This window comes from Hippocampus bargibanti, linkage group LG20 (assembly GCF_051943395.1).
Source record: "Hippocampus bargibanti isolate YZ-2025 linkage group LG20, ASM5194339v1, whole genome shotgun sequence".
NCBI classification, from domain to species: domain Eukaryota; kingdom Metazoa; phylum Chordata; class Actinopteri; order Syngnathiformes; family Syngnathidae; genus Hippocampus; species Hippocampus bargibanti.
This window is the reverse complement of record NC_142753.1, coordinates 12,457,334-12,579,229: the sequence shown is the minus strand read 5'-3', so window position 1 is coordinate 12,579,229 and position 121,896 is coordinate 12,457,334. Positions and strand designations below refer to the sequence as shown.

Below are 121,896 nucleotides of genomic sequence, written 5' to 3'. Positions count from 1 at the left end.
CTCTGTATTTATCCATAGCTAGACATGTATCTATGTATATCTAGATACAGTATCTATACATTTGTATACATATATATATCTAGCTGTCTTAAAGCAATTGTTATTCTTTGGCTTTTGACTCAGCATGAGACTTGATTTATTAGAGTTCCTGTTTTGTGATTTCTTCATTATTTCTACTTTTTGAATACATTATTTTTGCTCCATGTACAGTGTACAGCACTTTGGATGGATGGATGGATGGATAGATAGCAGTTTAAACGTGTTCCATAAATAGTTGAGTAAACATATGGATAGATAGAGATATATATATAGAGAAATATAGATATACAAAGACTATCTAATTTTAAAATTAAAAAATATTGAGCGAATGGATAGGTTTTAATGGCGTATGCCTCACTTATTGGCTGTTAGTTTGGTCACGTGATCTCGTAGGGGGCGTTTTTTTTCCGGGGGCGGTTTACTGTCGTTGGGCAGGAAAAAAAAGCGCACTTCTTGCTCTTCGTGAACTGGTCATAAACGTGTAGTAATTTTTATTAGCCTTTTAAGTATGGTAAGTTTTCTAGTAACATGTTGTATGGATTGTACGGACATCAATACGTTCATGCAATTGCGAAGTTGACTTTCCCTTCACTCGAACCGTAGCCCGGCGAATGACTTGCTAATTGCTATCAATTTAACTCGTCGGCCAAGTCTGGAAGGAAAGGAAAAAAACTCAATTGATCCATTTTTTAACATACTTGTATTGATATTTGCTTGCGCTTGCAATGATGCGTCGAACTTTCGGGAAGTTTTGAGCGCACTTTTCATCTTGGTTTCCGCCGCCATTTTGTCTTCTGTTGGACACAAAATTTACAGTCGTCACGTCATGGAAACTGATAATCTCCGTTATCCTGCCTTTGCATTTTCATATTAATAATAAGAATACATTTAATTTATCAGCGCCTTTAAAAACTCTCAAGGTCACTTTACAGTCACATGAGCTGAGCGTTATAAAACTTGTCATTGCATTTAATAGCACCCATGTGCACATATTTGCAACGACAAAAACGACTTTGTCATTAAATTCATCATGATCTAAGATCGAAAGCAGATATTGCTGATAACCACGATCAAAGTCGAGAAATTTCAAGAACCAAAGCTGACCACAATTAAGATCTGGGTTTTGACCAAATATAGAGGGCATCATTCTGCCCAGATGGCAGCCACTTTTTACATTGCTACTGGAATCAGTAGCTTAAAATGTCATTTAATATACAATTAAGAGTAAAAGAAACCTAATTTAGTTTTAGGAAGAGAACAGAAATGCAAACAAGGAATATGTCTTCTGATATCATTTTGTCGGTAACTGTTGTAAATGTTTTTTGTTCGAACCCCCAGTCTCGGTGGGGCAACGGGCCCCATTCACTTTTCTCCCAGTTGTCCAATGGCTACATCCTGCCAGAGGGACAAGTGACACCCAACGCCATCTTTGTCGGCGGGATCGTTTCGGGGGTAAGGATCTGTGACCTTGCTTTAAAAATACAAGTAACTATCAAAAAGTGACACCCGGGATTGTACGGTACAGCATCTATGAAAAGAGGTTCTCCTAATTTTCTTCTTGGAATGACCTCCTAACCTTTAGATCAGTCTGTCTCAAATGAAGGACTTCTTTTCCACATTCGGTTCAGTCAGGGATGTGAAAATTATCACACATCGCGGAGGATTGAGCAAAGGGTATGTCTTTGACTGTTTACTTTTGATTTCTAATGTCTCCTAGCCATGTATTAGCGAAACCTAATCTCCTAAAAGTAAAGATTCGGACACGAATGTGACTATGTTGTGCGTCTTCTCAAGTCATTGACATTTTAATTAGGATTAATAGAGCTCAATTGCTACTTTTCCTCTCCTTGTCTCTTTGTGTGAACTCCATGACCGCACGGCACCACACTGCCCTCCACAGGCCAATGCACACACAGCACCATCAGCCGATATTTGTGTATTATTTTGTACCATATTTTCCGGTGTATAAGGCGCAGCCAAAAGTCTTCATTTTCTTTAAAAGATGACCCTGCGCTTTGTACTCCGGTGCGCCTTATATGTGAAGTCATATTGAGGCATGACAGGTCAGCAGCTACCGACTCCATTTCATCTCAGATTAGCCCAGCCAATCCCGATATTTAAAATCTAAACCAAAAAAAACATTATTTGAATGTGTGCAAAGAAAAACACCCACAAAGGTGCGGATGCCCGTCTTGAATTTGTCCGCTTTTTCTTCCAGCTATGGCTTTGTGTACTTTAATGAAGATGTCAACATTAAGACAATTGTTGACGTAAGTACACATTTTTTTGGGGGGGGGTCAATAAGACAAAACTCATTGCCGTGTTGTTAGCGATAACACATTTTGTTTGTTTGTTTCTTAGCAAAATATCACATGGAGAGGGAAAACACTGAAGCTGGGCCCCGCAATCGTCAAGCAGAGGAATTTTCGTATGTATTGTGAGCCTGGCTGCCTGGATGCCATTCTCGATGTTTGTAATAAAGACCCCGTGTGGCCCACCCCTAGGGACGAGGAGACATTCACAAATGGAAAACGTTGTTCCTTGGATGAGCCCGCCGCATTTTTTCATCTGTTCTCAATGCTTAACCCTTGGAGGAGGGGGCATGGTCCAAGCGTCATCCGTTGTTGGTGGTGACACCAACTATTTTTCAGTAAGACTAGCGCACACACACCGAAACAAATGTTAACACAGCAAAAAACAAATGAGAAATTTCATTGAGGCTTCTTTTGCTCCTTGTAACTTTCATTTCTTGTTGCATTTTTTTCCAACGGATATTGACATCATCCATCCATCCATCCACTTGTTTGCAGTCATATAACCATCTCCATTTGGCAAATCTTGGCCAGCCACAAATGCCAGTGAGTAACGGGTACACCTACGAGGTACAGTTCACGTTTGTTTTTTTCTCTCATATCATCGAATGAGCAAAATCTGTGTTTGGATTGACACATTGTTTTCTTTTCTTGTATTGTGCTGTGTGACATCTGCTCTCTTCCCTTGCACACACAGTACTCTCACCCCCACTGGACAGACGACCAAACAACACAGCCTGGCACTCAAGTGAGTCAAAACGAGATCGCTAAGGATCATATCTGAATCGGTATTATATTACCGTACTAGGCTTTTCTAGTTTCAGAAGTTGGCAAGTATGTAAATCATTTAAAAAAAATATCTCATTGATGTTTTCCTTTGCATGACCCTCAGAGCTAAACATTACACGCTCAAACAATTCGTCATATGTAATGCTGGACAAATGGTTTCTTCCAGTTGAATTTTTGAAAAGATACCACTAGATGGTAGTCAATACTTGCTTCTCGGCGCCGTGTTCAAATGTTAGAGAAGGACCCTCCTGATTTAGGATATGACCAGGATGGAATTGTCTTGTGTTTTACAGAACTTTGTGGATTACGGCGTTCAAACCACACTGTGCTGTAGTTCTAGCAGCTTCTGACACCATAGCAGGTAGCGCAGCACTTGAGATTTTCACAGAGTGCTTGTATCGGTGAGAATAAGCTACGTGTTTTTCTGCCGTCTCTCCAAAGGAATATAACGGATATGATGATGGTACTTATACTCCCATATATAATATCATTTTCACTTCTCTAACCCCATTTATACATTTTCTTTCATTCATTTGCTCTTACCGTACTAGCTTTTTGGGTCATTGCCCAACCAAAGAAGAAAAAAAAATATTTTAAGATCACCTTTTGTGCCTTTTTATACAATTTAGTTTTTATGCCCACGTTCTGGAATTTGTAAAAAGGCAACCGAATCAGATGACGCACCCTAACCAAATGACTGTGCCCATCATATGGGGGATTGTCCATCACTTGCCAACTAGTTTCACATTTTAAAAGGCACCCGAAAATCCTTTAACAATGCCATTTCAAGTGTTGTTGTTGTTTTGGGGGGGGGGAGTCAAGTGATTCGTGACCAGATTACTTGTTATTCAGATGCAAGTCCATTTCTTTCTTTTCGTGTATGTTATTTGCACTAGCTAAAGGTTGAAGACCAGTACACGTATGCCTTATTTGTGTTACACGTTTGGCAGATTTTCAATTTGTACTGCGTTTGGATTGTTGTGTCATATTCTTTGGATGTTTAAGGCTATGCCTATAAGGTATTATTCTGCCATCCAATGTTCATACTTATGGCGTTCTATATGTTTGAATCTACAAAACCAAATACACGCAAGTTCTATTGTAAGAGTTTTCCCTTCAGGCTTTTCTTCCCTAGCAACAGCTTCCATCATCTTTCGCTACTTTCTACATCAGCTGTCTACTGGTGTGACTGGGACGAACGACCACCTCGCGGCCCTCACTCAGACACCTTTCAATTATGAATAAATCTAGACTGCGGCTTATTAAATATGAATTTGTGTAGTTTACAGTGGGGTGTGGGGGATTGGGAGGGGAGTGTTGAGCACCTCAAACGTGGGGCGCAGCAGTCTAAGTGTGACCTGATGGGGGCGTTGACGTCAAGAAAACTCGGGGCGTTTAATCGGATCGTAAACGTCTTCCGAGTGAGCTGGGCGAAGAGCATCGTGGCCGGCAAAGGAAACAGCTCCCTCCACGCTCCATCTCGGAAGCCTTCGACTCCATCGCATTTTCACCCGCGTGTCGAAGGTGCGAAGGAGGGTCTCACGCCGAACAGTTTGTCGCTCCCGCTGACGACCGCCAAACTCGGTGAGTTTTTACTCTTTAACCGGCACTTAAAACGTTTTTTTTTTCTTTTGTTAAACTAACGAATGATAGTTGCGTGACATTTTAAGGGATGTGTACATATTTATTTTAAGTTTCCGAAGGGAAGTCGCGTGAAAGTGTTGGGAAGGTAGCTTCATTGTGTTTACCTAAATCAAATGGACTCGCCAGGTGTGTGTCTCGTTCCAACAAAATGGTGTCATTTCCAACATTTTGACTTTTTTTGTTGTTGCTCTTTTCATATTGGGCGCTAATGGGGAGTCGTGGTGCTTTGTTTATGATGAATTGTTCTGTTAACTCATTCACTGCCAGACGATATGCAAAAATGTGTCCACTCATTCAATACAGCGTTAGAAACCTTAGACTCTTATCGAAAAAAAAAGTTAATTCCTAAATTATGTGGGGGTGGAATTATCTGACCTTGAAATGGTGGTGGCTATACAAAATACAAGACATGCATATTGATTTATATAGCGCTTGAACAACAGCTGAAACTGCAACAAAGGGCAAATGCTACCCCCTCGTGGGTTGCCAGAGGTCTGACCAGCGCTTTATTGGCACCCCCCCCCCCCCCCCCCCCCCCCCCCCAAAAAAAGCCCGGACAAATTTAGGAATGGCAGCTAATGAGTTAAGATGCTCTCCCTACTAAACTGGAACAATGCAAACAGCTGTCACTAACATCTTGTTTCATATGGAACTCTTTAGAAAAAACAGACATTAGAAACTCTTGTACAACGCTTGTGGATGTAGACAGCCCCGGGGAGCAACAACGTGGGATTAAATAAAAGAAAGGTAAGGTCATTTGGAGTCTCGGGTCCTTGCTGTAACTCTCACAATTCACGCGTTTCTCCAAAATGAGTTTGATTTCTGAGATCGACCAGGTGTCAAAACTGTTGTCTCAAAAGATAGTTCAAATACAAAGTGCAACGTTTCCCCTCGAAAAACGATCCCTCTTGCCTCATATTCTTTCAGCCTCCTTTGCCATGCATGTGTGTCATGATTGAAGCGTTATTTGGGGATCCTTTGCAACTGGGCAATATTGATGTGGACCTGGTCTTCAAACGCCGCCCGTTGAATGAGCCTTTTAAAAGGCAGCTTAGCAAAGGCCTTCTTGTATTTTACTGCCTTTTTCAACAGCGTCCCTCAAAACTTAAGCGGTAAGTCATTGTCGATACAGCACACACTGTTTCACGCGACTGACAGAATTTGGACATGGAAGTGGAAAACAGACTCTTTATCTCCAAAAGTACAAGGTAACAACGAAGAGCATGCAAAATGAAGTGCCGCTAACCACCACACCCCCATCTTTCAAAAATCCTTCAGAATTCTTTGTCAAAAGCATAAAGGTCTGTAAAGTGCCACCTCAAAATAATGTTAGCCGCTTGGCAATTGAAATCAAAAATGTCCATAAATGAGCATTTGCACAAGTTGACTGGAGCCTCACCGGTGGCTCAAGCTGGTTCCTACTTTGAATGTTCTCAACTTGGGTCAAACACGGACGGGCTCCCTGGTTGATGTCGATTGCACCACTTCAAACAAGACCCACCTCCAGGCCCTGAATGCATTTATGCGTCTATGTGCTCAAAAAAAAATATATATATAGAGAGAGAGAGAGAGAGCAGAGCAGACGGATTATGCTCTCACGCAAATCCCGTCATTTCCAAGATTCTTTTTACAAATGAAAAGCCCTCCGCTGTACTCCCGTCTGCCTTCCTTCCTCTTTCTTCACGTTCTCCCCTTTCGCTTGGCTTTTTATCTGCCTGCGTCTCTTCATGTTTAATGGCTGCTTTTTTTTTCTTTTTGCTGTCAAGGCCCTTTTTTGCTGCTTGTGACATTCTGTTTGAAGTCTACATGTGGAGAAAGAAAAAGCTCCTGTGATGGGGGGCTTGTTTGAGTCTCTCCACAAGTACAACTTCTTCATTTGCTGTTGAGTCCAATTTTTGGTCTGTCATCCTTCAACCAGGTTGGAGGTTGACCCGACTCGATCCCTATAGAGTATTCCTCGGCCAAATGTTTGGCGCACGTCGAAAACGGAAGTCATCATTTAGCATTTCACAACGCCTGGCTGGAAACATACTTGTCAATTACGCCTCGAAATGGGCTTAGTGGGGGAGGATGGCGTCTGTGACGGGAACTCTGATGAGTTATCAGACAGATGGATCAAGTGGACAGGAGGGTGCTACAGATGGAGAGTGAGTGAGAAAGAAGAGGCGCAAAGTGTGTCGAATGTGACATAGTAGCAAGGGTGACCACAAGTATTGCGAGAGAGAGATCAAGAAAGTTGATTAAAAAGTGTTGCTAACTTCAAACACAAAAGAGACCGTGAACTAGTAGCTTCTCGGTTCCTCTAGCTTTCATGATAACACCACTGCGGCAGCATCAGATCCACACTTCATCTGGCTGTTTGTGTGCTAGTGGCCATTCTTTCTCAAGAAGTATCATCATTTCCAGACTAAAGAGCACACCTGATTATACATCCATACGCAGTACCAGGGCTGGTTAAAAAAAAAAACATGCCGGTAAAAGTCACTGAGACACGGCGGCAACACGTTAGCACTCTCTAACAGGTCCGGGTACTAAAACATAGCAAGACACTGAGACTCGCAAGAAACATGTTAGCACTCACTGACGGGGCTGGTTAGCCTTTCATCCAATGTTACTTATTTCTCGAGAAAAGCATCTCAATCCTGTTTTTCGCTGCTTTCTATCACCGGTGCTTTTGGTATTGCCCGCTGTAAAACCGAGCCAAGTAGAGAAGGGATTTTTGAGCACTGTAAATTGTCATTTTAATTGCCTGTTGCGCTGGCGCACTCTTGACAAAATCTCTTTGTGATGGAATGCTGACCTTGTGGATCAACATATAAATTGGACACGTTTGCCATCTTAGCTCTCTCGCTCGCTCTCGCTCCTCTCTCGCCTCTTTCTGCTATGGTTTTCGCCGCGCTTGACAGGGCAGGAAATCACTCTCATTTCTGCTTTAATTCGTTCTGATCAAACATGTCGCTCCCAATCAGCCACGTTTGATTAGGAGACTGCCGTATCGCAGCCTGGCAAGCAGGTAATGGCTGACAGATTCATCTTTCGCCATTATTGTATTACACCCCGCGTGCGTAGGCTGCGAGAGAGGAATGTGTTGTTTCCCCCCCAGCTGGAGCTTGCACACCGAAATGCAAAAGTGGGAATGTATTTTTCAATTGACAACCGCCATGTAGGTATTTCGAAACGCTAATCAATGCGGCAGCTGCTCTCCTCATCTCCACGTCTCTCTTTCTTTTGCACAGATATGGGCTGCAGGCTCCCTAAGTTGCGCAAAGGCGAAGAGACGCAAAGCCCCGGCAACATCTACTCCACACTGCGAAGGCCTCAAGTGGAGACCAAAGTGGGAGTGTCCTACACGTACCACTTCCTGGATTTTCTTTTGGGGAAAGAAGGTACGGATATGGTCTGCATTCTCCACTTTTATCCGGTGTATAGGGCGCACCCAAAAGCCTTGATTTTCTTCAAAGGATGGGAATAAATAGATTCTGAAATTGGGGACGGGGGTGGGGGGTATATTTTGATGATCTTAGACAACAGAACAAAACTTGCCTTGCGAATTAGTCCAAAGATTGGATGCGTCAACCCCAAACCGGCTTAAAATGCTCATGGTTTTATCCCGATACAACATGAAACCATTTTTTTTTTCGAGTCACTTTTATCTTCCGGCAGACGGCCGGAGTCGCTCATTTATATGCTAAAAAACTCCCCGATGCCATCTGAGCAGCCTTAAAATGGCTCTCCTCGCATGGCTATTATGAATTGATTGTGTGAGTGTGTACAAGCAAGCTTAGTGTGTGTGTAGCTTTCTTTCTACCCTCTCCCTCCCCTTCCATTTGCCAGACTGAGAGCAGGAGGAGTGAAGGATTCCCGGAGGATTATTTGATTTTGCGTGCAGATCGAGAGACCTCATTCCCCAGGAAAGGGATTTATTTGTATTTGTGTACGTAAGGGGTCCATCTAGGCATCCTCGTGTCTCCCCGTGACATTGGGAGAAAGAAAAAAAACCCGCCCACGCTCTTAATTCAATTTTGTAGCCATTAATAATATTTGCCTGCCAATGTTACTTAATGACTCTGACACAGTCATGAAAAACCAATATCGCCATCGTGTCACCCTTTGACATCTGTGAGTGATTATTCAACTAAAGTGGCGCTCTCATAGAGACACTTTGGGTCTGAGAGCATTCCGACTGTCTTGTTTTGGTTTTTTTTTTGTGTGTGTTCAAGTCGGAAATGACGGCAAATCGACAAGCCTATATTATGATCTGCACATATCACATTTTGCTTATTTTTAAAACAAGCAGCGGAGCCCCCAACCCCAAAATAAATAAATCGTAGGATGAGCGGTGCTACGTGTCTCTCTCCTGGCCTGGTCACATGTGCATACACGCTGATGTGCATCTGGCCAAGTGTGAGCACACCAAATTGAAAATGAGATGGTGCTCGCATCTTTTTTTCCCTTCCTTCTGCCTTTTTAATTTATTCTGGTGATTGTCTTTTTTTTTTGTTTTTCCAGACCAATGCAAATGAGAGTGAACGGGGAGATATGACAAGCGTTCGGGCGTAAACATGCCTCCTTCCCTGGCGCCTTCTATTCTCCGTAGCGCACAGCAGGCGTCGCTCGGCAACCCGCCATTGGCAGCCTTCCCCCTAAAAAAAAGGCGTATTTCACGTGAAGCGAGTGAGCCCGAGAGGGGGCACTTTTCAGAAACATGCCCCTGGCGTGTTGTCTTTCAGTCTTGATAGAAGCAATGTGGAATATAAGCAACGCTTTTAAGGTGTGACGCTATTTGTTGTCTGAAAGCTGGTGCAAGCTTTCCGTTTGTCATTTATCTCTTGCAGAGGTGCCGGCGTCGTCTGTTCTGTGCCTGTCTTCAGTCCGAGAACTTCCCGTGCTGGTCAGAGAACTCTACACGCAAGGTTTCGTCCTGGTTTCCGTCCACCCGTTCATGCACCCTTGCGGACCTCACCGCGCCCACGTCCAGCGCCAGCTCCACCGGGCCGTGCTGATACGAGAAACCCCGAGGTATTATGTGCTGGACAATGACAATTTCACTCATTCGCTGCCAGACCTGCAAAAATGGCTCCACCTCAGTGCCAGGGTTTTTGTCATTTTCACTCATGTTGCGGGAATATTGACTTTTAGGACGACATAAACATTCAATGCAGCGGAAGAAACTCTCTCCTTTTAACAGAAAAAAATAGTTAATTCCCAAGTCATATGAGCCTGAAGTTATCTGAGCTTGAAATGGGGGCGGCTGTCCAAACTACAATGCTAAACACACATATTGGTTTATACACTACTTCTTTGTTATTTTATCTATCTATTGAGAACAAAGCAATATTTATACCGTTTGAAATGACCAGTTTCGTGTTTATCTCGAACAGTGTTTAAGATGGCTAAATAATTGTAATTATTTCCTTCAATTCAAAAGGAGAGTGTTTTAAAATGCACACCTCGTTTCACTGGAGTAGGCACGCAGGTGTCGGGCCTCACCTCGCCCGTCCAGCGACTGCTTGGCGACCGCTTGTAATAAATCTGTTGTGATTGCGGGGGGGATGGAAAAATGAACCGCTTGCTACCAAAACGGACACGATGGTTCTGTCATCATTCCGCTTGAGCGAGCACAAACCAACATGAGCAAAATGTCTGCCGCGGGGGGTGTGTGCACTCCAAGTGTAATAGAAGTGTGTAATGGCGCCGCTGGCTGATAATGAAAAGGGAAAATATCCCAGAGCAAGGCCCTTCAGGCTAATGTTAAAACAGCGTGAGCACATTTTCTGCTTCGCCAGAAGAAAACGGAAGTGACTTTCCTTCTGTTTTGAGGCATGTTTATTTAGGAAAGCTTTTCGTGACGCCATTTTTTCAGTTGGGAGAAAAGCCCCCAAAAGAAATGGTGGAGGCCTCGCCTGGAGACCGACGTGTGCGCCGCCGGTCATCAGGCGGCTGACCCGGAGGTGATTCAGAACTACGTCAAGAAGGTGACTCCAACCTTCTTATTCACTTTTCCACAGAAATGATCGCCGCGCCACAAACTCGGGAAGAAGACTCCGCCTTATTCTTCTACTTGGCCTTCTGCACCAGAAAATCCGGTCGAAAACAAATCTGCGTCACGGCGCGACAACAAACCTGGAGCCCAGTTTTCTGTCATCCATTTTTATTCCCAAGCCGCATTCCCGCTTGTTGCGCTCGCCACCATTTCACGAATACAACGTGTTTGACTTAACCCTTCGGACGCCTGACAAATGGCGCTTTTTGCTCTCTCCCCTCCTTAAAAATTCACCCCCCCCCCAAGCCAACAACGGCAATTGAAAATGTGCTCTATTGAGAAAATTAGCATGTGAACGCTCACAAAAGAAAAGCTGATTGGATGGCAAATGGCCAATGACGCATGCAGGGCTCCAGCCGCCGTGATGCGAATAGCCAATCGGATGCGAGAAGCAGGAAGGCTTGAAAGATAAGCGTGTTCAACTCTGTCACCTTGTCTTCCGCCAGCGCTCCTCAGACCTCCCACTCTCAAGCTGTCGCCACTCGCCGACGGACGGACGGACGGACGGCTTTTATGCGCTAACGTGTAGCTTTGTATATTTTCTAACATGCGGACAGGTATGAACGAATGAGGCGTGACAAAGGTGCGCTAAGTGGGGAAGATGCATCACATTATTGATATCGCTCCTGTCAAGCCTGTCAGCTCAAATATCAACTGATGACCTCCCGCTACACGCGCGCTCGCAGATGAGGTCCCTTTGTCAATTGAATATTTGATCTCTGCGCATGATTAGCACGCTTCTAATCCAGCTGAATAGCAAAGTCTGCCTTTGTGCGGGTGTCATGCCAACCAAATTGAATATTTGACACGATGGCCGCCGCCTGACATCTCGTGTGGCGTATTCACGCGATATAAATGACGTTCTATTCTAATGTTTGAAAGAACACGATAGAGGATGGTAAAATGAAAGCTCTTACGAGATGCGCTGTGATGAGTTTTATCCATGATTTGGTGAGAAGGGTTTTAACTCATTCACTGCCAGACAATGTGCCAAAATGAGGCCACTCCGGTGCCAGGGTTTTTGTCATTGTCACTCGAATTGCAGCACCCACAGAATATTGACTTTTAGGACGACATAAACATTTAATAGGGCGTTAGAAACCTTCGACTCTGTTCTTTCATCAGGAAAAAGGAGTTAGTTTCTAAGTTATATGGAACTGAAGTTATATGAGCTTGAAATGGGGGCGTTTTTTCAAAATACAATGCAATAGATGCATTTTGGTTGGGTAGTTTAACAATAGCTGAAGCTGCAACAAAGCGCTAACATGGGAAAAAGAGGAAATGCTACCCCCTTGTAAAAAAAAACATGGTCAGAGGTCTGACCAGTGCTTTATCGGCCCCCAAGCATGACAACAAAACTTGAACAAATTGGGGAATGGCGCTCTAAGTCATATTTTCAATTCCCGAATAAATTGGTGAATGAGTTAATGTTATTTCCACGCATGCATGTGATCAAACAGTATTACTGATGGTGACAATGGAAAAAAATGTGAATTGAATAAAATCAAAGTATGGAGGTTTTCGAGGGCGTTTTGATTTTTCCTCACTTTGCAAAATCCCACTGGAAGCTATTATGGCTTGTTCCAAGACTTTTGTTTTTCTGTGTTAATTTTGCGTCACCCTGCAGATCCAAGATGTCTCGGAGCAAGGGCTGCTGTTTTTGGGCTTCCTCCATCAGCCCGGAGGGGCTCCCTGCTTCACGCCTAAGTGGGACCCCGACGACCTGTCCTCCTTGCACTCCAGCCCTTCTCCCACTCGCCGACCAAGGGATCCTTCAGACTGGGGGCCGGTGTGCCTCCCCTTAGAACCTCCGCAGCTGCCTGGTGAAAATGCGCAAGATCCGACGCGGGATCGCAAGCCCTCAGAAGCGCCTTCGCGAGTCAAGCCAAAGGGATCCGAGGAATGCCCCCTCAGAGAGTCAAGCCCACCTCCGCATCACGCACGCTCCCAGAGTGAAGGAAGGCCAGAGGAGTGTCGTCGTCCAGCCGACCCTGAAAAATCCCCCGAGAGGAACTCCAGGCCTCCAAGCAAACAAAGCGCCTCCGACCTGACTTGGAACAACGACCGGATCGCTGTCAGCAAGGATGGCCCGGCGCAGGCCCGTGAGTAACTCCACATCGCTTCCTGGACTATTAAACGCTTTCTGATTCTGGTTTTCTTGCGTGGCGGTGCCCATAAAGCGCTGATCAGACCTCTGGCAATGTTTTTCCCCTCCCACCAGGGGGCAGCATTTGCCTTTTGTCCACCTGAAGTGCTTTGTTACGGCTTCAGCTGTGGTGAACGCGCTATATTAATAGTCTTGTGTTGGATTTTGTACGGCCGCCCCCATTTCAGGCTCGGATAACTCCGGACCCATATCATTTAGGACTTAACCATTTCTTTCTGATGAAAGAAGAGAGTCTAAGAGTTCTTCCGCTGCATTGAATGCTTATGTAGTCCTAAAAGTGAATATTCTGTGGCTCGCGGAATAGGAGTGACAAGGACATACGTATCTGCTTGTTCCCGTGTAGGCCTCCAAGTGTTTGCCTTATACAACTCCACGGGGGACCTCGACACATCCTTGAGGTTCTACTCGCTTCGGGTTCCCTTGCGGGTCCGAAGGGAGGCGGGCCTCGTGACGGAAGTCCGTGGCGATTGGCTGGATCACATGACTCGGCACTTTAGCAATGGGGCGCAGCTCGTCGATGGATTTTTCCACCTTCGAGATGAAAACGGTTTGGATGAGCTATCTTTTAGCTGATTAGCTGGCTAGTTACCTAGCTACCTGTCCATCTATTAGCTAGCTTTCTATCTTTTTGAGTTACGTCCGGGTTGAGTGAACGCCGGCGTGTGTGGCTGCCGCCGCTCACCCACAGAAAAACTTCTCCCATGACTGAAAAGTGACCTTGAGAGTTTTGAAAGGCGCTTATCAATGAAATGTATTATTATTATTAGCGATATAGCTATCTAACTGGCTAGCTAGCTATGTTCTTGAGAGTTTTGAAAGGCGCTTATAAATACAATGTATTGTTTTTATTTTTCTTCTTCTCATTGGTCTCAATCTTTGTGTGTTTCTCTCTCCAGAGAACGGGCTTTCATGTGTCGACAGTGTGTTTATTTTCCACAACTCTACAGAAGAGACGGCGAGTGCGTCCTACGATGCCATCGTGGTGGAGCAGTGGACTGTCATCAATGTGAGTGAAACATGAAGATGTTTTCATCTTTTCTGTCATCGTTTCCTTTTCTTCCAGTATGAGCAACACTCGCATGATGCAATGACACCCGTCATTAACTCATTCACTGCTCATTCACTCATTTATTCGGGAATTGAAAGTATGATGTCGAGCGCCATTTTTTTTTTCATGCTTGGGTGCCGATAAAGCACTGGCCATGGCCTTTGGCAATATTTTTTCCCTTCCACAAGGGGAGTGCATTTCCCTTTGTGTCCATGTTAGCGCTTTGTTCCAGCTTCAGCTGTTGTTAAAGCGCTATATCAACCAATATTGTATTGCCGCCCTCATTTCAAGCTCAGATAACTCCAGAGCCATATCATTTAGGAATGAACTCTTTTATTTTTTTTCTGATGAAAGAAGAGAGCGTAAGGTTTCTCTCGCCCTCCTGGTCAGGGTGTGGTGGTGAAGGCGGACTACGTTCCGCTTCTGCAGTCCCTTGCGCCGTACGGATGGAGACTCATGTGCGTCTTAGCCACACCCATCGTCAAGACCAACAGGTACACATGCTGCCACACCAATGCACTGTACAAGCTAGTCAAGTGAAATAACGAGGTCATTATTAAGCAAAAAAAAGAATAGTCCTTCGGGGGGGAGAGAGTTTAAAATTTGTCTTTGCGTTCCCATGTTGAAAGACTGCACGTGAGTGGTCCATGATTGGATCGGCTTAGCCTTTATTAGTCTGCCAGTGGAGGAATGTACATTTCACAGCAGCAAAGTGAGGAAAGGAAAGAAAGAAAGAAAGAAGTAGAAAAGGCTGCTTTAAAGGCAGCCGCTCTCACGGCACCATCTTGAAATAAAAATAAATAATAATTAATGTGACAACACAAAAGACAGTCATTCAATCTTAAGCACTTTCTGCACCCTCCTTTGTTGTACGAAGCAGTTCTAGATGAAAAAGGAGAGGATCTAAATGTCCTTTTCGCCAGTGGGTCAGTGACGTCAATGTGGAATGTGCACATCTGCCAGAAGCTAAATGTTGAAAACAAAACACGAAGCTGTCGCATCCATTGACACAAAGAAATAGTGTCACGTGGCCCACGTGAATCCGCTTCAATTCCAAGATGCGACATTTCCACATTCTCATCCATCCAGCCGCAGACGTTTAAGAATCGTCAGCCATTTTGGGGGGGGGGGGGGTTGACATGTTGGAAGCAGCCGTCCATATGTAGTATGTAGAATGACCGTGCCAAACTTTTTAGTCCTATTTGTTCAAAAATGATACAGCAGTGAATTGAAACGCTTCCCTCTTGCCTTCCTAATGAGGACTACAATATTTCACCGTGCAGTGTTTAGCCTCCGTCTTTCTCAGGATTACGACTGACAGAGCGACGCAATACGAGATCTAACAAAGGCGGATCATGCGCCTGCCGACTGTCTTGACACGAAAGCCCTTTTTCAATCTGTCAGCCCCAAAGCGGCTGATCCTCATCGCCTCGTAGCCCGTCGCGTTGAACAAAAGAGAGAATTTGGAAGGCTTTGGCATATTCTATCTTGAAGGAATAAAAGAGCCCTCGGCCCCAATCTGTGTCTGCAGGGATGGCAGTTTGTCGACGAAGCAAATCCTCTTCCTTCAGAGACCCGTTTTGCAACGCAAGAGAAAAGACTTGAAGGTTGGCGGCGTGCTCCATCACGATCACCGATCTGTCACGCCACGTTTCCACCTTGATCCAATCTTGTTACTAAATATGGAAGATGCAATTAAACAGAGTCTAATAATGGATAAATGGCCCGGCAGTTGCTCAGAAGGAATCATCAGCGAGGGCCTTTGTAGCATTTTGTCAGGTGTCTTCAGGGACGAAGAAGAAAAAAGATGAGACGCAGCTGCAATCTGTCAAAACTTCCCGCATTTGATTTCAGATGCTCAACCTCCGAGGTCGCCGCAAGACCAAAAAACACTCGTGTGGAAAAATGCTTGAGGAGGGCGAGGATCGGTCGCTGGTCTCGGAGGCGGAGATGAGCGGGTTGAGATGCGTCCAACTGGGGACGAGTTGGCGCCGAGAGGACGGATCGGGCAGCCCGGCGTCTGTCCAAGGTGAGGAAGTGGAGACGGAGATTGACGCCACGTTGGCGTCCGGCCGGGAAAAGTCGCTGAGGTGGACCGACGGGTGCCACAGGGACGGCGGAGGAGCGAAAGTGGAGGTAAAGCGAGAGCAGCTGATCAAACGGCAACTCTTTTCCGGTGTCTGTTGATGCATTTGCCACAAACGGCCAGCTATCAAAAACGGCCACAATAAATGTCATATCAATGACCATCGATATTTTTCAAGACTCTAGCTTAAGGAGGCCGCTCGGACATTTATTAGAGCAGCTGCTTTCAGTAGAATTGAACTCATTCGCTGCCATTCCCAAATTTATTCAGGAATTGAAAAGTGTGACGTGGAGCGCCATTCCCGATCTTTTTGGATTATGGTTTTTCTCGCCGGATGGCCGATAAAGTACTGGTCGGACCTCTGGCAATACTTTCGCCTTGCACAAGGGGGCAGCATTTGCATGTTGTCCATGTTAGTGCTTTGTTACAGGTTCAGATGCTCTTAAAGTGCTATATAAAGCAATATTATGTATTGTATTTTGTACAGCCGCCCCCCTTTCAAGCTCAGATAGCTTAGGAATTAACTCTTTTTTTTTTTTCTCTGATGAAAGAAGAGAGTCTAGGTCTAAGGTTTCTAACGCCCTATCGAATGTTTCTGTAGTCCTAAAACTCAATATTATTCTATGGGTCCTGCAATGTGAGTGAAAAATGACAAAAACCCTGGCACCGGAGCGGACACATTTTTTTGCATATTGTCTGGCAGCGAATGAGTTAATAAGAGCCGCAATGTCTCTCACTCAAATGTGCAAGTGTACCTGTTGTTATCGTGGCAGCGGAGTGTATTCGGGTAAATGGGACTCTTTAGAATAGACATTTTCTTCACCGCCTGTGTTGTGTCCAATTTACATATTGAAAGGCGCTTATGAATGAAATGTATGATTCTTATAAAAGCCAAAGTGAATGGAGAGTTTCACGCAGTGACGACGTCATTTATTTCATTCAATCATCGCATGACATTTCCCTGATGGAACAACTCAATTGAAGAGACAACAGCAGCCCCCTGGTGAGAAGGTCCGAGCGTCTGCGCGGGGAGGGGCTTGAGGATACGGACCAATCGGGGGCCACCTGGAATTTCCATCACGATGACGTTTCTCAGCTGAGCCGCGTCACGTTGCTCGCGTGTAACCTGACGTCAAATCAAAAACGGACAATTGGCCAACATGTGGCAATGTGTCAATTCTAGATGAGCACTCAACCCCAAAACACTGTTTAGATGTCAGACTACACATAAAATGTTACTGCAAAATAGAGTCGAATGAAAAAAAAAATAAACATGGGACTAAAATGTCACTGGTTGCGTAATGTGTTCACATTGGGAATGACTGAAGTGCAAATGAGATTGCACCTGTTTGAAGTCAATAAATATGTTGAATCTTCACAGATGAAATGAAATCAAAGTACGCTTTCCACATCAACTTTCACGTCACCACGCGGCTATCGAGAGAGGAAACTTGGCACGTGGTGGCATTCGGGGAGAAAGAAGGTAGGCGGAGCTACCACCACTTTTCAAAGAGAATTCTGTCTTGCGCTAAGCCGACGTTGACCAAGCTTTGGGAAATGGCCTCAATCATGGGCGGAGGGCCGCAAAGGTAACACAAAGTCCTCCGGGGGTCCACGCGCGTCCGCAGTTCTTCTTCTGCGATTCTCTGACCTGGGAAGAAAATTGTCTGATTCAAAAGCATAGACGCTCACTCCATTTGTATTTGGGATGTGCCAATCATTTCTTTTTTCATCATCGTTGTATGCATATTACTTACGATTGACAAAAGGTTGAAGATGCGCTTCAATATCTGTGCTCTGCTGGGTGACATGGAATTGACACGTTAACTTGTCCGGAAACTCCCCGCACGCCCGCAGAATCGGATTCTTGGCAAACACAAAGTAAGAAACAAGTTGACGACGCATCAGCCCTCGCACGACAAAAATCTAAAGTTTGTTTGTTTGTTTGTTTGATTGTTTGTTTGTACGAGACGGACCTTAAAGAGCAGCTCCTCCGTCGTCTTGGCGCTGTAGCAGAGGTGGACTGAGCCCACGTCGTATCCTCGCCCGCCGGAGGCTCGCTTGAGCTGCAGCAAATGGACCGCGTGCGACAAAATGGAGTACAAGGGGTTGATGCCGACGCCCCCGGCGATCAGCAGCAGATCCACGGCGGCGTCTGAAGGTGACGGGTCAAAATAGAAATCGCCGCCGACGCGCACTGCCACTTGAGAGCCTAATGTGCACTGTGGGGGGGAGACGCGCGTTACAAGAAGAAAAATCAATCCTTCATTTCTAAGCAAGCGCCTTTCAAAACTCTCAACGGTCACGAGATACGTTTTTCTGCGGTTGAGCGGCGGCAGCCGCACGCGCCAGCACTCACTCCACCAAATAGATGGAAACCTAGCTCATCATAACAGTACATGGTATTCATAAGCGCCTTTTGAAAACTATCAAGGACATAGCTATTAAATTGCTAGCTAGCCAATAGATATCTAGGTAGATAGTGAGCTAATAATAATCTTCTTCTTTTCCCTTCCCTTCCACCACAGCAAATCGGTGTCCTCCATCTTTAGAGGTTTGATCCGCATGTAATACATTGAATTTATAAGCGCCTTTTGAAAACTCAAGGATATATCTGATAGCTAGATAGCTATACAAACAGTATAGCCAATAGATAGCTAATCGATAACAAATAGAGCTAAATAGGTCCTGATTTCAAAACCACCTCATTTTGGGTAATCGCCTTCTGCTGTCTCCGATGACTGTTCTTTCTGTATTTGCGGTTTGTAATCGGCCCCCGTGGGGACAACCGCAACTGAATTGGCCTGTCGTGAAAACACATCCGACGGCGCAAAAGCAAAAGACAGACGAGTGCTTAACTCCTGTCTGCACTATTTTCCTCATTTGTATTCATGTGAAATGTCGTTTGCGTTAGTTTTGTTGACTTTGTGCGAAAGCCGCGACGCTCTCGTCAGCCGACTCACCGCCGTGTGAACCCAAAGCGCCGGAGGATGATTGGCAAACTTGACGGCGAGCTCCACGACGCCCTCCCTCTGCAGCAGACCCGGGCTGGAGCACATGGAGAAACCTCCCACTTTGTCCACTCCCGGGATGAAGAGATCCACCCTGCACAACAAACGATTTTTGGTTTTGTTTTCGGATTGTGACTTTTTGGATTTTGCTTTCCAGCTTGCTCTGCCTGCCGACCGGCCGCCGGTCTTTCCCTGGCCGCTAGGGCCACAATAGGAGAACAAGAGAAAGCCTGACTGTTCCATTGGCTACACAAAGCTAAACTGGAGGCTTGAAACATGCTGAGCTGAGGGTCAAAGTGGGATTGTGTGTGGAGATTGTGACCTTTGACCTCGGCAAGGATGACAGTTCGAGAAAGGAGCTGCGGCCAAACAAAAAAATGCAACACGCCAGGTCTTAAACAAACAATGACCGTCCGTTTAACTCCCAACTCGTGTGTCATGAATATGGCTCTAGCGTGAAAAAAACAAACGTGTACGTTGCGCCCACTACCTCTTCTTCTACCGCCTGGAGACGAACAACTTAACAGCTCCTTTCTTTTCTCTCCTCAAACTCGAGGCTTTCCATGTATTTACATTCGTTATCAGGCGCTGCGGGGGAAGTGGCTGGCGAGTTTTTCGCCGCCGCCCACCTGCAGTATGCGCTCGCTGGCATATGCGTTGTGCTCATTAACGTTGGCAGAGCCGACTGATGTGAAGCTACAACTTCATTTGCTCTTCTTAATCTTACGTGAAGGCGTTTGTGGATAGGGATGTCGCACGGCCTGCACACCTCCTCGCCGATAAAATATGACCTGCACGAATAGCTCTCGTAGTATTAAATAATGTGCATCCGTCCCCTTTTTAAGTTATGCTTTGTACATGGGGCTAAAGGACTCCTCTAAAATGTAATATTTCTAGCTTCAAAAACATCCGTCCGTGTTCCATAAGCAGTAACCTTGTGCGCCTTTGGAATGAAACGCTGCCCCCACCTGTTGTATAAAAGCACCGCAGACCTTTGTAAAGCGCATCAGGTGGCCGGCCTCCAAGGTCACTTCCAATTTGAACAACGCTCCAGTAAATCCCAATAAAACAAGTACGTAGTGTATTTGTTGTTTTTCTTTTTTTCCGGGCGACTGACTGTCTACTCACCACTGTCCCGCCTTGAAGTTGAAATCCGGATGGGCTGTTAACCTGAGACGTTTTACGCACTGCGACTCCTTCATGATGCCGCATACTTGAGCAGGATAAACAACCTGCGAGGAGAGTTCAGGGATCAAGCATTTCATCTGTGGCTTCGATTTGAGGCGTAAGCCAATTATATCATCTTACGCTTTGTCTTTGATTGGTTGCCGTCCTCTCGAGATGGTCCATTTGTCTTTTGGAGGACATGTTACTTTGAGAAAATACAATACATATTGATTTATGTAGCGCTTTAACAATAGCCTAAGCTGCAACAAAGTGCTTAAGATGGACAAGTCATAATAATAAATGCAGTCGTAGTTAGTCTTCAATTTGAAACCAAAAATGGACTTTACTCCAAGCTGTGACAACATGACTTTCACAAAAATACTTTTTCTACCAAAGGCTTTTGTTTGTGCGAGTAAGCTTAATTTGACATTATTGCAGTGTAAATTGAGGCAGTATTTCAGTATATACCCAAAATACTATTTTATGTGATAATGTACCGTGATACTTTCCCAATGTGATTATTTTTTTTTTGTCTTCTCGATACAGGTTGGTAAACATTGACATTTACCAATTTGGAAGGTCTCGGAAAAAAAAACAGGAAAAGGGAGAATACAGACGAAAAGTCATCAAGTGGACTCACCGTGTGGCGGAGGAGCAGGCGCCAGGAAGAAGACGACGAAATAGGGCAGCGGCGGGATACGATGAGGAGAAGCTCCGGCCAGCGGACGTCACCACGCATTGCACGCTCATCTCGCCCTGTCAACAGATCAATGCGCAGTCAAGTGGAACATCTCGCGTGAGTTGCCGATAAAGACGGATGGTGGCTTTTGAACCTCCCCTGCCCCCAAATAATATACTGTCGTCATAAAACGAACAGTTGAGCCAACATGGCGTCAGGTGATCTATTTGTTACTTTTTTTAATCGGTTCTCATTCAACCCGTCTTAGCTCGTTCGCTAACGAAAGCTTCTCAGTTAGGTCTCACAAACGATCGCGATGATCAAGAAGAGTCGGCCACTTGGTCTTACCGCAACGATACGCTTGTTTTTGTCACCAGATGTGAATATTTGCCCCCTACAAGATGTTGACAACCTTCGCCATGTCAACGTGACATGACGGCAGTCATTTCTTCTTCGTGCTCATTTTCGACTACATTGCGTCACCGTGGCGTTTGTCGCCCCCTGCTGTACGTAAATCGAAGCTCATTCATTTCAAAGGACTTTGCTCTTAAGAACATCGAGTCACAACAATTCATGTCAACCACACTCCAAAAATGGACAACAGGGCAGTGTATGAAATGTAATCCCCCTCTAGAGGGATACTAATCGATCACTCCAGTCATGTAATTCAAATATGGCCTCGCCAACTGTATCAAAGATGACCACAACTTGATGAAGTCAAATAATTCCCTTTATATAGCTCTTTAACAACGGCCGAAGCTGGAACAAAGCGCTAACGTGGAAATAAGGGAAATGGTGCCCCTCTGCGGAAGGGAAAAACATTACCAGAGGTCTGGCCAGCGCTGTATCGGCACCCCGGCAAGAAAAACCATCCCCCGAAGAAATGCGGGGAATGGCGCTCGGCGTCATATTATTAATTGCAATACACTGACCAATGGTGCTTTCTGTAACTATCAAGATGTTTGTTTGCAAAGTTAAGGAAGTAAATTGCGGTGACGGATAAATATAAGCATTGATCCAAGTCAATGACGGTGCAGATTCGAAGTGAAAATCGAAAAAAGGTGGATGAAAGTCGAACGTCATCCTGCGGTGTCGGGTGTGGACGCTCGCTAATTGATGGTTTACTTGCCGACCGACACAAATGTACTTGGTTGGGTGTGGAGATTATTTGTCTGAACGAGGCGTACCCAAGAAAGGTCGTGCTTCATGCCAAAAGCAAGTTTCGTCATCAAATGACAGCAGAGATTCAAACAAAAGATTCTCACTGGTGTCGCCACACTTTCAAAACTCCACAAATGCACAATGACAACCGCCTGAGCAAACAAGAGCGCACGTTCGCACCGAGACGCCATTCTACTGCTCCCAAATATATATGCAGGATGTATTTATTGATGTGTTTTTTTTTCGTCTTCTACAATTCGTTAGTCCACAACAGTGGTTAAAATGGCCTTTAATGGCGCGATTAAGTAACAAAAGCAGCAGCAGCGCACTTGTTGGCCAGAGTCACTGCTTCCCTCCTTTGGAGTGTTTTGCAAGCTGACCCTACCAGTCCGACTGGCTGCCTTGTGCTCTCGTTCCCATGGCTCGCTCGCACACCTCCGTTCGTTCAACCTGTTGTTCAATTCTGCCACAATGGCAAAAAGACATTTTCATCCGGATGTGTTTTGTTTTGACAGCTCGTACGCACGTGCGGCAGGCACACAAATGAAGAGCGGCCCATGAGTGTCCCCGCCCTGAAGGCACGACGAGCAGACCAAAGCGTTGCGTTCTGATTCATTCCAACGGTCTACACGCATGCAGACAATCGGCCCCAATACAACATGTCGGTTCATAAAATTGACAGACATTGCGGCGCAAAGCAGTCATTAAAATCACAGGTGACGATTCCTGTCAATCGCGATTTGGATCGGAAGGTTGCATGAGGACAAAGGCGGGAGAAAATAAGCCCGTGGAAGAGAGACTTTAGTTGAGTCACCAAAAACATGCATGGTTTCATTTGGCCACAGCTGACAATGAATCGACCATTAAAGTAAACAACATTTTCAGACCAGTCGTGTTACTTTTGTTAGTTGTCGTTACTTTTGACTGTAAAGTGTCCTTGAGAGTTAGGAAAGTGGCTTATAAATGAAATGTATTATTATCATGACTGCACTACCGACATTTCTTTATTACTCGGTATTTTCCACTAAATGTGCTCTGATAACGATTTTCTTGGCATACTCATACGCATGTAAATTTACCAATACACGTCAGGTTCACTACATCACTGATTTTCATCTATGGCGGTTGGTCCCGGTCCGCATTAAGCGTGATAAACGAGGGATGACTGCGCACGGCACTTTCTTAGCATCCAACCAGATGTTTCTGATGTCATCATGCTGCAAACAGTCAAATTGGTTTCATTTTCATCCTTTTAGTCAATGTTGGTCGCATTTGACAGATAACATGCGGAATAATGAGATGTTTCATTATTATTATTATTTTTTTTTTTGTAGAAGCAGTACACAAGGAATAGTCTGGAATAGCCAACTTCTCCTAACGGCGCTGTTGACAAAAAAAGAGACTTTTGAATCTGTACTTTATCTAATTCTATATTTGCATTTGCCACTTAATAACCCTTAAATGTCGCCGTGCCAATTAATTTTTGTCAACCGCATGACAGGGACAATCTGGTCCAAAAAACTCTGTCCACGATGTCCACGATGGGTTGGGTCACGCAAGTACGATACAAAAGATTCCTTTTTTTTTGTGTGTGTGTCAGCTGAGAGCTTTCCTCCCATGGCTCGAGTTTCCCGTCAACGGCAAACGCCGCCCCCGACGGCATCGCAGGCCCTTTAAAGTGGCCGCAGGTCACGTGAGCACTTTTTGTCGGCGCGGGCCAATCGGGAGTGAGCGCAGGTGCAACAACGTTGGAGTTTCGGGGACGGGAACCTGCCGGTTCAGTCAGCAGAAAGCCACGGCGCTTGCTTCTGTGGCATTTCACCTTTGGGAAGGCTCCGCACTGAGATGGACTCCAAGTGAGGTGGGCTTGGGACCACATCTCCACATCTCGGCCCGTGTGATCAAAGGCGTGACTTCCGTCCAATTCCATTCGGAGAATTATTAGGATTCATATTTTTCAAATCAAGGCAAGCCAGTCCCTTCCTTCGATCCTTGTCAAGAGTGTTTCGATCTGATTTGGATCATCCCCGTTGTGGCCAATTGCCGTTTTCCCCCTCGGGTAAGCGAACCGAACCTCTTTGTTTTGCACAAATTCCGCCTTTCAATCTCAGTTTGTCGAGTCATGGCGCAAAGCCATGAAACCAGTTTTACCAAAGCAGGCTTTCGGAAGATGAGCCAGTTGGGAAGTCCCGCCACGGCACCCAAATTGTCAAAGAAATCACAGCCGAGGGCTTCTTTCCCACTTTTTCCAACCCGAAATTGGATTCTGGTTTGCTTTGGATGTGTTGCGTCGCTAAATCTTTGTCATCCATGGCGGATCGTTAAAGAAGAAAAAACAAATGTCACTGCGCGCCACCAAAGAAATATTACACAATAAGTGGATCCGCAGGTTAACTGGTGGAAGAGCCTTTAAATTGCCACCTCTCTCCTTTTCGGACACAACAAAGATGTCTTATTTTTGGGAGTAAAATCTCGATAAGAGCGCCACGTCTCTTCCTCCCCGCAGGCAAAGATGACGGAGAAGGCAAAATGGTGGCGGGCCTTCCTACCAAAGAAGAAAGCGGGTTCCAAGGACCCGAGTTCGCCTTTCTCGTACGGACCAGACTTTGACCCTTTTGCCCAAGAGAAGTCCAAAGAGGCCAAGACCGGCGCCGGCGTCGGCGCCGACGCCGCCGAGCAATCCGTGGCCCAACCAGAGCCCAGCAACGGCTCGAGCCTCTTCAGCGACGACACCTACGACGACTCCCGCATGGAATCCCTGTTCAACGAGCAGACTTGCCGGCGGAACATGAACGTGTCCCGCTCGGGTCGCTTTAAAGTGAAGCGGCGGGTGCGCACGGGCCTGGCCGTCGAGGACAAAGACGCGGAAAACGCGGCGCCGCCGGCAGAAGACGTTCGGTGATGGAGCGGCGGGGACGCGGCGACGGACTCCACAAAGACGGCGAGGAAAAGGCCTTCCTTCCCTCGCGGCTGCGCGGGACATTCTGTGGCTTGATTGTGAGGATGAGGAAGAAGGGGTGACCGGGATCAGAGAGGATGGCGCTCGATTCCTTTTTGATACCCGTCCAGTCAGACGATGCGACGTCTTTTCCTTTCCTTGATGTAACATATTGCCTTTTCCGTACCTGCGTGATCGTACATTTAAGAGATGTCAATGAAGCCCGCGGGTACTTTCCGTCAACGTGCTTTTACTGAAGGCCTTAGAAGGCCTTGAGGAATGTTTGTGAAATTGTCAATGATTGAGTAGGAGTGTGAGGAAATGGATGTCTTTTTGTTTCTCATGAAGTTTTCCGATTTTTGAAGCGAAAGAGTGATCTTATCTTGGTGATCTTATTAACGATGGGATGGGCAACGACGCCAAGCGACGCCAAGCGACGCCACGCGACCCTGACGTTGGATTTCTTTTGATGCTGCGCTGTCTTTCAATCACCTGTCAATATTGAAATGAAGGTAACACCTGCAATAAATCAAAAGCCCTGCTACCCTTCCTCGTGTGTGTGCTTTGTCAATCCTCAGCCGTTTGACGACCCGTTGAGCCGATGCGTACGCTTGGAATTGAAGCGGATTTACCTCGGACAGGAGATGTGAGACAATCTCTTTTTGTCAACGGATGCTACGGCTTCGCGTTCGCTTTCAACATTTAGCTTGAAGCGGACGCGCGCAGTCCACCGTGACGCCCGTGATCCACTGGTGAAAAGGACATTTCTCCAGTGTGGGACTAAAAAAGGCTAATCTCATCAAATGGAATCCAAATGACTGACCTTGAAATGACGGTAAAAGATGGCCGACGACGTTAGTGTGTGTGTGTGTGTGTCAAACGGAGGCCTAAAATGTTGTTTTCCAGCGGCGGGGAGGAGCGCGCTTGCCCGCGTCACTGCATTCCTATGTCACTTTCCGCCACCTTCAAGCAAACCACCCATTGGCCCGTTTTGATTCTGTCCAATAATAACTTTGTGCAAATGTAATCTCGCTGCCGTTTTCTGTTTGTATTGGAACATGATCAAAGATGGCCATTGATTTGAGTCGATAGGTGTCATGTCGCGGTTTGACCTGCAGGGTGCGCTGATTCTTGCCATTGTGGCGCTGTCCTTCCTTCCTTCGCCCTTCTGCACTTGCATTCTTGGCGGTGGACAGTGTGGGAGAACTGCAGCAGGAATCAATAGTCTACTCTTCGTGCGCACTGGGCAAACAAAACAAATGTGAAAACCCTTCGCAAGCTTTTTTCTTTTGCACTTTTGATGAGCGACAGGCGGCCGGGCAGCTGGCCGATCTGGTTAAAAATAAAGCCATGAGGTCAGTTTGCGGCGCGGCTATAAGCGGACGACTCTGAAAGCTAACAGGTGGACTTCTGACTCTGTGAAGGTAGGCCCAAAGTTTGTTTTTTACACACTTTTTCACTGCTCTTTATCACCATACCTTGTGATCTTTAACTCATTGACTGCCAGACAACGTGCAAAAAACACTCCAGTGCCAGGGTTTTTGTCATTCTCACTCTAATTCCAGGACCCATAGAAAAAATTGAGTTTTAGCACAATATAAACATTCAATACGGCGTTAAAAACCTTTGACTCTCTTGTTTCACGAGGGGAAAAAAGAATTAATTCTTAAGTTATATGGATCTGGGGTTATCTGTGCTTGAAAAGGGGGTGGCTGTCCAAAATACAATGCAATACATACATATTGGTTGATGTAGGGCTGAAGCTGTAAGAAAGGGCTAACATGGAAAGGGGAAATGCTGCCCCCTTGTGGAAAAGAACTAAACATTGCCAGAAGCCACGGCCGGCGCTTTATCGGCACCCAAACGTGAAACAACAAAACTCAAACAAATTTGGGAATGTCGCTATCCGTCATATTTTCAATTCTTGAATCAATTTGTGAATGGCAGTGAATGAGTTAAAGGGAGAAAAAAAAATACCAATTTCATAAGCCCCGGTAGGTTTTTTTTTTTTTTTTTTTTTTTTAATCGAAGAAACTACTGAAAATCTTTTCTCAAGCTGAAAACAACAACTGTGGCATGTGCTATCTATCTTGCACCTCTTTCACAACATGGCAATCCAGCCAGTCAGCTGCTAGCGTCGTGGAGATAGCTGGCACACTTTTCACCGTCGAAAGAATGACGGGGCAACAACAAGCTAACAGTCGCCTCGTGAGTACTTGGCTCCGAATTTCCCGACGGGAGGTTGTCTGACTTCAGACAACATTGTCAAAATGTCTCCAGAAGCTAAAATCCGGAGATTCAACATACAATAGGCTGTCCCGTTATTTCTGTAGCATCGCAAGACAACAAGGACGGCATGCAAGTCATTGTCCTCAATGGATTTCTTCTCCACGACAGCACAAAATGTCAACGAATGCCATTCAGGCGTTGAAGGCGGGGGGAGTCTATTACCTCTCTCACATAACATCCACTGTTGTTGGCTTATTACCTCTCTCACATAACATCCACTGTTGTTGGCTTATTACCTCTCTCACATAACATCCACTGTTGTTGGCTTATTACCTCTCTCACACAACATCCACTGTTGTTGGCTTATTACCTCTCTCACATAACATCCACTGTTGTTGGCTTATTACCTCTCTCACATAACATCCACTGTTGTTGGCTTATTACCTCTCTCACACAACATCCACTGTTGTTGGCTTATTACCTCTCTCACATAACATCCACTGTTGTTGGCTTATTACCTCTCTCACACAACATCCACTGTTGTTGGCTTATTACCTCTCTCACATAACATCCACTGTTGTTGGCTTATTACCTCTCTCACATAACATCCACTGTTGTTGGCTTATTACCTCTCTCACACAACATCCACTGTTGTTGGCTTATTACCTCTCTCACATAACATCCACTGTTGTTGGCTTATTACCTCTCTCACACAACATCCACTGTTGTTGGCTTCCCAACTCAAGCCACGGGACATTGCGGACAGGGAAGACGTGGAGGGCGGGGGGGGGGTGTCCAGAGAGGATGGAAAGCTTTCTGTTTCCTGTTTTGCCAAGCGCTCGGACCGAAAGAGCTTCCTTTGCACAAAATGGGGCGAGAGGTCACCCGAGTGTTTTGTTTGCACAGTAGCAGGTTCTGGCGGGCTTTTTTCTCAAACTGTGTTCTCTTTTGCAGGTGTAGCTGGACCCTGCGAAGATGCCGCCGCCGCCGCCGCCGCCACCACCGCCACCACCACCGCCACCACCTCCCCCAACCACTGCATCTCCACCGGTAAGGAAATATCGCTTGACTCATTCACTGCCAGACAATGTGCAAAAATGGGTCTACTCCAGTGCCGGGGTTTTTGTCATTTTCACTGCAATTCCAGGACCCGCACAATATATTACGTTTTAGGACGACATAAGCATTGGATTCCGCGTAAGAAACGTTGGACCGCGGGTGTCAAAGTCAACCACACGCGCCAACGTTCACTCAACCCGGAAGTAACTCCAATAGATATAAGGCTAGCTAATAATAACAACAATAATACATTTCAAAACTTTCAAGGTCACTTTATAGTCACATGATAAGTTAGATAGATAGTTAGCTAGCTAGATAGGTAGCATCATGGAATTTCATAAAATTCCTTTTCTTTTGCGGGCCAAATAAAATGATGTGGCGGGCCACATTTGGCCCCCGGGCCTTGACTTTGACACGTACTCTTTTCTTTCATCACAATTCTTAAGTTATGTAGTCGTTGTACTAAGTTCATCCCGTCTACTTGATATCTAATGGAAAGCAGATTCTTTACTTACAGCCAGTGTAGCTGACGTGTTTCGTTTTCGGACGAAGGCGGAAGTATACGCCGAAATATGTCAGCTATTTGAACACCTCCGCTGTCTGTAAGTAAAGAATGTGCTTTCCATTAAGTTCTGGAGGTTTGGAGTTATCTAAGCTTAAATAGGGGCGGCTGTATAAAACACAATACATACATATTGATTTATCTAGCGCTAGCCAAGCGCTAGCTATCATGGACAAAATGCAAATGCCGCCCCCTCGTGGAAGGGAACAAACATTGCCGGAGGTCTGACCGGCGCTTTATTGGCACTCCGTCCGCAAGAAAAACCAAAAGACATTTGAGAATGGCGCTTTCAATTCCCATTTGGCAGTGAATGAGTTCAGACTTGCGGAGTTGAGCGCTTTGTCCCTTTGGTGGACGGATGAATGGATGAATGGATGAATGGATGGATGTCCTCTGCATTATTGACGGGGGCATCAGTTTCCCAAGCAGGTGCATAGCGGCCACACGCTAAGTCGTAGGTGGACGCCCATTCTCGGGCGATATTCTAAGAGCAAAGCGCATCGGCCTTGACTCCAAAATGTGTGGTAGTATTTCTATTTCTTTGTCCGTGCGGCAGTTTCCGGGCGAGCGCGGCGGAGGAGGCGGCGGGAGGGCACTGCTGGCCGACATCCAGAAAGGAGCCCGACTCAAGAAAGTCGCGCGGGTCAATGACCGCAGCGCCCCCCTTGTGGACAGTAAGCCAAGCCATCTTCGTGCACTTGCAAAGAAAGAAGTCACGCCACGCTCCTTTCACTCATTTGCTGCCATTCGCGATAAAGCGCCGGTCAGACCTCTGGCAACGTTTTTCCCTTCCGCGAGAGGGCAGCGCTTTGTTACAACTTTAGCTGTTGTTAAAGCGCTATGTAAGTCAATATGTATGGATTGCATTTCGGACAGCCGCCCCCATTTCAAGCGCAGATAACTCCAGAGCCGTTAAACTAAAGAAGAGAGTCTACGCTTTGAATGTTGATGTCGTCCCAAAAGTCAATATTGCGCGGGTCCTGCAATTGGAGTGAAAATGACGAAAACCCTGGCACTGTGGAGGGAACGCATTGTTTGCTTATCGTCTGGCAGCCAATGAGTGAAGATGCATTTTGCCAAATGGGAGGGGCTTCACTTTGGTTCTTCGGGCTTTTAGTCGGAAAGGAATGTCACGACGTTGGAGTCTGAAATGAAGGAATGAAGTCCATCAATCACGCGTTCCATTGTTGTCATCCTAAAACGCGTATTTGTATTTGTATTCTGACTACAAATACGTCATCATCATGGCGTGTTCCTCCTTCGTAGAGGCAAAGGCTCCGAGCGGAGATGTCGGTGGCGCTCCGGGTCCGGTGGCGCCGTCGGGTGCTCCGTTTGCAGGAGGATTTCCCACCCTGAGGCCGATTGGGCAACGGGAGTCGGCGGGCAAGACGGCAGGCGGCTCGACTGACAAAGGTCGGCCCCCAATACCCGCCGCGTATTTTGCGGCGCGCCCCCAACGAACGGTGCCTTTTCAGTGTCGTCCCCGAAGCCGCTGTGGAACACGCCCACTTTGGCGGAGCGGACGGGCCCCCGCCCGCTCGGCAAGGGTCTTGCTCCTCCGGCCGCGCCCGCGAGGCCCGCCCCGCCCTGCGCGCCTCCGCCGCAGGCCTTCCGGGACCGTCCGGCCAACGAGCCCCCCCCCGGCGCCCCGTCTCAGGTCAGCAAGCCCGCTTGGCTTCCCGTGCGGCGCCCCCTGCCGCCTCCCCCTCCCGCTTGCCGGCCTCCTTCTCTGGCCGGGGATGGTTCCTCTTGGTCCTTCTCCCCTCCGCCGCCCCCCGCGGTCCACTTTGAAGCTGCGAGGTTCCCCGTCCTGCGTGACGGGAACCCCGTGGGACCCCCTCCCCCTCTGCCGAGCTGCCCATCCGCTCTCCCGCCTGGAATTCCTTCGCCGGCCTTGCCTTTTTTACCGCCGTCGTACCCTTGCAACGCTCCGACCAGGCGCCCGCCCGCCGCGCCAAGAAGTGCAGGTTGGTCCCTTTCTGCAGAAGGAATGAATTCCTGCCTCGTATGCGTCAATGCGGCTCTGGTCCAACAGAAATAAGAGTGAGAAAGGCCAAATTTGCCAACGAGCTTAGCATTTAGAAAATGGATGGATGACACCCAGGACTTTTGACTATCTCTCTCCGTAGCTATCAAGATAGATGTCGATTAGCTATCTGGCTGGCTAGCTAGCTAGGTATCTACTGATATCTACTGAGTAGCACCAGATCCAATGGAGATGCATTTTTCCTGTTTCCGATGCCGTTTCCCATTTGACTCCTCCTCCCATCTGTGAGCAGGCGTTTGTCGTCTGGCTCCTCCTCCGGCTCTTCCGGCTCCTCCTCCGGCTCCTCCGGCTCTTCCGGCTCCTCCGGCACGTTCCTCCTCCACCGAGCTGTCCAGCCGCATTCCTCCCCCTCCGCCTCCCTCCATTGTCAGGAATGGACACCTGCACGGTCAGGGTGAGTGACTGACCAGTCAACACATTCAATCAACAGGGGATGAAATGTTCCGGAAGGTCAAGCTAATGAAAAGTGATGATTTTACATTTTTTGCACCTCATTTACGGCGTTGATATTGAATTTTTACATCCACTTTATATTGTACATATTTAACTCATTCGCTGCCATTCACAAATTTATTCGGGAATTGAAAATATGACATAAAGCGCCATTCCCAAATTTCTTCAGCTTTTGTGTTTCTTGTTTGGGTGCCGATCAAGTGCTGGACATGGCCTCTGGCAATGTTTTTATCTTTCTCAAGGGGGCAGCGTTTCCTTTTTTCCATATAAACCAATATGGATGCATTGCATTGTATTTTGGACATCTGCCCTCATTTCAAGCTCATATAACTCCAGACCCATGTCATTTAGCAATTAACTCTTTTTTTTCTCCTCATGAAAGAAGATAATGTAAGGTTACTTTTGCTGAATTGAATGTTGATGTAGTCCTAAAAGTCAATATTCATTGGGTTCCGCCATTTGAGTGAAAATGACAAAAAGCCTGGCACTTGGAGCGGACACATTTTTGCACATCGTCAGGCAGCGAACGAGTTAAATGGCTGCACGCTAATGCTGCACCAAATGTCATCTTTCATATGTTGAAAATGCGAGATGAAGCAGCATTTTTCTTGTTGTCCAGACGCCTTTGAATCCAAATTCCAGTTCCACCCAATGGAAGATTTCCCCCCTCCAGATGAATTCAAGCCTTTCGCTCGCATCTACCCCAGTCAAGAAAAGCCAGGTAGGAGTGCGAAAATAACGCTGCCCCCACCCCCTTTTTTTTTCTTCTTCTCGATATGTGATGTTTTCTTTTGACTGTGTGTTTGTTGGCAGTAAATCCAGCTCCCCGGGGGATCAGGTCACACCTCAGATGAGATTCAGCCCACACCATTCCTGGATACAAAGGTTAAGAAATGCGCGACAATAACATGAGAGAGAGAGAGAGAGAGAGAGAGCCGGCGACGGGATATGGTTTGTGTCTTTGTCGCGCCTCCTACGACATAACGGTGACCTCTGACCTTTTCCCAACCGGAATGTTTTGAATGTGAGTGAGAGGAGACCTCTTGTGACTTTATTCCACGGGCGTGTTTTTTCATGTGGTTTCTTTGAAGCAATTTGGGCATTTTGTTCTTGTTGAGATTACAAATGAAAATGACCAATCCCAATTAGCATACATTGGCTTTGTGGTACATTTCAAAAATTGCATTTCACGTCCAATATGATGGCGGACATATTTTTCATCTACTCTGACTCAGAAATTGACCTTGAATAAATTTCCTTGAGATCAGATTGCTGCTCCCTTCCGTACTACGGAAGAGGATTAGGACCACTGAAGAAAAAAAAAAAAAAAAAAATATATATATATATATATATATATATATATATATATATATATATATATATATATATATATATATATATATATATATATATATATATATATATATATATATACAGTAAAGTCTCGTTATATCGATATTCAAGGGAGTCCGAAAAAATATCGATATAACCGGGACTATCGATATATCCGACCCTGTTTGCATGTAATTTTCTCTGTGCGTGCAAAGAAATAGTATCGATATATCCGATATCGATATAACGAGACTTTACTGTATATATATATATATATATATATATATATATATATATATATAAATTGGCAAGATTTACATTTTAATGTCAGAATTCTGTCTTTAAAGGGAGAAATCTGACTTTAATCTCAATATCCTGATTTTAATCTTAAAATTTAAAGTCACAATTCTGAGCATAAAGTCAGTAAATTTGCCAACTTTATTTTTTATTTTATTCATTTTTGGCCCTAATCCTCTTCCGTAGCTCCCCCGAGGGAGTAGTAATCGCACTTGTAACAACAGTGCCATCTGGTGGCCAAATCGCGTTAAAAAGTGATGGAATCACACATTTCCAAAGTCGTTTTATTGATGACGTTGAAGAAAAGGCGCAAGCGCAACCCTTTCTTTGCTTGATAAACATTTTAAAAACGCAAACACCGTTTTTTTTAAATAAATCGCCTTTCATTCAGGCGACGGTAACGTAGCCCACTGAGAGTCTTTACAGTTCATCGTGTTTGTACTTGTAAGTAAACTCTTTGGAGGAGATGAAGCCATCTTTGTTTCCATCCTCCTTTGCAAAAATGTCTTGGACCATGTTGTCGCGCAGGGTGTCATTGGAAGGGTAGCCGTTGCGCTCAAACTCCTTTTGGAAATATTGTTTTACCTGCAAAATGGACATGTACGGAGTTATCTGCTGTACTGTGCTCCATTGAAAACCTGCACGGGGGTGACGGGGAACAACGGCAAGGTTTGTTTGAAAAGGCTTGAAGCCCTTCACCTCGGACTTGGAAAGCTTCCAGTCGTCATTGAGGTCCATCTCCTGGAAGGACTCGTGCGACCTTGGGCCGTTTCTGATGTCCATCAACTCAATGATGAAGGTCAAGGTACTTTCGGGCGGGATTTTACCTAAAGCAAGGACGTGATCGAAGTAACAGCCAAAGCTTGATAGCCATTGGCAGCTAGCTAAGGGTTAGTTAGTTAGTTCGTTGAAAGAAAGAAAATGAGAAAGTCTTCATGGTTGAATTTTGCGGCTGTCAATCATCACTTATTTCTGGCTGAACTTACCGGGCCTCTTACGGCCTCTTCACAGGCCGTAAGAGAAGGGGGAGGAAATGAGTTTGGAAGTCCTAAAGAGTCATTTCAAACAGCAAAGTTTGACACGCAAGATAAAAGAGGACAAGAAAGAAGGTGCAAGATGCTCCGATGTACCTTTGCCTTCTTTGCCAAAGGCCAAAGCTGGAGGTACGATCAACTTTCTTGTTTCTCCTGCACACATGTCGTGGAGACCTTGGTCCCAGCCTTTGATCACCTCCCCGATGCCCAAGATGAACCACATTGCATGTTTGTCACCTTCAGTGGGATCCCCGCGACTGGAGACGCACGCAAGTGGACAACAAACAACAACAAGTTCCAGAGGCAGCAACATTCCCGCGACACGCGTTGTCCTCCTGTAGACTACCAACCTGTCGTGAAACACGGTCCCGTTCTCCAAGTAGCCTTGATGGTGCACCAGCATCATGTCCCCGTACTTGGTTTTGCGATGACACAGGAAAGGTTTGTGCAGGACTTGGACCTGGACCTTGACCTCGGCTTCGGCTTCGGCTTCGGGCAGAGCTCCGCCGCAGACCGAGGCCACCAGGAAGGAGCACAAGCAGCTCAGCAGCGGCAGCGGCATTGAGACCAAACGCCAAACGGAACGTCTCTACGCACAGGTTAGACTTGGAGAGACCAGAAGATCTGAGGGGCGACTTCAACGTGGCAGTGACGTCGCAAGGCGAGCCCCGTTACGGAATGCGCGCCGCCCGATTGGCCGGTTTGGCTTCGTAAACCCCGCCCGCACGGGCGACGCCAACGTGATTTTCAACATGTTTTCAGCATTAAAAATTGTACTTTAGTCTTTGACCCGAATTCTACGCAAAAAAACACAGAAAAAAGTAGTATATTTATATGTACAGTACAGTATATGTTTAAATTGATTTTCAGTTGCATTTTGTTCCGGTACGGGCGGAGCTTAGTTCTAAAAAACGGGCGCTTGTGATTGGTCGGTTTCGCTTCTCACACGGACTGTCTCAAACTTCGTTTTAAACATCGGTTTTCCTGTTTGTCAACAATAAAAATGCTCGTTTATTTTTTCCCCCAAATTAAATACAAAACCCCCTGACTTAATTTCCATGTAGAGTATATCTTGGCGACGTTTGTTCCGGTATGGGCGGAGCTGAGTTCGAAAAAACACCACTGAAATGTTTCATTTTCTTTGCAGGTTGCTGACAGTCTTCAATAATGAGTCTGGCAGTCTCCTGTGTTGGATATTTTGCTGCTCTTGTAAGTCGCGTCTTGATTGCAGTGGCGTCTCAAACCCGCCGATAGAAAATCATCATTTGAATGATCAATCATATCTTGACGATCACAAGTCATGCATGGACTCAAGTGGGACATTGGCACAGGTGCAAGATTTGCAATTGACCTTTCATCTCAAACATTGAGGAGGGATTATTAGTCCATGTATTTATTTATTGTCACACAAGCTATTAATCATGAAACGTTTTTAAAAAAGCTCCGCATTCGTTGATTTTTGTCATTGATCCGATAAATACGTGGATGGACAATGAAGTGTGTCTGAAGCTTGACGTGTCGCGTGTATATCTATATACGCAAACTTTGACTATGGACAGCTGGGGTTAAACGCATAATTGTCACGCAATAGCACAGCCTTTGACCTTCGAGGCTTTCTCATTACACGTTCAAAGCATTCTGCATTGTGTGCTCATATTCCAATTTTCTCTGGATCTAAAAGTGACTGCGTGATAACAGTGAGCGGCTCATTCCACCATCGAATCGTTTGAAGAGTTGAGCGAGAAGAAGATCCCGAAGGCCAAGCAAATGATCCAAAAGCGGAATCCCGTTGGCACGAATGGCAATCTGGGACGCGGCCGCTGTCCTCGGAGGGGAAAACGATGCCACCTGCTGGACATTTCAATGCAATGCAAGACTTCACGATATTCAGGTTATTTCATAAATATTACAATAAAGGGCATTATTAAGATATTATTCTATAGGTTTTAACGTGATAAAATATTCCACTTTATGCCCTGAATCGATATCAGAAATGTTTTCCTCAATGTTTTATTTTACTGATAGACACCTTTTTTGTATTGTTCCACTCTTAACACTAACTATAGGATGTCGTCCCATTCTACACTACCGCAAACACATTTTTGGGCAAATCAGACATCAACGGAACACTTTATTGCATTGCAAATGATTTGACATCTTTCAATGCATGGAAAATTAAATTATGTATCATCTGTGTACAGAATCGGGATTCGACCTCAGTTGTTTTATAAAGCCAAACATGCATAAAATAAAAGGGTTACATCTTTGTGACAAACTCTTTCACACAATTGCTTTTTGCTCATTCAACACAACGATACAGAAAATATGTTCAAGTAGCAATCTATGCAAGAAGATACAAAAAGTCTTTTGTGCCTATTTAGGCAAAGTGGCGTCTTTTAAATATGCAATGATGTCCTGCCTTTCTTTTTTCTTCTTCAGACCGCTGAAAATCATCTTGGTTCCAGGAATATATTTCTTTGGATTTTCAAGGTAGACCATCAGAGTCTCTTCATTCCATATAATCCCTAGAAGAAAAACAACAACAACAATCACACGCGTTCCTTTACATGGCGCTCATGAAAAGTACGCGTCATCAAGTTTCGCAACAGGAGCCTGTTCAGACCCGCAATGCTAAAGACATGTTAAACAAAAAACCCAAATCACTTCTTCCCACCGCTCAAATGATTGTTGTACATTGAAAAATGAGTCGAGATCATACCTTTGTCAATATTTGCCTGTGTATAAGAGAAGCCGGGCGCTTGTCCTGTCTTCCTGCCAAACAAACCCCACAGGTTGGGCCCCACTTTGTGTTTTCCTCCTTCGTCCACAGTGTGACACTGGGCACATTTCAATGCAAACACCTTTTTCCCTTTCGCCACATCCCCCATGGCCACACTGGGATCAGAGCAAGTTACATTCAGAACCATTTGTGTGTGTATGTGTGTGTTGTTGTTAGACAATGTTGATATAATGTTGTGAATTATTCTTCATCACCTTTACTACCTTTTCACACATGGATCAATACTTTGTAGATGACACTGGATATGTATGTTATGCATACAAACGTTAAGAAGAGTAAACATCCTTACCTTTCTCTCCGCAGCCAGAAGTTCTTAACTAAAGTGGCACCACCCGTTTCAAATCGCAAGTGTTTTTTTTTCTTCTTCTTTTCTTCTTGTCATGTTATCCAACCCTCCAAAACGATCCGTCTCATATTTCACGAGTGTGTCTGTCAGGTTGACTCAGTCACGTCAAAGCTAATTTCACAATTAATTTAAATGAATATTACAATTATTACTACTAGTAATAATCATTATTATTGATAATAAAACATTATTGACAAAGTCATTAATTACTGTTTACAATCGTAACACTTCCGCATTGTTATGACGTCATACTCGGGGATTGACACCTGTCTATTGCCGGCGGCGTTCAAGCTAGCTTGAGGCGTTAATGGAGGACACGCGGTTACGTTTGAAGTAAGTTTCCGTGCCAATTGCGTTGATGTTTAAGTGAAAATAACCTGGGCAACGTGTACAAGTGTTAACCGGCTCAGAAAAAGTTGTCTGTCGCACCGTATGACCCCAAAAAGCGGTGTTGGCGTGATACAAACACAAATGCTACAAAGCTAGCGATAACATTTAGCAAAAAAAGGAACGCAAATACGCTTGGCGGTCTCTTCTGTACATGTCGTAAGAATGAAGTACATCCAGTTCTGTATCGAACGACCGAGGCGCTGTTTTCATATTTTGCGGGATTGTTTTAATTTACCAGCAGAGGGAAGCAAAAGCAATTATTTGCGACTGCATCAACGTTTGCTTCATACGAATGAAAAAAAAAAAAAAAATATATATATATATATATATATATATATATATATATATATATATATATATATATATATATAATACAGCCCGCAAAATGAGGTATTTCAGACCTTTATTAATAATGTACTTTAGCCAGAGCATCTTGCAATGTTACACTCGCACTAAAACTCTGCATAGATTCAAATGATGTCTTGGTTTCTTTTGATCTCCATTTCTTCTGAGCTCAAGTTAAAGTCTTCAACCCTTGAGGGAAAAGTCATTGGTTAATTTGAATATAGGTTTATATAAATGCGAACATGAACACAGATTCTAAATAATATTCAAACCGACCTTTGAGTTCACGCCAAATGTTTTCAACCACGAATTGAGTTGTCTGGCTCAGATCAGAAATGATTGCTTTTAAAAATCGAGTCAATCTTACAAATTCTTCCAGGGTTTGTAAGCTAATGAGCAGACGGTAAGAAAAAAACCTTTTCCGCAAGTCAGAAATGGGAGGACTGTTGTATCCAAAGGTTCTTTTTTTTCAACAGAAATAATATGATGAATAGCTGTGAGCTGTTCCTACCGTTGCAAGCCCGTTTCCCACAACTTGACTCTGGCTAACGTTCGAAGAAGTCGCCAACACATCCTATTTGTCGTCCATCTTTGTCGTCCATCGGATTTCGGATTCCGAATGTCTCCGACGCGTTTTAGTCTGGCCTCCCAAGATCTTCCAAACCTTTGGGGCTTGTTGGCAGGTGATTTTGCCTCATCGGGAACACTTTGCCTACCAAAGCGTTGCGGCGTGTTTTGAAGCAGGTGGACGGGGTGGGGGGGTGGAGCCCGACGGCGACAGGCAGCCTTCTTTTACTTGCGCTCGGGGCTACCTCTATTTTCAAGTGCTCCAAACTCTTTAGCGCTTCACTTTGTTTCTGTGGACATTAAAAAAAAAACAAAACCACATCAATTCAGAAAGAACATCCCTCACAGAAATGATGTGTTGTATTAATAAACAAGCGGTGTATCCTAAAGGCGCTGTGTGACATTCTTACCTGGTGGTGTGTCTTCATCTTTCCAGTGTGCCATCGCCGATCGCACCTCTCAGGGTCTTTCTTCCCAGCGGCGACCTTTGGCTTGGAAGCGCTTTGGCCGTCGAGACCTCCCAGCGTCAAGAGAAGCGACAGTAAGATTCCCGTCACCGTTTTCATCCTCGCCGACGTCATTTCTGAGTGAGCGCGCTGACCTCTTTTAATAGAGGCCGCTGACAAAAAAAATGACGCCTCTTTTTTGAACTCAACGCATTCTTGAATGACCACTCATACCGTCGTCAACGCCATTTCAATGTCCTAATTGGGCTAATGAATGAACTCGGCGGCTTTTGTTCATCTAGCGCCGCAAAGACGGAGGTCATAACTAGCTGAGACACCTGCTTGACAAGCGTTTGGGGGGGGGGGGCTTCATATTCAGAACGTTGGGATTTGTTCCAAAAATCTTTCCCAATCATCATTTGCCGACTTGACTGTCGGGCGGAGCGACAACGAGAGTTTTCCGTCTTTCATCTTTGAGTCGCGGTGGCGGTTGAGGGGCCATTCGGGATCCCAAATAACATGTAACAAAAGACAGATGTGCGCCATTCCTGCATGGCTTCCTTTTCGGGGGCGCCGCATCCAACGCGGGACGGAATGTGAGCAACGCCAGCTCCATTAGGATTTTTTTTTTTTGCATTTGGTTGTTTCTGTTTGCTGCGTTACCATAGCGAGGCCTCCTTTATTCCTTCTCCTTCCTCATTTAGCTTTGCTCCAGTCTGTTTTCGAGCCTTCTTTGGGCTTCCAGATTTATGGCGTTTCAGGGAGAGCTTCCCACTACCTCCAGCTCTCTTTGTTCTCAAACTGACCCCTCTAACCCCCCGTAGACCTTCTGCACCGCCATTGTTACCTCCTCCTCCTCCTCCCGCTAATGCTTTTAATGTACATGCTGCGCCTTCTTCCCCTGTGGCCTTTTCATCTTGTCATTGACTTGCTCACGTCCCCCATTTCCCTCTGCACCACTCCCACCTGTCTGTTTGCTAAAAAAAAGGAAAGATAAACAACACGCCATCTTTTTCAGGACTCTCAATATTTTCCTGTCACCTGCGCACAAAACCCGCCGCATTTTAAATCTGCTTCCAAATATGATGCAGATGGACAGTCCAGGTCATCAAATGTCTGCAACCTGACTGTACGATGTGACGATTGGTCGCCCTCAACTATTAACCTGTCATGGATCTGGAAGCGTTCCCGGAATTCCTTTCCAGAAGCAGGGAGGGGGCATCCTCGGATGTGTCAGGTGATTTGTGGGAATGTGCGGTTATCTCCCCTTTGCGGAGATTTATGCCAGGGGGTTAATACTCCCCCTTCACTTTGGACATCCGTCGGGTCATCGCCAAAGCACTTTACATGCCCGCGTGTACAGCTCGGAGGTGTAGTCAATCAAATGCTTTTGGCAGCTTCTCGTTTTATCAATGATCGCATGCCTTTCTGCGGGAGCCTCGCCACATGATAGATGGAACCATGGCCCCGTGCTGTCCGCGGCGGTCTCACTTTGACATATTTAACCCTCACCAAAAGCATCCAAACCAGAGAGTTCCAAAATAAGAGTTCATTTCATGTCATGAAACAAAAATCTGAAGTGTGTCATGGAATGTCTTCAAACTGTCAACTATTTTCTCTTGACAAAAATAATTGGACACTCACATTTTAATGCATTCAAAACAAAAACAAAAACGCAGGTGGCCAAGCACTTCATCTTGCCAACCGAGACATTTTGGACATTTTTGCCCCCCCCCCCCCCCAAAAAAAAAGGCTCTATAATGACACGCTTGAGTGAGTGAGTTTGGTGTGGATAGAAGGTGTGGTGTGGTGTGCCATAGAAGGCATTGGCAGAGACAGCAAAAGTTTTGCTGATCAATGTCTGCCGCACACTGACACCTACTACGTATTTTCAATTCCCGAATAAATTCATGAATGGCACTGAATGACTTCATTGTTTAAACACAATCTTCTAGACGTAATACGAAGAACACTTCCATCACATTTTCAGCCAGTTGATTTATGGTGAATATTTGTATATATATTCTATTATATACAGTAAAGTCTCGTTATATCGATATTCAAGGGAGTCCGAAAAATATCGATATAACCGGGACTATCGATATATCCGACCCTGTTTGCATGTAATTTTCTCCGTGCGTGCATAGAAATAGTATCGATATAACCGGGACTATCGATATATCCCATATCGATATAACGAGACTTTACTGTATATTATTTGAAAGGCGCTTATAAATGAAATGTATTATTATTATTATTATTTCTTTCATATGACATCACATCACATGTTATAGATGTACTCAATCATTATTTCCAACAGAAAACAAATGTCATGCGGCTACCGTCCAGCAGATGGCGCAGTTTAGCCATGCGATTAATTGAGCGCCTTGAAATGGGGGCGGAGAGTAAACAAAGTGCCCGCCCAGAATGAGGGCTCGCTTCGGGAAAAAGAGGAGGTCCTCCGAGGAGGCGGTGCGAAGAATTTAAACCAATCAAAATGTGCTCGAGAGTCAACCAATCAGGAAGGGCGATTCCAGATGCGGCAGGCAGGAAGCTGAGCAAATGACCCTTGATTAGAGAGAGGAGGTGGAGGATGGGGTGAATGATTGAAGGGAAAAAAGGGGGGCCCTGGTGGCCTGTCAGACTTTAAAAAAAAAAAAAGAAGAAGAAAAACGGCACACAACCGCAGGATTAGACTTTGGGAGTGCTAAATAGGATTACATCTCAAATTTGGTCAGCACATACAGTCTCCCAATACAATCTACGATCAGGATTTGTCTCTCACAAATCATATATCAAAAAATCAAGCAGAAATTGTAGATTACGGAGATCCAAAGATGTCTTGCCTGGGAAGAACATCAACGTGAAAACGTCTCTATTCAGATGCTAATTGCCCAAAGGAGTCTCATGGAAACCTTTCACGTCTCTGTTTTGCTATACGTATATATTCCGTGTCAATTAGAATTAAAGCCTCTTTTTTATGGCGAAAAGAATTATGCGTTGAGGAACAATGACGGGAGGGTAGCTAGAGAATAAACAAAAAAGAAGCAGAAATTGGCACGGCGAGTCAGCGAACACGTTGAGAAAATGCTCTTTCCCTGGGTGACTCCGACCCCCCCTGCCCCCCTCGTGACCTTTGGGCCCTCTCTCTGGCTGCTGTTCAGTAGGTTCTGGGGAAGGGGTCAAAGGGCGCCTCAACACCCACGCAGAGCGCCACGCTATGACCTTCAACCCCCTCCCCGCCGCGCCCGAAGCAAAGTAGCCAGAGAGGCCCCAAACAAATTCTGGCCAAAACGCAGCAAATTTCTTTTCCCTTATTTTCCAATCGGAACATTATCACTAATGAGCCACCAAATTCCATTTTGGAAGTATGCACATTTCCTAATCAACTGCACTTCAAAGGATTAGCGAATGAAATGAGTCTCTGAAATGTACATTTAATAAGCGTCCAGTTTTTGAAAGAAAATGTAAAAAACTCTTTGTCGTAAGCGCCTAACCTTGCAAAGCCAATGCAATTTGCGCCGTTCAATAAATCAATGGAAGGTTCCTCTTTCACTCATTCAAAATGGCTTCCTCCTCACTTTGAAATATTTGGCGTCATCTCACGCTCTTCAATATCACCGATGCCGTTGCCGTGTAACACCGTGAATTAAATTTGCCGCTTGGAATATTCCAGTGGGAGCAAATACGAAAAACGGAAGTAGTACAAATGCATTTAAGACCAAAAAATTCCAACTGTGATATTTTATTTTGATGATGCAGGTGACAATTTGCCAGCGGGCAACTTTGCCTCAACCGCTACCAAAAAGGAGGACGTACTCCAGATGACATTTGCTTAGTCTTCAAGTCTGGATGCCTGGCACCCGCGGTCCCCGTAAGTACCCCATACGTCAAAATGTCGCTCTCGGGACTTTATCCAATCCTCCAATTTCTTGTTTCAACTGGAATTGTATATCCATGCGGCAAAATCCAAATGGAAATCAGCCACTGCTATGAAACCATGGCCGATGTTGCGAGCTGTTAAAAAGAGAATGGAAAAGCGCGCGCAAGCACCCTCTGCTGGAAGGGAAAAATATTGCTAGAGGTCTAACCAGCGCTTTATCGGCAAAACCAGAACACATTTTGTACATTTTGCGATAAATAAATTCGGCAATGGCAGTGAATGAGTTAAAAGGCGTGCCTGAGCATGTTTTATTTGGAATGTATTCTCAAAATATTGTGACGAGACTAATTTTCTTGCAGATAAATTTGAATTCATCATTTTTTGGGGGTATCTTACGCTTGCTCTGTAGTACTCATCCACACATATTTGCATTTGAATATTTGTCCACTTTTATGTGCTTCCAAGGTTTTTTTTTGTCTGATGTTGTGTGTGTGTGTGTGTGTGTGTGTGTGTGGGTGTCATAGGTTGACTTTTCCCAGCCTCTCCGCATGTCGTTCCCGGCAATTCCCTTTGGCAGGCTGTGCTTTTTTTGCTTGTTTGTAGCTCGTATGAGGCAACTTGATCCGCATCCGAGCTTTTAGCGTGGCCTGTTGGCTCCCCAGAGTTTTGAAGGGAAAAGTCAGGCAGAGTCCAATGTGATGTGAGCAGCGCCGATGTGCAAACATGCTCTGCGGCCCATTGAGCGGTCAGGACAGCTGCGAGCGAGTCAGCGAGCGTGCGAGCCAGCGAGCGAGCTGCGGAATGGTGAGCTCATCTTTCCACGCCGGGCCGTCGCATTCGATCCGAGCCCAGGCGGCCAACCCAGATTGCACTCTGGAGTCGCAAGACTATCCTTGTACGCTTTTGTGTACGCGTCCTTGCCATGCACGCCAATAAGAGGTCTGTGTGAAGGTTTACAGGGCGTCATAAAAGCAGCACAATTTGGAAGCGCCCGCGTGATTGATGCCTCGTATACATCCCGTGCCGTCATCGGATCTTCCGGAGGTTGTTGAAGTACCAGCCTGCCGGCCAGGCAGACAGGCTGACTGTCTCTGGCGGGGAGGGGGGGGGGATGTAGCCATGCTCTGTCGCCTGCCGCTACACCGCCAAGGCCCCCCATACAACCCCCCCCCCCCACTACACCCAGCTAGCATGACGAGATCGAGCAGTTGATAACATTCCGGTGTGCTACGGGCAGGTCGTCCAAGGTCTTCTGCGTTAGCACGCGAGTGCCGATTTATTCGGCATCTGACGAGATTGGAGGAGTAAAATGAGATATTAGTGTCAGGGCAGGCGACACCTAAGAAGGAAAGAGCGCCGATGCGTATGTGGAACCGTCGCGGCTTGGAAATGAAGCGAATTTACAATGTGAGACAATCTCTTTTCGTCAGCGGATGCTACGGATTTGTGTTTGGGTTTAACATTTAGCTTGTAGCAGATGTGCACATCCCACCATGACGTCCCTGATCCACTGGTGAAAATGATGCTTGATCCTCTCCTTTGTAATCTAGAACTGCTTCATGCAACAAAGAGGGTACAAAAAGTGCTTAAGATTGAATGAGTGTGTCTTTGAGTTGTCATATATATTTTTTTTGTTTTGACTTTACGATGGTGCAACGAGAGTGGCTGCCTTTACAGCAGCTCCTGTATTTTGTTTTTCTACTTCTTTATTTCCTTTACCGCTGTGAAATGTAAATTTCTCCAATGCGAGACTAATAAAGGCTAATCCAATCCAAAGTATAAAAATACAGCTGTGCTATTTACAATTCGAGGACGTTTTATTTTCTTTATAGATAAAATCTATATATTTTTGCATAATAAACAGTGAGTGTTTGTGGCCACACCCCACTGATAAAGTCGTTACATGAGCTGATAAGCTTGATGACTGCTTTGAAGCCATGTTTTTTGACAACCCCGCCCATTGCTTGATCACGCGCACTGATAACTTCTGAATTATCAACGACATGTTTTTCATCCATTGCTGACGACAATCCTGTCATAGTCGGCATGAAACTCACCACAGATTTGTGCACGCCGTTGATCTCCGTCGACGTCGCGCACGTTCCTAATGTAATCATCAAGTGTGAACATTTCCCGAATAATGACGCCCTGGAAGCTGTCTGTCTTGACTTCCTGCCTTTTTGAAGTCACGCTTCTCTTCACGTTACGCCGCCAGTGACACAAAATGTCGGCAAGCGAGACAAATGAGCGGCGAGCTAACCGCAGCAGACAGCGGCCGTTGCGTCGCCGTGCGCTAACAAAAGGTACAAAAGCCATCTGCGCTAAGCGCCGACGCCGCGTCCGCAGACAATGGCTTCGCATTCACCCTCGCCCGGCCCAGCCGGGGCCATCTGCTTGAGTGGGAGGCGGACGGGGACCCCCCTTTACCTCCGGGATGCCCGGAGGTCCCAAAGTGAAACGGGAATCGTGCCTGTTTGACATTGGCGTGGTGTTATCCGCGGGACTAATTAGGCGGCTGAAATATGACGTGAAAGTCATGCAGAAAGCCAAGATGGCAGAATCTCACGTGTGAACTTTTCGCCGCGAGAACAGATGTGATGGAATCTCGCGCCAACTTATTGATCGATTCCATCGTATCCAGTCTGTTGATTGTGCAAGTTTTTCTTTCCGTCTGCGTTGCCATTGCGCGGAGCATGTGCGAAAATGACTGTTAGCGCTATGCAGTAGTCGATTTGGACTGGCCGTTAAGCGAAAAAGGGCGACCGCCTACCGCAACTTTGCCTCAAACCAAACCGAGACGCCCGTCGGCGCTCCATCGAAATTCCATTTGACACTTGAGCCATTCATTTCAATCCACGACAAACGAAAAGCGTGGACTCGGGCCTCAGATGGAGACTTTGAAACGTTTGTCTTGGAACAATTCATTTGTTCCCTAAAGGAATGTCAAAGAGGAAAAACAAAAGCCAAGTAGGGGATGGTGCGCAAATGTGAGCGCTGAGATGATTCTCTCTCAACACCCAAACGAGGGGTGGAATGCACGTCTCGCCAACACGTCCGAACATGAACACAATGCGTGCGGGGAATGTAACATGCGTTGGATCACCTTCAACATAGCCTATTTTCCGGTGTATAAGGCGCACCCAAAAGCTTCGATTTTCTTCCAAAGATGAGCCTGCGCCTTATATGTCAAGTCATATTGAGGCACAACAGGTTTCGCTTCTACTGCCAGCAGCCACTGTAGAAGTGGCGTGTAACCCCAAAAGCGCCTTATAATGTGGGTGTGCCTTATGTTTGGAAAACTTTTAGATTGTTTGACGTTGTTTTATTCATTGAAAGTGCGCCTTATAGAAATACACCATTCATTGGGGGTGCGCCTTCTACTTTGGCGTCTCTTATACACCGGAAAAGACAGTAAATGCAAAGAACGCGCGTGTGGCGCTGAGGAAGGAAAGGGAGGGATAGTTAAGTGAGTGTGTTTGTGTATTTCCCCGGTGAGAGTTTAGCAAGCGCCGTGTCAAGGCCTTGTCACCTTGACAACCAGGCCTGTATTTCACTCGCTCGCTAAACAAATCGACAGAGAGAGAGAGAGAGAGAGAGAGAGACCCCCCACACCCCCCGGGCTTCTAAGCCCCCCGTCAAAGCCATCTATGGGCTGTACACACACATAAACACTCGGCGCTGGCGCCGCCGCACAGCAAATGGGATCCACTCCATTCATTTGACTCAGTTGACAGACGTTCCGCAACTTGTTGACGTCCCGACGAAACCTTCCTTTGTGGGTTTGGCGAGCCTCGTTGACGAAGACGTGGCCAGTTGAAAACAACAGGCAGGGAAGGTCATGGGAATGAGAGGCGGGAGGAAAGTCCACATCTCCATCGCTGAGAATGTTACGGCTAGCGGTCGCTAATATGTTGGGTAGGACCAAGCTTGCGATCCCACCGCATGAATTTCCTTCATTAGTCGCTGCCTTCCTCAACCTTATTGATTCGCCCTTTCGTGCAACCCCTAACCTGATCACAAGATGACCCAATTTTCCGGTGTATAAGGCGCAGCCAAAAGCCTTGATTTTCTTCCTGCGCCTTATTTGCAGGTGCACCTTGTACGTCAAGTCATATTGAGCCACAACAGGTCTGGCGACGACTGTCAGCAGCCACCGACTCCATTTCCCCCCGTAGAAGTCATGTGTACCGACAGCCTCTACCGTAGCGCCTTATAATGTGGTGTGCCTTATATTTGGAAAATATGTATAGATTTATATATTATATTTAGAAAACCTTTTTTCCTTCTTTGAAGATGCGCCATATAGTTCGGTGTGTCTTAAATATGGAAAAAGTTTGTAAATGCACCATTGATTGGGGGTTCGCCTTATACTCTGGTGTGTCTTATTCATTGGGAAAAAAATGAAAAATACACCCTTTATTGGGGGTGTATACACCGGAAAGTAAGATATTTATACATTATATTTGGAAAACATTTTTCCTTACAGTCCGGTACGTCTGTGTAAGCTCTCAGTCGTACAGGAGTGGTCCATCGATGAGAAGGTTTCTTCAGCCGTCATCTGTACAAATGTGAAGGTTTCGGACGTCCGAAACCTTCACATTTGTACAGATGACGGCTGAAGAAAGCTTCTCTTACAGTCCGGTGCGCCTTATATGTTTGAAAAGACTGTGCCTTCATACTCGGGTGTGCCTTCTACACCAGAAAGTTATCGATTCGAGCCTAACCCTATGATTGAATTGATTTATAATGGGTTGTCAATATGATGCAGTTGCTATGAAGGTCTATTTTTTGGAGGAGGGGCTTGTGGCATATCTGTGGGAATGCGCAAAGCGGGCCATTTTCCTCTTTGCATCTCTCGCGGAGAGACGCTGCGAAAACATCCGTCATCGACAGATGAATGGGAATGCGTCCGAGCGCGCTCCTCCGAAAAGACGGATCGTCTCATGGACGGATGATGAATGTGACAAGGCGAGTGACAGATGCCGGCAGATTAAACAGGTGATTGGACAGATCGACCGAGGAGCAGATGAATAGAGACGCATCGTGTCAAAAAGAGGAAGGGATGCTATTAGGAAGAAAAATGAAAGCCCCCCCCACCCCCACCCCACTCTTCGCCGAGACCGCCAAGCCTGTAAAGTGGCTCAACCTGAAAGGTGTTGACAGTGTCTCAGAGGTGATGAGAAAAAACATGGAAAGCCTCTCCTCTCCATCAGCGAGGAGCTCGGGGGACTTCCCATTTTCTCCGCTTGACTGCATGCGTAGAAAAGAGCGACGGCTTGGACAAGGGTGGGCTGGAAATCCCCCCTCTGTCCCCCCGTGGGCTCTCTGAATAGAGAAAAGAGTGGAAAAGCGTCCCTCTGTCCCCGTCACATCTATCAATGGCGCGAGTGAAAAGGGGCCGACGACAGAGCAATCGTCTCACGGCGCTGTGGAATACGGCCGTACTTCATAATTGCCTTGTATGGCTTGGGCCCTCATAACGCTTTTGTTTGGCTCTTGCTGGGAGTGTTGACATCTCGCTATTTACATCCCCGCTGTTGCCCCTTTTTTTCCCCTCCGCCCTAATTTGGCGTCTTTTGTAAATGATGCCAACAACAATGACTTGCGGGCGCTATTTGAAGCAAGCTGCAAGTCATTTGGTGACCCGCAAAAATGAGCAAGGCCGCAAAGGAAATGACCGCTCGGAGCCAATAAAGAACAATTAGATGGAGATTTGGAAATAAAACATCATTGAAGCGGCCATTTCATTGAAGGGTTTTTTTTACGATTGAGATGACAAAGTGACATCATTGTAAACATGACCGTCATTTGTAAGGAGAAAATCCTTGTCGGTGGCTGCCGGACCCGATGCATATTGGATTGGATCAGCCTTTACTAGTCCCACACTGGAGAAATGTACATTCCATAGCAGCAAAGTGATGAAAGGAAGAGGGAAGGAAAAGAAGAAGTAGAAAAACAACATGCAGGAGCTGTTGTAAAGGCAGGCACTCTCGCGGCGCCATCTTGAAGTCAAAACAACAAAAAAACTAAAATCTGAAGCACTTTTCTACACCATCTTTGTTGCATGAAGCAGTTGTAGCTGAAAGAGGAGAGAATCCAAGCGTCCTTTTCACCAGTGGATCGGGGACATCATGGTGAAATATGCATGTCTATACCGCTAGCTAAAAGTTGAATGCAAACATGAAGCTGTAGCATCCATTGCCGATAAGAGATTGTCTCACATCTCCTATCCCACGTAAATCCGCTTCAATTCCAAACCGCGGCAGCTCCTTTCTTCTTATGGCGGGCTCCTCAGGCCACGCCTCCATCCAACAGCAAATTATATGATTGATATCTGATCTGATGTTCGATTTGGGCGTTGGTCCTTGGAGATATTTCACCAGGGCTTTTACTCGCCGTCTTTAATCCTGTCTTGGGAAATCATCAAAAATAACAAAAACTAGATGCTCATGTTCTGCAATTTGATTGTAAAAAAAAAAGATACACATATCGTCAAGTCTTCACTCGAAAAATTAATGTTGAGAACTTTTCACTTCTTTGTCTGATTGACGGCGGAAAAACTCCATTGAGAATGTTGACATCCGTTTCAGCCCCTCTCGAATAGACGCGATAAAAAGCGAGCTTGGGTGACACTCAACAAGGGAGAATTTATGACGCTGCTGTTTTTATTTCAGCTAACGAAGTGTGAAAATGAGTGCATATCATTGCATGATAAAGCCCCCTCACCCCCTCCCGATATTTTACGAGTTGATTGAGGCATTAAAGCTGTCAAAATGGACATTGGACAAGCCCTCGTTGTCCATCGCCGTTAGATACAAAGACAAATGCCAATGGCGGAGGTGAGCTTCAAACCAAACCCTCAAGGAAACATCTGCTGAAAGTAACAACATAAAGACAGCAAGATGGCCGCTCATGACACGGTTAAGCGACGTCTCTTATTCTCTTGTGATCTATGAAGCCATACAAAACGGCAACAAATAAAGTTTTACAACGTGCTGTGCGCTTTATGCCCCGTCCGTGTCTTTCCACCCCCCAAAAAAACCTTTGTTTCCCGTCAGAACTCTTCCCCTCGTTTACCTTTGACGTCAGCTTAGAAACAAACCAGAGATGGCGCATCATTTTGTATCCATTAATCATTGTGTTCATTGAATTTCTTTCTTCTTTACGTCTGATTCGAGAGCTAGCGTGTAGCCTTTAGCTTACATTGGAGCGTGCGCGGCCTCGTGCTAACAGTGAATCTTTGTGATCTTCTGGTGCGTCACTCAACAACTGGCAGCTGTGACGAAAAGCTCAAAAGATAGCGTGGACACTCTTGAAACAACAAGCGCAAATAGTGATGGGCCGAGTTTGGCCGCTCTTTGACACACTCTGTCTGCTGACCCTTAAGTCTCACACACCCATATACACACACACACACACACACACACCCATATACACATACACGCACCGGGCTAAAGTGTCTTGTTCATTAATCTTCATTTCGCCACACTCTGGCGGCCGTCGGCACATATGCTCCCGACAATCACTCGGCACTGTGCACCCCCACAGCAGCCACAGCCTCTCAGAGGGCGAGATCTGATTGCCGACACCGATATCGGGGTCCCCTCCCGCTGTTTTAGCCGTCCATCTGGCTGCCTGATCTGAAGATAGAGTGAGGTCCTCGCGCTGGGAAATCTGTCTTTGTGCATTTTCTCAAAGACGGAGGGTAGATCCAAAAGTGACGCTTATTTTGTACACCATCGCGAGAAGTATTTCAAGCCGCGTCGAGGCCTTTTTGCACATTCACATTGAAGAAATCTGTCAGCGGTATATTTTTTACATGCTTATCTATCCTTTTCTCTTACTTCTTAGCTCACTTAACACAAGCCGATGTTTGGACAAGCAAATCGGCGGCGTTGAGCGATTCGATCCCATGCTTTATTGTGGCATTCGGCTTTGAAAGCTCCAACGTGAACAAGCGCGTCGGGGAGAAGAGAAAAATAACACAAACAAACAGCCAGCCACTTGTTCAAGTGAGAAAAAAACCATTGGCTTTTTTTTTTTTAACCTGGAGAAAAGTCCCAACGTAACGACTGAACGTTCATTGAAAAGTTGTCTGGAACAGACAGACGGGGCTGTGTGAGCTGCCCAAGACCCCAGCTGCGACTTGGCTGTCAGTGAAACATTTGTACTGCTGGCTGAAAAAGGCGGGAGGGGCGCGCCGGAGAGGGGAGGTCGACAGGAAGGTTTAGGCGTTGTCATCAAACTCCCGCCCGTTCGCCCCCCGCAGGCTCGTTACGGCACTCAAATTCAGCCCTAATTGGCTTGACACATGGCGGCCAGGAACCTTGTCTGCCTGCTGAACCACAGGAGAGAAGGATGCTTTGACTCTTTCATTTGGACCAATATAAGACGAAATGTTGTTGTTGTTTTTTTTTCTTGGGAGGGGGGGGGGGGGGCTACCTCAAATTCAGCAAGCATGGCCTCCCCGTCGTCAAAGGGAAACATTGGGAGTCGCCGCTCATTCCGGCGTGTTTGAATGGAAAAGCGAGCCAAAAGTCCAACTTGCACTTTGCCGCAAATTTCCATGTGTTTTTCTCTCCGATATTCCGTTGACCCCTTTTCCAGCCATGCGTGGGACACATCAAGCGCTTTTCTCTTGATGCCTTTCAACAGCATTGATCGTCTCGTTGTTTTGATTTTTCAGCCGAGTACGCTTCTCTCAAATCTTTGTTGCCAAACGGACTTGTTTTGCAGAAAGAGCATTATCGCTCTTCTCCACTGCAGGTCGCGTTTTTTGTACTTGGACCAGAAAAAGAATTGCAAGTGCAGACATCGCTATTCAGTCTGAAACTATGACTTACCTTCCATCTTGTGGCTTTGAGGGAACAAAAAGGAGGTCAATATTTCATATTAGATCTCTCTCTCTCTTTCTCTCTCAGCCGTCCCACAATAGAAAGCGACTGTGGACCTGGGCCGCCTCAGTGCCCTCAGCGGCTCGCTTTTAATCACAGCAGCTAATGACATTTTCAGCTGTCATTTCTGCTAGCCTGACAAATAGCGAGAACGTGTTCATCCATATTAACTTTGGAATTAGCCCGAGTCCTCACCGTTGATTAGCGTGCGTTTAGATGTCTCGCTGCGACTCTCGCCGGGGTAGCGAGCGCCTCACGGAAGTGAGGGCTTGGGGGGGGGGGTCAATATGTCTCCATCGCTCAGTGTCTTCTTCCGATGAAAATGTCCCAGCCATCAGCTTTTGTATGACATCGGTTTTGTGACAAAAAACAAGATGGCTCAGTGGTCTCACTGGAGCAGTCAAATGAAAGCATGTTTGTGTATGTGTACACAACCCTGTACCCACAATGCAGTGTGAATATCAGCTTACTTCTCACTTTATGTGAAGGAAACGTTCGTGGTGGCTCAGCATTGGGTAGTGTGTATACGAGGGGGGTCGCGGGGGGGTCCCGTGCGTGCTTCCACCGGTGGGAATAAAAAAGCGGCGGTAACACAAAAGGAATCAATCACACTTGTTGCCGATTGAGGCACAAAACCTTCCTTTGCTCTCCACCAACAGCCTTCCGTCCTCAGCTGGGAGTGATTAAGCGGAGCCGAAGGGGTGAGACGAGGGGGGACTCACTCACTCCCTCACGCGCTGAGTAATGGCTTCCAGAGACACCCTGCTTGCTCGTTCTGCGTAGCGCCAGGGCTAATCAGGAGTGACGGCTCACCCCGTTTGGACAGTGTAAAGGTAGGACCGCTCCTGTCAGGCAAAGACATGGACAGCCCCGGTCGACCCCCCCCCCCCCTCCCAAAAAAAAACCCGTCAACAGACCCGTCACAACCATCTGACATAGATGGAAGAAAAATAAGAGTCAGAGGAAAGAGAATCAGTCAAGCAGATTTGAGTCTGGGAAAGACAAAAAGAGACGACGGGCGGCCATGTTGCCATGGTCGTGTCCATCATTTCAGGTCTTCTCTCAGCCATTACTAGCACGTTTATTGCATTCATGTCGGCGCTCTCTCGCGTTTTTTCATGTGACGTGACAGGGCCAAAGTCACTCTGATCAATTGGATTGATCAGAGGCAAATATTTGGACCTGACCGTAAATCTGTACGGCAACTGACCTCTGCTTCTGGGAAAGAAAAAAAGCACACATTTTCTTCCAGACCTTTCTTCTTTTTGGGAAGTTAGCATGAGCACTAGGATCTATTATAATAATACTAATACTTTTTATTTTAAGCGCCTTTCAGAGCTCTCAAGGACACTTTACAGTCACAGACATGCATAGGTACTATAATCAATCAAATACAATGACAAAATAGAATACAATAAATAAAATACAATAATAAATAGAAACAAGAGAAAGAGCTACCCAGAAAATGCCATTTTTAATCGGTGGCTTTTGAGATGGGATTTGAAGGTGGGAAGAGAATCCACGTTACCAATGTTGGGAGGAAGAGTTTGGGGGCAGAGCAGCTGAAAGCTCTGTCCCCCATCGTGCTCAGACGGGCAGGGGGCACACAGAGGTGGAGGGAGGAAGGGGATCTGAGGGAATAGAAAATTGAAGAAGGTCAAATAGGTATGGGGTGGGGGGGCAAGATTATGGATATGACTTCACATATAATGCGCACCTGCATATAAGGTGCAGGGTCATCCTTGGAAGAAAATGAAGCGCTGGTCAGACCTCTGGCAATGTTTTTCCCAGCATTTGACTTTTGTACAGCCGCCTTCATTTCAAGCTCAGATAACTCCAGACCCAAAGAGGAATTACCTTTCTTTTGATGAAGGAAGAGAGTCTCAGGTTTCTTCCGCCGCATCGTTTGTTGTTGTTTACGTAGTCCTAAAAGTCAATGTTCTGTGGCTCCTGGAATTTGAGTGAAAATGACAATAACCCTGGCAGTGGAGTGAAGAGATTTTTGTCTGGCAATAAATGGGTTAAATGGCTTCACATTGAGGCACCGTTGGCACCGCCAGTTGCTTTGCCAGGCACCTGTCCGTCATGCGGTATGATCGGAAACGGAACGACGCTGAAATAATTGCTTTTGAAAATCCAAACAGGTCTGATGTTGGCTTGGGCTGACGCTGTTCCTGAATGCATCGTCAGCGCAGCCGGGGGGAACCGATCGTGTTCGTTTTACGGTACACCTCTCAAGCCATACGCTGCCTTGAGTTGACGTGTCACATGACTCCCCGTACGTTTGTGGCGCTCGCAATGCAGTCTGCTGATTTGTGCTGTTTCCGCGGCGATTGGTTTCCATCACCATCGACGGCGCTCCCTCCCTTCCTACTTTTCATTTTTCAATTTCACTTTCATCAACCGCCGCAGCCTGTTTTTCTTCTCTCTCTCTCTCTCTCTCTCTCTCTTTTCATTTTTGTGTTTCCAGACGGAAAGTGTGTGGAGTGTGAAATTAGAAAGAGTGTGCGTGTGTGTAAACGATGGCCTGGAACGCACATCCACGCGATTGAACGCACGACATGGACGCTCACGTAAGCCATCAGACAAAACTCATTACTTTCCAAGTGAGTAAAATTAAATAGAAAGCTTTGTGGTGACTGCAAATGACATCATTAAAATATCCCAATGCCATGCAGGGGAAAAGCCATTCGTTCATTTTTGATGTGATTTCTGCACAAAGGTAGTCGCGCTTATGCAAAAAATCATGCAAACGCCACCCGCCCACCCGCTCCACTCCATTTGGTGCTTTTTGGGGTTGATCCTCAAAGGTGCGCCTGTTCTATGTCACCCTTTGGCGTAACAAAAAACAAAGATTGCCCCCCCCCCCACGCCCACCCCCCACCTGGGTTTCTTTGACAGACTGAGATGTTGGCACAGTGGAAGCCTGGAGAAGGAGGTCAGGGGCGCAAGGGCAGTCAGGTCCCGAAGACGTCCATCAAAATGACAAGTACCCCGGCCTTAAAAATCCCAGGCCCACCCCAAAACCTTGTTCCCCCTCACTCTCTTTCTATAGTTTGAAACACACACACACACACACACACACACACACACACACACACAGAACAAACACACACATGTATTGAAACACCAGGCCTGAAAAAGTAGCCCCGCAGCGTAGGAGAACAGCTCTCTGCAATTAGGACATTCTGCGGCCATGAAATCACTCTGAAAATTAGCTCCAGGAAGAGGGGCGAAGGAAGGGGGGCCGCCTCCAAAAGACGGACACAAAGACAAAAAAAAGGGGGGGGGGGGGGGGGGGGAGTGCAAGAACTGTTGAACTTTTAGGCAGGAAGAAAATGTTCTGGATCTCCTCAGCAGTCAAAGAGAGCGTCGGCGTATGCCAGCGAGGCGAGAAGGAAAGAATTTAGCAAGGGTCTCACATAATGACGGCTGTTAAGATTAACAATTAATCCTGTGGCCTCATGACACGTTAGATTTGGATCTGGGAAAATGGCGCTAAGAGGTGACGAACCCCTCCGACAAGGACTCGGTTAGTTCAAATCAATTGGTCTTGTGTGCACGGACGGCCGCACGTGTAGCATCTCGGCTGGCTGACGGTGTCCAGGCCTCCGGGTTGCTGACAGCAGAAGGAACCGGGGTTGGATTCTCATCTCCAAACCAAGGAGACCTGCTCTATGTTCTCCTTTTGAGTCGAAGGGGGGTGCGTTGTCTGTGACTCTGCAGTCTCCTTCGGTTTACCCCGCCGTGAACTTCTGGCAGTGCAGAAATATCACAATCTTGTGAGAAAAAAAAACCCTAAGACCTTGGATGAACGTGAGTCAATGCCACCCTATTTTTCGGCCTCGCTTAGCAGGCCGTGTCAGAATCTCTGAAAGACTTTTGGATCACTTGCTCCTGGCAGTTCACGCTAGGATAAAATAACGCGTGAAGAATTTCAGATTCGGCTTGTTACGAGCAAGGGAGGTTGCACAGAGTGTTTGGTAGTAAGAAGCTCTGAGCCACGGTCGTACCACAGGAGGTGCCCGGGCAGTTTTACACGGCGGTCATCGAATCAATCCTGTGTTCTTCCATCCACAAAAATGGACAAAATACAACTTCAACGGACAGTTAGGATGATGCAAAAAAATCATTAGCACTGCCCTACTTACTCTCGAGGACTTGCACTCTGCAAGAACCAAGACAAGGGTGCGGAATATCCTACTGGACCCTTCGTACCCTGCGCACTACCTTTTCCAGATACTCCCCTCAGGCAGGCACTACCGATCCATGCGCATCAAATGTGTCTTTTTTTATGGTGGTACTAGTGCAGCGTGTTCTACTGAAGAAAAAATCCTTATGTGTGCTAGAACTGGTGTATTAGACGCCTGATCAGGTCACGGGGTGCATCAAGGGGTTAAAGAAGTCTCCACGATTGGTTTCAATGTGAAGAAGTGAACCCAAGTTCCACCTTGGAACACCTGTGTTTATCTTTTAGCGGCCATCGGAGACATAACAAAGTCCCCGCTTCAGAAGATAAACACCCGGTTGCTAGGTCACTAGCGCAAAGCACCGCCATAAACTACATGGAAACGTAGACCCTGATTTTGGAGACTGTTCTGGTCCACATCACGTAACAAGAAATCATTTTTGAGAGTTTCCCCATGTTCCCTTAGCCGTCCGTCTTGGAAAGCTCCTCGTTTGTTATTTGTGACCCTCTTTTTAACATTTTAAGAGGGGGAGTTTGCGAGTCATTTAGCCTACGAGCCTCTATTCAAAATTTTGAATGGATTTCGACTTACGACCGTTTGGTCGGAACGGAACTCGGTCGTAAGTCGGGTGTTACCTGTATTCATATATTATATTCTTCAAGCTTATTTTGCACATTTACAGTCTACATCTCAGTCTGCTGACATTTTTATTTTACTATGCTTAGAATAGAAATATACAGAATAGAAAAGCGTTGACATTTATAAGGAGCAAAGTTACAATAGAGGATGCAGTTGCATTATACTGGAGGTGTTTGACTGACGACGTGTTTGCTTTTTTTCTTTTCTTTTTTTTTCGTCAGCCTGCGGCGACATGTCGACTTTGGCTGGCCATGAGCTTGATTGCGTGTGTTGTTTGCGCACGTCAAATTAGCCGCTGTTACTTTCAGGTGTCCCTTCTCCTCTTTGCTCTTTAATCAGAGCTGAGGCCCCTTTTAGGGGGGGGGGTGCGGAAGGAAACCTCTGTCCGAGGAAATGCCTGTCTGATATTGTGCAGCTGGCCTTAGCAAAGTGCCGATTGCTAATCTATTCGTCGGAGGAAAAGGAAAAAGTAGCCTTCCCATTCTGGGCAAAAATCCTCTTTGCCCACTCTTACGCCTTTGTGTTGATTGACACTTTGCCGATAGACGTGGTCTGTGGATTTTAGCATAGCTCCAGTTCCAGTGTGACTCCAGTCATGTCCAAGTATGAGGGGGGCAAAAGGGCTGCCTCTGTGTTTTGAATAAACACGCTGTTGCAAAAGGGCCGGAAAAACTCTGTTCTTCCCCCGATGGCTGCAATAAACCCCCGGAGAGAGGAAGCAGATGTCCCTCCCCGTGCACTTGCGTCTGCTTCACTCGCATACGTCGCTGTACTCATAAACACGCGTATTTTGCAGTGTGTAAGGCGCACCCAAAAGCCTTGATTTCCTTCCAAAGATGATCCTGCGCCTTCTACGTGAGGTCATATTGAGCCACAACAGGTCTCGCAATGACTGTTAGCAGCCACGGACTCCATTTCCACCCGTCGGAGAAAAAGTAGTGCGGAACCCCAGCCAGCCTCTACAGTAGCGCCTTATAATGCGGCGTGCCTTGTATTTGGGAAACTTGCGTAGATGTATAGATTATATTTGGAAATGCGCCTTATAGTCCGGTGCATCTTATATACGGAAAATATTTGAACATACACCATTCATTGGAGGTGCGCCTTATGATACAGTAGTAGCAAAATGTTGGAAAGATAACTCCTGATATCATTTTCTCATTGAGTTGAGCTGGCCGAGAGATCATCCTCGGGATGTGCGACGTACGATGAGTCATTTAGCTACGTTGTAGTTGTAGGCCGTGACAAGAAAGCAGACTAGCAAAGTATCAATAAACTGGCATGCGGCTTGTTTTTATCTTAACTTAACTCAAAGTGGACACCAAATCAATGACGGAAAAGGAAAAAAAAACGTATGCGCAAGTGGCTGTAATGAAATTCCGCCAAATTCTCCGGAGGCCGAGCTGGAAACACGAATGCTACCCAAGAACGCCTTCAAGGGGAAATTTGTGCCTTCACGGACAATTAATGTCTGTTCTGTTCTGTTCACTGACAGCTGGCATTTTGTGCCGTTTTTGGGAACACGGCTGCAGGGAATGCCTTGAAATACTCCTGCCTGCTTGAACGTCACATCGTATTTAGCAGTAGCGCTCGTAATTTCAAGCGCATTTTCTGAAATGGCCTTTTGAGCCTTCTCAATGCTAATGTTTACCCGGCTCGTTTGGCTTCTCGGCCCTTCTTGCTTGACAACCTCATAGCTCATCCATAACAATGAAAACGGCCACCTTTGCCACATTTGGTCTTTCAAGAGCCATCTGAACAATTTCAATTCTTACATATGCCGTCCGTTGATGTCGCTTCCGAGAAACCTGCCTATTTTCCTTGTTTGCCAATCGCACCCAAATGGGGATGTGCCATTATCCAGCTGCCTCGACAGGGCGTGATCTCCATATGCGTATCTCCGCCACCCCCACGCTTGACTTTGGGATCCGCCGGCAGGGTTGACATGGCGGCTAAGCGCACGCTGCGCATGAAGCCACTCCACCTCTGTACCCCCAGCCACTTCTCCCTCTTTTCAACAGACTCGCCATTGTTTGATAAGGCCATTGTTCGGCCCCCTTTTTTGCAGATCTGACCTGCGGGTAGAGTTTGACATTTAACCGGCGTGGCGGCGCTCCCTCCATTTTCCCCCTCAGCCATTTTTTTCACTCCCGTTGCGTTGCCAAGAGTTTGAATTGATGTCTTTTTTTTCTCAAGGCCAGTTAGGTGGTCGGTGGTGTTTTTTCGAAAGCTCCTTTGGATGGCGGGGAGGGAGACGGCGGAACGGGCCCGCGGGGCGGATGTTCGACCCACGCCGGCTGGAGGAGAGGCCCAACAAGTCGCCGCTACTGTCACAGAGTCTGGCGCTAGAACGTGACGAAAATGCGCCATACTTAGAAGGGAAAAAAATGGAGACAAGAATTACACTAAATCGACATAATATATGCAATACAATACAATATATCCGCATTTATTTAGCGCTTTCATAGCAGCTGTAACAAAGCGCTTCACATAATAATCAACATAAAGCAAAATAATAAACACAACAGTAGCATAAAAACATGTACTGTACAGTTGTGTCATCTTAACAACTTTCCCCATATACTATTTGATGTTTGAGTACAAGAGAAAAAAAAAATATATATATATATATATATATGGTACTTTTCCATTTTTTTCCAATGGGCAACATTGCAGTTTTGATCATCAACGCGGAACCCTGTTATTTTCAAATTAACTCATTCACTGCCATTCCCAAATGTATTTGGGAATGGAAAAGTCATTCCCCAATGTGTTGGGTTTTGTTTGTTCTTGTTTGGGTGCCGTATCCATCTTGGCGGTTCTACTCTTCTGTATCTTTTCCAAGAGATTTGGACGTCCTCCTTAGCCTGGAGCGTCGAGTTCCCGTTTCTCCGTCGTTGCGATGTCGGCTTCCTTCCTCAAGGTGATGCAAATGAGCGCTGGCGCTGATCCGCCGACCTGCCGGGCACGTGTGGCGGCCCGTGAGCAAGCTACTTCTCCGCCTTCTCTGTCACCCCGCCGTCTCACTCCCATGGTTTATTATTGCGCTATAATCGCTTCCATCTGCGTCGCAAAGCAACCCTGTAGACCCCAATCAAGAACAAAAGATGAGTGAGGCGGGAAAAAAGGGCATTTTCCCGCCAATCTAAACTATTCTCGGCCGGCCTTCTCGTGAAATTAAAACGCCAGCGGAGTCCCTTTTCCCTTTCTGTCGGCGATCTTATCATTTTGCCAGACTTTGATGCAGCTTCACTCACAATTAGGAATTCAAAAATAATCATAATACATTTTATTTCATCACTCTCAAGGTCACTTTAGAGTCAGGATCAGTTTTTCTGTCGGTGAGCGTTTACTCAACCCGGAAGTAACTCAAATAGATAGAAAGTTAGCTAGCTAGCTAATAGACAACTAATAGATAGTTAGCTGGATAGTTCAATAACTCAAATAGGTAGGGGTTGAGTGAACGCTGGCGTGTGTGGCTGCCACTCACTTATTATTATTATAAAGTTATCTAGCTAATAGATAGCTAGCTAGCTAAATAGTTAGCCAGCCAGACAGCTAATAGATAGTAAATAGCTAGCTAGCTAGGTAAATGTGATTCATGTTGTGTTACATGACGAGCAACTTTCCAGTTGATGCTTTTAGTGTTATTTTCACTTTGTGTTCCAGATCCAAGCAGGCGCCAATGAGCGGCAGCGGTCACACGTTAGCTTTGATGCGTACATCTCGGGGTCAGCGGCGGGTGGGGGAGGAGGAGGGAATACCCACTTTGAAACCACGCGGGACTCCCGCTCCTCTGATCTTGAATCAGATTAAGTCCGCAGCCCCCAATTACAGCCAATCAGAGGCAATTACATTAAATGTAGCCTCATTACGGGTCATTAGAATGCCTTGGAGATCGATAGCTCGTCGGGCGGGCGACCGTCGCATGTTTGGTCAGGAAATGTGTGGTGGAGGCGTCACGGCGTCAAGAAAAAAATCCAAAAGCTTTTTTTTGTTGTTGTTGTTGTTGTTGTTGTGCTGGGGGCGTTCAACTCGTGGCAAAGCTCCAATGAGCCGCCACAAATCCAGCGTATGTGCTCACCGCTGCCCATCCAAGGCTTGATTTTCTCTCTTTGACATTTTGGAGCGTCGTGATTGTTAGCCGTTTACGGCGTAATGTTGTTTTCCCCAATTGCGGATTAATTTCAACTGTCATGTTTTTTTTGAAATGTAAAATGCTGAGCTCACGTATATCCTTTTTGGGGTTTTTATTGACGCCATGTTTTGGCAGCAGTTTGAAGGCCCTCTCACTGAGTGCGAGGGAATGTCTCTGGCTCGTGTTGTTGTAGGGCTTTGAGTTACTGACTGCCAGCGACTTGATGTTTGACTTGGGCTGATGCGAGCTATTCACATACAACCCCCCCCCCCCCCCCTCGCCCCTGACACTGCGCCGACGCGGCGAAAGGTGGAAAACAAAGCAGGTTTTCAGTTTAAATTCAAGTCGACACCCCGGAGCCCAGCGGGCCCCCCCGTCGCGTTTGTCCGTCAAATCTTTGGCTTTCTGTCATTCAAAAGGTCACTCCCCCTCCCCTGACCGCGTCACCTCCCGCTTTCTTATTTCCACTTGATCGTATCACCGTGATTAACTGCCAGACGTGCGCAAAAAGTTTTGCCGACCCGCAGGATGGAGCGCAGTGGCCTGTTTTTGTCCGCCGTGAAGATCGGAGATGTTGGAAGAAAAGCTTCCTTCTCGTCCAAGCGGTTGGCGAGCAAACTCAAATTGCAAGGCGGAATGTGATATAGCTATATAGTTAGTGTCGAGGTGGGGGCGTTAACATTCAAAAGGAAAAGGCAGAGCATAAACAAATAGTCTGGCGCTAATTGGCGCTGATTGCCCAGCTGAGATTTGACTCTGCTCGGGTTTATTTGTCCTCGTCGGCGAGATAAACATCACGGTGAGCCTTCAAGAAGAAAAATGGACGCTATACATGAGAGGAGGCCAGCGGAAAAACAGTCGCACACATCGCCGCGTACCGAACCGGTGAGAGCGCAGACCCCCCCCACTCCTCTCTCTGAGCAAACATTTTTTGCGACAGGATTTTCCCCAAAGCGATCCAAATTCATTTTCTTCCTTTTTTTTATGTTAGACGGTGCAGGTGGCTCGTGAATGTATCGCTGATTAATGCTCACCGCTGCTCACCCACAGAAAAAAACATGTTCCTGTTGTGACTGAAAAATGACCTTGAGAGTTTTGAAAGGCGCTTATAAATACAATGTATTATAATTGTAATCATAAATATCCGAGCAAGTCCCCGCCCTCCTCCATTGGCCATCCATTGCATGCGCACGCATTCCTTCATGCCTTTCCTGCAATGAAGAAAGCCCTTCGAGGGGCCGTCGGTCAGCGACGGGAGTCAAACTTGCAACAAAAGGCCCTGAAGAGTTTCTCACAAGGCCCCAAAAAAAAGGAGAGACGCAACAAAAGGGGGCGAAGACGGACAAGGAGACAGCCAGAAACTCGCCCTGAGATGGACCGACGTGAGCGGCCGTGACGCCACTTTCGTGAAGACGGACTGAAAGCGAGCGATGGACAAATGAGACACAAACATAGTCATCGCAGTTTGAAAAACGGGGAGGGGGGCCGGTAGAAGCGTTGGGGTGACAGCGGGACGACAGGACCCGGGTGTTCTTTTATTGTCCCGTCACGTTAAAACTGCGCCCACTCGAGCATCAAAACACAGAGGAGGAGGTGGAAGGGGGAAGGGGGGGATGGGGGGGATGGTGGGGGGGCGACCGTGTCGGAGACTTTTACTCCAGTTTTGAAAAGCCAATTCACGGAGTGACAGTTCCTGGCAGGGGAAGAAACCAAAAAGTGAAGGGATCGTGGGACACTGGTTGAAGAGGTTAGGGGGTAATCAGGGAGTGCGGGGTCACGTGGATGCGTGGGCCTTGGGGGGTTTTGGGGGGGGGGGGCAGTGTGCCAGGCTGTGAAAGGCGCTTGGGTGGGCCGTGTGTCGGCAAACGCGGCATCAGGGAACACTTGCTTCATCCAAATGGCTCCAATGGTAGCTATAATGATAGCCGTTTGCTATCTATTAGCTCTGGCTGGCTAGCTAGCTAGTTATCTGGCTAGCTATCTATTCACGATCTAGCTGGCTGGCTATCTAGCTAGGTATCTGTTGGAGTCTCAAGTACTAATAGCTATCTCTTTGCTAATGGCTAACGGCTATGTATTTGCTGGCTAGTGGCTATCACTGGTGAAAAGGACGCTTTGATCTTCTTTTTTTAATCTAAAAGCGCTTCATACAACATTGAGAATGCTTAAAATTGATTGTGTTTTGTGTTGCGTCACATTACTTAGTTTTTCACTTCAAGATGGCGCCATGAGAGTGGCTGCCATTACAGCAGCTCCTGTATTTTGTTTGTCTACTTCTTCCTTTCCTTTTCCATCACTTTGCGGCTGTGAAATGTCCATTTTTTTCCACTGCGAGACGAATCCAATCCAATCTGTCCAATTTGTCTCAAAACAGTAAAGTCACTGCAAAGGCTTGAAGGCGCCATTTTATTTCCCAACCAAAGAGAGACAGAAGAAGAAGAAGAAGAAGCAAATGCACGGGTGGCGTTCAAAGACATTCCTTTCTGGCCGCTTACTGGCTGTCACTCAGTGCCTGGCTCAAAGGCGGACGGCCGGCTGGTTCTCATCGGTGTCATTCAGCCGTCAGTCGGCGTGACGGGCGGCCCATCGGGCGTCCGTGTCGCCGTGCGGAAACTGTCCGTCAGCCAGCCGGCAGCCGCGCGTGACATCATCGCGCGCGCACTTTGCTCTTCAAATTGGGACATTCGGCGAGAAGGTGGCGCCATACTTGATGGCTGTCCTCCCCTCCACTTTGCAGCGCGTCAACACTCGGACATAGCTGACAGCTGGACACTTCCGCAAGACGAGAAACAGACTCCGTCCACTCGTACCGTGGACGCAATCCATTCACGACAAAATTGGAACAAATAAATCCTGACTGGCTTGGGAGCTCGTCAATTGTTCTGGCTTGGCTCACTCGGGCAAGCAAAGACGGCAGCCGCTGCACTAGTATCATCGGGAAAACAATTGCAAACTTTGATTTGGGAGGAAGAAACTGTTAGAATGCCCGCTGGATTTGGTGCGCATGCCTGGGGGAGGTTGGGGGGGTCGCTGGAAAAGGTGGTGGGCAGGGTGCGGAGGGTCCAGTAGGATTTTTCCATTGGTTTTTTTAGACCAAATGAGGCAAGCGAAAAAAGAAAACAGGAAAAGACTCTATTTTTATCAATAAGGTCAGAAAAAGGGTTTAGTGGAGCTTTTTTTGTATTTTGTTCATAGACTGTGTGTGTGTGTGTGTGTGTGTGTGTGTGTGTGTGTGTGTGTGTGTGTGTGTGTGTGTGTGTGTGTGTGTGTGTGTGTGTGTGTGTGTGTGTGTGTGTGTGTGTGTGTGTGTGTGTGTGTGTGTGTGTGTGTGTGTGTGTGTGTGTGTGTGTGTGTGTGTGTGTACGTGTACGCTCTCTCTCTGTGACTCCATCAAGCAGATGGGAAATGGGGAACCCTTGAACCATGTCGTCGTGACAACTATTATGACAGATGACTATATCATCTCAGGAAGCCAAATGTCTTTCCCGCATGTGTCTTCTAAGCTCTGATGACTCTGCGTGTCCTGATTCGGATTCTCTGCGCTAGGGGTCAAAAGGTCACTTTGGAAGTTAAACAATTACGCGCGCAAGTTACGCCTCAAAACCTCAACGCGGCTTGATCTCATTTATGTTCAGCAGTTTTCGCAGATCGGTCCGTTTGTCCGTGGGTTTTTTTTTTTTTTTTACTCATTCACTGCCAGATGATGTGCAAAAATGTGTCCACTGCTATGCCAGGGTTTTTGTCATTCTCACTCAAATTGCAGGACCCACACAATATTGACTTTTACAACTAGATAAACATTTCTAAATATCTCTCTTAGTCAAAAAAAATCCCGACCCCTGATATCAACATTCAAAGTAGAGTAAGAAACCTTAGACTGTCTTCTTTCATCGGAAAGAAAGAGTTAATTCCAAAGTGACACGGGTCTGGAGTTATCTGAGCTTGAAATGGGGGCAGCTGTACAAAATACAATGCATATTGGTGCGTATAGCGCTTTAACAACAGCTGAAGCTAAAAACGCTAACATGGACAAAAGGCAAATAAATGCCGCCCCCTCATGGAAGGGAAAAACATTGCCAGAGGTCTGACCAGCACTTTATGGGCACCCCAGCACAAGTAAAAGCAAAAGCGGTACATTCGGGACTTGCGGCGAATGATTTAAAACATTAGAAACAGTCCCGTGAAAAGAAAAAAAAAAAGCCAAGAAAATGGAGAGGACTTTTTGCACACGTCAGGTGGAGGACTTGACAGTTTTTGGGAAATAAGCCATGTTGTCATTTTGATGAACGCGATCAGTGCCCAACGAGCCTTGAAGCCATTCAGTCGATAAATCGGAAGCGCAGCATTAACAAATCAAATCAATCAATCGTGGCGACTCATGTGGTCTGAAAGAGACGCAACGTAACGCAGCCAGCGGTCTCTGAGCAACCAGGCGGAATCCTCGGAGTCGTTTGTGGAATCCCAGGATTGTCGCCAACGGATGCCTTTTACAAATGGACGTCAGCGGGCAACACATCACAGGCGGCTTGCCGTTTGCGTGTTCTCTACAAAGCGTCTCCACATGCCTGACTTTGATTTGGGTGATCCGCGGGAACAATAAATATTCTTTTCCATCCCTTCCAACATCACCTGTGTCAATAACGATGCGGAGAAACTGCGCTGTCTCGACAAATGTTGACATCTGGATGATGTTTTTGGCTTCAGAGCTACTTAACTCATTCCAACCATTTATTTATCTGCTTTCACGGCAGCTGCAACAAAGCGCTTCACGTAATAGTCAACATAAAGCAAAATAATAAACACAACAGTAGCATGAAAACATGTACTGTACACTTGTGTCATCTTAACAACTTTCCCCTTTGATGTTGAAGTATTCAAGTATTCAAATTCAATCCATTTTTAGATACATTTGGTACTTTTCCATTTTTCTTCCAATGGGCAACATTGCAGTTTTGATCGTCAAATTAACTCATTCACTGCCATTCCCAAATTTATTCGGGAATTGAAAAGTGTGACGTTGAGCGCCATTTCCGAATTTGTTCGGGTTTTGTTTTTTTTCTTGTTTGGGTGCCGATAAAGCCTTTTTTCCATCTTAGTGTTTTTAGCTTCAGTTGTTGTTAATCAATACGTATTGTATTTTGTACAGCTGCTCCCATTTCAAGCTCAGATAACTCCAGGCCCATATAACTCTTTTTCTGATGAAAGAAGACAGTCAAAGGATTCTTACGCTGTATTAAATGTTTATGTAGTCCTAAAAGTCAATATTTTGCGGGCTCTGCTATTTGAGTGAGAATGACAAAAACCCTGGCACTGGAGTGGACACATTTTTGCACATCGTCTGGCAGTGAATGAGTTAAGGGGAACCAATACCAGGAATAACTTCAATGTTGTCAATAAATTTAGTGAAGAAACGGAAATGATGACAAAGTGGCAAAGCACCCGTCCGTCACTGTCAAGTGTCCTTGAGCGTTTTCAAAGGCGCTGATGAAGGAAACGTACAACAAAAATGGAAGAAATAAATCAATATATGAATCTGAGACAGGGTGCTTTTTAAGGGGGGCGGGGCTTACTTGCATTATCGCTAACTATGAATCCAAATGCCGTCCGTCTCTTGCTAGTTGGCCCTTCGGCCGCCTTACAAGAAAAGAAAGGCGGGAAAGAAGAAGAAGAAGAGGTGGTCTCCGAGGTGGCACGCGGGAGTCCGTCTCCTTGCTGAGGCCTTCAATCGGGCTCGGGGCGGGCCTTGAAAAGTGCCAAAGGAGCGGCATAAAACGTGGCGAGCAAACAGCAAAGCTGTCAAGCCATGAGCCGAGGCGCTAAAAGATGAGCGCAGCCCAACGCTCGGCTTTTATAGCCCACAACTCCCAGTCGCAAGCCCGCTAATGCGCCATTTAACAAGCTGAAAATCCTCCCATTTCTTCGCCCTTCGGCTCCCTTTAGGAGTTCCTCCGTCAGCGCTTTACAAGGGAGGAAGCGTGAATGTTGTCAATTTGGATTCACGCCGCTTTACAACCGCGTGTCCTTTTGTTCCGCGCGACAAGTTGGATCCTCAAGTGGCACTTAAAGGACAACAAGTTGCGGCCATCATTTGTCAAATGACTTCTACTGAGCGCATTTGACAAAGATTCCGGCGCATATTCAAGCTACATTTGACCGTTTAAGACTGCCGCTGAATATTCAGGACGTCTTGTTTTCCAGTTGAAGACGATGCCCTAAGAGACGTCACGGAGGGAACGCCCCTGACCGAGAAAGCCACACACAATGCATTTTGGGTACTTTGCCTGGTCTGAAAACATCGTGTTAATCCATGTTGATGGCGAAATTAGAAGGAAAACGACATCAATAACGCAATGGTGAATCGTTGTGTCGCAGCCAATTGCGGTAACACGCATAAAGAAGGTGTAAGTTGACACAAATTCCCAGCGGACAAATCAGCCCATTTCCAACCGAGCTTGGGCGCCATCTTGTGCATTTTCTGGGCGCTACATTGGAGTCCAGACGGCTCCAATGGGAGGACTTCTTGCATCCATTGCAAACATTTATGCTTTCCTCTTGAGAACTATTTGAATCGTATTCATAACTGGATGAGAAACAAAAAAGCATCTTCTCCCAATCTGAAGCCATTGTTTTGATTCTGGAGCAAGGCAGTTTGTGAAGGACTACCCTGGCGTGACGTCACCAACAAGGAGGCGGGACTCTCTGAATCTCCCCAGTTTCGAGCTCATTTTCTGGCAGTTTTGGGACACTTTTTATTGGTGTTTTGCATTTGACTCAAAATATCAGACTGCCTGTTTTGGCTATTTTAGATGTTGTCAAATGTTGTTCTGATGCCAGTTAGAATGGTGTCGGTTGTCCTTTAAATTAGCCGATATCATCGTCATCTTTCAAGCTTTCATTGGACAACGGAATACCCATGCGGTTCATCCACTCACGGAGGTGGTTAGGTAGCGATCAAAGCACCCGAACCATCTGGGTCAATTAGGGTCCAAAAAGCGTTGCAGTGGCAGCTGAGTGGACTGAGATGTGACCGGCGCTGGTGGCAAGGCTCAAAATCGTACCCTCTTCTTATGATGTAAACATCTGTCAGCCATTGATTGCGCCCCCCCCCCCCCCCCCCCACATCTCCCTCGACCCCATACCGCCTCAGAGCTCGGCAATTCAACATGCTCTTTCACTCTCAGCTGAAAGAGCGACTGTGAATTTGGACTAAAAGCCAGCAAAGTTCATTCCTGTGACTTGGACGGCTCTAGTATTTATGCGCTTTGTGTTTGTGTTACCTTAATCGAAATTAACAACCCCCCCCCCCAAAAAAAAAAAATTCAAGACAACAAACTGATCATGCTATCTATCTATTTGCTATCTCTCTAGCTAGCTAGCTATGTAGCTGGCTATTTATTAGCTATATGGCTATCTAGCTAGTTAGCTAACTGTCTATTTGGCTATTTAGCTATCTGTCCAGGATCCATATACCAGTGGACATAGAGCAGATACCCCCAACCCCCGAAGGCTCAGGTTTCCCCCTGCGCCCCCTCCGTCATCCCTCCCGTGCTGGCAGCAAGCCTCCGCAGGCCTTCTCTACGCATCAATTACGCAAGCCCCTCCCCCTCGCCCCTGTAGCTCTGGCCCCTCCCTCCTTGACCCCATGGGGGGGGGGGGGGTTAGCTTGGAGATTGTTCTGGCCCAGGCATCTCTCACAAGTCTGTGGCTACGGACCGTTTGGCGGCGTCGGGCTATGAGCTAAAAAGGACATGGAATCAAAAGTTAAAAAATGCAGCAAAATGACACATTTTGTGTATTTGCGCGCAACGCCTGCTTTTTGTTTCCATCAGGCGTCGCCAGTGAAAGGAAGTAAATGATGACCCGACCGACATAAAGCCACGCTAGTGTATCATCCACGGCGGCGCGGTGATTCACGACGCCGCTAGCTAACGCAACAAGTCAAGTAAAGCACAAGTAACTCAAATTCACGACTTGAGTCAGTTTCGACCTTCCATCACTGCGGTCTTATTATGGGATGTAAATCTTGACATGGGTCTGTCTATCTTTGCCAGGAATCCCCTCAAGCATCTTGTATTTGGCAGCTGCGCTATGGCCAATGATTCTCCATGACAACTCCCACAAGCGTCAAAACGTTTTTGGGGATGATTTTCTTTCTGCCGCATTGATCGGATTTATGTCGCTCAGCGATTTTTTTTTTCTCTTTTGTTTCTAATTGTTACCAAGCGGAAAGCAACTCTGTGTGCTAACGTGTGCACAGAATGCCTTTTGTACAGCCACCCCCATTTCAAGCTCATTCTGGCAGTGAGTGAGTTAATACTATTTTTTGTTGTTTTTAATATGGACAAAAAATGGGGTCAACTTCTGTATCTACAAAGGTTTACTTGAATATTACATTTTAACTAATTCACTGCCAGACTGTGCAAAAATGTGGCCACTCCAGTGCCAGGGTTTTTGTCATTGTCACTTGAATTCCAGGACCCACGGAATATTGACTTTAAGGACGACACGTGGATAAACATTCAACATAGCATTAGAAAGCTTTCATCAGAAAAAAAGTTCATTCCTAAATGATATGGGCTGGAGTTATCTGAGCTCGAAATGGGGGTGGCTGTACAAAAATACAATGCACATTTATTGATTGATATACAATACAATACAATACAGTACATCCGTATTGGTTTACGTAGCGCTTTTACAACAACTGAAGCTGGAACAAAGCGCTAACGTGGAAAAAATGGAAATGCTACCCCCTTGTGGAAAAGAAAAAAAACATTGCGAGAGGCCATGCCCAAAGCTTTAACGGCACCAAAACCCGAACAAATTCGGGAATGGCGCTTTACGTCATATTTTCAATTCCTGAATAAATTTGTGAATGGCGGTGAATTAGTTTAAAATGAGTCACGATGTGTTGTAATGGCTGAAAGAATGGAAGACGTACTCAACCGTTTTTAAAAATGTATTTATTTTTCTAATGACTCGGCGCTCGACCTCACAGCGGCTCAACTATATTTCTCGACCTAACTGTGTCAATAGGAGGCACATTATCTCTAATGGCGCTGACGGCGTAGGCCATCGTCATCTCTATCGATGAACTCAAGAGGACCTTCACTCCACCCTCTCATGTCCAGGGTAATAAGGACCACTCTTCTCCCCTCGCCCGCCCGACGTATAAAGCCTTTTAATCAGCTCCCAGAGGGATGTATGGATATGATATGGGGGGATAAGGAGGGACAGGGGCGAGGAAGTCCATTACAAGTGGTCACAATCGGCGCGGCTTAGACTCAAATACAGCAGCGACATGCCTGATCGATACACACGGTGGCCACCTATTTTGGTCTTCCTCGTTGAAGCATCGATTTCAGAGACTTTCAGCAAAGCCCCTTCGTATTTATATGCGTGTGCAGTCGTAACGTTCCAAATCACCACTGGTTGCATCGCTGTTTTTCTTCAGAAACGGCCATTTTCTTCTTCTTTCTGTTTTCTTTTGCGAGAAGAGGGCGGGGGGGCTGCCAGTCTCGGTAAGCCACACCGACTTTATCGAGGCGGCCATCTCAGGCTCCGACCTCAAATCCAGTACTGCCTATTGAGCTCGAGGGAAGGAGGGAAGGGGGGTTGTGAAGGATCTTGTCAGCACCTTTTTCACATTGGCCTCGCCGTGGGCTCTGGATTCTTCTGAACTGGGTTGAGGATACGGGCAGGAATGTACAAAAAAGTACAGATCTTAAAAAAGTTAACATGTTATCCTGTCCGGTTATTCTTGGAGAAGTTAAACAGCGTCGTTATGGAGAATTATGAAGAGATCCACATCCAAGGCTAATGTTGAACAGTAGCGACATCTAGTGGGTGATTCTTCATCTACAAGACCACATCGACGATACCTTGTCGAAACGAAACGGTGGATAACTTATGGGAAAGTGTACAGTAATAAAACATATGCGCTAGATCGGGGGCTTATGAAATAATACAGCCACTTTTTCTCCTAGACTTTGCTGATAAACGTGTTGCTAAATTGAATGCTTCTTAGAACAAGTCAAAGAAATTCATTTTGATTTGCAGATGACTGTCTTACCACATACTTCCGCTGCGCGGCGCCAGAGAATCAACCAAAATCAGAGCGCGACCTGATTGGCCGATGCAATATGTGGGTGGTGATGGGATGAACCAATGGCGAAGGTGGGTGTCGATGACGGCGGACGATTGGCTAAAGCTAACTGTCAATCAAGCACCGACAGGGTGTGGAAGGAGACATGCTGCCAGTGTGATGTTTTCCTCTCTGGAGGTCAGAGCTCCTCTCTCTCTCACACACACACACACACACACACACACACACACACACATTTACATTTTCTTTCTCCCACACGCACGTGGAAAAGTTAAAAAAAAACACGCACACATTTACTTCGATATTTAACATAATAAAGATTTTATTTAATTTCTCTTTTGACACTGACTACACAAAATACGTATTGAAAATGCTTACTCAACTGTAAACCAACAATTTTAAAATAATTGTGATCAAATTTAATGGTCCCCTTTATTTTGATTAGCTTTATTTCTTTTTGTTGTTAGATGTGAGAAACAGTGAACCAGTTCTAAAGTATTTTAATAATTTTAAAATTCTTCCACATAGGACGATAATGACAGACCCAATGACAGTGTTTTTTTTTCTTCAATTGCTTTAAATTAAAAACGATGTCTCAACGTTTGCGGAAAAAATAAAAATAAAAAATACATTTCTATCCAGGTTACCAGATGTAAAAATCCTAAAGTTATAAAATATCTAGATGAGTGAAATAATAGTTTAATTAAAGCAGATTCCAATCAATGCCACGAGTGCGTGCTCTGACGTTTGCTTTGACTATAACATCAATTCGGCTACCAATCAATACTAATAGAATAGGTTTCATGCACTGTCTATTCAGCGTGGAAAACGGACTAATTTCAAACATTGAGAAATATGGGAAAAATTAGCAAGTTAAAATACAAATTTAAAATGTATTACTAGCGGAGTGAAATTGGTTTATTTGAAATGTTAATAAAATATTTTTGAAAAACAAAATCACGAAGCAAATCTTCCACTATTCAAGGTTGGGAAATCGTGCCGATGGAATAACTCGTTTGCTGTGCTTTCAGTCTTCCCATTACACCGTAATGCGCATGCGCCTAAACGATTCGACGTCACCTGATATTCCGCCAATCAGCTCGGTCTCGAGAGCTGCGTGTGGCCATGATTTAAGAGCAGCCTTCTCGCTGCAATAAATCTGTCACAACTTCACAAAGATGATTGAACTGTATTTCACATCGTTATGAAAATACTTGTGGATTAATCAGGTGACTGTTAAAATTGTGTCCGACCAGCTGGAGAACATTATTTTCAACGTGTTTTTTCGGTGAATTTGATCATTACTTTTTAGGGATACATATGTTTACATTTTTAAGGGATCGGTGACGTGTATGAATAGGTTGCGACCTACTTTTGGACCATTCTGACATCTTGTGTGTATATTGACTTGGGCTGTTATTGGTTAATGTATTGTGATGGGTTAGTACAGGCAGTTTATAAATGGGACTTTTGATTTCAGAATGACTTTAGAAATAAAGGACAAAGAAGCACAAACCGCAAAAGTCTGTTTTCGATGTACAGTATGTATCTTTTGATTAGACCGGGAAAATCTGGTCAGTAGTGTTACCAAGTTTAAACGGCAGGTGTCGCAGTTGAGCCACCGAAGAAATACACCCTTTGGATCCTGCAACGGTAGTCGCTGGAATCCATCACGTTTGTCCAAAACTGAGACGACAAATAATTCTTCCTCCCATCATCCAAAATATTGATTGTAGGTTTCTCCCAATTGTCCAGAGGTATAACGGTGTGATTGCGTGTTCTCACGTTTGCACCAAAATGGGGATATAGAACACAGAAGGCTTAGTGAATTTGCAGAGGAAAAAATATTAGTGACATAAATTGTTTTGATGGCGCCTGTAAATAGGTTTACTAAACCCGTGTTGTAATTCTAACGTTCACCAATAGGCTAAAAATAGAACAAAAGCAGGTTAGTAGTGCGAAATGTCCCAGCCAGACACGATTCGAGTAAGTGAAACCAAACTATGTATATCGTTGCTAAAGCTGTCGCACAAATGGGAGTAACCATTGAGACTTTGGAAATTAACCATGATCAAAATTAGAGATTATTCATCGTAAAAATAAGTAGGTCTATTATCCTGAAACGGGATGAATGTTTTTATAATAAAAAAAAAAAACAATCGAAATATTTGTAGTTTAGTAATTACGATCACGGGAAGTTGTTGAGAACGAAATGTCATTGGGTAAGTGTATGACAAACGGCCCCTTTATCCAATCAGCTCTTTCTATGGTCAACTCTATCACCCAGTCGCGTTCCGGTATGCAAGTTTTTTTTTCTGTGAAGCACTGTAGCGTTATTCGCATTGAGCTTTATCAACAGCGCACTTTACGTAACATTAATGACGTCTTTGGGCTTTGACCATTAAAACGACAAGCGGTCTACAACAAGGGATTGAAAGGTATCGTGTTTCGCGATGTTTGTTCCAAGAGGTTTACGGTAATTGGTCATAAAGCTTATAAGGTACCTAGCATAGCGTTCGCTAACCAACGAGTTCGCCGGTACGGGCGCTCGCTCGCTCGCTCGCTCGCTCGCTCCTCTTTGTCTTGACAGGGGAAGGCGTGCTCGTTGCCTGCTTCTTTGTTAAAAGCTTTTCCCTTTGTTCACTCGGGAAAAAAAGAGGACGTGTTGAGGGCGGCATCACGCGTTGATTCGCAGCGCCAACGTATTTGGAAAATGCAAGTCGCGAAAAAATACTTGACAGAAGGCCTGATTCAGTTGACCATCCTGCTCAGTTTGGTTGGAGTTCGCGTGGACCTCGACAGCTACTTGAGCGGCTACTACCCGCCTCTGATTGAGGTCAACTTGGGTCCCAGCTCAGCCTACTCCCAGACGCCTTTCCATAACTTAAGAGACACTCTCGGGGGATACGCGGTGCACCCCAAACGCCCAGAGTCGGACTACTTCTTTGCGAGTCGCCGGCTTCTGGAGGAGGTTCGGACTCTGGGCTCCCCTCGGTTCCCCACGCAGCTGAACGCGTGGCCGGTGCACCAAGTGTCACCCGTTGACAAGGCCGACCGCGGACGGCCCTCGACGAGCGGCGGCGCAGACACCCGGCCCGACCCTGAAAGCTACCGAGCCGGCGATGACGGGAACCAAGAGCTTCGGCGATCATCTCCATCCGGGCCATCCGGGCCTCGTGTCAGCGCGGTGATAACACAGGCGAGTATGTCGCGAGACGATGTATGAAGCTCGGCAAAGTAAGGAAGTGACTCAATGCAACTAGACGTCAAGTAGGAACACGGGCACTTGTGCAAAATGTGCGGAAGCTCTCATGTAAAAGTAGAGTGATTGTGAAATTGGAAGAAAAAAAATCCCCCCGAAAAAACCGAACCCGAACAAATTCGTGAATGGGGGTGAATGAGTTAACTGTTGCATAAACATCACGTAAAAATGAGAATCAGAAAGTCTATAAATAGTCCCTCGGTGGAGAAATGTGCAAATACAAGTACTGCGCTCACTCTTTGTACTGTAATAGAAGTACAAAGTAAAACATGACACACTGCGTTAAAAACTGACGCTCAGTATGTTATGTTACATTCAACAACAATTTATTTGCGGTTCTGTATCGGCAGTCAGCCATTCTGCGCCTCTCTGTTGTGAAGCAACAAAAAGTATGACTTTGGCGCCTCTCCGGGGGGAGGTATCACTTGCGGATTTTCACCATTTGCAAGAACATCGTTTGATCCTAGTGTTTATAACTCTGTAGCATGAAAAGCCACTTGTTGACGTTACCCCCTTCTCCACCTACACGACTTATATACAGTAAAGTTTCGTTATATCGAAATTCAAGGGAGTCCGAAAAAATATCGATATAACCGGGACTATCGATATATCCGACCCTGTTTGCATGTAATTTTCTCCGTGCGTGCATAGAAATAGTATCGATATAACCGGGACTATCGATAGATCCGATATCGATATAACGAGACTTTACTATAGTTTCAACACGTCAACACCCACAGCGATAACAAAAACAAAGCAGCCCATTCTGACAAAGGAAGGAGTTAAAAGTACAGGCTACTGTTTTTCGAGGATGGGAGTAAAAGTTAACCCAAAAACCAAGTATTGACACCTGAAACAGTATATTTTGCTGTACTTGCACCAAGAAAGCACATCCCAAACTCCATTGAAATGGGCAACGATGGCGGTTACACAAACAGGGCAGGCAGGCAGGCTATTCTGAGCATGTGAAGTCAGCAGAATGTGAAACGACGACATCCCTCAATCCAGCCCGTGGGTTTTTTAAATAGGGAACAATACCAGTTGACCGTTAGTTAGGCGGCGTGCGTTGCGTGCGTGCGTGCGTGACGCTTGTCTGACAAGTGGCATTATTTTTCAAGACCTAGACCAGGTCTAGCGAGCGACCTGGTGATGTCATCTTTTGAACAAGTGAGCAGCCAAGCAAGTGCTTGGCCTTCTTGATTGAACACAAAAAAAAAGGCCCGGTGTGCCTTATTTGTGACCAAAAAAAAAAAAAACTTGGAAAGACAGCATTCATTGGGGCTGCCTGCGCCTTATAAGCCGGAGAATCTGGTCTTTTTTTTTTTTTTTCAAGAAAATGTCTTGTTTTTGGATTGGATTGGATTTGCCTTTATTAGTCTCGCAGTGGAGACATTTTTTTCTGAGCCTGTTTTGACTCTTCTTTCAAAACTTGACTCCTCACCATCTGTCTTTGCACCAGGAGGACGACGAGAACGATGATGTCGTCAAAGAGGAGCAAGAATCTGCCGCGGTCACTCAGCTGGCACTCAGTTCCACTTTGGAACAAGAGGTACGGACCTTCCGGCTCAGGGAATTCTCTGGGACTTGGGCGCTGCGGGAAGGGAATCCCGCCGAGCGCGCTTAAGCTATCTACTGTATACGGTGCGCCCGTAGTGCGCGCTTGATGGCATCGCCGCCCCGTCAGAGTCAGCGCGTCGCCCGCCGCCCGCCGCCGACTTGGATCGGCACTGGAGCCGTTTCCTCTCAGTGCCCGTCGGGAACATCGACGTAAGTTGTCGCGTCGTCGTCAGATCATTTCATTTTTGCCAATGAAGTCAAAGCGCCCAACTTCGGCGCAGGACTTGGACGCTCTGGTTACCGAGCGCCTTTCGGACTTGGACATTGACGGCAGCGACGGCGCGGACCTGGATTCGGCTTTGCTGGACGCCATGGAAAGCGGCGGCGGAGCATTTGACGGCGGGCGGCGGAGGCCGTTTTTGCGGCAGGAATCCGGCGGCTCAAACGCGGTGCCGGCGGCGCTCCCGTTTGCCTCGGTGTGTAGCTTGAGCGGCGCGGCGTCGCCGCGAGGAGCGCCGGGCGGCTGCTTGGATGAGGCCGTCTTTGAGCACATCAATCAATTGGGCTTGGAGGGCTTGGACGACATTGAGTCGCCGCCGCTGATGATGATGGACCCGCAGCGCCTGGAGGATTTGGACTCTGATTCGGGACTCTCCCTGGAGAGCAGCTCTGGGGGTCCGCTTTCCCCAGGTACCTTCTTTTCTTTTTTCATCGCCGCAAACATTTGAGATTGGAAATAAAAGCTCATATTCCTATTCGGGGCTCTCAGGGTCACAGGCTAAGTTTTTCCGCGGGCGAGCGGCGGCAGCCGCATGCGCCAGCGTTCGCGCAACCCGGAAGTAAATCAAATAGATAGAAAGCTAGCTAGAAGAAGCGATCCTGTGACTGTAAAGTGTAAAGTTGGGAGTTTTGAAAATGAAATGTCTGATTGTTGTTGTTCTCCCGATTGTCTTTGCTGGCTCAGGCTCGTCGGAGATGTCGTCGTCGTCGTCGTCGTCGTCAGTCTCGTGCGAAGATGAATGCGGAGCAACGGGTTACAGCAGCGAGGTGGATTCCCTCCCCGCCAAGGGTCTTTTGGAGCCTTCCGCCTTGTGGCCCCGCGCGGATCTCAGCCAGCGCGTGCGGCACGACCACAGCTACTCGTCTTCGGCCTTTCTCAACCTGCCCCGCGAAGGCGTCAAGGAGGAAGCTTGCGGCCGAGACGCTTCGGAGCGGCGGGAGCTTAGCCGCGACGAGCTGCGCGCCCGCGCCATGCGCATCCCCTTTTCCGTCCCGCAGATCGTCAACATGCCGGTGGAGGACTTCCTGGAGATCGTGGACGGCCGCGCTTTCTCGGCCGAACAGGTGACGCTCCTCAGGGACATCCGGCGGCGGGGCAAGAACAAACTGGCGGCGCAGAACTGCCGCAAGCGCAAACTGGACGCCATCGCGGGGCTCCGGGAGGAGGTGGAGCGGCTCCGCGCCCAAAGGGAGCGCTTGCTGAGGGACAAACAAATCACGGCCAAGACCGCGGGGGCCGTGGGACAGCAGATACGCCGGCTCACCAGAGACGTCCTGTCGCGCCTCCGAGATGATTCGGGACGGCCGCTCGACCCGGACCGAGTCACCCTGGCGTGCGGGGCCGACGGCCGGGTGCTCGTTCGGCCCGTCAGAAGGCCCGCCGCCGCCGCCGCCAATAAGACGGACAAGAGAAAGAAGGGCGGCAAAAAGCAGTGAGGCTGTCTTCAAGCCAAACTTTTTGCTCTTTCTCTGGCGGCGGGATTGTCAAACCGCTGCTGTTGGGGAGTCTCAGAAAAAAAAGGAAAAACTCAACAAAAGAGTTCGAAAAGAAAAAAAAAAAGATGAAAATGACTCCTGGGGGGCGGGGGGGAGGGTAAATGTAGCTCACACACTGGATGGACATCCTAAGCTCGGATAAGACTGTAAGGATGCAAACCACTCGCTTCACGTGCCTGCAAATGTCAAAATGGCGGCGGCCATGTTTACGTGTCATCGTCACGTGACGTCTGGTTTGAATGCGTCCTCTCAGTCTCGCGATGACTCCCGGCAGGTTGTATTTATTCCAAAGTGCAAGAAATGCTCCGACGCATCAAAAGCTGTCAAACGGCAAGCCATAAATGCTAAATGACACTTGATGTTTACAGTTTGGGGGATTGTTTTGCGAGTGTTTGCGAGTTGAAAATAAGATGAGGGGTTGTGTTGCGTCTGTCTTGATGATGTCAACAGTATCGCAACGATGAAACTAACGAGGGCCTTAAGTTGCATTGGATGCATGAGACGCACATTTGAAATCCTCATTCATTGTTTCAAGCACCCTTTGTGCTATTTTTTTAGATTTGGCCACATTATTTTCTACCCTTTCACCTGAGTTCATTTTTAAAAGTTGAGTTAAACAAACATGAAGTGCGCTTTAACTATCACTCCGATCATTGGTAAAATATGATCGTAAACAACCCCCCCCCCCCTTAAAGATACAGTACAATCACATTTGATGTTAGGGAATGTTTGAAAGGTATATAGCTCGAGTTTGCTGTGGTTTCTATTATTATTTTTTTCCTGAGGCATTCTGCACAGTTTCCAAAAAGCTAATGATTTTGTTCCATTTTTTATTTGATTCTCACATTTCCCATTTTTATTTATCTGGGTTGACCAAGTGTTTACTTTTTAACTTGACTTGGTATCAATGCCCCCCCCCCCCCCTTCCCTCCGTCATCGCTGGTCAGATGTCTTTGATTGCATGGTGTTGTTGAATATGGTCGTCTGTTTCTTTCGTCAAGATGGTTTCTGACATGATTCTGATTAAAAATACGTATAAACAAAGCGTATCTCTTGGATTTCCTGCATTGTGAATGCGACGTTTTTTAGTCGCGGCAAACCATAACGTGAGCTGCTTCGGAGACCAGAGTTGTTCGCATTTTAGGTAATCTAACAAAATATGTTGGATAAAAATTAAATTGAATGACGACATCGATATTCAAATGATATTCATCGAAATCCGTCGCCGGGTCCATGTATGTCGTAGTCGAAATCACGGAGCGCTTCCCGGAAGTGACGACAACAAAAGGCGACCTCCCTTCTCTGTCCGGGCTTCCGGTCGCCATTAGCTAGCTTGTTTGGCGCCCGTTCTAGTTTGGATAAAGAAGCCGACCGCGTGTTCACCTTCCACGGCCCGACTGCGACGAATTGTTTTTTTTAGGTGAGTCGAAAGCCTGCGCATTCACGAAGGAAACTACGCGCCCTAGCAATTGTTCTTATTTAAAAGGCTTCTTTCTTTGAGCTAGTTAAAAGGCTCACCGCCGCGCGCGCGTGCGTGCGCACGTTGTAACCGTCCAAGTTCTCCCTTGAGCGGACGTTTCGACGCGTCGGTTAACGCAACTTGGGGGTTAATTCAGCTTGAACGTCTGCGTTCATTTTTTTTCTACCGGCTTTGTTCCGTTTCCGCGACAAATCGTCGATTTCGTGCGCCCCCAACGAGAAGCAGTCCAACGTCGGCTCTTTAATCCGGATGCAACAGCTCCCCGCAGAACAAGGTTCTGGCGGAAAATGCAAAACGGACGTGTTGTCCCTTAGCTTAGCTTAGCTTAGTGTGATATAGGCTTCCGATATCTCGCGGCTCTGCGGGATAAGCTGGTCTAGACGTAACAAATTGTTTTGGTGAGTCTTGAAGAGTGAATACTTGATATCTTACTGTTGGTGGTTTATTTTTAATTGAAGGGCAGCATGGGCAAGAAGCAGAATACTAAGAGTAAGAAGGATTCTCAGGGGGAGCAGGACACACAAGAGGAACAACCCGAGGAATTTGTGGTGGAAAAAGTGCTGGACCAGCGGATTGTGAATGGGAAGGTGGAGTTCTTCCTCAAGTGGAAAGGATTTACAGAGTGAGTTGCCAGCCCCGATCGATCCCTTCCCCTCCTCCCCCTTTTTGTGTTGAAAGGACTTCCCCATTTTGGGGTCTGCCCATTTAAATGTGTCCTTGCACGAGAACCCAACACGTTTGCATCTAATCCGCTCTTAAGTCCTCCTTCAGGGTACATTTCTCATCTTGCATCTTGGGGGGATTTTTTTTTTTATTTTTATTATTATTCCCCCCCCCCCCCATCCAGAGCTGAAAACACTTGGGAACCGGAGGACAACTTGGATTGTCCGGAGCTCATCAACGCTTTCCTCGAAGCCCAAAAGAACATCAAGGAGAAGGCGGTTTCTCTCAAGAGAAAGGCGCCTTCAGACGATTCTGACATGGATGCCAAGAAAAAAGATGCCGTAAGTTGGTACAAATGTATGCCTTTGTCATTGTATTTCTTTTTTTACTGGACAATTACACTTTGCTACAATGTATGTATGTGTACAGCTTGTACTTTTAATCTTGCACATCAATAATAATAATAATCCATTTCATTTCTAAGCGCCTTTCGAGGTCATTTTACCGTCACCGGCCGCACGCCAGCGTTCACTCAACCCGGAATGACTCAAATAGATAGAAAGTGAGACAGCTAGATAGATAGATAGATAGCTAGCCAGACAGACTACAGATAGCTAATAGAAAATAAATAGCAAATAGCTAGCTGGCTAGGCGTTCAGCATTCACTCAACCTGGAAACATTCGATATTAAATAGATATAGATATTGGATCAAGTCATTCCTTTAGAAATCACCGAGTACATGTCCAAAGGAATGTATTTTTCCCACTTTGATGTCGCCATTCCCTTTTAAATTTGATCCAATATATTCCCACTCTTATGTGACTCGTGAATTTATTTATGACAAGGACTCGGGTGTGTTTTTGGGGAGCGGGTGTGTGTTGAGATTTCACTTGTTTTAGTTGCCGGCCCATGGCGGAAATTGTGATGATTCGTAAGACGCGATCTGTGACATCATAGCGACAGCAGGCAACAAACAAAGACTCATCAATATCTTTGAGGACGTGTTTTTTTGTTTGCTGCCGCGTACATACGCAAAAGGCTAACGCTATTTGCATTTGCAGCCTGAGAAGCCCAGAGGCTTTGCCAGGAAACTCGACCCAGAAAGAATCATCGGCGCCACCGACAGCAGCGGCCAATTGATGTTCTTGATGAAATGGTAAGAATATTCATCTTAAGAATGTCAACTCATTGACTGCAAAAATGTGGCCGCTCCAGTGCCAGGGTTGTTGTCATTGTCACTCCAATTTCAGAATATTGACTTTTAAAACTACATCAATCTTAGACTCTCTTCTTTTATCAGACAAAAAAAAGTTAATTCCAAAGTCATATGGGTCTGGAGTTTTATGAGCTTGAAATGGGGGCAGATGTACAAAATACATATTGATTTATATAGCGCTTTAACAACAGCTGAAGCTGGAACAAAGTGCTAACATGGGGAATAAGGTGAATGCTGCTTTATCGGCACCAAGCGTGAAAAATAAAAAGCTCAGATTCGGGTAAGGTTGCCTGCCACGTTGCGCTGCGTTGTTGTGTTCTAGCAAAGTAATGCTATTCCTGGTGATTTATCGAGGCGTTTGCGTTCATGTCTTTTTTTTATATTTTGACGGCAGGAAAGACTCTGATGAAGCTGACCTGGTCCCGGCCAGCGAGGCCAACACTAAGTGCCCTCAAGTGGTCATCGCCTTCTACGAGGAGAGGCTAACATGGCACTCGTGTCCAGAGGATGAAGCTCAGTAGTCGCTGCCTCCTCCTCAAAGCACCTCCCCCTTTTTTTCCTCAGGACTGACTCGCTTTTGTTGGCCCATCGTTGTAGTTTTAGCTGCTTGTAGGAATGGGTTTTTTTTTTTTGTTGTTGTTGTTGTTTTTGGGGTTTGTTTAGTCCATTTTCAAAGCGTGCCGCGTGTGTCGCCGGGCTGCGTTGCGTCCAAGATGGCGATGTTGGCAAAAGTTCTCCGGTTGAAATCTAGTTCCGACTTCCTGTGCCTCATTGCGTTAGTTACTTTTGGTTGCGAGCTGCCATTGCTTCCACAATCTCGCCGCCTGAGTTCTCTTGCCATTTTTCTTCCGTTGCGTTGTTGGTTTTATTTTGTTATTTGTAAATATTGCTTCTTTTTTTTTTTCAAATAAAATTTGAAATCAAAGTTCTGTCACAATTATAGTTTCAAGATTCAAGTTTGGAAAATACTTCCTGTCTGTTTTCAGAGTTGATCACCATCCTGTTTCATATTCATTTGGTGCCCAAAGATTGATTGATTGATTTCAGTCGTGTTGACAAAGATCAACTGGCATTTTAAAATACCCAGGGTTGTTTTTTCTTCTGGCTTTTCAAAAGAAATTCAATTCTATGTAATTTCTGGCTTTTTGTTTTTGATCAGCTTGGAATATACAGGATGTGTTTTATTCTACTGCACAAAAGGATCCGAAGCCTGCGTATATATGTCCGTACTATCATGCATTTGAAGCAAGAATTGGAAAAGCCACAAAGACCCTCATACTGTACGCACATTTTAAAAGCGGGTGCTTGTGAATTTACTTAGCTTTACAATACATATTTGATTTATATAGCACTTCAACAACAGCTGAGGCTGTAACTAAAATGTGAGTTTGCAAGCGTCAATGGTGTAGTGATTAAAACCATTTTGCTGATTGAAAAGTATTCACGTACTTCAGAGTGAAGTGAACGTTGATGGCTTCCATAAAATTGAATATATGGTTCAGAAACCAAATACAGTGGATTAAAACTGGTTTATTTATTTTTGGTGGGACATTATTGATTTCTTTTTATGGCTCTGTATGGTGTTTGAAGGAACATTTTGTTATCACGATCGAGAGGTTATGTTTCACAACCTGAAGTGCATGCATATTCGCTGTTTTTTTTTCCCCATAGGTATATTTCAATCCTGAATATAAAGTATTCTACCTGTGGTGTGTCAATCTCACCATTCTAATAATGTTCTTTATTATATTTATATTGAGCCGTATATTCACATTAATTTCCTACAATTTTGTCGATATTTATTGTTTGTGAGGTGACTTTCGCCGCCCCTTTTGGCTGACCAGCTGCTAATCAATTAGCTATTAACTCAAGCCGAAGACGAGACCGGCATGAACAACACGTGAGGCTTTTTTTTTGGACTAATATCAACCGTATCTTAGTTATATTAATTTCAAAAAACTCGTATCCAGCGTCGCTCATCTTGTTTTGTTTTTATATCGTCCCCCAGGACCAGACACGCGTGAGGAAGTTGCCGTGACTGATGTGTAGTTCACTCGAAGTTGAACACAAACGAGAGAAAGGAAGGTAAGGCACACCATTTCAATACTTTACTAAAGCTATCAAACTTGTGTGTTGGTTTGTAAAGGTATCCGTTTTAACCGTAATTTCATTCCACATTTGTTTTCTGTTGACGCCAAGCCTTGCCAGAATTTTTTCAGATGGGGGAAAAAAAGGTTCGCACCCCGTGTACAGGTATTCATATTATAAATATAAAAAAAGACACAAACTAACAACGAAATTGTATGGAATACTTGACAAGAAAATGTATCCTTAAACAATATGTACACCTAGTTGTAGCCCACCACAGTGTATTTGGGCATTGAAGCAAATCATGTACTGTACGTCGACATTGCAAGATGTCTTCCTTTTTAAATAACTGGTACGTTGTTGTTGTTTTTTTACCATTGTCTTATTTTTAAAATAAGTTGAACCAACTGCTTTCATTGACTAGTTGATATCAAAGCTAGTTAAATATCTTTGTTGTGTATAAATAATCCCATCATGAGACGATGCCATTTTGTCTACGGCTTTCCAGTTATAACATAACAGCCAAAACAAACAAACCAAAACAAACAAAAATCAAAGTTTTGACACTCGTGGTTTGTTTTGTCGGTTGTTTAAAATGATCAATGTTGATCAAGTGTTGGAGAAATAATCATCACTCGGAAAGAGCCACAAAAATGTTTTGGGATCTCAGATGAGTGAGGGCAGAGTTCATTTTGCTCCACTGTCATGGAGACTTGGGCCAACGTCTTATCTGCACTCATTGATTGATTGGGCTCATGTCTGGGCTCAACTCCTCTCAGGATGATGTTCCTCATTAGTGTCCGGAAAACAACACCTGGGTGTCATGTTTTGACATCAATGAATGCATCCAGTAAAAAAAAAAAAACATTCCAAGAGGGGCTAAAATTCTCTCCAAACTGTTGCACTCTAAAAGATTCATTTCTTCTGCCGGTTGACCTGCATTAGTGCAAAAGAGGTTTTATTATTTCTAATCCTGTTTTGTCGTCGCGTGCCCCATTTTATTCGCTTTTCTGCTGATGTCAACAGAAAAAAGTGGAGCACTTCCAAAGTCCTAAAGCTGTGCAAGTCCAACCAAGCTGTCACGCTTGGAATTGTTTCATTCAAATGACCAGCGTGATTGGAAACATATCTTTTAATTCCAAAAGCGCAGGATTATTGAGATTCTCCGCCACCATGTTGATGCCGTTGACATCGTGAAGGATTTTATTCGAATCGGGGGGAGTAAATCACAAGTAGGAATATTGCTTCACTCGAGTGATGTCATTCCTGACCAGGAACTGTCTGATGCTCTTTCATCGGAATCGCCGGATGTTGTTGATGCATCCATCTTACTCCACTCTGTTGCCTTGTAGGTCTCTACCATGGACACCGTATTTGACAACCTCGCCAAAACCGTAAGCATCCAAAATGTTAACTTTATGGGATTGAATGATCGTCGTCACATGCCCTGTAAGCCTTTATTTTCCCCAATTTTTAACCCCCTCCTCCCCAGGAGTTTATCAGCATCTTTGTTGGAAACCCAATGCTCCACAAACAGGGCCACTGGCGCACGCACGTCGACTACGAAATCTGCCTTTACGTGAGTTTGCGCGGCGTCCCGACTCGGCGGCCGCTTGTCCGTCCCCTCATTGTCTTTGGTCCCTCGCAGACAAACAGCATCTGTTTCCGCAAGAAGGCCTCGCTGGTCAGGCGACGTTACAGTGAATTTGTTTGGCTGCGACGTTCCCTGGAGCATAACGCTCTGATCATGTACGTTGTCGCCCATTGGATTTGAATGCGGCTTTGATGAGCGTAATCAAGCTTTTTCCTCCAGGGAGATCCCCAAGTTGCCCCCGAGGAATCCGTTCTTCAACTTGAAGAACGTCGAGCAGGTCCGACGACGGATGAAGGGCCTGCAGGAGTTTTTAAAAATGTTCGTTTCTCTGAGCCCGATGAACCCTCGGGGCCCAAGCGTTGATGACATCCAATTCATTTTCCTAGCGTTCTCCACACGCCGCTGTTGCTATCGGACAGTCGGGTCCATCTGTTCCTCCAGTCCGACCTAAACGTGCAAAAGATGCAGAGGTGCGCTATCGGCAAGACCGGGTACACGGTGGCCGAGGCCATCCGGCGCTTCGACGGCGGCCGCGTCGCCCGGTCGGAGGACCGTCGGGTCTCGTACGACTCGGACTGCGAGAGGTACGATTTTGATTGCGGGACTTTGCGTCGGGACGTTGACCCCGCGCGTCTGCCGGCAGCGTGTCGTCGTCGGGCTTGGGCCGAAGTGTGGACAGCACCCTCCATTTGTTCCAGCCTTCAGACAGTGATGCGGAATCGTGCGTTTGTTCGGAAAACAACTCGCTCGACGCCCACGTTCGACGTCGATGGACGAGAGAGTGATGGGGTTTTTTTTCTTCTTCTTCTTCTTCTTCTTCTTCTTCTTTCCGGCCCATTTTGTTCAATGCCCATCATTTTATTGTGTCTATTAAAAGAATATTTTGTTTAAAAAAATGTACAGTCAGTCAACATTTCAGAATTCTTATCCTTTTAGCTCCGTTCCCGAGATTAGTTGGCCGTGTTTTGGGACGACTGATGTTTTAGAGAAGAACTTTTTTATATTGTATTTGAAGGATGAATAAAGTGTTTTTCAAGAAAATGTCTTCCAGCACTGTGCTGATTGTTTGACTGAGCTGAGCTGTGCTGTGCGTGCACGAAGCAGCCCAGTAGAGGGAGTAGAGACATCATAAGACCCTGCGCGGAAAGGTAAAGCGCTGGCACTCCCGCCAAATATCAAATCAATATTTTCATTCAAATGTTTGCATTGACTGATAAGTGGCGATCATGTGATTATTTTCCAGTTCACCGTGGTCGCGTTTGGCAGCACTGTCAACAAAATCATGTAAGTAAGCACGCCTGTGCTGACAAATCATCAAGTCGTACTTCCAGGGGTGCCGATTGACCTTTTTCTTTGTATTCTCCACCCCCTTTTTTCCAACATGTCGCAATATTTGTCAGTATTCACGATTGAATGCTTCGGCAGATTGGAATGTGAGCCGTCGACTTGCGGCGCTGCTCGTTACGGCTCCAACGTGGCCCCCGAAGAACGACGACATCCGCCGTCTTTCCAGGTAAGGCTGGACGGCAAATTAATGACTTTGACACAACGCTGACGAATGGCGTGACAGCTTGAAAGTGTGTGTGAGTAAATGCAGGGAGGGGGGGGGGGGGCGGTCAGAGGTATCGGACAGCTCTGTAAATTGAAAGCTGATGACATAAGTGAAGGCTCATTAAAGGAGACGGCAGTTGTCCCCCCCCCAGCCCAAACGCCACCATCAACAGCTGGACCCCGACAGTAAAGCCGCACAAGTCATCATGAAGCTGTCAGTGATTTCACACGCGATGTGACGACGCGACAACCAGGCTGGCGCCAAGCCCGAAAAACACATCGGCCAGACGGCGCTTTTTTTTTGTTCGTTAGCTCCATTTTTATGGTAAAACTCACTTTTTTTTTGAGAGTCGGTCCTAACCTTTTAACTCATTCACTGCCAGACAACGTGCAAAAATGTGTCCACTCCAGTGCCAGGGTTTTTGTCATTTTCACTCCAATTCCAGGACCCAAAAAGTTGGAAATTTTAGGACTACATAAACATTCAATGCTGCGTTCGAAATCTTAGACTCTCTTCTTTCATCAGAAAACAAAGTTAATTCCTAAACTATATGGATCTGGAGTTATATGAGCTTGAAATGAGGGCGGATGTACAAAATACAATACATATTGTGTTCCGACTTCAACGGACAGTTCGTAAAAATCATTGGTACCGCCCGACCCACTCTCGAGGACTTGCACACTGCAAGAATCCAAACTAGGGTGCGGAAAATCATACTGGACCCTCCGCACCCTGCCCACCGCCTCAGGCAGACGCTACCGATCCATGCGCACCAAATCCAGCAGACATTTAAACAGCTTCTTCTTTCCCCGTCGCCATTAACTCTTTGAACAGTAGCCCAAATGGAATTGTATAGTGCCACTTGGCAATTTTTTGAGGATGATACTAGTGATACTAGTGCAGCGACCGGAAACAAATTCCTTGTGTGTTCTACGTACTTGGCAATAAAGATTCTGATTCTGATATTGATTTATATAGTGCTTTAACAACAGCTAAAGCTGTAACAACGTGCTAACATGGACAAAAGGCAAATACTGCCTCCTTGTGGAAGAGGAAAAATATTGCCGGAGGTCTGACCAGCGCTTATTCGGCACCCCCGCAAGAAAAAAGACCCGAATAAATTAGGGAATGGCAGCGAATGAGTTAACATATGGCCATGAAAAACCTAGCTTCCAGAGATGCCCTTCGAGGTGTCGACGTGCATCGGCGGGGGGTTTCTGGCATTTGGATACGAAGCATTCGGCGTCCATATCTCTTTGGGCTCTGTAATTTATAAGTCAATTTCCAGTGTGCGCTGGAGCGCATCATACCGCCAAAACAGCCAACAAAGGCCCAGCCCAAATTGTATTTCCAAGCAATTAGGGTGGCCGCTGAGTTGTGAAGGCGGCGCCGACGCGGAGGCTTCCGTGCCCGTGCCCGTGCCACGCTTTTTCATTGGAGCATTTTCTGTCACATTAGTCACCTTTGGGCTCTTCCCGCCGACTCCATTTCCCCCCTTCAAAGTCGAAATTTACATTTCGCAGCAGCAAAGTTGTGAAAGGAATGAAAGAAGTAGAAAATACAGGAGTTGCTGTAAAAGCAGCCACTCTCGCGGCGCCATCTTGAAGTCAAAAAAAAAAAAAATGTTTAAAATAAACAAGGGAAAATCCATCCACGCAATTGAGCGCCATGACCCGTTTTATTTGCTCCATTTGCAACCCCATCAAGTCTCGACTTCCTTCCCCGACCCCCTCCCGCTCGTCGCGGTCCTGCTTTCCGCCGGCCATCTTACATTGGGGGGGGGGGGGTCAAAGGTGGCGATGCGCATTGTATTTGGGATGATTAGCTATAAAGTGCTATTACGTGTTGTCTCATTAAAAGTCAATGCCCGGCCGGGCGCTGCCGCCCTTCCTTCGCTCACCCTCGCCGTCTCACTCCTTAAACACACAGACTCATTTTTGCACGCGAGCCTGCACATCGCCAGCCATTTAATGACTAAAATACGACCCGCGTGCAGATAAATGTCACGGGGGCCATCTATCAGTGAGTGTTAAAACCTGGCCTCATGGAAATGACAGATTACCCGCCCAAATGACTGCAATAAAAAGCCGGCGGCGGCGGCGACGAGCAACTCGTGTGAGGTCATCAAGTCTTTCTCATTGAATGGGATAAAAATAACAAGGACGTATTAAATAAAAAAAACACTCCGAGCGACATGCGACCTCTGACCTCGCCCGTGAGAAGCCGGCCATAAGTGAAGAATTGGATCGATTTGCTGCGCGCGTCAATACGACGCGTGCGCGCGATTGATTTTTAGAGCCGCTGGGAGCCGATTTTCCCCCCCCCCTCCCCCGTCCATCTTCTTATTAATTACTCTCTCTAGTCATGCTTGTCTTTCTGTGCAGAGTGAAGGGAGCCCGTTTGGTAATTGCTTCTCTCCAAAGCGCATTTGCATTCCAGATGAAGAGAGACGAAGAGCGCAAGCCGCCGCCGCCGCCTCCTGAGCGGCTTCACTTGCTCCCTCCTCCATATCTAAGCCCCCCCCCCCCCGCCCCCTCCCCGTTTTCACAGCACGGCTCCCCTTCCCGACTTGACAGAGTTCCAAGGTCGACGGGGGAGCTTGCTCATCAGAGCAGAGTTTATTGCACTTAATGCAGGCGGGAAGGGGGGGAGATGAGCCAATCTGCGAGCGTTGATGCCTTTGTAGGCGAGCATATCCAAAGGTGCACGAATGCCAACATAAATAGTCAGCCGCTTTACACGCACGCGCAACCAGCCTGATCCGTTCATTGAAGGTGTGGTGTGTCTTAGATATGGAAAATACATCATGCAACTGTAAATAATAGATCCCATCGCCAAAATCCAGCTGAGCGGGTAGAAAATTCTCCCTTAGTGCCTATGACGGCCACCCTTTTGAAAAATGGCGTCGGTAGACTGTCAAAAGGGCCAGATGGGATCCTTTTTTTTTTTTTTTTCTTTTTAGTTGACTTGCCCCATCAAAATAAAACGCTGATGACACGATGATGCCTTTTATTCACTGGCTCCTTAACCCCCGCCCACCAAAAACAAAGCAAGATATGGGATTGTATTTGAGTTCCAAATAAGATGTGGTTGCAGAGCCTGGTTAGTTGTTTAGAGTGCAGTGGGGGGGGGGGGCATCCCTGGAGATGGGGCATATGTTGTGCACGTAGGTGCGCCACACAAGTAATCATGTGTGTGCTTGTGTGAGAGAGGATTTAGACCTATCATAAAGGAATTCTCCCCCCCCCCCCCCATCCGACTCTGGGCCAGTAGCTCATCCTGACACTTTTATACCTTTTTATTTTCAGGCCCATTGCAGCCAAGCCCGGAGATGTGATTTATACTGCCTGGCAGCATGGGCACTGCTGCAGCAAGAGAGAGACAGATGGAAGGCAAGGAGAAGGTTGGGAGGGGGGGGGGCTATAGGGAAGAAGATGGTATAGTGTGTGGGGGGGGGGTAATAAAATGGGAGATATGAAGAGGAGAGGGTCAGAAGAAAGAATAGACAGGAAGAATAAGAAGAGGGGTGAAGAAATGAAAGAAAAATGTCCTTTTTCTCCCTTCTGCCACATCTTCCGCTTGACACCTCGCCCCCCCCCCCACCCCAGTAGCTCCACCCCCAGTCCATGAATGACTTATTGGCCATGTCTGACTCAGGAAGAGGAGCTCGCGCCCGTGTCTTCACCGTGCGAGCGCCTCGACAACCTAAATCACCATCCTTCTCAAAGCCTTACCCCCCTCCCCCGCCACACTCTCCCCAGGCAACGTGACACACCTCCTCCCCCTTTTCCAGGTGTGTGAAATATTCATGCCGCCGCCATTGTTTGGAAATGGTGGCATTATGAAGTGGGGGGTGGAGAGCAGCTCATGCTGCGGGGAAGACAAGGAGACAGCTTACTTTCAGGGAACATGGGGGAGGTGAGCGGGGGGGGGGGGGGTGCAAACAGGTAGACAGAAGAGGTGCACAGAGGTGAGGCTAAAAGGATAGAGAAGGGGGGGGGTGTTTGTATGACTAGTCTTGTGAGGACCACTAACATTTTTGACAAGTGAGGACCTTTTTTCATTCTAAAGGCTTCTAGGGGGTCTGTATATGCATCTGTTATCATTTCAGAGAGGTCCTCACAAATTCACCCAAAATGATTTTTTTGGGTGTGTATTTTCATTTCACTTGGATACACACACTTTTTACTCACTGTGTGTGTGTGTGTGTGTGTGTGTGTGTGTGTGTGTGTGTGTGTGTGTGTGTGTGTGTGTGTGTGTGTGTGTGTGCGCGGGCGTGGTTAATGAGAGGGAAAAGTTCATACCACAAAAAGTAAACCAATATTTTAACCAAATTCACTACAGGGGTGAGGACTTTGAATATACCCATTCAGAAACCTCACTCCTGCTGTTATTTCAGTTTCAAGTCCACTTTTTATTGCTTTGTTTTTAAAGATGTTGAAGTGGGAAATGGGCTGACATTTCGTCTTCAAATGGAACGCTAGTTCTACTCTAAACTTATCAGCAACGGTGATCCTCACTCCTTAGCTGGAGTTATCTGGACCTCACAAAACTATTGAAACTGGAATGTGTGCGGGTGCCTTTCTTCCGGCCGGGGTAGTGGTTGTGCTGTCTCTCCGCCGTAACATCTCACTTTGTCACCCTGTCCCCCAGGAGAAGATGAGCCGCCATGCCCACTGTCATTCATCCATCACTTAACATGCGTAAATCCACACACGTGCGCAAACACACACACACACACACACACACACACACACATATATATATATTTTTTTGGGTGACTGCAATCTGTGATGATTTCTCCGTTTGCTTCCGAGGGAGCAGTGGGGTCAACCTTTAACAACAGCCGAGGTTAATTGTAACAATCGTAAAAAGCACCCGTTTGCTAACGATGCCTTAATTTTTTCCGTCATTAATGTAATGGAGTCGTTTGTTACCGCTCAATCTTTCTCGCTTTATGTACTTTGTACAAAAAGTGAAAATGAAGTAGGGAAACAAACAGTGACACGCACACACTTAACCCCAATGTGGGGTGAGCTCAGGTCATGGCAGCCTTTAGAGAAAGTTTCACATTTTGAATGTTATGATAGGCAGATACGCTGAATGACATGGCCTGCCACTGATGGGATCCACAGGTAAATAGTTACATGCTACATTGGATCGTTAAATTCACTCAAGTGACTGGACAAAGAAAGTAATTAAAGTGATTATATCGCATTTGTAGCGCATGAATTAAAAATAACATTAGCGTTGTCATGAGCTACCTTTGACTTGCTGCTTTTATCTATGGGTGTATTTATGTTTTTATTTAAAGAGGAGACCGCAGTACCAGGAGAATAGCCACGCAGGAACGTGAAGAAGCCGCAAACTCCGCACAGGAAAACCTCTGCGCTCGCTAACCAGTCAATCTCAGTTCCCAAGTAGGTCACATTCAAGTCTTTCCAATTGCCGCTACGCACACTCAATTTGTCACCTCAGTTATCGCCTTTTTGATTGATGCCTTTTTGTTATCAACAGTAGAGCTCAAACTATGATTTTTATGTCTTGGAAATGAGCGACATCTTATACGACGGGAGCCTCTAACTATTCTGATGACCTTACTGCCGTGTTGTCTGCCTCGCGCAACCGCCAGACAGATCATCATACGTCTCTATTTTGGGGAAAGGTGCCGCTTACCCATGCATGAAAGACAGAAGGATGCTACGCTAGTCTACGCTAGGCTATTCCATCGTAACGCACTTCTGACTCTCGCCTCAAAACGCTGCCAACAAACGTTGACACCAAGGCCGCCGCCAATTGATGAGGACGCCGTTGATTTTGGTGATCTCACCAAGCGTTTCGCCAGGTGAATCGTGACGACGTTGACAAAAAGCGTCCGTCCGTCCGTCCGTCCGTCTTCATGATCTATAGAACACGTCAGCCGGCGGTAGCGGGTGGCTCATTCAAGGCTTTTGAATTGTTTCTGGGTGACATTGGGGCTCGTTGGCTCACAGGTACAATGTTGCTTTTGTCTCACTCGGAAGTCACGGATGATCTTTGCGCTTGGATCAAATAAATTAAAAAAAAAAAAAAAAAAAGTTCTATCCCAGACTGCGGCTGTTTTCCAATGGGGTTTGTTGGCAGTTGCTTGCCCTCCCCCTTTTTCTGAAGGCGGGAAGCTTTAAAGCTCCCAACACGTGCCCGGCGGCTTCAAGCGGGCAGCATGATGAATTTGATAAGCCCTCCTCCTCCTCTTATCGCCCTGGGAGACAATTAAAAGGCATGTGACAGGGGTCCCTATCTCCGCTCTCCATTTGTCTCCGCTATGGATTTCCTATTTTTAATGGCGATCGGCCCGCGCTGAATAATAGATAATAGCCTATTTTTTTTTTCTCTTCCTTTTCTGCTTCCCGTTCTTGCTCATTTCCTCGTCGTCAGGCCCCCAGCGGGAAGGTGTCGCTGTCACTTCTCGTCCTCTCCGCGTCAGCAGGCTATTTCATCTGTAAAAGCGACTCTTGGCGCAACCCCGTGGCAGACGCTGAGCTGATATCAATGGTCAACCCCTTAGCGAACCACCACCACTCGGCGAACCTTTTTAAAGGGCGTTTATCACCGCAAAGCAAGGCCGCCGCACGGCGACGTGATGTATGCCCCCCCCCCCGACTCGACGCGAATGAATAGGCTAGTAATTATCCCGTCGAAAGGCTAGCCAGACAAAGAAGGGAGCCTCACTGTAATTTAAATTGTTTTGTTTCACCCCCCCGAGCAAGACCTGAACACTGGCTGACATCACAGGGGGGGGGGGGGCTATTTATAGCCTGAGACATTCAGCTAATTGTAGAATTTCTGGAAGAGTGAATTGTCCATCTTTCTTCAGCCCCGTAGTGGTTCATGTCCCCGTATTCCTTCCTCCACGCTTGACTTCACCCCCTTTTTTCCATCTCATCACTGCCCTCTTTTTTTTAAACGACAGTGATAGCTTGGCTTATGAACTTAATTGCTTCCCAGACACAGTGTGTAAAGCAAAAAGTGTGTATCCCAAAACATAATTTCCCATAGGAAACCATTAAAATGAGAATAATCCGTTCCCAGGTCCCCATAAAACATCATTTTCTACTTTTTTTATGCCTTAAAACTACACAAAATGTAGGTAATGTAAACCGAGGTATCACTGTACTCCCTCCTATCACCTAAAATTTTCCTGGCACTAATACTGCTCTCACTTTGCTATGGTGACTCTGATTGTGTGCTCCTTTGCATGTCACAGCAGCTTACTTACGTTGCGTGTGTGTGTGTGTGTGTGTGTGTGTGTGTGTGTGACGAAAAAAAAAAAAAAAAGGATGCGTCCAAGTGTGCGCGCCCGCAATCTCGTCTTGTGTAAGACAGGGGTAATTGAGCTCAGAGGGTTTTCTGTCTTGGCTGGCAGAGGGGAAATTGGAATCTTCACAATCCATTAGCGAAGGCGCTCCCGACGGCCCGCGAAGGCGCGTTTGTGTGCGCTCGTTTTCTTTAGTGACAAGAGGGACGAAAGGAGGCCGCGGCCTGCGTGTCCAAACGCCGCCGGGGTCGGTGGAGGCGTGTGAAGAAAAAGAACGCCTCGGGTCACAAATCGAGCGCAAACTTTCTTGCTTGTCTTTGCAGAGGAGGAAGGAAAGAGGGGGCTTCTCCGCATCGACCCCGGCGAAGGAAGATGAGCGAACAGCAAGCAGGTCGTCAATGGCAGATGGTTGCGGCGCCATCGTTCACCTTCTCTCTCTACCTTGCGCCCAAGCACAAGGTAACGCTTGTGGGGGGAGGGGGCGGGGCTACGCCAATGCACTTCAAATGATTGCCCCTTTTTCATTGGTTGTTTTTCCTTGGGCCCGGTGGTTTCTAAAATTGATCATTTTGGGAGCACGGAGCGCAGGTTTTTGTTTTTAACACATCAATCTTATTTATGTTCATGTATGTAGACATATGAGCGTTTTCACCAATATGATCACAGAAAAAAATATTGTGAAAATTCCAATAAATTAGTAGACTCTTTTACAGCATTAGAATAGTTTTATTATTCAGAAAAAACAAATATGTACATCTATATATATGTATGTGTGTGTGTATATATAGATGCATGTATGTTATATGTGTATCTGCATATATGTGTGTGTCTATATATGTGTATATACACATGTTATGTACTCTGTGTGTGTGTGTGTGTGTGTGTGTATTTCAATGTGTATGTGTGTCTGTCTCTGATTAGCCTTCTCTTTATGGGGAAAATAACGTCGGAGCCAGTGTAACGTTTAATCCATCTGAGCTGAATGTGTTTCCATCACGGCTATTGATCAACTCCCACTGACTTGGGGCGCGTTGGACGGCTCGCAATAGCAACGCGTGCGCGTGATTGCGCGTTTGTATGCGGCGTTGCAGCCATCAGCACCCGAGCAGCCTTTCAGCCAACAGTGCAACCACTAAGCGACTCTGCTGATTTTTCTTTGGCTGTCGTTCCTTCATTAGTTTTGCGTCTTTATCTCGGCTTCTTTCCTTCCCGTGGCGCCCCCCCATGCCCCCTCCTTCCTATCTCCTTCCCTTAAGTGGTATTGGCTTGAAAGGGGCAGCAAATCAGTAGCTGATTAATACTGAATTTTGGGGGCCATTTGTCTGCACTGTTGGCCCCGTCTGTGACTCTCCCCCGCCCCCCTCTCCGTCTCCCCCCTCCCCTCCCCTCAGCAGTGATGAACGAGCGCTCGATTGCCGAGGGATTAGAGCGGTCACGGTTACCTGTTCTCCTGATTGGTGACATCGGCGGCGCTTTGACTCCATTTTGTAGAGCTTGTGTACAAAACGGGGCTATGATGGCGGCGTTCGAAAGAAAGTGACCCCCACGCGGGACGCTTATGTCACCTGACAGAGATTGGCGAGGTCCCGCCAGCGATGTGACCACGTCGACACCCGGGAAGGCCGTCAAAGGGCTGCCGCTGGACACTGATGGATCGGTGCGGGGAGGGATCGAACGCTGGCCTCATCGGCGCGTGGATTCCAACCCCCGCTCGCAGCAACATTTTTCAGTTTTGTCCCATCCTATCAGGCGAGGCCCATCAAGCCGTGTCACTGGACCACCCTTACGTCCCGCGTGCCTATTTGGCCCTCGGGTGCATCATCCATTATCCGGGTGCTTGTCTTGTTCTGTCCGCGACCTTTTGCGGTAAACTTGCATCTGTAAATGGCAGATAAGAAAAGACGGGTTTTGTTTTTTTGTTTTTTTGTTTGTAATGTTGGAGTGAAGCAGATTCTCTGGCCCCCTTTGACAATTTGATTGAGGCTTTGTCGGCGTGTAATATGACAATAGAAGGCACACGCAGTCGGCGTCATTCTCCTCTTGGCAAGAAAAGGGACTTTAAATTTCACCCATGACGGCGTCAGGATGCTTCTGGCGGAACGCGGCCGTACATTATGTCACGTGTCAGGCCACTGTGAAATGTCGGCGCTAAGTTTTTGCTAATGGATGTGCGTGTTTGCTGCTGCCCTTTTATCACCATTTTTTTTTTTTTTTTTTTTAATCACCAGAAAGGATGCCCCGCTAAAACGTGCCACAGTAATAATCGCCATTTAACGTAGGTAGCTGTCAAGCCGCCTACATTTCCATTTTTGTCCATCATTTGGCTTGTCGGTTCCAAAACCTACAAGGCAAATGATGGACAAAAAGGAAGATCCTTTTGTCTGGTTGGGTTTTTCCCAAGAAGGGAGGCAGTTAGGGGCTCCTTGAGCGAGAATCCCTCCTGTCCCTCCAGGCCTCACACAGATGAAGTATGGCCACGACATGCGCTTTTCTTTCGCAAGATGATTATGTCAAGGCAGCAGAGGCTGAGGAAGAGCCTTGACTAATTACACTCATTTATTACAGACGCAATTAAAAAGCCAGCTAATTTACCGCAGCCGGACCTTGGCGCGACTCAATGACACCCGGAGGACGTACGCACGTATAAAATATTTCTTCTTTACTCTGCTCACCTTTGACACCCGCGTTTTCGGAAGCAATGTGGCATTTGGCATGATTTTTTTTTTTTTTTTTTTTTAGAAAATCGATCATTGTGAAAGAAAGCGCTATATAAATAGATGCATTGCGTTTGCGTGCGTGCGTTTGAATTGCTATTCTTATGATGACCACTCTGCTTTTATAGGACATTTTCGACAAGTGACACCCTTTTGGCCGGTCCTCACAAGTTTTTCATTCTAAAAGCTTTTAGCGGCAGTAGAAATGCGAAACGCAGTTAGGGGACATCTAGTGTTGAAATGTAACACAGGTTCAGAAAGGGTGGTTGGTCCTCACTCCTTATCTGGAGTTACCCGGTCCTCACAAAAACGTTCAAGCAAGAATGTGTGTGTTTATATATGATACCTATGAGAGAGATACTCCAAAAAGAGAGAGATGGCTCATGTCAGCAATTTCCCCAGCCCACCAATAGCTGAGCAAGGGATTGGGTTTCCACGGAAACAAGGCCACGCCTCCCGCCGGGAACCCTCATGCATGTATGCGCTGACCCCCTCCCTTTCACCCTTGTCACAAGCACCACCCACCTGAAGGAGTTCCACCAATCGAATACTAATCTCTCTCTCTCTCTCTCTCTCTCTCTCACGACCCCCTCCCCCCAGGTGATGCGGCACTGGAATGGTTAATTTGGCTGCATGCTGGATCTCTGCAGAGGTGACAGATGCTTCCTATCCCACCCAGCACCACAAGGGAAGAGGAGCACTCAGCATACCAATGAGCCCCCCCCCACACACACACACACCCGCATAAATATGCATGTGTGTCTCCACGCGCGATGTATCCAAACCGCCCCCGCTTTAATGCCGCCGCCATGTACCTGCTGGGCGGCATAAAAGACGGCATATTTACGGCAGATAACGGCTGTTGACGTACATGATGGCAACGCCGTCCTGCTCCGGACAACGAGTATAAAAAGCGCCCCGCCGCCCTTTCCGGCTGCAGTCGAGCAGATTTGAACCTTTTTGAAGGCCACTGGTACACACACGTGGCAAATTGTCAGACAAGGCGACGGGCGCTCTCCGAGTGACAGCTGTCGCAATGATGGAGCGCAGGGAGAAAAGGAAGCGAAGGCTAAGCGCACGCCGCCACGTGGTGTCCGGGAGACCCGCTATTCATTTTGCCGCTTAATATGTTCCGGCCCATTGGAAAAACATGGCGCCGTTCCATGTAAGCAATTTCATATGCGAGCGCGCCGCAGCCCTGAAGGCCCCCAGCAAAAAGAAAGAAATGGAGATTTAGCAGATTGAGCCAACGCTTGAACGACTTCCAAAATGACACGCGGCCCTCAACACGTACGTGTTTGTGTGTATTCTTGTCTATCTATGTGAGCGTGCGCAAATGCTCCCGGCCGGGTGTGTTAATGATGCTGGACTTGAGTTCCATCTGTGTTTGCGCACACGGAATCTCCATCGCGGCGAAATGATCACACGGCGACGCCGTGTCATGAACGCATATGCAAATGGGCCTTGGCGACAACAAATGCAGTTTGCAAACAAAGCCTTGAACGCGCGTTTGCGATCCTTTCCGTCGACCCGGTTTTGACACCCTCTCAAATAATGTTGGGAAATTGATCGATTGAACCGCTCCAAAATTAGCTCCGCCGCAAAAAAAACCTTCCTGTTCATTTTGGATTGATTCTGTCGATAATGTTTGCGGGTGTCGTGCTCGGGTGGAGCTCTATCTAATCTTTCAAATTTCTTCTCCAGGACCAGGAAAGGAATATGCAGTTCTTCCCGGGCGGGATAAATAATCCATCCCTTCACTATTCAAGTTTTCTACAATTTAAGGTAAATTCCATTCATGACATTTTAATACAATTTGAAATTGAACCATGTGCCGCGTTGTCCGAAGTGAACGCGGGGTGACTATCTGCATCTGCTCTTAATTCATTCACTGCCACTGCAATGCCAGGGTTTTTGTCATTTTCACTCAAATTGCAGGATATTAAGTGCTACATAAACTCTCAATAACAACGTTAGAAACCTCAGACTCTTCTTTCGTCAGAAAAAAAATAATTCCTAAGTTATATGGGTATGGAGTTATCTGAGCTTGAAATGGGGCAGCTGTACAAAAGATAATATTAATTTATGTAGCACTTTAACAACAGCTGAAGCTGTGACAAAGCGCTAAAACGGATAAAAGGCAAATGCGGAGGGGATGAAAATCCCCTCTTTATTGCGGCAATGAATGAATATTTGATTGTAGACATGTAAAAGTCATTAAATCACATTTCCTCACGTCAACGGCGTGTCACATCACTCACTTTAAGGCAAAGTTCTGCGTTTTGCTTTTCATAGCCGCCATTTCATTGCCCTTGTTTGATGTTTATTTTGACAGCAAGCTCCAACACCTTTTGGAGTGGTTTACAATCTGCCCAAGTGCCGCTTGAGTTTCTTTCGTTCACCCCCACCAGACTGAACCAGCGTCCGTCTCGGAGACAAATCGGGCTGAGGAATATGTTCAGAATGCAAACCGCGTCTATTCCGACAACGCAGTCTTCATCTTGCTTCATTTACTCACTTTGTGTCCCCAAAAAATGTTGCAAATGCAAATGAAAGTCCCACACGTTGCATACCCCGGCCGCTTCCCTGCTATCATAATATGGAGGAATAAATGGTGTGCCTGCGGGCCCAGATGGCGGCCCAGTCGTTTGCTTCACCTTGTTTTGTTTAATTACTCCAATCAACTCTCTATTTCGTCAATTAATCACCCCCCCCCCCCCCCAATGTGCGCCTATCTATCCATACAACAGCACTCGCATGTCAAATATGGAAATCTGCACTATTATTTACCTACTGATGCAGCATTCAAAGGACGGCGCTCCATTGTTGAGCTATTAGCATTTTAAACAATTCAACTTTGGTTGAACCTTATGATGATGTCGGTTTGGGGGGGGGGGGCGAAGAGCTACAGCGGAATCCCATCAAGGCTGACTGAGAATATCAGGGGCGGAAAACACTTCATGATGTCCTTTTTATTCTATTATAATCACGCAGCCAGCATCACTCTCCTCGACGACACCGGGGCCCGGCCGCTGACACTCCGGGATTGATGCGGCGGAAAACGGCCGTTGCCCGCAACGCGATAAACAACGCCATTAACCAACGCCAACCACACGGTAAACAGTTGATATTAATTATAGTCTGGTAAGCCCAACTGCTTACACATTGCATTTACTTTCTTTCCTTTAATAGGACTCTAACATCAAAATTTGATGTCCCGGTGATGCAGATTTTGGATTGGAATCCATCTAACGAGCAGTGAGATGATTGATTGGAATGTCAACAAAGCAGGTAAAGCTTCTCCATACACAGTTTCATTGTTTTTTTTTTTTTTTTTTTTTGTTTTTTTTGGGGGGGGGCGTATTTCTGAGTCTACTATACCCCATGTCACGAAATAACAACATGACACTCATGTAGTTTGAACTAAATGGTAACCTGTGCCAAAATCCCACAGGGCCTCTTGTGTTGCACACTTGTGGTGTTTTACCACCATCTAGAGGCCAAAGCTAAACACTGCAGGATAATAATAATAATTGTCTGTACGTTCATCGACAATCCTTTCTTCAATAATAATAATTGATAGAGTAAACATACAGAAATAATTGAAACTCACACAAAAAAGAGCGTAGGTGCATCTTGTTTTTTTTTCTTGCAAGGAGACTAGATGCGACAAGAGTACAGCGTTCTCGCCTATTCTAAACAATCTTCCCTTTTATGAACATCTGTGACTGGCCCCGGTCGATACTTTCTCATAAGCAGGACATTCTTTTCTTCGAATCAAAGTTTCAGCTGGGTCATTCTGGCATCCAGTTGCTAAAGATTAGCTGGGTTCCAAAATGGCGTTTGGCTTCACTTCTCTCCTTCAGTGACAATTTCACAGCACACATTAATAACTTCACACCAACCGCGAATGTAGAGTTAGTGGAATGATTAAATGTGAAAGACAAAGAAGAAAAGTGTATGTGTGAGCATTTTAATTCAAAGCATCAGCATTTTTCATTGCAAGCATAATTTATCATATCAACTGCAAATGAAGATAAAAGTAGATATACATTTCTTGGGTTGTTTTAGGCATTTAAGGTATTCAAAAAGAATACGTCAGTCAATTTTATGGCTGGATTGGATTGAACTGAGATCTTCCCGCTTTGTCCAAAATACTTTTCTTGCCGTTCTATTTCATTGAAAATCACGAGCCATACAAAAGCGATTTGAATGAACCCGAAAAAAACTACAAGTCGTTGCGTTTTTCAGCCTCTAGATGGCACCATCGAATGGCTTATTCTTCCAAGAAAGCCCGCTCCCCTGTTGCTTCCGTGAGCGCCCGCCAGCGTTTTCCGATGAGCCAGGGTTAGAGTTCACCGCAGGGTCGCGTGTCGGCGGATGATGTCGGGGCCTAAGCTCATTTCGCAGCCATTTTGTTTTAGTTCGAGTGGAAGCACCCGAGGGGCCCGCTCAGTGACGTCAGCATAGTCAACAAACGGAACTCATTCCTAACTATTTACCACCTTCTCCTTGGATTCAACAACCGCTCATATTACATTTTGGGGAATTGAGTTCATATCAATTGCAACAACTGGAGTTTGACCTTCAACTTGCAACGATATTGCGTTGCGGCTTTTGGACGCACTTCTCTGCGGGTTTCTTTTTGACTTGATGACAGCCTACAAGGAGCACTTTCCATCATGATGACGAGCCCATTTGCAAGGACTTATTTGAGATTTGTCCATCTGAGTCGGGCATCCGTATCGTTTCCGTAAACATTTGGCGTCATCAAATCAACTCTTTTGTGGTATTTTGGGAGGAAACGCTTTGTTTGGGAGTCGTGAACGGGTGCGGAATTGCATGCTAGGTCAGGCTGTTCATTTGTGTGTGCACGGAGAGACAATTGCTACGATGGCCTTTGGCTATCTCTCATAGAGCTCAGGAGACTCTTGACAAATGGCGACTCACCAAAGCAATGCCATTTCAACGATAAGCGTTCATTTGAGCAATCTCCAGAGAGCCGCGAGCGGCCTTTGTGGACGACAAATGATGTTGCGTTCGATCAATCGCAACGCTGAATGATAACATGTCAAAGTATTTGCCACCGCCGACACGATTATGGCTTACTCCCCTAATTTGGCAAGATAATGCGAAGGGCAAATTAAAAAGGTATTTCATTGATGTCGCTTCTGTGCTAGCGCTAATCCTAAAAACAAGCGATTGGATGACGGTGACAGGATGGATTTGAACGCCCTCCATATCTCGTGTAAGTGTTCTATCCCACACTTGTACTCTGCTAAGAATCGCGTGATTGATCTTCAACAGATATGAACTTCAAGACACACCCAAAATGGCCGCCAGCGGGCCCAATCCGGTCTTCGTCCCCATCCGCTGAGTCAAAACTCCGGTGGCACGGTGGGGCCAGTGGGTAGCACGCTTGATCCCACAGCGCACCCGCTCTAAATCAATATGTGTGTATTGTATTTTGTACAGCCGCCCCCATTTCAAGCTCAGATGACTCATTTTTGCACATCGTCTGGCAGTGAATGAGTTAATTGCACTGCTAATTTTTACAGTACTAACTCTTAACATTTCGTCTGTAGGTTTCAGCAGAGGACTGAAGCGGTGCGTGGCCGGCTTGAGCTGCTCTTCTTGACATTGGTGATAGTGACACCAAAACTCCCTCAAGTGAGCAATGCACACACACACACACACACACACACACTTTGGCTGGCCAGAGCTAACAACAGATGGAGGTGCTGACATAGACAGAGCTGATAACTGTGCTGCTTCTCTCCCCCTCAAATGATTCATACACACACACACACACACACGGTCCACTCCCATATTCATGTTATCAGCATTCATCATTCCCATCTCATGTCACATTCCTTTCCCTTTTATCAACACCCCCTTCCCCCAATTAGAATGAAAGAAACACACAGACAAGGAAAATGTGCCAGTGTTTATTGTGGGATGGATTAAAAAAAGGGAAAAAGATGGTGTGGGTACAAGAGGGCAGGAGAAGGGCAGCCATCTTGGCCAGGGTGTTTACAGGCAGCCATCTTGGCAAGGGAGTATGGTCAGACGACTTCTGTCGTTGAAACTTTGCTTTTCAATTAAAACCACTGTAAAATTTTGCCCAAAAACGTTAAAAAAATAGTTTGACTTCTTTATCGGGTCGTCTGCAATTTTGAAAACTTATTGAGTAATCAAAAACGTTTAAAATAGCTTGAGAGCCAATCTGGTCATTTTAACTAAGATGGCTGCTTTGGAGACAAGGGTGAGTCCAACATGGTGTTGTTATTATTTATCATTATTGTTATTATTAATTTCCAGCAAACATGTCTGACTGTGACTATAAAATTGGGGGAGACGGGAGTCTGATGTAATCATTGGAGTTTATGTTTGAATTTGCTATCTAAAATAGAAAACTGCCTGGTTTTAATTTGATTTTAATTAAAAGAAACAACAACACAAAAGTTGAAATGCAGCTTGATAGTCTCGTTTGTTGAAAACAAACATCAAACAACGAAAATAGAATACAAACGGAAAATCCACTCGCAAGTTTATTTGGAGTTACCGGGTTGTCACTTGATAGCGTTTCTGATTGTGGCCAGACGGGGGCAGCAACGTAGTGGCTTTCTTGGACTTTCTGCCATGTGATACTCGACACTTTTTTCCCCTCGAAAAGGAAGGCAAAGCAGTTACCGCGGTCGATCACAGAGTGGCGCTAATGCGCAAAGTGTGATTGAAGAAGCGGCAGCAGAAGAAGAAAGGGGAGCGTCCTGTGTCGCACGTCGCCGGTGCCGCCAGGTGCCAGCATTTTAACAGCCCAACCAATCAAATTGGCTCAAAAAGTCCGGCTTCAACGTTGCATTGAAATGTCAATTGCGCTCTGGTGGTTTTCTTTCAGGATTGAGGAGGGAGGACGTGGAACGGCCGCCCTCCGCAAGCATTTTCACTTGCCCAAGAAGCGTGCAAGAGAGACCCACCCCATTTCATGAAGACACACCACAGTAAAAACTTGAAAGGGTTTATGACGGTATTTCTTTCTTCCTGGCTGACGGGACCCTCCAGTGGACCGATGCTAAACCTCACAACACTTTTTGACAGTCGCGGCTGTGGATTGATTCAGACGTAGCACTACTAAAGGCCTCGGAGTGACATGCACGGCAAGCCACGATTGTATGGGAAGGAGTTTTTTGACCAAAAAGACGACCATGTAAAGTTAAGTGTTTTTAGCCCAAAAAACGGCCATGTATAAGAAGGCGTTTTTAGTCCAAAACGCCTTACTATACATGGTCGTTTTATGGATGAAAAACACCTTATTATACATGGTCGTTTTTTGCGCTAAAAACACCTTACTATACATGGTCGTTTTTTGCGCTAAAAACGCCTTACTATACATGGTCGTTTTATGGATGAAAAACGCCTTACTATACATGGTCGTTTTATGGATGAAAAACACCTTATTATACATGGTCGTTTTATGGATGAAAAACACCTTATTATACATGGTCGTTTTTTGCGCTAAAAACACCTTACTATACATGGTCGTTTTTTGCGCTAAAAACGCCTTACTATACATGGTCGTTTTATGGATGAAAAACGCCTTACTATACATGGTCGTTTTATGGATGAAAAACGCCTTACTATACATGGTCGTTTTATGGATGAAAAACACCTTATTATACATGGTCGTTTTTTGCGCTAAAAACACCTTATTATACATGGTCGTTTTTTGCGCTAAAAATACCTTACTATACATGGTCGTTTTATGGATGAAAAACACCTTATACATGGTCGTTTTATGGATGAAAAACACCTTATTATACATGGTCGGTTTTTGCGCTAAAAACACCTTACTATACATGGTCGTTTTATGGATGAAAAACGCCTTATTATACATGGTCGTTTTTTGCGCTAAAAACACCTTACTATACATGGTCGTTTTATGGATGAAAAACACCTTATTATACATGGTCGTTTTTTGCGCTAAAAACACCTTACTATACATGGTCGTTTTTTGCGCTAAAAACGCCTTACTATACATGGTCGTTTTATGGATGAAAAACACCTTATTATACATGGTCGTTTTTTGCGCTAAAAACACCTTACTATACATGGTCGTTTTTTGCGCTAAAAACGCCTTACTATACATGGTCGTTTTATGGATGAAAAACGCCTTACTATACATGGTCGTTTTATGGATGAAAAACACCTTATTATACATGGTCGTTTTATGGATGAAAAACACCTTATTATACATGGTCGTTTTTTGCGCTAAAAACACCTTACTATACATGGTCGTTTTTTGCGCTAAAAACGCCTTACTATACATGGTCGTTTTATGGATGAAAAATGCCTTACTATACATGGTCGTTTTTTGCGCTAAAAACACCTTACTATACATGGTCGTTTTATGGATGAAAAATGCCTTACATGGTCGTTTTATGGATGAAAAAAAAAAACGACCATGTATAATAAGGTGTTTTTAGCGCTAGAAACGACCATGTATAGTAAGGCATTTTTAGCGCAAAAAACGACCATGTATAATAAGGTGTTTTTAGCGCTAAAAACGACCATGTATAGTAAGGCGTTTTTAGCGCAAAAAACGACCATGTATAGTAAGGTGTTTTTAGCGCAAAAAACGACCATGTATAATCAGGTGTTTTTCATCCATAAAACGACCATGTATAATACGGTGTTTTTCATCCATAAAACGACCATGTATAGTAAGGCGTTTTTCATCCATAAAACGACCATGTATAATAAGGTGTTTTTCATCCATAAAACGACCATGTATAGTAAGGCGTTTTTAGCGCAAAAAACGACCATGTATAATAAGGCGTTTTTCATCCATAAAACGACCATGTATAGTAAGGCATTTTTCATCCATAAAACGACCATGTATAGTAAGGCGTTTTTAGCGCAAAAAACGACCATGTATAGTAAGGCGTTTTTCATCCATAAAACGACCATGTATAGTAAGGCGTTTTTAGCGCAAAAAACGACCATGTATAGTAAGGTGTTTTTAGCGCAAAAAACGACCATGTATAATAAGGTGTTTTTCATCCATAAAACGACCATGTATAGTAAGGCGTTTTTAGCGCAAAAAACGACCATGTATAATAAGGCGTTTTTCATCCATAAAACGACCATGTATAGTAAGGCATTTTTCATCCATAAAACGACCATGTATAGTAAGGCGTTTTTAGCGCAAAAAACGACCATGTATGGTAAGGCGTTTTTCATCCATAAAACGACCATGTATAGTAAGGCGTTTTTCATCCATAAAATGACCATGTATAGTAAGGCGTTTTTAGCGCAAAAAACGACCATGTATAATAAGGCGTTTTTAGCGCAAGAAACGACCATGTATAGTAAGGCGTTTTTAGCGCTAGAAACGACCATGTATAGTAAGGCGTTTTTAGCGCAAGAAACGACCATGTATAGTAAGGCGTGTTTCATCCATAAAACGACCATGTATAGTAAGGCGTTTTTAGCGCTAGAAACGACCATGTATAGTAAGGCGTTTTTAGCGCAAAAAACGACCATGTATAGGAAGGCGTTTTTAGCGCTAGAAACGACCATGTATAGTAAGGCATTTTTAGCGCAAAAAACGACCATGTATAGTAAGGCATTTTTCATCCATAAAACGACCATGTATAGTAAGGCGTTTTTAGCGCAAAAAACGACCATGTATAGTAAGGCGTTTTTAGCGCAAAAAACGACCATGTATAGTAAGGCGTTTTTCGCGCAAAAAAACGACCATGTTTCATAAGGCGTTTTTAGCGCAAGGAACGACCATGTATAGTAAGGCATTTTTCATCCATAAAATGACCATGTATAGTAAGGCGTTTTTAGCGCAAAAAACGACCATGTATAATAAGGCGTTTTTAGCGCAAGAAACTACCATGTATAATAAGCCGTTTTTAGCGCAAGAAACGACCATGTATAGTAAGGCATTTTTCATCCATAAAACGACCATGTATAATAAGGCGTTTTTAGCGCAAAAAACGACCATGTATAATAAGGCGTTTTTAGCGCAAGAAACGACCATGTATAGTAAGGCGTTTTTAGCGCAAGAAACGACCATGTATAGTAAGGCGTTGTTCATCCATAAAACGACCATGTATAGTAAGGCGTTTTTAGCGCAAAAAACGACCATGTATAGTAAGGCGTTTTTCATCCATAAAACGACCATGTATAGTAAGGCGTTTTTAGCGCAAGAAACGACCATGTATAATAAGGCGTTTTTAGCGCAAGAAACGACCATGTATAGTAAGGCGTTTTTAGCGCTAGAAACGACCATGTATAGTAAGGCGTTTTTAGCGCAAGAAACGACCATGTATAGTAAGGCGTTTTTAGCGCAAAAAACGACCATGTATAGTAAGGCGTTTTTAGCGCAAAAAACGACCATGTATAGTAAGGCATTTTTCATCCATAAAACGACCATGTATAGTAAGGCATTTTTAGCGCAAAAACGACCATGTATAGTAAGGCATTTTTCATCCATAAAACGACCATGTATAGTAAGGCATTTTTCATCCATAAAACGACCATGTATAGTAAGGCATTTTTAGCGCAAAAACGACCATGTATAGTAAGGCATTTTTCATCCATAAAACGACCATGTATAGTAAGGCGTTTTTAGCGCAAAAAACGACCATGTATAGTAAGGCGTTTTTAGCGCAAGAAACGACCATGTATAATAAGGCGTTTTTAGCGCAAGCAACGACCATGTATAATAAGGCGTTTTTAGCGCAAGAAACGACCATGTATAGTAAGGCATTTTTCATCCATAAAACGACCATGTATAGTAAGGCGTTTTTAGCGCAAGAAACGACCATGTATAATAAGGCGTTTTTAGCGCAAGAAACGACCATGTATAGTAAGGCGTTTTTAGCGCAAAAAACGACCATGTATAGTAAGGCGTTTTTAGCGCAAAAAACGACCATGTATAGTAAGGCGTTTTTCATCCATAAAACGACCATGTATATATAGTAAGGCGTTTTTCATCCATAAAACGACCATGTATAGTAAGGCATTTTTAGCGCAAAAAACGACCATGTATAGTAAGGCGTTTTTCATCCATAAAACGACCATGTATAGTAAGGCATTTTTAGCGCAAAAAACGACCATGTATAGTAAGGCGTTTTTAGCGCAAAAAACGACCATGTATAGTAAGGCGTTTTTAGCGCAAAAAACGACCATGTATAGTAAGGCGTTTTTAGCGCAAAAAACGACCATGTATAGTAAGGCGTTTTTCGCGCAAAAAAACGACCATGTTTCATAAGGCGTTTTTAGCGCAAGGAACGACCATGTATAGTAAGGCATTTTTCATCCATAAAATGACCATGTATAGTGAGGCGTTTTTAGCGCAAAAAACGACCATGTATAATAAGGCGTTTTTAGCGCAAGAAACTACCATGTATAATAAGCCGTTTTTAGCGCAAAAAACGACCATGTATAGTAAGGCGTTTTTAGCGCAAGAAACGACCATGTATAATAAGGCGTTTTTAGCGCAAGAAACGACCATGTATAGTAAGGCATTTTTCATCCATAAAACGACCATGTATAGTAAGGCGTTTTTAGCGCAAGAAACGACCATGTATAGTAAGGCGTTTTTAGCGCAAAAAACGACCATGTATAGTAAGGCATTTTTCATCCATAAAACGACCATGTATAGTAAGGCGTTTTTAGCGCAAGAAACGACCATGTATAGTAAGGCATTTTTCATCCATAAAACGACCATGTATAGTAAGGCGTTTTTAGCGCAAAAAACGACCATGTATAGTAAGGCGTTTTTAGCGCAAGAAACGACCATGTATAGTAAGGCGTTTTTAGCGCAAGCAACGACCATGTATAGTAAGGCGTTTTTAGCGCAAAAACGACCATGTATAGTAAGGCATTTTTCATCCATAAAACGACCATGTATAGTAAGGCGTTTTTAGCGCAAAAAACGACCATGTATAATAAGGCGTTTTTAGCGCAAGAAACGACCATGTATAGTAAGGCATTTTTCATCCATAAAACGACCATGTATAATAAGGCGTTTTTAGCGCAAGAAACGACCATGTATAATAAGGCGTTTTTAGCGCAAGAAACGACCATGTATAGTAAGGCATTTTTCATCCATAAAACGACCATGTATAATAAGGCGTTTTTAGCGCAAGAAACGACCATGTATAGTAAGGCATTTTTCATCCATAAAACGACCATGTATAGTAAGGCGTTTTTAGCGCAAAAAACGACCATGTATAGTAAGGCGTTTTTCATCCATAAAACGACCATGTATAGTAAGGCGTTTTTAGCGCAAAAAACGACCATGTATAGTAAGGCGTTTTTAGCGCAAAAAACGACCATGTATAGTAAGGCGTTTTTCATCCACAAAACGACCATGTATAGTAAGGTGTTTTTCATCCATAAAACGACCATGTATAGTAAGGCGTTTTTAGCGCAAAAAACGACCATGTATAGTAAGGCGTTTTTCATCCATAAAACGACCATGTATAGTAAGGCGTTTTTAGCGCAAAAAACGACCATGTATAGTAAGGCGTTTTTAGCGCAAAAAACGACCATGTATAGTAAGGCGTTTTTCATCCACAAAACGACCATGTATAGTAAGGTGTTTTTCATCCATAAGACGACCATGTATAGTAAGGCGTTTTTTTCATCCATAAAACGACCATGTATAGTAAGGCGTTTTTAGCGCAAAAAAACGACCATGTATAGTAAGGCGTTTTAAGCGCAAAAAACGACCATGTATAGTAAGGCATTTTTCATCCATAAAACGACCATGTATAGTAAGGCATTTTTAGCGCAAAAAACGACCATGTATAGTAAGGCATTTTTCATCCATAAAACGACCATGTATAGTAAGGCGTTTTTAGCGCAAAAAACGACCATGTATAGTAAGGCGTTTTTAGCGCAAAAAACGACCATGTATAGTAAGGTGTTTTTAGCGCAAAAAACGACCATGTATAGTAAGGCGTTTTTCATCCACAAAACGACCATGTATAGTAAGGTGTTTTTCATCCATAAAACGACCATGTATAGTAAGGCGTTTTTCATCCATAAAACGACCATGTATAGTAAGGCGTTTTTAGCGCAAAAAACGACCATGTATAGTAAGGTGTTTTTAGCGCAAAAAACGACCATGTATAGTAAGGCGTTTTTCATCCACAAAACGACCATGTATAGTAAGGTGTTTTTCATCCATAAAACGACCATGTATAGTAAGGCGTTTTTAGCGCAAAAAAACGACCATGTATAGTAAGGCATTTTAAGCGCAAAAAACGACCATGTATAATAAGGCGTTTTTAGCGCAAGAAACGACCATGTATAGTAAGGCATTTTTCATCCATAAAACGACCATGTATAGTAAGGCGTTTTTAGCGCAAAAAACGACCATGTATAGTAAGGCGTTTTTCATCCATAAAACGACCATGTATAGTAAGGCGTTTTTAGCGCAAAAAACGACCATGTATAGTAAGGCGTTTTTAGCGCAAAAAACGACCATGTATAGTAAGCCGTTTTTCATCCACAAAACGACCATGTATAGTAAGGTGTTTTTCATCCATAAGACGACCATGTATAGTAAGGCGTTTTTAGCGCAAAAAAACGACCATGTATAGTAAGGCGTTTTTCATCCATAAAACGACCATGTATAGTAAGGCGTTTTTAGCGCAAAAAACGACCATGTATAGTAAGGCGTTTTTAGCGCAAAAAACGACCATGTATAGTAAGGCGTTTTTCATCCACAAAACGACCATGTATAGTAAGGTGTTTTTCATCCATAAGACGACCATGTATAGTAAGGCGTTTTTAGCGCAAAAAACGACCATGTATAGTAAGGTGTTTTTAGCGCAAAAAACGACCATGTATAGTAAGGCGTTTTTCATCCACAAAACGACCATGTATAGTAAGGTGTTTTTCATCCATAAAACGACCGTGTATAGTAAGGCGTTTTTAGCGCAAAAAAACGACCATGTATAGTAAGGCATTTTAAGCGCAAAAAACGACCATGTATAGTAAGGCGTTTTTAGCGCAAAAAACGACCATGTATAGTAAGGCATTTTTCATCCATAAAACGACCATGTATAGTAAGGCGTTTTTCATCCATAAAACGACCATGTATAGTAAGGCATTTTTAGCGCAAAAAACGACCATGTATAGTAAGGCGTTTTTCATCCATAAAACGACCATGTATAGTAAGGCATTTTTAGCGCAAAAAACGACCATGTATAGTAAGGCGTTTTTAGCGCAAAAAACGACCATGTATAGTAAGGTGTTTTTCATCCATAAAACGACCATGTATAGTAAGGCGTTTTTTTTTAATCCATAAAACGACCATGTATAGTAAGGCGTTTTTAGCGCAAAAAAACGACCATGTATAGTAAGGCGTTTTTAGCGCAAAAAACGACCATGTATAGTAAGGCATTTTTAGCGCAAAAAACGACCATGTATAGTAAGGCGTTTTTAGCGCAAAAAACGACCATGTATAGTAAGGTGTTTTTCATCCATAAAACGACCATGTATAGTAAGGCGTTTTTTTAATCCATAAAACGACCATGTATAGTAAGGCGTTTTTAGCGCAAAAAAACGAGCATGTATAGTAAGGCGTTTTAAGCGCAAAAAACGACCATGTATAGTAAGGCATTTTTCGTCCATAAAATGACCATGTATAGTAAGGCATTTTTAGCGCAAAAAACGACCATGTATAGTAGCATTTTTCATCCATAAAACGACCATGTATAGTAAGGCGTTTTTAGCGCAAAAAACGACCATGTATATTAAGGCATTTTTAACCCAAAAAACGACCATGTATAGTAAGGCGTTTTTAGCGCAAAAAACGACGTAAGGCATTTTTCATCCATAAAACGACCATGTATAGTAAGGCATTTTTATCCATAAAACGACCATGTATAGTAAGGCGTTTTTTCATTTTTATCCATAAAACGACCATGTATAGTAAGGCGTTTTTAGCCAAAAAACGACCATGTATAGTAAGGCGTTTTTAGCGCAAGAAACGACCATGTATAATAAGGCGTTTTTAGCGCAAAAAACGACCATGTATAGTAAGGCGTTTTTAAGCGCAAAAAACGACCATGTATAGTAAGGCATTTTTCATCCATAAAACGACCATGTATAGTAAGGCGTTTTTAGCGCAAAAAACGACCATGTATAGTAAGGCGTTTTTCATCCATAAAACGACCATGTATAGTAAGGCATTTTTAGCGCAAGAAACGACCATGTATAGTAAGGCGTTTTTCATCCATAAAACGACCATGTATAATAAGGCGTTTTTAGCGCAAGAAACGACCATGTATAGTAAGGCATTTTTCATCCATAAAACGACCATGTATAAGGCGTTTTTAAGTATAGTAAGGCGTTTTTCATCCATAAAACGACCATGTATAGTAAGGCGTTTTTAGCGCAAAAAACGACCATGTATAGTAAGGCGTTTTTCATCCATAAAACGACCATGTATAGTAAGGCGTTTTTAGCGCAAAAAACGACCATGTATAGTAAGGCCATAAAACGACCATGTATAGTAAGTTTTTCATCCACAAAACGACCATGTATAGTAAGGTGTTTTTCATCCATAAAACGACCATGTATAGTAAGGCATTTTTACCGCAAAAAACGACCATGTATAGTAAGGTGTTTTTAGCGCAAAAAACGACCATGTATAGTAAGGTGTTTTTCATCCATAAAACGACCATGTATAGTAAGGCATTTTTAGCGCAAAAAACGACCATGTATAGTAAGGCGTTTTTAGCGCAAAAAACGACCATGTATAGTAAGGCATTTTTAGCGCAAAAAACGACCATGTATAGTAAGGCGTTTTTAGTGCAAAAAACGACCATGTATAGTAAGGCGTTTTTCATCGATAAAACGACCATCTATAGTAGGGCGTTTTTAGCGCAAAAAACGACCATGTATAGTAAGGCGTTTTTAGCGCAAAAAACGACCATGTATAGTAAGGCGTTTTTAGCGCAAAAAACGACCATGTATAGTAAGGCGTTTTTCATCCATAAAACGACCATGTATAGTAAGACGTTTTTAGCGCAAAAAAACGACCATGTATAGTAAGACGTTTTTAGCGCAAAAAAACGACCATGTATTGTAAGGCGTTTTTCATCCATAAAACGACCATGTATAGTAAGGCGTTTTTAGTCCAAAAAACGACCATGTATAGTAAGGTGTTTTACGACCATGTATAGTAAGGCGTTTTTCATCCATAAAACGACCATGTATAATAAGGCGTTTTTAGCGCAAGAAACGACCATGTATAGTAAGGCATTTTTCATCCATAAAACGACCACGTATAATAAGGCGTTTTTAGCGCTAGAAACGACCATGTATAGTAAGCCGTTTTTAGCGCAAAAAACGACCATGTATAGTAAGGCATTTTTCATCCATAAAACGACCATGTATAGTAAGGCATTTTTAGCGCAAAAAAACGACTATGTATAGTAAGGCGTTTTTCATCCATAAAACGACCATGTATAGTAAGACGTTTTTAGCGCAAAAAAACGACCATGTATAGTAAGGCGTTTTTAGCGCAAAAAACGACCATGTATAGTAAGGCATTTTTCATCCATAAAACGACCATGTATAGTAAGGCGTTTTTCATCCACAAAACGACCATGTATAGTAAGGTGTTTTTCATCCATAAAACGACCATGTATTGTAAGGCATTTTTACCGCAAAAAACGACCATGTATAGTAAGGTGTTTTTAGCGCAAAAAACGACCATGTATAGTAAGGTGTTTTTCATCCATAAAACGACCATGTATAGTAAGGCATTTTTAGCGCAAAAAACGACCATGTATAGTAAGGCGTTATTAGCGCAAAAAACGACCATGTATAGTAAGGCATTTTTAGCGCAAAAAACGACCATGTATAGTAAGGCGTTTTTAGTGCAAAAAACGACCATGTATAGTAAGGCGTTTTTCATCGATAAAACGACCATCTATAGTAGGGCGTTTTTAGCGCAAAAAACGACCATGTATAGTAAGGCGTTTTTAGCGCAAAAAACGACCATGTATAGTAAGGCGTTTTTAGCGCAAAAAACGACCATGTATAGTAAGGCGTTTTTCATCCATAAAACGACCATGTATAGTAAGACGTTTTTAGCGCAAAAAAACGACCATGTATAGTAAGACGTTTTTAGCGCAAAAAAACGACCATGTATTGTAAGGCATTTTTCATCCATAAAACGACCATGTATAGTAAGGCATTTTTAGCGCAAAAAAACGACCATGTATAGTAAGGCGTTTTTCATCCATAAAACGACCATGTATAATAAGGCGTTTTTAGCGCAAGAAACGACCATGTATAGTAAGGCATTTTTCATCCATAAAACGACCACGTATAATAAGGCGTTTTTAGCGCTAGAAACGACCATGTATAGTAAGCCGTTTTTAGCGCAAAAAACGACCATGTATAGTAAGGCATTTTTCATCCATAAAACGACCATGTATAGTAAGGCATTTTTAGCGCAAAAAAACGACCATGTATAGTAAGGCGTTTTTAGCGCAAAAAACGACCATGTATAGTAAGGCATTTTTCATCCATAAAACGACCATGTATAGTAAGGCGTTTTTAATCCACAAAACGACCATGTATAGTAAGGTGTTTTTCATCCATAAAACGACCATGTATAGTAAGGCGTTTTTTTAATCCATAAAACGACCATGTACAGTAAGACGTTTTTAGCGCAAAAAAACGACCATGTATAGTAAGGCATTTTTCGTCCATAAAATGACCATGTATAGTAAGGCATTTTTAGCGCAAAAAACGACCATGTATAGTAAGGCATTTTTCATCCATAAAACGACCATGTATAGTAAGGCGTTTTTAGCGCAAAAACCGACCATGTATAATAAGGTGTTTTTCATCCATAAAACGACCATGTATAGTAAGGCGTTTTTCATCCACAAAACGACCATGTATAGTAAGCTGTTTTTCATCCATAAAACGACCATGTATAGTAAGGCGTTTTTTTAATCCATAAAACGACCATGTATAGTAAGACGTTTTTAGCGCAAAAAAACGACCATGTATAGTAAGGCATTTTTCATCCATAAAACGACCATGTATAGTAAGGCATTTTTAGCGCAAAAAAACGACTACGGATAGTAAGGCGTTTTTATGATAAAAGACCATGTATATTGAGGCGTGTTTAGCCCAAAAAACGACCATGTAAATCTCTGCACTGCAAGACTAATGAAGGTAAATTCAAAGCTCCAGCGCACAAGCCTTCTTCGTCCTCAGTCCTTGTTACTGTGCAATCAACCCCCCTGCCCCTCCGACACCCCCGCCATGAATGCCGCATGATTGGAATTTGCTTATGCGCAGGCGAGGAGGAGCAGGAGGTCCTCAGACAACATTTGCCGAAGGCTGCGCGGCACCGATCGATCCGTGGTCTTAAGTTGATCCGATTTTGATCAGCGGGGCCGACAGGGGTCAGGTGGATGTTTGGTGCCGGCGTCAAGTTGACCTTTTCAGGGACGGCGGCAAGAGAGCCCCCCCCCCCCCCCCCGTCACTGTGACTGGCACAAGTCTGTTGTGCTCAATGACAAAGTCTGCCGCGACGTCTATATCAGCGGCGCGGCTGGCTGTTGTATTTAGAAAGTGTCCTTTGGCCGTGACACTTTGCCGATGATTGCGGCCTCATTTATGCAAGCAAATCTCCTCGCTGCAAAAATGAAAGCTAATAGAGTCATTAGCTGCTAAGTCAAGATGAGATACCTTGGCCAAATTGCCTTACTTTCCCCCCAGATGATACCCACACACATAAGGAGCATGCGCCTTGCTTTTGGTGCTTGAAAAAGGCTGTTTTTGTTAACTCATTGACTGCCAGACCATGTGCAAAAATGTGTCCACTCCAGTGCCAGGGTTGTTGTCATTTTCACTCCAATTGCAGGACCCACACAAAACGGAGTTTTAGGACGACATAAGCATGAAATACGATGTTAGAGACCTTGGACTCTCTTTGTTCCTCAGAAAAAAAGAGTTAATTCCTAAGTTATGTAGGTCTGGAGCTATCTGAGCTTGAAATGGGGGCAGCTGTACAAAATCCAATTGAGGCGTGTTGGCCATGACGCAAGAGAGACATCCAAGGCGCCACAGATGTTCCACCTTGCGTGCGTCACGTCTTCACTGTCCCCCGAAAGGCTTTAGCGGCCGGCGCTACTTATGCCGCCCGGAGGCGGATTATGATATGCAATGTTTGGAAGCATTGATCGGCAAGAGAGGCCTGAAAGGGAGAGCAGGTTTCATATCGTCAGCGGGCTTCGCTTAACGGCATGCTGACGGATGCACAATGATCTCCGATACGAGGCAATAGGGAGGCCTGCGCCGATGACATCGCAAAGACGTGCTCACGCAAGCACACATTTTGAGCATGCGCACGCACGCACGCATGCACGCCTTCAGGAGAGACACCTCCACGTCCTCCTTTGGATGAATCAATTTGCTTTGACTTGGATGCGTAAAGACATGATGAGACTCTCACCAAACTTGGTTCAATCAATGTCAAATTCGGGTATGGCGCTCCGCGTCATATTTTTAATTCCCAAATAAATTTGTGAATGAGTCAAAATCTCTTGAAGCTATTTTTTGGTTCGCATCCTCTGGTCGATGTTAATTAACTTTGTTGACATGTTATCAAAAAGGGGGCAGGCCACTTGCGACGCTAGAAATATTGAGGTTGACTTCAGGTGAAATGCCGTCTGCACCCGGGACTGGTTGCCAGTCAGTAACATGACAGGGAGACTGAAAGAAGTAGAAAAACTAAATACAGGAGCTGTTGCTGTTTTTTGGGCTAAAAACGCCTTACTATACATGGTCGTTTTATGGATGAAAAACGCCTTACTATACATGCACATTCCCCATTTACTTGTTTGCTGATTTTTTTTTTGGCGTCAGGTTGCCATAACCTCGTTCTGTCACGCTCCTCCTTCACGGTTTTATTTTAGCAGGGTGGCGAGTGGCCCCATACTGTCACTGCAATACCGGGTCAGGCTTTTCCTCCAATCTAACGGTGAGGAAAAGCAGCCCGGGTGGAAGAATGAGTGTGTGCCAGATGAGACGCCCCTTGCCGAAGCTTCGGGTCATTTCTGAAGTTGTAAAACAAGTACCTGAGAAAGTCAAGAGCCGTCACTTTCGCCTGCCTAAGTGGTGGTTCTCGGTGTCTCGTCCCATCACGCCACGAGACTGAGAGGAGAAGAGAGAAAGCGTGAAAAGTCACAAGTAGAAAGAGCCACCCGAGCCTGCGCCGTCTCACCCGTCACCGTCCGCAAAATGGGAGACGTGTTGAATATTCACCATTCTGTCACTTGGCCGTCAAATCGTGAAGAGAAAAGGCAACTCCATTGAAATTAGCGTGCGGGCTGCGTGCTGTCTCTGACGTCGGCGCAGGAGGCCGAAATGGCAACACTCCTCAGGTCCGGATGGCCTTTTTCAACTTTTTTTGTCTCCGACATCTTCTGCAGGCCTCTGGCCGTGACGCCACATCACACGTATCTTCCTGCAAAGACAAACGTGGGGATTCAAATCTCTTTTTCCTCAATCACTCTCATGTTCGTCTTATTTATTTATTTATTTATTTATTGAATATTTATGATCAAAGTCCAAGATGGCGCCCAAGTAGTTGCTTTTTTTGTCGTTTTTCTCTTGGTCATGTCAATCAAAAGACGGGTGAGGAGATGAGAAGGTTGTCAGGCACGACTTGCCGTGTTCCACAGAGGCTGCAACGCAACGTTGCCCAATGTCGAGTCGTGAGCTAATTGGCTAAATGGTCTCACCGGGGCTTCATTAGACGCAACGCACCCGCCTGCTTACAGAGGCTCTTTCATTAGCCACCATTTTGTTCTGGAGTGGGAGCGGTGGGGCTTTGAGCTCAAATTAACCAGCCGCGGTGCAAAAATGCTTTTGTCACCCCCTTAAAAAGACACGTGCACAATCACGAGGAATATCCTATGTGTGAAAGTGCACAGACGTTTTCATACAAGGAAACCAGAAAGAAGAAGGAAGAGTAGAGTTTAAAGGACATTTGTCAAGCTCTCCACTTTGAGACTAATAAAATGCAATCCAAAATGAAGAAGGAAGAGTAAATGAAAACAAGAGTGTCAAACAAAATGCAGGAGCTGCTGTAAAGACAGCCGCTCTCGCGGCCCTATAACAGAAGAGAAGCGTGCACTATTTTCTTTCACAAAACTTGACATCTTTTTTTACCTTCATCCGATCAAAATAATGAGATTTGCACGCGTACCTTATGGGATGCGCACATATGCATCCGCACAGCAGGCTAACAGTTGTCTCTCTCGTGCCAGACTGCGGCGCGCGCACCTTCAGCCATTCATCAGTGTCACCCCGTCGCCCATCGAGTCTTCATTACACTCCAACTAAAGCTGAAAAAAGCCAACAGATGATTTATTAGCTTCCGATGGCGTGGTGCCGGTTGGCGCGGTCCGACGCCACCCGGGCCCAAAGAGACGCATCTCAAGACATGAGCAGCGGAAATGGGAGGTGACGTTTAGTAAGATGATAGCGGTGGGCGACGCCTCATCAAAAATCCAGCGAAACGCCTTTTGCTGTCCCTTGGACCAATTTTGTGCAGAATTGGTTTGGCTTTGCGCAAGCAGGTTAGTGCGGCCAATGTGGCCGTGCCAGCTTGAAACTTTGGGCTCGCCGCGATGAAACACGCCATCACGCGAACCTTAATACAAACGATATCGGCACATATTACCATAACTTCAAGGACAACCGGACAAAAGGAAAGGCAGAGTGAGTGTTCAAAAGGTGCTGGGGTGGATTTGAGAAGGAGGCAGGTGTGTGTGTGTGTGTGTGTGTGTGGGGGTAAGGTTGTCAGTCCAGATGCTCTGTGACCGAGTGTCACAACTCGGGCCAGGAAGCTGAATCCAACAATTAATCGGCAGGCCCCTGAGCTTGCAATCAAACTGGCTCTAGCGATGATGTATGAGGCACGTCACAATTACCAAATCTCACACACACACACACACACGGGGGGGGGGGGGTCTCTCAGAGTTGATCACGCATGCATACGCAAAAGTATGAGGATGAATAGACACGCGCTCGGCGGCGCCCGCTGTCTTGTGAGGTCGCACAGCCGCAAACACAAACGGCAAACAAAGCCGCCGCGTTATCATCTTAGTCAGCAGCACGGCGGCGTGCCGCGATTTGGCAAGGGGGAAGAATTACAAAGTGATTGGCTGGGAGTTTGGGGTCTAATGACGAAGACGGTGAATAATGGGAGCGGAAGATACGTGAGCAGTGAGGTCGTAAATGAGCCCATCGCCGTGGAGATAACGCAGGAAGTGACGGCCGAGTAGAAGGAGGAGGAGGGACGGAGGTGGATCCGTGGGGTGGTGAGGATGAAGCTCTCGGTCAGCGCTTTCCAGGGAAGATGGCGAGCGGGCCAACTGACAGGATGAATAATTTAGGACGAGGTGTGGACTTTGATCCCGCAATGCACTCGCGCCTGACCGCAACGTGCCAAACATATCATCGCACGTGCAATCATCATATCAATCGTACACATTTAAATCGTCGTCTCTCTTACTGATTTGGGGGCACACAAATATTTTCTGTGTCAGGGAGCTAAGACCTACAATTCTGTATCAGATCAAATTATCTGTGAGTAACTTGCTGGCTTTTTGGTCATTTTTGGTCTCACAAGGGACATGCCGGCATGATTGTTAGGTTCAAAAGGTTGCGCAATATGGTAAATAGTTACTTTGGTTCAAAATTGTTAAAAGATTCAACGTAACCGTTAACGCTAGAAACGGCAAGAAAAAACAAAACCCGGATTTCCGGAATGGCACTGAATGAGTTATAATGGATCTAGTTTACGCTGATTAAAACTGGTTGTGTCTTTCTATTTCCTTTGGGCAAATTAATTTCAACCAACTTGCGTCAAATAACGGCATTCAACGAATGGCGTCCAGCAGCACGTGGACCTTTTGTCAAATCCGTCCAATTCTAATTTGGAAGCAAACCAAATGACACATCATATGTCTGCTGCAAATTTTTGCGTTCAAAATAGGGATTGCTCCAAAAACAACAACAACAACAACAACAAAAAAAACTATTGTTCACCTTTATTTGGTCCTGAACCAAATTAGAATGCGAACAAACATCGTCGGGCACTGACTAACCCATCTATAAATATTTAAATACATTGAATAGTAATCATGCTAATTAACATAAAAATGTGACCTCAACAGAAAATAATCACTCTCGAAAGCTTTTTTTTCCCCTCAACTCCAATTTCCTCATTCTCACCTCCTTCACTCTGCGGTCATCTGGCCCGTCATCTTCATCGGGACTCTCGGCGATGATATCGGGTTGCCGCTGGCTGCGCTGTGTAGGGAAAAAGTGCCGTTAATGGACTTTCAAACGCTTTATGGTGAACACTTCCTGTCAGAGGGGCCGATAGGATCACCCGTTGATTACGCAAGATGGCTACCGAATCAAACACTCAGATCGGGAGGAAGTTCTTGAAGATGACGGTGGCAAAAAAAAGGAGAATTGATTGGAGAGTTTTGACATTCTTTTAATCATCCCGCAGGCTGATATTAGGGCGACTGTCATTTTCTGAGCCTCTTTCTCTTCTCCGCCAGCACACAAGGGACAACATTGCCTCTGCTGGCTGAAAGGAAGTGCACAACGCTCCCTCCGCCGGCAGATGAATGATGTCAGGCAGACATATTTATATTCATTTAGGATGGAGGAGGAGGCCAAGCCATCTGTAACGGATGCGATGGGAAGAAGTGTGTGTGTGTGTGTACCCTCACATGTGTGTTTGAGCATGTGTTCCAGGGTATCCGTCGTTTGTGATGAATTAATCACACTTTTGTGTGAGTTGATGCCATGTTTGTGCGTTTGCGGTGTGTGTGTGTGTGTGTGTGTGTGTGTGTGTGTGTGTGTGCGAGCGAGCCAGCGAGGTCATTCTTCGGTCACTTGTTCAGGATGTGTGATGAATGAAGAGGAGAGGTGTCTGAAAAGCAAGTGATTTGGGAGAAACATAGTTCTGCACGGTTAGAAAAAGAAAAAAAAAGGATGAAAACATTTGGTGTTGTGCCCCAGCCTGAAGGAACCGCCCAAAGCAAGTCAATCTCAAAACTAGCCGAGTCAAAAACAAAACAAATGTTTAAAATGAATCATCAGGTGGCTGTTATGATGCAAATACCTCCCCTTTTTGCTCCTTTTTGGTGGCGGCAGCCACACGCGCTACCCGGAAGTAGCATACCGACATATATATATATATATATATATATATATATATATATATATATATATATATATATATATATCCATCCATACATCCATATACAGTGATACCTTGACTTACAAACTTCATTGGTTCCCAGACAGAGTGTGTAAGGCGAAAAGTGTGTATCCCAAACATTACTTTTCCATAGGAAATCATTAAAACAAGAATAATGCGTTCCCAGGTCCCCATAAAACATAATTACCTACTTTCTAATTTTCTAAGCCTCGCCTTCCAGATGAGGATAAAAAGGATCCTCGTCACACAAATGCTGGAACAGCCGATTTACGTTGTTTCACCTTCATTGTTACCACAAGGGGCAGGAGAGGGACATAATGGATGTCCATCTATTGGAGCCGCTCTGTTGCGTTTGTATGCTTTGTGACCAAAACATTGTTCGCCTCCATTACGCCTTGTCCGCATCAAATCAAACTATAATATCATAGTTAGGAAAGGAATGTTTCAGCCGAGGTAGACAAACAAGCCATCATAATCACAACACACCCTCCAGTAAAGCGGAAAGAAATAGAGAGGTCAGGTGGAGGTCAGCGTGGAGAGTCTGTCCTCCTCCTCCCCTCATTCCAGGTTTGGTTGCCAGGGAAACAAGCTTTTTCCACGTGGGACGGGCAAGGGCGGCTTTATTTCAGCGGTGATGAAACGCCAGCCGGCTACGTTTTCTAATCGGAGCCGAATCCGAAAAGGCTCATCTTGCACAGTCCAATTATGTTCAGCGGAGCTTGCGACACTGATGATTTTTGCCCGCGTTATCACGGCGGGCAGCGTCTCATTGTTGCGTACCCTAACGACGCGTAGATGCAGCCGAGAGAACAGATAGTGGCCGCTCACGCCTTCGCCGACCCATCCGCAAGGACGGCAGATGCACCTGGCCAAATAAACACGTTGCACGCATCAGCTCAAAGCACACAATTCCGTTTTGTCCTTTGTCGTATGCGAGCGAACATTCGTGTTTGGCTTCACGCGGCAGGGGGAGGGGGCAAAAAAATGGCTGATCACTATGGAAACAACGTGTGCTGTTCTGCTACAGCTGTGATGTATACGGTGACACTTTTGACCCTCTGGTGAACTCTAGCAGGCAAGCTAACGTAGCTACAGAGAGTGGTGTTACTCACACACACACACACACATTGTCATTTATTTAGCCCTCATTTGTTACCAGCACCCCCTCTCCGCTATTGTCACACAACACTTCCTCAAGACTTCTGCTGGTCCGCCATTTTGGATGGCATTTCAAGTGCCGAAAGCGCTCCACCGCCTGGCACGTCGGAAAGGACAAATCCAAAACACATGTCAACAGGGCGCAAGAAAGCGTTCCGCGACGTGAGCGAAAGGACCCGGAAAGGTCACGTAACTTTGCCGGCCCTCCCTCGCACACAAACAAAAAGGCAGCGCAAAGCAAAGCGCCACTCGCACACGAGTTCCGTCAATCGGCGCTCGTCTCCTCATGCCTGCTTTATTTTTGTAGACGCGTCTTCTGCATGTCTGCCACTTGGAGCGCTGCAGCTCAGCGTTTGGCGAGCGTCCGAATGTTTGACTCTGACCTTGC

At 45.4% G+C, this 121,896-nt stretch overlaps 10 protein-coding genes and 3 long non-coding RNA genes across 24 annotated transcripts; 10 read left to right on the top strand and 3 right to left on the bottom strand.

Moving 5' to 3' along the window:
• The first annotated feature begins 476 nt into the window (after window positions 1-476).
• Window positions 477-4,204, top strand: dazl (deleted in azoospermia like). 2 transcript variants are annotated; one of them, XM_088986967.1, is made up of 9 exons: window positions 477-550; window positions 1,378-1,491; window positions 1,622-1,713; window positions 2,258-2,309; window positions 2,401-2,467; window positions 2,544-2,689; window positions 2,850-2,897; window positions 3,049-3,099; window positions 3,434-4,204. In XM_088986967.1, the coding sequence occupies exons 1-9, from the start codon at window positions 548-550 to the stop codon at window positions 3,488-3,490; spliced, it is 630 nt and encodes a 209-aa protein (XP_088843093.1). In that variant the 5' UTR covers window positions 477-547; the 3' UTR covers window positions 3,491-4,204. The 2 variants fall into 2 exon arrangements, with proteins under 2 accessions (XP_088843093.1, XP_088843092.1); XM_088986966.1 differs by having other exon boundaries at window positions 2,850-2,921.
• A 358-nt stretch (window positions 4,205-4,562) lies between these two features.
• Window positions 4,563-16,887, top strand: rftn1a (raftlin, lipid raft linker 1a). Its single transcript, XM_089023579.1, has 11 exons — window positions 4,563-4,724; window positions 5,445-5,531; window positions 8,021-8,170; window positions 9,620-9,803; window positions 10,648-10,759; window positions 12,455-12,929; window positions 13,338-13,541; window positions 13,891-14,000; window positions 14,433-14,536; window positions 15,574-15,649; window positions 15,897-16,887. The coding sequence occupies exons 3-11, from the start codon at window positions 8,023-8,025 to the stop codon at window positions 16,227-16,229; spliced, it is 1,746 nt and encodes a 581-aa protein (XP_088879705.1). The 5' UTR covers window positions 4,563-4,724; window positions 5,445-5,531; window positions 8,021-8,022; the 3' UTR covers window positions 16,230-16,887.
• A 149-nt stretch (window positions 16,888-17,036) lies between these two features.
• Window positions 17,037-21,352, bottom strand: oxnad1 (oxidoreductase NAD-binding domain containing 1). Of its 2 annotated transcripts, none has more exons than XM_089023580.1 (8): window positions 21,334-21,352; window positions 20,947-21,062; window positions 20,448-20,511; window positions 20,268-20,371; window positions 19,092-19,233; window positions 18,105-18,350; window positions 17,886-17,994; window positions 17,037-17,779 (listed from the first exon to the last, which is right to left on the bottom strand). In XM_089023580.1, the coding sequence occupies exons 2-8, from the start codon at window positions 21,054-21,056 to the stop codon at window positions 17,622-17,624; spliced, it is 933 nt and encodes a 310-aa protein (XP_088879706.1). In that variant the 5' UTR covers window positions 21,057-21,062; window positions 21,334-21,352; the 3' UTR covers window positions 17,037-17,621. The 2 variants fall into 2 exon arrangements, with proteins under 2 accessions (XP_088879706.1, XP_088879707.1); XM_089023581.1 differs by having other exon boundaries at window positions 20,448-20,493.
• A 2,563-nt stretch (window positions 21,353-23,915) lies between these two features.
• Window positions 23,916-25,633, top strand: LOC148883317 (uncharacterized). The gene is made up of 2 exons (XM_089023583.1): window positions 23,916-24,205; window positions 24,653-25,633. Exon 2 carries the CDS (start codon window positions 24,659-24,661, stop codon window positions 25,046-25,048), a length of 390 nt encoding a protein of 129 aa, XP_088879709.1. The 5' UTR covers window positions 23,916-24,205; window positions 24,653-24,658; the 3' UTR covers window positions 25,049-25,633.
• A 600-nt stretch (window positions 25,634-26,233) lies between these two features.
• wipf3 (WAS/WASL interacting protein family member 3) lies at window positions 26,234-32,587 on the top strand. The gene is made up of 8 exons (XM_089023337.1): window positions 26,234-26,508; window positions 28,268-28,363; window positions 29,491-29,608; window positions 30,201-30,347; window positions 30,410-30,901; window positions 31,214-31,375; window positions 32,054-32,155; window positions 32,248-32,587. Exons 2-8 carry the CDS (start codon window positions 28,289-28,291, stop codon window positions 32,286-32,288), a joined length of 1,137 nt encoding a protein of 378 aa, XP_088879463.1. The 5' UTR covers window positions 26,234-26,508; window positions 28,268-28,288; the 3' UTR covers window positions 32,289-32,587.
• A 742-nt stretch (window positions 32,588-33,329) lies between these two features.
• Window positions 33,330-34,763, bottom strand: LOC148883315 (peptidyl-prolyl cis-trans isomerase FKBP14-like). Its single transcript, XM_088986970.1, has 4 exons — window positions 34,448-34,763; window positions 34,194-34,354; window positions 33,763-33,890; window positions 33,330-33,648 (listed from the first exon to the last, which is right to left on the bottom strand). The coding sequence occupies exons 1-4, from the start codon at window positions 34,657-34,659 to the stop codon at window positions 33,484-33,486; spliced, it is 666 nt and encodes a 221-aa protein (XP_088843096.1). The 5' UTR covers window positions 34,660-34,763; the 3' UTR covers window positions 33,330-33,483.
• On the top strand, window positions 34,559-36,067 carry LOC148883314 (uncharacterized). Its single transcript, XR_016113471.1, has 3 exons — window positions 34,559-34,696; window positions 35,245-35,306; window positions 35,779-36,067. It is a non-coding gene; the product is annotated as an uncharacterized LOC148883314 (long non-coding RNA).
• Window positions 36,068-36,208: 141 nt separating this feature from the next.
• On the bottom strand, window positions 36,209-37,304 carry LOC148883313 (cytochrome c iso-1/iso-2-like). Its single transcript, XM_088986974.1, has 3 exons — window positions 37,187-37,304; window positions 36,817-36,992; window positions 36,209-36,622 (listed from the first exon to the last, which is right to left on the bottom strand). Exons 2-3 carry the CDS (start codon window positions 36,983-36,985, stop codon window positions 36,471-36,473), a joined length of 321 nt encoding a protein of 106 aa, XP_088843100.1. The 5' UTR covers window positions 36,986-36,992; window positions 37,187-37,304; the 3' UTR covers window positions 36,209-36,470.
• Window positions 37,305-37,455: 151 nt separating this feature from the next.
• On the top strand, window positions 37,456-71,054 carry LOC148883312 (uncharacterized). 6 transcript variants are annotated; one of them, XR_016113470.1, is made up of 8 exons: window positions 37,456-37,576; window positions 38,455-38,661; window positions 38,982-39,086; window positions 40,083-40,228; window positions 42,754-42,865; window positions 43,399-43,813; window positions 52,428-52,601; window positions 68,565-69,735. It is a non-coding gene; the product is annotated as an uncharacterized LOC148883312 (long non-coding RNA). The 6 variants fall into 6 exon arrangements; XR_016113466.1 differs by lacking the exon at window positions 38,455-38,661 and having other exon boundaries at window positions 43,399-43,678; XR_016113467.1 differs by lacking the exons at window positions 38,455-38,661; window positions 43,399-43,813; window positions 52,428-52,601; window positions 68,565-69,735 and adding exons at window positions 69,769-69,864; window positions 70,792-71,054.
• A 2,093-nt stretch (window positions 71,055-73,147) lies between these two features.
• Window positions 73,148-78,557, top strand: nfe2l3 (nfe2 like bZIP transcription factor 3). The gene is made up of 5 exons (XM_088986969.1): window positions 73,148-74,036; window positions 75,559-75,648; window positions 75,753-75,866; window positions 75,938-76,346; window positions 76,621-78,557. Exons 1-5 carry the CDS (start codon window positions 73,551-73,553, stop codon window positions 77,370-77,372), a joined length of 1,851 nt encoding a protein of 616 aa, XP_088843095.1. The 5' UTR covers window positions 73,148-73,550; the 3' UTR covers window positions 77,373-78,557.
• A 169-nt stretch (window positions 78,558-78,726) lies between these two features.
• Window positions 78,727-81,717, top strand: LOC148883310 (chromobox protein homolog 3-like). 2 transcript variants are annotated; one of them, XM_088986971.1, is made up of 5 exons: window positions 78,727-78,852; window positions 79,371-79,534; window positions 79,760-79,916; window positions 80,638-80,732; window positions 81,187-81,717. In XM_088986971.1, the coding sequence occupies exons 2-5, from the start codon at window positions 79,377-79,379 to the stop codon at window positions 81,311-81,313; spliced, it is 537 nt and encodes a 178-aa protein (XP_088843097.1). In that variant the 5' UTR covers window positions 78,727-78,852; window positions 79,371-79,376; the 3' UTR covers window positions 81,314-81,717. The 2 variants fall into 2 exon arrangements, with proteins under 2 accessions (XP_088843097.1, XP_088843098.1); XM_088986972.1 differs by having other exon boundaries at window positions 78,728-78,852; window positions 79,376-79,534.
• Window positions 81,718-82,805: 1,088 nt separating this feature from the next.
• Window positions 82,806-96,726, top strand: LOC148883309 (sorting nexin-10A-like). 4 transcript variants are annotated; one of them, XR_016118641.1, is made up of 11 exons: window positions 82,806-82,877; window positions 84,233-84,274; window positions 84,373-84,459; window positions 84,529-84,629; window positions 84,694-84,792; window positions 84,861-85,622; window positions 85,718-85,758; window positions 85,875-85,987; window positions 91,341-91,446; window positions 93,647-93,782; window positions 96,638-96,726. XR_016118641.1 is itself a non-coding variant. In XM_089023486.1 (6 exons), exons 1-6 carry the CDS (start codon window positions 84,242-84,244, stop codon window positions 85,257-85,259), a joined length of 660 nt encoding a protein of 219 aa, XP_088879612.1. In that variant the 5' UTR covers window positions 83,952-84,241; the 3' UTR covers window positions 85,260-85,392. The 4 variants fall into 4 exon arrangements, 1 of the variants encoding a protein (XP_088879612.1); XR_016118640.1 differs by lacking the exon at window positions 82,806-82,877 and having other exon boundaries at window positions 83,952-84,274; XR_016118642.1 differs by lacking the exons at window positions 82,806-82,877; window positions 91,341-91,446; window positions 93,647-93,782; window positions 96,638-96,726 and adding an exon at window positions 88,411-88,549 and having other exon boundaries at window positions 83,952-84,274.
• A 1,031-nt stretch (window positions 96,727-97,757) lies between these two features.
• LOC148883308 (uncharacterized) lies at window positions 97,758-103,310 on the top strand. The gene is made up of 6 exons (XR_016118663.1): window positions 97,758-97,822; window positions 99,032-99,153; window positions 99,230-99,328; window positions 101,623-101,707; window positions 102,714-102,835; window positions 102,936-103,310. It is a non-coding gene; the product is annotated as an uncharacterized LOC148883308 (long non-coding RNA).
• The last annotated feature ends 18,586 nt before the right edge of the window (window positions 103,311-121,896 follow it).

Excerpts from the sequence above, each read along its gene's own strand:
- dazl (XM_088986966.1), top strand. Across the intron at positions 2,468-2,543 it reads CGTCAAGCAGAGGAATTTTC|GGACGAGGAGACATTCACAA; the intron begins GTATGTATTGTG and ends GCCCACCCCTAG. Across the intron at positions 3,100-3,433 it reads CAACACAGCCTGGCACTCAA|AACTTTGTGGATTACGGCGT; the intron begins GTGAGTCAAAAC and ends TGTGTTTTACAG.
- rftn1a (XM_089023579.1), top strand. The coding sequence starts at position 8,023 with ATGGGCTGCAGGCTCCCTAAGTTGCGCAAAGGCGAAGAGACGCAAAGC. Across the intron at positions 9,804-10,647 it reads CTGATACGAGAAACCCCGAG|TTGGGAGAAAAGCCCCCAAA; the intron begins GTATTATGTGCT and ends CCATTTTTTCAG. Across the intron at positions 14,537-15,573 it reads CCCATCGTCAAGACCAACAG|GGATGGCAGTTTGTCGACGA; the intron begins GTACACATGCTG and ends CTGTGTCTGCAG.
- oxnad1 (XM_089023580.1), bottom strand. The coding sequence starts at position 21,056 with ATGAGCGTGCAATGCGTGGTGACGTCCGCTGGCCGGAGCTTCTCCTCA. Across the intron at positions 20,512-20,946 it reads GCCTGCTCCTCCGCCACACG|TAACATGTCCTCCAAAAGAC; the intron begins GTGAGTCCACTT and ends ATTTTCTCAAAG. Across the intron at positions 17,780-17,885 it reads TCTTCAACCTTTTGTCAATC|GTCAGAGAATCGCAGAAGAA; the intron begins GTAAGTAATATG and ends TTTTCTTCCCAG.
- LOC148883317 (XM_089023583.1), top strand. The coding sequence starts at position 24,659 with ATGACGGAGAAGGCAAAATGGTGGCGGGCCTTCCTACCAAAGAAGAAA.
- wipf3 (XM_089023337.1), top strand. The coding sequence starts at position 28,289 with ATGCCGCCGCCGCCGCCGCCGCCACCACCGCCACCACCACCGCCACCA. Across the intron at positions 29,609-30,200 it reads CAGCGCCCCCCTTGTGGACA|AGGCAAAGGCTCCGAGCGGA; the intron begins GTAAGCCAAGCC and ends CCTCCTTCGTAG. Across the intron at positions 30,902-31,213 it reads CGCCGCGCCAAGAAGTGCAG|GCGTTTGTCGTCTGGCTCCT; the intron begins GTTGGTCCCTTT and ends ATCTGTGAGCAG.
- LOC148883315 (XM_088986970.1), bottom strand. The coding sequence starts at position 34,659 with ATGCCGCTGCCGCTGCTGAGCTGCTTGTGCTCCTTCCTGGTGGCCTCG. Across the intron at positions 34,355-34,447 it reads GGGACCGTGTTTCACGACAG|TCGCGGGGATCCCACTGAAG; the intron begins GTTGGTAGTCTA and ends GTGCGTCTCCAG. Across the intron at positions 33,649-33,762 it reads GGAAGCTTTCCAAGTCCGAG|GTAAAACAATATTTCCAAAA; the intron begins GTGAAGGGCTTC and ends TCCATTTTGCAG.
- LOC148883313 (XM_088986974.1), bottom strand. The coding sequence starts at position 36,985 with ATGGGGGATGTGGCGAAAGGGAAAAAGGTGTTTGCATTGAAATGTGCC. Across the intron at positions 36,623-36,816 it reads ACAGGCAAATATTGACAAAG|GGATTATATGGAATGAAGAG; the intron begins GTATGATCTCGA and ends TTTTTCTTCTAG.
- nfe2l3 (XM_088986969.1), top strand. The coding sequence starts at position 73,551 with ATGCAAGTCGCGAAAAAATACTTGACAGAAGGCCTGATTCAGTTGACC. Across the intron at positions 74,037-75,558 it reads TCAGCGCGGTGATAACACAG|GAGGACGACGAGAACGATGA; the intron begins GCGAGTATGTCG and ends TCTTTGCACCAG. Across the intron at positions 76,347-76,620 it reads TGGGGGTCCGCTTTCCCCAG|GCTCGTCGGAGATGTCGTCG; the intron begins GTACCTTCTTTT and ends TTGCTGGCTCAG.
- LOC148883310 (XM_088986971.1), top strand. The coding sequence starts at position 79,377 with ATGGGCAAGAAGCAGAATACTAAGAGTAAGAAGGATTCTCAGGGGGAG. Across the intron at positions 79,535-79,759 it reads AAGTGGAAAGGATTTACAGA|AGCTGAAAACACTTGGGAAC; the intron begins GTGAGTTGCCAG and ends CCCCCCATCCAG. Across the intron at positions 80,733-81,186 it reads TTGATGTTCTTGATGAAATG|GAAAGACTCTGATGAAGCTG; the intron begins GTAAGAATATTC and ends TTTTGACGGCAG.
- LOC148883309 (XM_089023486.1), top strand. The coding sequence starts at position 84,242 with ATGGACACCGTATTTGACAACCTCGCCAAAACC. Across the intron at positions 84,275-84,372 it reads TTGACAACCTCGCCAAAACC|GAGTTTATCAGCATCTTTGT; the intron begins GTAAGCATCCAA and ends CCTCCTCCCCAG. Across the intron at positions 84,793-84,860 it reads CTGCAGGAGTTTTTAAAAAT|CGTTCTCCACACGCCGCTGT; the intron begins GTTCGTTTCTCT and ends TCATTTTCCTAG.